Source organism: Pipistrellus kuhlii, unplaced genomic scaffold (assembly GCF_014108245.1).
Source record: "Pipistrellus kuhlii isolate mPipKuh1 unplaced genomic scaffold, mPipKuh1.p scaffold_m20_p_9, whole genome shotgun sequence".
NCBI lineage: Eukaryota > Metazoa > Chordata > Mammalia > Chiroptera > Vespertilionidae > Pipistrellus > Pipistrellus kuhlii.
The window spans coordinates 11,201,416-11,332,459 of NW_023425595.1; the positions used below are offsets into that span (position 1 = coordinate 11,201,416).

At 45.7% G+C, this 131,044-nt stretch overlaps 2 protein-coding genes and 3 long non-coding RNA genes across 9 annotated transcripts; 1 reads left to right on the plus strand and 4 right to left on the minus strand.

Annotated features, from left to right (window-relative positions):
* Positions 1-28,976: 28,976 nt before the first annotated feature.
* Positions 28,977-62,277, minus strand: LOC123651851. Of its 3 annotated transcripts, XR_006740816.1 has the most exons (4): positions 60,839-62,277; positions 44,874-45,031; positions 44,179-44,280; positions 28,977-29,154 (listed from the first exon to the last, which is right to left on the minus strand). It is a non-coding gene; the product is annotated as an uncharacterized LOC123651851 (long non-coding RNA). The 3 variants fall into 3 exon arrangements; XR_006740814.1 differs by lacking the exon at positions 44,179-44,280; XR_006740815.1 differs by lacking the exons at positions 28,977-29,154; positions 44,179-44,280 and adding an exon at positions 44,593-44,709.
* LRRC55 (leucine rich repeat containing 55) lies at positions 51,833-58,838 on the plus strand. Of its 2 annotated transcripts, none has more exons than XM_045577521.1 (3): positions 51,833-52,153; positions 53,083-54,582; positions 58,408-58,838. In XM_045577521.1, the coding sequence occupies exons 2-3, from the start codon at positions 53,775-53,777 to the stop codon at positions 58,641-58,643; spliced, it is 1,044 nt and encodes a 347-aa protein (XP_045433477.1). In that variant the 5' UTR covers positions 51,833-52,153; positions 53,083-53,774; the 3' UTR covers positions 58,644-58,838. The 2 variants fall into 2 exon arrangements, with proteins under 2 accessions (XP_045433477.1, XP_036282426.1); XM_036426533.2 differs by having other exon boundaries at positions 53,086-54,582.
* Positions 62,278-64,471: 2,194 nt separating the features above from the next.
* On the minus strand, positions 64,472-87,582 carry LOC123651850. Of its 2 annotated transcripts, none has more exons than XR_006740812.1 (3): positions 87,462-87,582; positions 86,770-86,867; positions 64,472-64,579 (listed from the first exon to the last, which is right to left on the minus strand). It is a non-coding gene; the product is annotated as an uncharacterized LOC123651850 (long non-coding RNA). The 2 variants fall into 2 exon arrangements; XR_006740813.1 differs by lacking the exon at positions 64,472-64,579 and adding an exon at positions 68,310-68,835.
* Positions 87,583-90,503: 2,921 nt separating this feature from the next.
* Positions 90,504-92,033, minus strand: LOC118712650. The gene is made up of 3 exons (XR_004986090.2): positions 91,785-92,033; positions 91,559-91,646; positions 90,504-90,685 (listed from the first exon to the last, which is right to left on the minus strand). It is a non-coding gene; the product is annotated as an uncharacterized LOC118712650 (long non-coding RNA).
* Positions 92,034-93,563: 1,530 nt separating this feature from the next.
* APLNR (apelin receptor) lies at positions 93,564-97,728 on the minus strand. Its single transcript, XM_036426531.2, has one exon. The coding sequence runs from the start codon at positions 97,022-97,024 to the stop codon at positions 95,861-95,863; it is 1,164 nt and encodes a 387-aa protein (XP_036282424.1). The 5' UTR covers positions 97,025-97,728; the 3' UTR covers positions 93,564-95,860.
* Positions 97,729-131,044: the final 33,316 nt, after the last annotated feature.

Below are 131,044 nucleotides of genomic sequence, written 5' to 3' on the forward strand. Positions count from 1 at the left end.
TTTTTAAATTAAATTAATTGGGGTGACATTGGTTACTAAAATCATATATGTTTCAAGGGTACACATTTATGATACATCATCTGTATATTGTATCCTATTTTTTAAATATGTTTTTATTGATTTCAGAGAGGAAGGGAGGGCAAGAGAGACAGAAATACTAATGATGAGAATCATCGATCAGCTGCTTCCTGCATGTCCCGTAACGGGATTGAGCCCACAACCCCAGGTATTTTCCCTGACCAGGAATTGAACTGATCACCTTCATAGGCCCATACTCAACCACTGAGCAACACCAGCCAAGCTGCATCTATTTTTAAAAATGAATTGACCAAAAACAGGTTGGAGAAGAAATAACTTACTCCAGAAGGTAGGGAAAGGATCTAGAGAATTTGGCTAGCAGGCTTTTAATGGTAGGCAAACCAAAAAATTAATATCTAAAGTAAATGTTTTAAATTGAGTGGATGACATGGCTTTCAGGTAATCCTTTATAAACAACACTTCTCTAATCCAAGCTCTGAGATAAGAGCCAGTCCTCTTTAAGTTGATGAGCACTGCCTTTTGCTTTCACTCACTTCCTTTAATGCCCAGGGTATTATGCAGGGCCCTTCTCTTCCGCTAGGTAAGCTGGCCTTCCCCAGACTCTCACCTACAGCCTCTATATACAGCTCACTTTTCTCTTTATGGTTCCAGGCAGCTTGTATGACATGCATCCTCCCACTGGGAACTAAAATTAAGACATCAAAATCTTGTCACATCAGGCACCTAATAATCACTAGTTGTTTGCTAGCACTGTTCATTTGGGATGAATTCAAAATTCTGTTCCTGAAAGAAAACTGCCAGTTTCCATTAGCAGTCACAGTCAATCCAAATACTTTGACTGGTAGCTACAGGCAACCAGCTGATAGGACCAAGGTTAGTGGGACTCTACCCATACCTTGAACCAGCAAATAGAGCTTTGAAAACTGGTGATCCTTCCTATCATTTTCCTTCTGACCACCTTGTATGAGTGCAGCTAAACAGAAGACCTGGAGCGGGAGAAGAGGCATAGAATAATGACCTAGACTAGTGATCAGCAAACTCATTAGTCAACAGAGCCAAAAATCAACAGTACAATGATTGAAATTTCTTTAGAGAGCCACATTTTTTAAAGTTAAACTTTTTCTAATGCCACTTCAAAATAGACTCACCCAGGCCGTGGTATTTTGTGGAAGAGCCACACTCAAGGGGCCAAAGAGCCACATGTGTCTCGTGAGCCACAGTTTGCTGACCATGGACCTAGACGTCATTATTAAAACCTACATGATCCGTGCCAGCCTCCTTTCGACAGCCTTCTTTCTAATCTTAAAGTTATCTTTCCTCTTTTTATCTACTTACCATCTTCCTTTTCCAACTAGAAGTCTTAAATGTAAGGATTTTTGTCTTTCTTTTTGTCTCTGGGACCTAGAAAATGCCCAGCATTTAATAGCTGCTCAATAAGATATGGGCTGGGCAGGTTGGATAAATAACTGAATGACTTTGAATGGCTTTGAAATCTCCCAGCTGGCTTGGCAATGGAGGTAACTTATTTTTTCTTTATGGGCTTTAGTTTCTTCCTCTTCAAAAGGAGATGTTTTGGGCTAGAGTGGCTGAGACTGCTGACTGTCCATCAAAATGTGTTGTTTCTACTTCCATGGTAGAAAAACTAAGCTGAGCACGTGTCTAAGTTCCCGCCAATGGAATGTGAGTGGAAGCTATGTGTGCACTCTGGGTTTGAGCCCTGAGACAACAAAGTGCCACCTCCAAGTTCTCTTTTCTCCTTTTCTGCCCACTGGAAGCATCCTGACAGCCACCCACGCTCTAATGCACATGCCATGAGGACAACCAGCAGGAGCTGTCCAGCTAACCTGGACCACTGCTAGCTTGGACAGAGCCCAGCTCCTCACCCCAAAGAGAAAAATGATCCACTGCACTTGGGGGTTTCTTCATTATAACAGTTTACTATCACCCTTGATGAATACAATTAGATAATCATTATATATATATATATATATATATATATATATATATATATATATATATATTTGATTTTTTACAGAGAGGAAGGGACAGGGACAGAGAGCCAGGAACATTGATGAGAGAGAAACATTGATCAGCTGCCTCCTGCACACCTCCTACTGGGGACATGCCCGCAACCAAGGTACCTGCCCTTGAGTGGAATCGAACCTGGGACCCTTCAGTCTGCAGGCTGACGCTCTATTCACTGAGCCAAACCGATTTCGGCCAACTATTATAGATAATCTTAAGGATCCACTCCAGAAGGGCTGACTGATGGCTGACTTCATCACATGTAATGACTTACTTCATTTAAGAATTTGCATTCTTGGGGACTATCATCATTGAAAAATAATGTGTTTAACCCTTAATCTTTTCTTGAGATTTTTTTTTATTTATATGAAGGTGTGTTTTTAAGAAAAAAATTTAGTTTGCATATTTAAAACAACCACCTATATCATCTGGATGGAATAAGGTTGAATACTTGGCTTCTTTATTAACCACCAAAAGTACAATAGCAATAAGCATATAAGTCACTATCATTTCACCTTGAGAAGACCACACATTTAGAGAATGTTCTGGTAACTTTATAGTTCCCAAATTGTGGCAAATACACCCAAAATGGGAGATGAGATGTTTTAGGCAGGATACAAATTATTTTATCATTTAATAACTACATATTACTTTAATGTGTATTTAATGTACTTTGTACTTGTGGTAAATGACTTTACTTCTCAATTAATAGAGTAATATAGTTTTCCTTAAATTTTTTTTTGAGTAAGTAAATAATGACTCTGCTTAGAGCAAAGCATGAATAGTATAAGAAATGACAAACTTTCTGAAGGTGGTATGCAAATGACTAACACTGGGAAACTCAATGGTTATTATTCATTCCTTACACCATCATAGGTATTCAGTAAATGTTTGCTAAATTAGTTAATTTGGTTCTAATGTACTACTCCTTGAAAAATAACTAATTTTTAAGAACAACATAGACTGATGAACAAGAACAGACCCAGAGATAAGGATCCATGATTCAGACTGTTGGACCTGAAAGGGAGGATGGGATAAAAGGGAGAGATCAACCAAAAGACTTATATGCACACCTATGAGCCTAACCAGTGGTCAAGGACAATAGGGGGGTGGGGGCATGAGTGGGGGGGGGGGATCAGAATGGGGGGTTGAGGACAAATATGTGATACCTTAATCAATAAAGAAATTAATTTTTTTTAAAAAGAAAAGAAAGCATTGCCAATGGTGGAATAACTAACATTAAATAAAGCCCTTCAGAGAGATATTAGTCAGAGAAGTTTTATGAATTTCTCCAATCATATCATGTAGACAATTTACCCAGCCAACTCCTGTCTGTGCCTTGACCATTAATAGTTAATCTGGGTGCCCCAGATTTCAGACAAAGAGAAATAGAAAGAAATAGAGATGGTTGCTTTTTTTTTTTCCCCAGCTTCTGTGCCAGAATATAGATAATCCTTTTAAAGAGGAATTTTTAAACTATGTGGGAAGACCTGCCTCATACTCTGCTCCAATTTAGAACCAGGGCTGGGACTGGAATGCAGCCAAAAACTCTGCCATGGATGAGGAAAACATGAGCATGCTCATTGTGCCCAAGGATATGGGAGGGGGGGAAAAAACAAGAAGAAAAAAAAAACATGGGATTTCTTTACATTGATGGCCACCTAAAAGGAGAATTAAGAGAGGACAGTGTGTTCAATCACAAAAAACAAAACCAGAGAGATTTTGCCATTCCCATCCAGCTTGGCAATTACAATGATGAGATTGGTTCTGTGTTTTCACCCCTAAAGGATACAAAGAACTAAAGAATGTATTTGGTTAAGAGATTTTTTTTTTAATGCAATTACCTAGAAATGTCAAGTAAAAGTTGGTATTGTTTAAATAATTCTTGTATTATAAGTTAAGAAAGCCCAGCATTTCAGAAACTTAAGTCAAATTTTAGAAGAACCTAAGTGCCTTTTTTTTTTTTCCAATTACTGTCTCTGTGTTTAAATGTCACCCAGGCAACCATTCTGTAGTTACCATTACAGGTTTGACGAGTATGGGTTTTCTGGGAACCTCATTTTGAAGCTGATTGATTTTTCAGATGTCCTTTGCAAGTGGCCCAGTTAACTGACAACACATAGTGCAGCTGTCAAGCTACCCTAGACAAAAGGAGCTGACGTGGGCACTTTTTGTTTCCTATGAAAATATAATTTATTACAAGTATATTTTCACTGTGTGTTCTGTTTGCGAAGTATAAACATATTTAGATGAGGAGTTGGTCTGGTCAGACACAATTGTGATCCATCTTCAACCAGATAATAATTATTTACTCTTGGGGAAAGGCTTTCTAATGCTCATGTTGATACCTGGATTTGTTCAGTCCATTTGCTCTGTCTGCTTCATGAATAGCTGGAGAGGCAGGCAAGTCTCAACATTAAACACCCTAAACTAAAACTGGCATGGCACTTCTTGGCCTCATGAGACTTCCAAAACCCTTCACAGTCTTCCCTTTGTTCCTCTCTCCAATTCCAGCTTTTCTTTTTCTTTTTACCTTCCATCCTTTTCTGGCTATATCACATTCCTTGAAGTTTCTCAAACATGCTTTCTCTAGTGTAATCTTTTGTCATGCTGTTCTCTCTGCCTTGGACACTCTTCTCTGTACTTTACCCACAGCTGCTCATCCTTCAAGTCTCAATTTAAGCCTCAATTCCTCCTGAAGGCCTTTCTTGAACCCTAAACTTGGCAAGATGTCCCTGTAATGTGTCCCTGGGGCAACCTGTATTTCCCATGTATGTAAATTATGTTTCCTCCACTAAGTAATCAGATCAGCACCTGCCTTGGCCACGTTGCTCCCCCATTGTTGTTATATACACAGTAGACATGAGCTGAATGAGGAGACTGATGAATAAGTCAGCTGTTCCAAACACATCCACATGGTAAGATAACATTCCCTTTCTTGTGTGTATTAATCAAGGTCTAGTGAGCTTAAGACAAGGGCCCCACACCGCTAACATCTTGGCATCAGAACTCATGTTCAAGTCTCCTTTTCCCCGGGCAGTGCCATTTCTATTACTTCAAGGATTACAAACCAAAGTGTCCATTAGGATAATAAGTGAAATGGGAGGACTGTGGGACCACATCTGGTGGAGGGACTGTCATAAACTGAAGGACCCATGCCTTGTTGGAAGAGAGCACCCACAATGTGATCCAGCCAATCATTGCCATAGAACAGAGTCCACTGTTACCAGCGCTTACTTTTCTTTTTTCCAAAAGAATGAAAAATCCAGAACTTTATGTGGAATAGATTTTTTTTTTAATACTGGCCCAAAAATTTTTTGAATGTAATATGTTCTGCATTCCAATCAAAGCATTCTCAGGCTTCAGACTGTAAGCCCCATTGTGCCATGTCCACCTTACTCTACACCTACCTACTTCCTTCTACACACTCAGCTCCACCTTTGGAGAAACCATCCATGTTCTGACAACCAGCATTTGGCAATTCCATGTCACTACTGTAGAAAAATTTCTTGAGTATCAAAAAATTCAATAAAAGACAATGTCTTTCCCTGGTAAGAGACACTCAGCTTCCCCTACCCGCTCCAGTTGTTTTAGAATCGATCCATTCATGGCATTAAACTCAGCTCCCACACAGGTGGCAACTCTGATGATCTCACATGACAGAAATCCAAATTGCAAAAGTAGAAAACCTACTTTTTTCTGAGGAGAATCCAAGTGACACCTAAGGATACGAGGATGGTTTTTATTTCTGGAGAAATTGTACTAAAGTTTCTACCCCCCTCCTACTCCTTTATGACTAGAGAGACCACTGACTACCATTAGACTCAGAGGGATTGGGTTTGCAGTCTGGCCCTCAAACTTGCAGCTCTGTAATCTCAGGACAATTGTAAGCTGCTGAGAGCCTTACTGTCTTCATAAAATAGTTTAACTGAGAAGAAAAGCTATCTCCACATCCATGTCAAGAGTTGCCAACAGGCCCAGCTGACTGGACTTCATCATTCCTGTAGATCTACTCTACGTAGAAATGCCTGGTCCCAAAGTCACTCCTTGGTACTGAGTATGGTACATACAGAACCACATGGTCCAGTGGAGAATAAGTCACACAGAGAGGGAAGCCTGCTTACATACACTTGAGCCTATTTGCCTAATTTTTATCCAGTTAGTCTCCTCTCCTTCTCATTCAAAGATCCAGAAAAAGTCCTACGTACGCCTTATCACTGCTTCCTCACCAACTTTTCTACAATTTGTCAGGAGCTATAACAAATGCCTATTGGGCTCTGACAGGTGCCATTCTCTGTCTGCACTTACCTGTGTTGGCTCACATGATCCTCACATCCAAGCAACAGGGTGTGGAAAGTGGTGAGGCCAGCATTTGGACCCTCTACCTCCAGATTCAGAACATGTAGCCACCATGATACTTACTTCCCCCTCCACTCCTGGAATCTGTCTTTCACCCCCACCATTTCTTCATTCATTCATTTACTCACTCATTCAACAGTTAAGAGTAAGTACTTAGCATCTTAGCATCAGAACTTATGTTCAAGTCTCCTTTTTCCAAGGCAGTGCCATTTCTATTATTTCAAGGATTACAAAACCAAAGTGTCCATTAGGATAATAAGTGAAATGGGAGGACTGTGGGACCACATACAGTGGAGGGACTATCATAAACTGAAGGACCCATGCCTCATTAGAAGGAAACATCCACAATGTGATCCAAAAAAATAAATGGGGGGAAAATGAGAAATAAGCAAAATTAAATATAATAGCTAAGCTATTAAATACTAAGGAAGGAAAATAAAGCCAATAAAAGGAATATGATGACTAAGGCCAGAAGACCAGTCTGACAGTTACAACGTGAGACCCACAGGCATCTACAACTGGTTCGGCACCACGCAGAGAATACATGGGAGCTAGTGCAACAGGGGGAATTTGTAGGAAAGGGACACAACAATGATTAAGTCCCAACTTTGTGCCAAATACACATGTACAACATACATGGTTTAATTTGTCTTCTATCCATCTCATTTATATCAGGTATTGCTATGTCAATTTAACACAACAGATTTGTTATTTTATTATTAATACTCCTTTGAGAAAGGTATGAATCACTATCTAGTTTCACAGATAATGAAGATTGGGGAGGTTACTTAGTTTTCTTGAGGTTACTCAGATGGTAAGTGGCAGGACCATGATTCAAACATGGGAAGCTGAGCAGCTTTCTTTTAAACTGAACAACCTGCCTCAGAGCAGTTGGTAAACAAGCAACCACGCTGGAAACCAGTGTCAAGGAACACAGCAACAGGTGACGGCAAGTGTATTTCTTTGCTAGGACTGACATGACAAATTACCACAGCCTTGTGGCTTAAGTAATAGAAATGTATTTCTTGCAGTTCTGGAGACTAAAAGTCCAAGATCAAGATACAGACAGTTTGGCCCCTCTCCTTGGCTTGCAGACAGCCCCGCTCTCACTGTATCCCTACATGGTCTTTCCTCTGTGCCTGCACATTCAGAAGTCTCTTAAATGTACCCCTGCTGGGAAGTTATGACTTGCATTGCCTTGGCCTGCAGTGTTGGGGATGGGGATGGAAAGCCAGGAAAATTATTCCACTGCTGTTGGAGCAGCTGGGACCCTAGCATTTCTGCCAGTTCACGGCTCTCTATTCAGCTGCCTTTTCTCTTTCATTATAATGTTTCTGTGTGTTATTCTAACTGGGCCTGGCATTTCTAAGTGCCCAGTACTGTTTTACCTACTCCCATCATCAATTAGCTCCATTTAATCCATCTACACCAGCGCCACCCTTATTTAAATGTTTTTTTGTTTATTTTAGAGAGAGAGGAAGGGAAGGGGGAGGAAGAGAGAAACATCAATGGGCTGCCTTCTGTATGCCCCCTACAGGGGATTGAGCCTACTCACCAGCACCATCCTTTATCACCTGTATGCATGTGTGTGGATGTGTCTGTCTGTCTGTCATCTGTCTGTCTATTAAGCAGAAAGGAAGAGATAAGGATAACAGATGTGGAAGAAAGAGAAAGGGTAAGAGAACAAAGTGAGACTCATAGGGGAATAGAATAAGGAGAAAAGGAATCCAGAGGATAAATTTCTAGAAACACGGTGCTGGGATCTGCCATCCTTACAGTTATCAGGTGTCCAAGCTGATCATGCAAGGATCCCTGCCTATAGTATTTTGCTGTAGTAGCCCTACCCATCTACTACAGATATCTGAATAACCTCTACAGAGTTAACACTTGGTTGCCTATCCAAATCCATTTCCTCCTGCCTTCTTGCTAACATAACCCACTTTTTTTTTTTTAAGAGACATTTCACATCACATTCCATCCACTAGCATGGCTAAAACAAAAGACTGACAATACCAAGTATTGATGAAAATGTAGAGCAAGTGAAACACTGATAGTTTGCTGTTGGCATGGGTCCTCAGCAGGCTCACCTACAGACTTCCCCATTTCCAAGCTGTTCTTTGGCCACACTGAATTATTCTACTCTTCTTATGTAATGCTAAATGAGGGTCCGGTCAATCATGCGAGGCTATTTTGATTCTATATGTCTAAGCTATGTTTTAAACAGACAACTGAGGTAGGTGGGTAGTGGGGACTCTGAATAACCCACTTTTATTAAAAAATCAACCCTTCTCCATGTGAAGGAGAGAAAGGTGACCTCACCCCCAGCCCACAGGCACAGTATAAATAAGCAAATATGTTCAATTGATTCCTGCTGCCAGTGATTAACTTAGGAAAAGGGGTGTGGCCAAACTCAGGCCAGAAGGCATGTGGGGTAAATATCTGCTGGGGGCTTCCAGGAAGGATTTCCTCACTACTTATAGACACTGAAGATGTGTCTCTGTTCTCCTAAAAATGTGTGTGTCTCACAAATCCAGTTGAACTGTCTGCACTGATCTGGGGCCTAGCATGAAGCCAGCCTGAGAGCCTAAGGGTGACAAAGAGGAGACACAGATGATGACACCGCTGATGCCATCTCCAGCAATTCTGCCGCACGTCCCACATCAGTGATGACAGATAAAAAATGTCCTGTCTCGTAAAGTCGGTCAGAGTGTTCTGTTGTTGCTGCTTAGGCATCCAGCCAGATCCACTCTCTGACCTGCCCCAGCCCTGTGACCTAGAAACCATGTTCCCAAGACTACTAGTAACAGTTAGCATGTTACAGAGGGACTTACAAACAGCCCACTGTAACCCAATGAATTATGGACTCCCTTTGGCTCCATTTAAGAAAAGAACAGGGGTTAAAGAGGTTGTTACTTGGCCGAAGCCACTCTGAGATGAGGTCAGTATATGAAACTTGTCTGACCTGAGATTTTTTTATCTTACCCACTATCTACCAGGGGAAGAAACAAAAAATTTCCAATCAACCAGAGTCCCTAGCGACCTTATGGGGGTTGAGGGGAGGAGGGGGACCTTGACCATTCAGAAAGCTTCTATTTGAAATATCTACCTTTTCAGAATCTCTTACATTATTTTAAATTCTAAATTGCTGCAAAATTATTAGGTATGGCTAACAAGCAACACATCTAGAGTTACGCTTGGGGTTCTTCAACCAAAACGATAAGTCCCCAGCTAATGTCTACTATCTTTTGATTGTAGAAAAGATTGCATCTTTTTTTCAGTTTAGATGGTGGAAGCTGGATGTAGCCTTCTACAGATGTCTGGGTCACATGATCTTTAAAGCTTCCTTCCACCATGAGATTCTGTTTGGGGAGTTTTAATGATGGCATTGTTCTACCCCGCCCATTCCCTTTGTTTCTCGAACAGAAATGCGAATAGGAAGGCGAAAGGAACAAGAGGGGGCACCCAGCCCTGCTCCTCAGTTACGGAAACTGGGCCCCAGGGTGGTGCTTCCTCCGAGGAGAAATATGGAATACGAGTGGTATATTATCATCAGCCTGAGCAAGGAAGCACAAGCAGGGCTATTTCCTGGACACCTGCCCTCAGTTAATTAGCACTTTCACTCATTAGTCTCAGCTCAGCTCCTGCATTAACCCTTTCCCTTTCTCCATGTGGTCTGGTCACTGGGGCTCCTGGCCAACTGTGTATCAGGAGTGGGGCAGGGTCTGCTCAGACCACTGGCCTAACTCCATCACCCACTACAGAGAGCACTTTCTAAAATGAAGAGGTGATGTTGGCACTCCTTGCTCCAAATCCATCATTGAATCCTGCCCCCACCCACCCACCCCCAACAGGACAAAGATGCTTGGCTCAATCTACAAGACCCTGCATAAAACAGCCTCACCGCACACCACTCTGCAGCCCAGGCAAGCCTGAAGGCGATCCCTCCTTGAGCTCCAGGCCTCACTGAACTGTTTGCAGTTTCCCAGCATGCAGTGTGCTGTCCTGTCTTTATATGCTGGTTCACACTGTTCCTCTCGCCTGGACCACTCCCTCCTCTGGATCACTGGCGGCATTATCACTATCTCACTAGAAGGAAGTCATTTGTGCCCATGTCCTTGTCTCCCTATTGAGCCTTTAACTCTGGACAGACAGAATGAGCCTGGGTATGGGGCATATCTCCAAGGCCTCACGTGTGCACCACCAGTGCATTAAGGAATGTTTGAGAGGAGAACACGGAGAATGCAAATGATGGGGGAGGGGGAGGAAGACGGAGAGAAATAAGGAGAGAGTCCTTCTGTCCTTTAATAGTGGCCCTGACCAGCTTGGCTGTGGAGCCTGGGAAAACAAAGGCCAGCATTTATCAGGCAGAGCAAACTTCTTCCATCTGCCACAGGCTTTCAGGCTTCCAAATCCCCCTGGCATACAAACATTCATTTTTCTCCTCACACCATCCTTTTGAAGTGACCAGCAACTATTCCCATTGGATAAAGAGAAAAGATGGATGTTGGAGAAAGGAAGAGGCTGGGAGGCTACCAATCAGTCATGACACTTAGAGCCGAAGGGATTCTTTTAGCAGAGATGCGGCCCTGCAAGGACTGGTGGTCTCTGAAGGGCCCCAGACCTGGCAGCTGCGGAAAGCCTGGAGGACATCCCACCTTCAGCAGCTGCCCAGGAGCCAGTCCCCACTCACTGGCCAGCTCCTAGCAGGGCACAAACACTGCTCTATTCCCCTGGGTCCAGCAGCCTGACGCCGTCTTTGCTTCCTTCTGGCCCCTGTCTCTGTCCTACATCTGGGGAGAGAGTGAATAATCCTTCCTTTCTTTCTGGAGCTTCTCGCCTTGAAGGTATTTATAGCCTGCTCTTGGCCCGGCTGAGGCATCTTTTCTCCTGGTTAAATTTAGTTCCCTTTGTCTTCTTCCCCTGACTTATCTGCTGATCCCTGTGGGTTTCCTCTGCTGCCTTTGTTCTCTTCTGTGTTTGTTCCACTGCTACTTTTATCTGCTGATCCGAATGAAATAGTCTCCACAGAGTTTCTCTGAAGCCTTTATATAACTTTCTCCTCCACACGCCAACCTCTCTAGTGGTCTTGTCTCTGCCCACTGTCCACTTTCTCTTAACAACTTCCATCTTCATCTTGTCTCGAGCTATCCCCATTTTACATGAAGGGAAAGGAGCATGGCTGAGTTGCAAAGAGAACCAAAAGCCACAACTTCCCAATCTGACCTAACTGAAGCCATCTTTATTTTGTAAAGCTCTTGAGCCCAGCCGGTGTGGCTCACTGGTTGAGCATCGACCTGTGAACCAGGAGGTGACAGTTTGATTCCTAGTCAGAGCACATGCCCAGATTGTGAGCTCAATCCCCAGTGTGGGGAATGTAGGAGGCAACCAATCAATAATTCCCTTTCATCATTGATGTTTCTCTCTCTCTCTCTCTCTCTCTCTCTCTCTCTCTCTCTCTCTCTCTCTCTCCCTCTCCCTTTCTTTCTGAAATCATTAAAAAAATATTTTTTTAAAAAAGAAAAGCTCTTGGTTTCTATGACCCTATCTTGAGTCTCAATCCGGAATTATTTCATCTTATGCATGGAAAGATGTGTTCAAGTGTTATGCATTTTTGTTCTTTCAAAATGCCCTGACACTGATCCTAAAATAATCTTATCCATTGCTAAAAAGAGCAGCTGCCCTCAAAATCCAGAGGAGGAATGTGCACTGTTTTACTTTTAATAACATCTAATGGATATAATGGAGATTGGTATTATATCAATTTGAGGTGTCCCAAGTCCAAATGGGGGTCTCCCATTCCAATGGCTCCAAGGATCAGGCAGGTAGAGAAATTAATGAAGCAGGTCTGGCCACAGATAGTGAGAACCTGCAGTGTGCCCAGTGTGTGTAAAAGAAGTAGCTCACTTCATTGCCCAGATCCTTCTGATTTTCCCACAGAAGTTAAAAAGTGGAGGGGGCCTTTTAAACAATAGCAATTAATTCAAAATTTTTAAAAATACTATGTAAGCAGAATAGAAAGCAGGTCACCAGTTGTGACCTCTGCACTCCACCATCCACCCATGCCTTCACATGTCACTCACAAGCCTGCTCCTCACCACCTCCCTACTCATGGATCATAGAATGGACATGGCTTCCAGGACCATCTAGCATCGCTGTAGCAGCTGGAACACTACTCCAAGCCACTCTCAGCCTCTGGGTCATAGAGCAGCCACCATCTGAAGTGTTTCCCTCATCATGGCAAAGCAAGAAATATGAATGGTTCATTGGCTCTTGAATCTATTCCCCAGTAACACTCACATCCCTTCCACTCACATTTAAGTTCCCAAAGCAGATGACATGGTCACATTGTAATTTAAAAAAAAAAAAAAAAAAAAAAAAAAAAAAAAAAAAAAAAAGGTGAAGGAATGCTATTTCATTATGTGCCTGGAAGGTGAAAAGATAGGAATATTCAGAGAATGGCACTAAATGATCTAAGTATAGTATTTCCACTTTTCAGGGAGGTTTTTAAGTTCTAGCCAATGGTTCTGAATTCATTCATTTAATAGTAGTGACTGAGCAAAGCTCTGAGGGGGTAAATCTGAAGCCAGGAATAAGAACTTGTGTCTGCCTTCAAGCAACTACGGTTTGTTAAGAGGCATTCTTATATCTGTGCCAACAGCTTAGAAACAAGGTACAATTCAAGAAGTGCCACAGGTAAGCATAAACAAAGTCCTGAGCATAAAGAAGGCAGTATACGAGGAGACTGTGGTATCTGAGAAAATCCTTGGAATAGGGGAAAATAGACATGAGCAGGAAGGACTTCCCATCCCCAAGCTGGATCCCTCCAGTCCCATACCTGTGATCACATGGTAGGTCAAAATGCTAAACAGATACAACTGCTAGAATAATTTGTCCTACATCCATGCACAGAATGCAGGCAAAGATAAATGTATAATATGTCACATCTATCGAATATACCCCTATCTAGGTTGCAAGCCTGAACTGAAGCCAATTGCTGAGGTTTAAGCTTCAGCTCCTCCACTCACTTGCTAGATGACCTTGAGCAAGTCATTGCACCACCTGGGCCTGTTTCCTCATCTGCAAATGGGGGTGCTCATAGTTCTGACCTCAGAGAGTCGGTGTGAGAACTGAATGTGTTCATCAAGGTAATGTAACAAGTAAAAGGAGTCTGTGGTCAACATGGTGGGCATCATACCAGTGGTAGCAAGCATCCTTATCCTGCTCTTGTCATTGCCTTCATCTGGTTGTCTTGTTTCTTCTTCCTTCAACAACTTGGTAGCAAGACTGCTATTCCTAAAGGTGTGTTCTGAAGTGTTCTTTGGAAGGAGATTTTTCTCTACATAAAAATACAAGGCAGAAGGAAGGAGGCTCAATACCCTCAAGGTAGGTTCCCCTGAGCTGTTGCCCGCATCCTATCTTTGCCTTGGCACCAATGAACTTCTCATAAATCTGTTTTCATACGCCCACCCCCAGGACTTTGTGAAATTCTAGCTAGAGTCACACTGTGCATAGAATATGCCCAGAGCACAAATCCCTCAAGAGACTCCAAGGGAAGAAAAGCTCCTGTCATATGCTACACATGCGAAACTCCCTCTTGGAAATGACCAAAGCCCGAACCAGAAACCTGTTCTATTTTCACTTTACCCAGCATTTTCTGGGTTAAATTCTGACCATTAGAACTTTATTTTGCAGCTTACACACTTTGGCAAATATTGTGCAAAGACAAGAACTATTTTTTTGTTAACCCAATTATCCACAGAAATGTGGGAAATGCTTTGAGTATAAATAGGCCTGAGAAAATGGTCCATACATTGAACTGAGTTTATGTAACCTTGGGGGAAAAAATATTTCCTCCCTGGGCTTTAGTTCTCCCAATTTTAAAATGAGAGAATTGGACGAGAGAGCTGCTAAAATCCTTTCTATTGCCCGTTATTAGCCAATCTCTTATTCGGTGTTTTTCTTGCCCTTGCCCTTTGCCTGCTCATTATTGAGGCTTGTTCTTTTATTCAAGATGAGAGCAAAATGGCCCACCCCCAGAAGCAGGAAGAAAACAGGAAATGATCAAAGCTGATCTTTACTGCACACCAGCCACTGTTCAGAGTGTCTTACAGGACTATTGCATCTAATCCCAAGAAGCCCAACAGATGTGAGCCGTTATGAAAATAATTACCCTTTTATTGAACATTAAGCCACAGAGAGGCTAAGCTGTGGCTTAAGTAATTCTACCCATTTGGCAGAGATGAGTTTTGAATCCAGGTCATTTGATGCCAAACCCCATACTCTTCACCATGAAGAGACACTGCTTCTGGAGTGGCTGCAGGTACAAGATCCCCAGGGACTCAGTGTCTAGTCCACTCTGTTTCTTGTTAAGAGAGGATAAAAGGCCTTAAAGATCTGTTTAATTGCTTTAGATTGATTCAACATGTTGGCTAATGTAATATTTGTCCATCCCTAGAGTCTGCCCTATTTTTGGCTTCAGCTTTCATGAAAGAATGAAGGCAACAGCAATATCCCAGGACCTTATTCTTTATCAGTTGCCATTATAATAATAATTAGCTACAGCAATTCCAGGAAGCACTTTCACATCCATTATTATCCATTATCAAATGTAATTTTTTCTTTTTACACCTGCCTCCTAAGATACACAGAGAAAATATTACCATGTTGATTTCACAATCAAGGAAACTGGGACTCCAAGAAGTAAAGATATTTGACCCCACGCCAATAAATACAATACATTGTGGATCCTGAATTTGAAGCTGGGTCTTTGGAACTTAGTGAGAAAGTACTCAGGGGCTCATCATGATCCAGGACACTCGGCTGCCGAAGTCAATCCCAGGTTGGGGGTTGGGCAGGGTTAGTGAAGATATAGGAGTGAACTCAAGAGAAATTGACATGGATAGCCTGAAGTAGGAAGGAAACCCAGCATGACAATCAAGGGGAAAGAGTGCCTGGCTACCTGCTTTGATGTTAAAGGCAGGTTTGGGGGGACACATTAGGGGTTTCAGTACTCCTCATGCACCTACTCTCATTCCTCTTTCTTCTCTCTAACCTTCTGCCTCTTCAAGTCACTATCCATCCACCATGTTAGCCACCTGCAAATCATGGAGCTGGGACAGTTTATACATTCACCCACAAGCCTTCACTGAGTACCTATTAAAGGTTGAGCAGAGAGTATTCCTGGCAGAGACTTGAAATCTTTTCTGAGCAAAGCACTGATGCATAGAAAGGACGTGTTTAGAGTTGAGGCTTAAAAGGTAGGTAAAGCCAGACATGGATGGGCCTCAAAGTTCAGCAGAAGACATTGAATTTATCTTCCATGCAAGGAGAGAGCTTTGTGCTTTAGACACAGCTTTCCCCAAGTGCTCAGGCGATTTTGAGCCTACCTTTGGTGTGTACTCTTCTCATAGCAATTCCATCCTCTCAAGGACCCAAAAACCCTAATTCAGAGATTCTCATTATAATTAGAAAAGAATGTGAAGACCAAAAAAAGAGAGAGAAAATATTATTTTCTTTCATGAAAAATGTAACCATAACTTAAGATACACAAAGCCAGGGGATCAGGTGCCAACAGAAGCAGGCAGAGGTCTTATCATTTCCCTTGAACCCAGGAGGCAGGTCCTTAACATAGACTGTATCCCCTCCCATCAATGTGACTGTGAAAGAGAACATGAGTGCTTGTCCTGACATCATTGTTAATGAAATTAGTCTCTCCATCAGAAAACTAAGTGAATAGGGTACTGAGCATTGTGGGATAAGTATGACTCACTCCCTGAGCTCTCCACCCCCTGCAATCTTGGGGAGTGGTTTTGCTGGTGCTATGCACAAATTTGGCACAAGGAGGCAGTGTGGGCCCATAGTCAACCTCAGCCCACACATCTTAGAACCAGAAACCTGGGACAAAGGAAATAGACCCAGAGTTTTAAAAAGTGCAAGGAAATGGATGGGACTTTATTCAACAAATATATTGAAATTTGTTCTTAAGAGATGTACCTGTAGGAAGAACGTCTAATCTACGAATCCAGTCTTTTGAAACTTACAATAGACTCTAAACAAACAGAAATCTTAAGAAAATTCTCATTCCTTCCTCATTTCCTGGAATTGCTGTTTAATACCACTGCCAGCAGGTCTCAACCTGCCATACCAGTTTTCTTATCCAAGCTTTGCCACAGGCAAGATGCTCAAGCCAACATTTCTTCCCTATCCAGGCCCTTGTCTCTGCCTGTGTCCACACTGCTCTCTGGAGCCGCATTTTTCAAAATACCCTTTGTCCATTTCTGATCTAACTCAAATGTCAACCAACAACATGAAGCCTCTCCTGATTCCTAAAAGCCAGAAATCAACTCTTGTGAACTCTCTCTTTCTCTCTCTCTCTCTCTCCTCTGCTTCCCAGAATATTATCTGTCCCTCTGCCACCTACCACCATCTACCTTATATGACAGTCATCGATATATACAGGCAGAAACATTATTTTATGCTTTTGTAGAGCATTCTGAATGTGAGTCCTGCTCACAATAAAACTACTAGATGTGTGTGGGGGGAAAAGGAGGTTAGGTTCTGTCTAAGAAATGGACAGGGATGTTCCTTGTCAGGTGAGCTTCAGTTTCCTAATCTAGACAAGCCTTACGACAAAGAGGTGGATCAATTGGGGACTGATTAATTAAGTTGTGATATATCTATACTACAGAAAACTACACAGCTTTTTAAATGAATGAGAACGTCTTTGTGAGCTGGTATGGAATGTTGCCCAAGATCTATACCTTTAAAGACAAAAATAAAAGTCAAACTACAGAAAAGTATAATGGTATGATGTAATTTATTTAGGAGGTGGGAAAACAACACAGTTTTTTACACATACATACAATCCTTCAAATAGTCAGCATACAATAAAAAGTTACTACATGTGCAAAAAAGTATGAATATGTGAAACATAATTAAAAAAATAAAATAAATAAAAGCAGTCAAGTCAAACAGACTGCAAGATTACCCAGGTGTTGAAATTAACAGACAACCACTTTAAAACAATTTATAAGTTATGTTATAAAAAACAGTTATAAATATGTCTAAGGACTTAAGGGAAAAGATGGTCATAATGAGTGAAAAGCTAGGGATTCACAGTGGAGAATGTGAATCTATTTAAATGAAAACAAAAATAGAAATTCTTGGGCAGAAAAATATAGCATAACACTTGAAATAGAAAACTAACTGGAGCAGAGAAAAAATATCTTTTTAAAATGCGCAGAATCCCAAAGACCCCTGGGATATTATTAAGTAGACAGATATACATATAATTGGAGTCCCAGAGGGGACAAGAGAACAAATGGGGGGGAAGAGGGGGAATGTTTGAAGACTTAATGATCAATATTTTCCTAAATTTGACTTTTTTTGAAAATCAATTTAAAGATGCAAGTAATTCAACAATCCCCAAACAGAATTGATACAGACAGAACCATGCCTACATATATCAGAGTCAAATTGCTAAAAATCAAAAGTAAAGAGAAAATCTTAAAGCAACCATAGGAAGAATAAGGCACATTATAAATGTCACTTGGATGTTCATACTAAACAATAAAGGCAAGACAAAAACAGTAACTTTAAAATACAGAAAGAAAGAAAAAACTATATGTCCAGTGAGAATATCCTTCAAAAATTAGAGTAAAGACAAATTTATTTTAGGTGAACATAATGTGAGAGAATTAATTGAGCAGACTTGAACTATAAGAAATGCTAAAGGATGTTCTTCAGACTAAGGAAAAATGACACCAGATGGAAAATTGGGTCTACCAATAAAACAATAGTAATAAAATTTTAATATCTGATAAATAACACATGTATGCTTAATATATATATATGAATCATAGCACAGAATAAGGGCTAAATGAAGTAGGTGAGGATTTCTACATGAAATAATGTGACATTAATTAAAGGTAGACTAGATAAATTAAGGATATTTGAATTGCCTAAAGCAGTGCTAAAAAAAAAAAATACAAAGAGTTATAGCAAATAGGGAAATTATAATGGGCTACTAATTAATATTTGATTAACCCAAAGAAGGCAGAAAAGAAGGGGGGAAATATACAAATGAGACAAATAGAAAACAAATACTGAGAAGGTAAAGTTAAAACCAATCATATTGTTCATCATTCTAAACCCTCCAATTACACACAAGGGAGGATTTCTGTTATTGATAAAATGACAGAACCATGCCTATGTATATCAGAGTCAAATTAAACTTTGGTCATAATGAGTGAAAAGCATAATGAGTGGTAAAATGAGGAAGTCAGGAAAACCTCTCCCCAAAATTAACTATAAAAACAAAATTATCAAAACAACTATTCAATATTTCAGAACACTGGAAATCAACCAAAGCCATGTAATGAATACGTGAAAAACTACTAAACTTTGAGTAAGAACTGTGGGAGTTTGTGCTGTTCCTATCTTTCATCCTTCCCCAGCCCCAACCCAGCTTGGTCTGGAGGCAATTGCAGCAAAATCAAGTTCCTCTCCCTCTCTCTCTCTCTCTCTCTCTCTCTCTCTCTCTCTCTCTCTCTCTCTCTCTCTCTCTCAGAGAAACCTTTCTAGTGTTTGCCAACAATCTTATCATTTTTTCTGCAGCCACATCATTGCAATCACATGGTGTTCTCCCTATCTTGTCTTTGCATCAGCTTCTCTGTGTGCATGCCTCTGTCTCTAAATGTCCCTCTTTGTATGAGGTCACTGGATGAGGACACAACTTATTTAATAAGAACTCATCTTAATTTGACTGCATCTGCAAAAATGCTATTTCTAAATAAGGTCACATTCTGAGGTACTAGGTGGACATGAACTACCAATGTTGAGGGACACTATTTAATCCAATCCAGATAGCAACAAGCATTTCAACATACTGTCTGCAATCTCAAAGCAACAGGACAGTAACTAACAGGCATCTGTGCTGCAGCTTAACACAGTCTTATAGATTAGGCCAGCGAAGAGGCAATTAGCCAAGTGTGTTCAGACAATTTATTACTTATACAGAAGCAAGGTGTCAGCTTCTTATGTCTGTAGTTTCACAGAAAACACCAAACCAGAGGGGCTAATGACAGGCTGTTCTGGCAGTGGATAGCTCTACTACTGAGAAGTTTTCTCTAAATTATGGCTGGAAATTTTGTAGACATACACAGAAACCTAAAGCTGTACCCTAAAGAGGGTCAAGGTTGAAAGTTGTGTAACTTGAATTGAATAAATGAAACAAGAGGATGGGTGAAAAACAGATCTGTGGGGTTTTTTCTGCAATTTAGGGAAATATATGATAAACTTTCCATGGCAGCTCCCTGTAAGTCTGCTTATCTTCCATTATTCCATTGGAAATAGCAGGCGCTTTACCAAGACTTGAGTCATACTACAGATAAATGTTCCCTCATGGCCTACAAGGACAAGTGTAGGATATCAGAACACAGTAGCAAAACTGTTCCTCTTAATGTAGATATGATAGGAATCCCAGAAGGAAAGGAGAAAAATAAAGGAACAGAAAAAATATTTGAGGAACTTGTGGGCAAAACTCCCCTGTGAATGCCAAGAAAATAAACACCTAGTCATATTGCAGTCAAGCACTTGAAGGCCAAAGACAGAGAAAACCTTGAAAGCATCAAGAGGAGCAATTAAACTCATCACATACATGGAACAATAATATGATTAATGAAGGATTTCCCATAAAAAACAATGGAGGCCAAAAAGTTTGAAAAGATATCCCCAAAATACTGAAAGAAAAATTAACTGTCAGCCAAGAATTCTATAACCAAGAAAACAGTCAATATTGGAGGTGAAATAAAGATATTCTCAGATAAATAAAGACTGAGGGAACTTATTGCAAGTAGATTTGTTTTATAAAGATAGTAAAGGTAATCTTTTTGGCTGAAAGGAAATGACAACAGGTGCTAACTAGAATCCACCAAATAATAATAATAAGTACTAAAAAATGTAAATATGTAGGAGAATATAAAAGCATTATACTTTTTTATTTTCTAAACTTCTTTAAAAATAAGATTATGTAAAACAATAATTACAACACTGAATTGTTGGTTATAATATATATAGATGTCATATATGAGACACTAATAGCACAAAGGAGGGGTTCGAAAAACTTGACAGACTTCTTAAATCATTTAGTAAGTCTAGACAACAGTATAAAGATAGCCAAGATACAGTTCCCTCTTCCAAGAATTCACAAATCTAGTAAAGGATAAGAATGGATACATAAGAATTTAAAAAAAAACAAAAACCGTTAAGTAGTTTTTGCAAAGATAATGTAAAAGTATGGTAAAGAAAGAGATAGGATCTACCATGTATAGGTGCCTAGACATCTGGGAAGGCTCCATGGATTAGGGAGGCTATACGTTCAAATTCTAAGGATGGATGAGACTTGAACAGGCATCATTGGCACATGGACAGATTCTAGGCAGAGAAGAAAAATTTAAACTGAGGTTCTTTATAAGTGAGCCATGCTCAAAGAAAGTTGAGCAGACAAGTTGTCATTAAGGTTTAATGTATGTTAGGAGAGGATGAATGTATGTTAGGGGAGGATGATGGAAAACCATGGAAATGGTGACCTTATTTAGAAATGGGATTTTTGCAGATGTAACTAAATTAAGATGAGTTCATATTAAATTAAGTTGTGTCCTCATCCAGTGACCTCATACAAAGAATAGAATTGGATTATGAGAGACTTTGAAGGCAGGCTGAGGTGATACATTTTATCCTGTGGCCTAGAGTGGATGGGGAGATATAGAAAACTTTAAAGCAAAAAAAGTGACTTGCTTAAAGATATGCATTAAAGTCACTCTGGCAACAGTGTTTGAAAAGTGGTGGTGATGGATGGCAGAGAGGGGATAAGGAGGAAGAAACAAAGTAGGAAGCCAGTCCAGAGATTATCATAGAGTCGAGGTGAGGGGTAAGGTAAACCTGAAGGAAAGCATTAGGAATGAAAAGAGAGGACAGATGAGGCATTGTGGAGGCTTACAGATAGGGTTTGGCTATTGATTAGATATGGGAAAAGAAGTCCAAGATAACTCTGAGATTGAGCTTGAGTGTCTGGGAGAATCATGGTGCCATGAACCAAGATAAGGGACCAGAAAGAGAAACAGGATAAAGGAGGTATGAGGAACTAGGGGAATGATGAGTTTTATTTTGACCATGTTTAGTTAGATGTACCAATGCAACATCGGTTTCCAGGTAGAAATGATCCATCAGAGCGTGGACACTTTGGTTCATTCTAACATCAAAGTGAAAACTTGGAGATCACAATAGCTTATTGTACATCAGGAGGTGCGTTAAATCCTTTGCATATTTATCTCAGTTCCTCTCCATAATAGCCTCTAGAGGAGCATATTTTTATTATTCCCATTTTACAAACGAGGAAATTGAAAGTTCAGGGACATTAAACCACTTGCTGAAAGTTACATACAAATTTAATGGTGAGGTCAAGATTTGCACTCATGCACCTAAATGTTGCCCTATGTGGTAAAACCATGGGCAAAGGGGATTCTGGGTCTTACAGGTGCCCTCACTGACCCTGCTCAAATGTCCAAACTTCAGGATCAAATAGACCTTAGAGATCATTGAGTCTCATGCGCCCAGTTCACAATTATTGGTGACTAAAACCCAGAGGGGAAATTAATTTACCCAAGGTCACAATGAAGTTCCAACAGGCTTTCTCATTACACTGGGGATAAAATCTAACTCCAAGTTTTTGCATGCTCTGGCTTCCTCACCTCTCCAGCCTCATTATCTCACTCTCCCTCACAAGCCAAGCATACTCCCGACTCAGTGCCTCTGCGTTTGATGCTCCCTCCTCCTAGATTGACGTTCCTTATATATTATCATTGCTCCATCCTTCTTATCAATAGGTACCACATCCAATGTCACCTCCTCACAAACACCTGCTCAGATCAGCCAACCTATCATAACCACCATCTATCTATTGTGCACAGTTTTATTTTCTCATTGTGCACAGTTTTATTTTCTTCATAGCAGTTATGGCTACCTCTCAGCACCTTCTTTATCTATTTGATTGTTAATATTCACCTGCCAGGTATACAATAACCTTTACGGTATCCCCAGAACTTGGACAAGAAGGTAACAGTGCGGCTGCTGAAAGGTGAAGTGAGAAAGGCAAGAGGGGGGTTGTCCAGTGCCTTTACTAATGGAGGCTGGACCAGGCCTTTAATACCTCACAGACTCACTGAGAGAATCCTGGCATTGGAAAGGCTGTGAGCTCACTTCTAGAATGAGTAGGGTAAGATCATGCCAGACACCACAGCTAAGCCTGGCCATCTGGGACCAGAGCACCACTACCACATTGTCTCTCTCTGAGTCCATCTCCCTCCGCCCCATTCTATTCTATCTCCTTGGTCTTCTCCTTTAATGCCCACGTCCCTTTCCCCATGGGCCACCATCACCCTGCAGCATATCTTCCTCCTCTCCATCTTCATCCGGGAGGGCTTCTCACTTTTCATCTCCCCCATCCACTTATCTTTCCATCACCCCCCAGCCCACCCAGCTGTGCTTTAGTTCAGCTCCCCAGCCCCCTCTCAGATGTCCCTTTCTCCATCACTGCCTCCTTATCGGCTCATCCCCTCACCCACATGCAATGTTATTTTTTGTCTTCTTGATAGAGGCCCACAGTAAACAACAGACACTCAGAGACTTGCATTCCAGGCTCTGATGGACAGACTGGGGGAGTGAGTGGCAGACCCTCAGAGTTGGGGGAGGGAATTTCTGGGAACACAACTCATAGCTTCACACACAAACGAGGACAGGATGTAAGCTTTGGAATCCAGTAGGATTCCTGCTTCCAGAACTTGACGCATTTTTCATCATGTACTGAGAGATGCTGCACAAACAGCTTCAGCCTCCCTGAGCTGCATCTATAAAACAAGGCTTAAGAATCCCTTCCTCCAAAGATCAAGGGCAGTGCATGGCAAAGGCTGGCCACAGTTTGGAGGCTCTGTGCTTGTTCTTCCCCATCTACAGGTGTACGGAGGTACCAGTATCAATTCCTATAATTGCTTAACTCCTATACAGCTGTGTAACTCCTAGCAATCCTAGAGGCTGTTATTGTTGACTTTTACATTGCACAGATGATGGAACAGAGACCAAGAAAGATTGATGGTCTGGCCTAAGGTCACACAGTCTGCTGCCAGTTGACCTTCCTGGGATCCCACCCTTCCACACAGTGAAGCAACTCTCAATACTATGGGAGGAACCGTTCAGCACCCCCACCAGGCAATTGTCTGCCACAATCCTAAATTCCAAAGCCAAATGAAGCCCATGATGGTCTTCCACTCCCCTATGGAACATTTGTTTGGTTCCCTGGACAAAAGGTGAAGGCAAGAACTGAGTTTCCTCTAAAGAAATGGGAGGGTCCAGCTTCTTCCACTAGGACCTCAGGAAATGACTTTAGCAGCCCTGCTTAGCCAGCTTTCTGGTGTTAATTGTTTTCTCACACCCAAGAATGCCTCGTTCCCACCCCCTGAGCTATAGCCACCTCGTGAGCCCTAGTCTTCCTGATTATAATTAGGAATGTCACCTGGGCGTTGCTGTGGAAAGCAACACCAAGAGCCCTTCACACACCTGCCCTGGGAAGCAGTGGCAGCCCAGCCCTGAGCTGAGCACAGAAACAGCTGCTGCCAGCTTGCTGGGCAGGGACAACAGGCTCACAGAAGGTACGGGTGTCATTGCACTGCATAATAAAGGCAGCCGGAGCTGGGGTCACACTTCCAGGACCAATCTCCGGCTGCTAGAGAGAAATGGTCCTTAGGGACCACCTGCAACCAGCCACCTTATTTTTCGGAAAATGAAATCTGAGGCCAAGAGAGGGGGAAATGTCTGGCCCAGAATCACACAGGACCCACTAGAATGAGAGCCCAGGCTGTCCGCCATTCCAGTCCATGTTTCCCACTCTCCAACTCCACACCAACATTTGGGATACTAATTTTTAATCAGGGTCATTTTGCCACCCAAGGGGTACTTGGCAGTGTCAGGAGACATTTGTGGTTGTCTCAACCGGAGAGGAGAGTGGGGTAGAAGGCAAGGATGCAGCTAAAGCTCCTACAGTGCAAAACTTACTGGATCCAAAATGTCCATAGTGCCCAGATTGAGAAACCCTGGTTTAGAAGCACTACCTCCAGGAAGCCATCCCTGCTTTCTCCTGCTGAGAATCATCTCTCCAGAGAAAATTATTAACACCAGAAAACTGGCCAAGTCAGGCTGCTGAACCCCCGCAGAACTTTAGCAATTCCTCTGATACTGAGAAAAGCACACTTTGTATTAGATTAGAAGGTCATATAATTCAGTCAAGTTTGTGGATTCTGGAGTCTAAAGCCCTGAGTTCAAATTCTGGCTACCCATTTCCTAGCTATGTGACTTTGGACAAGTTACTTAAACAGTCAAAGCCTCAATTGCTTTATCTGTAAAATGGGAGTGAGGGTGATAATATTCCTGCTTCAGAGAATTATTGTGAGCATATCATTAGTTAATCCATAGAATGCACTCAATATATAATTAATCCAATTATATATGAATTAATCTTGCCCCTAACTACACTATGGTCTCTGTCAAGTAATGAGTCAATAGTCTCATTCCCCTACCACATTACCTAACACGTGACACTGCAAATTATAAGTGTTCATTTTTTTTTTAAGAATGTAGGCAGATGAGAAATGTCAAGAGTAATGTTACTTTGGCCCCCTAGATTATGGTCATACCCATAAAAGGGAATCTCCTTCAGGCATAGCCTTGCTCAGTGCCTTTAAGAAGCTACCTACACACACACACACACACACACACACACACACACACATAGACACACACCAAAGACACTTCCTGGTGTAACTCCCACCTTGTGTGATCACTGGGACACAAACACTCTTAAGTAGAATTTATAGCAAGGTTTAGCAATATCATCACTACTGACATTTTGGGCTAGTTAATTTTATGTTGTGGGGTGCTTTCCTGTGCATTCTAAGATGTTTAGCAGAATTCCTGGCCTCTACTTATTAAATTCCATTAGCATACAAAATAAACCCCATAGGGACAACAACAAAAATCTCTCCAAACATTGCAAAATGTCCCCTAGCAGGCAAAACTCCCCGCATTTAAGAGCTAGTGATCTTGCTCAGCCAGAATGGCTCAGTTTGTTGAGTATCATCCTGTGCATTGAAGGTTGCCAGTTCCATTCCCAATCAGGGCACATAACAGAGTTGTGGGTTCAATCCCCAGTCAGAAAGCATACAGAAGGCAACTGGTCAATGTTTCTCTCATCTCTCTTTCTCCCTCTCTTTCTCTCTCTCTCTCTCCCCCTCTCCCTCTCCCTCTCTCCCTCTCTCCCTCTCACTAATCGTGGTTCCGTCACATCCACAATGACTGGAAGTTCAACCAACCAGAAGTCAGTCCTGCAGTCAGTGCTGGGTTGCCATAGTAACATAACACTGATTGCTGATGGGGCTGTAAATCAGGCCCAGAGAGAGGCCTGAAGAGAGAAGCAGGGTCTAATCCATAGCCTCTGTGGCAGCTGTTGATCAGCACTTACCTCTCTCTCCAGGCCTCCTCCAGGGCTGCTGATCAGCCCTACCTTTCTGATCAGACCCTGTTGATAGGCCCAAAGATGCTGACTGGCATAGAAACCAACCAATCAGAACCACATATGGGTGAAGTGTAAGGAGCCAATGGCTACCTAGAAGGTGGAGCCTTTGACGATGACTGGCATAGAAACCAACCAATCAAAACCAAATTGGCCAGCAGAAGAAGGCAATTGGGAGTGAGAACAGGCCTGCAGGGAACAGCAGTTGGAGGCAAAGTCAGGCTGGCAGGGGAGGGCCATTGGGGATGAGATCAGGCCAGTAAGGGAGGGCAGTTGGGGATGATTGGGCCAGCAGGGGAGAGCAGTTAGGTGTTAATCAGGCCATGAGGGGAGCAGTTAGGGGGTGATCAGGCTGGCAGGCAGAAGTGGTTAGGGACAATCAGGCAAGCAGGCAGGTGAGCAGTTAGGAGCCAGCAGTTCTGGATTGTGAGAGGGATGTATCCCAGTTTACACAGGGATTGGACCCAAACCAGCAGTCAGTCATCCCCATGGGGTTCCAGATTGGAGAGGGTACAGGCTGGGCTGAGAGATGCAAACCCACCCCACCACCCATGCATGAATTTTGTGCTCTGGGATTCTAGTAAAATATAAAAGAACTACTGGTCTTAGCCATAAATTCTCAGGTGGGATTATATCATCCCCAATGAGGCAAAAATTGGTTCTTAGGATACAAAAAAAAAAAAAAATCTTATCTTTTTATGTGTAAAGCATAGATATACATATAATACACAAACAGATATGCAGTATACTGTGGTAATAAAATTTATAAATGGAGGCAATTAAGGAAGAAAATAAAACACTCTAAAAATGTTCCTGGAATAATAATGAAAAAAGAGTGAGAAACACTGCACAGGCAATTCATCTTTTGTAGGGTGTTGTCAACTGAATAAACGCATATGTTACTAAATACCTAGTAATAATAATATCTTCCAAGCTCTGTGCTAAGCCCTGTGCCCATTCACTCAGGGAAGCCATTGCTTCTGTAACCAGTTTACAGTGCGAGCTTTGAGGTCTTGACAGCCCTGGGAAGACAGAGCCAGGACTCCAAGGCAAATCTATGTGACTACAAAGAGCTCCTGTGACCTACTTAGTCATGGAGCCCTTTCCACTTGCTCACTCATATCCAGGACTTTCCTTGAGGCACACTGTGGTTTTAGGACTTTGAGATGATAACAACGGCTGATAATTATGGACTGACTTCTCTTAGCTAGGTACCGGTGTTAACTCATGCCCTACTCCTAGCAACCCTATAAGATATATTCTATTACTGTTGCCTTTCTATAGATGAGGGAACTAAGACCCATAGAGGCTTTGTCACTTGCTCAAGGTCACACCACCAACAGGCAGAGCTGGGACTTGAATCCTGGCAGTGTGGATCCAGAGCCCATAGCATGGCCACCTCCCTGCCATCCCCACAGCTTCTTTCTTTACAGGCACTCAAGGATCCAGAGGACTTCGGAATTTCTCAAAATAATGTCACCTCATTGTAGCTCTTGTCTTCCCATGGTGGGGAGTGTTCGTGTCCTGTCTGTCCATCCACACCCTGTTCAGGAAAGCAGGGAAGGCCAGAAAGTGGTAAGGAAATGTAGAAAGGCAGGTTGGACAGATGGGAGGAAAAACAAAGGAGACGAAATGAGTGAGGGCACGGGGCAGAGGGGTGGAGAATGGGGAGAAGGGAAGCCTGGAATGAATGGAAAGAAAATACAAGAAAGGAAGTTAGGACTAGGAGCAGGAGCTCAGATACTGGGAAGAGAAGGGAGGACAGAAGAGGGAGCAGCAAGGCTGAGCTATTTTTAAGAATCTGAGTGTCACTGATTTGCATATTTAGCATCTCTTTGCATATTGAGGTCAGAAGGTCCCAACTCCTCATGTGAGAAGGAATAGGAATTCATTAGTGCAGCTTTCTAGAAGACTGTTCAAGTACACTTGCTGGGCTCTTTTCTAATGAAGGAAAAGGCAGTAGAGGGGAAGATCTGATCCATCGTCCTGCAAGGGTGTCACATTGCTAAAGGTGGGATCATTGAATCCTGAGTGAATGCCAGCAGGATACCCACACTGTTCCCACTCATGGCATTTCCCTTGGCAGGTGGTATGTCAGATTCCCCAACCACAAAAGGAAGGGAACTGGGCAGCGAGCTCTCGAAGAAGCCTGATCGAGTTAATTCATAGAAAGAGCTCAAACCTCAAAAGAGGATGGAGTCAAAGGAAGTTAAAGGAAAATGGTTGACAAGGCATCTCAGATACCAAACTCTATGTCCTGAATTTTTGGGTGCAAAAAAATAAAGGAAAGAGAAAAGGAAGGGAGGGAGAGAAGGAGACTGGGAGAGAGAGAAGGAAGGAGGAAGGAAGGTTGGCTTCCAAACTTACATGTTTTTTGCTTGCATTATCCTCAAGCTGCCATATGAAGTAGATACACAGAGAATCCCAATTTGTAGATTGGAAAACAGGCTTGACTTGCCTGTTATTTGCTCACAGTATTAGCGCAGGCCTGTGATTTGAACCCAGGACTATGACATTATACTGACCCACCAAGCATACAAGGACAAGCAATCAAGGGGAGTTTGGGCACATGGGATAAGAACCAGAATAAGAGAAGCCTCTCATGACCCAAATTGTCTCTCCCCCTTTCTCTCCAGTCTCTTCCCCTATGCATCTTTTCTGTTAGCTCAGAGCAAACCAGTTTGGAGAGTCACTTAGGGCTCCCCGGTGCCCCCCAAACCTTTTGGCTTACATGCCAATTTGCTTTGTCACAATAAGAACTCTGACCCCAACTCGGTATTTCAAGTCCCACCACAACTAACCTATTTAGTTTCAGTGTCACTAAGTTCCAGTGCTCCACAGACAAGATGCAGTGCACACAGCGCAGCCTCTGAACTGCTCCCCTTGGAAGGCCCCTGAGATGTCCATGCCTGGTCCATTGAGGTGTGGCCTGGAGAAACAAGAGCAGGGAGCACAAACAGAAAATTTAGATGCCAGGGCTTACCAGGATGAGTAGAAGGGATGCAATGCGGAGCAATGATTGGCTTCTCCAGGAGGTCACTCTCAAAGATGGTGACCTCTGTTCAGGGCAGTCTTTGCTAAAAGGTGATTATAGTGTCCATACTCAAGCTGAGCTAAAAGAGAGAGTAGGCAGAAAGGACAAAAGAACCTTGACAGAAGGACTAGGTGACTGCCCACATGGGAAAACGGGAAGAACACTCTAGAGCCCTCACCGGAAAATATCTCCTCTGCCTGCCCACCTAGTGCCTGGAGATCTGCCATTAAAGATCCCTGTGGAACCTCATTCAAATCATGCAACCTCCCTCTGCAGGAAAAGCATAAAGGGCAGCCCTAGACACTTTGCTCTGATGAGTGGCTAGGAAGGGCTATTAGGTGATTGTGGGCATGCACGTGAGTGTTGGCAGTAACTGCTAGTTGTCTCCCCAGTGTCCATTCTCCCCTTCTCCTAAACAGCTGTCTTATCTGGGCACATGGCCACCCAGCTAAAAACCAGCTTGCCCAATCTTCCTTGCAGCTAGTTGTGAGTTGAGGCCAACACAATGAGAACAGAAGCAATAGTCACATTCTTGAAGGGAAACTGCAAGCTTTGCCTTCTCTCCACTCCTGCTTACTGGTGGGATTCGTGTAGGAGATGAGCTGAATCAGCCACCTAAGGCTTAACAATGGACATGCATTTTGTGGATGGCAGAGCAACAAGACACAAAGTGTCAGGTCCCCAGAGCTGTAAGACCCTCCTGTCAGCACTGATTGCTGGTGCTTGCATTGTTAGATGGATGATATAAAAATTCCTGGCCAGGCAGTATTATTAGCAAGGAAAGACCTGGGCCAGGTGACAGCTCTGACCCCAGCTCAGAATACAATGTTCAAAAGCACCTGCTACCTCTGCTAGGGAGACTTTATTTTCTGATCCCCAAATCTGGACCCATTGTTAAGCAAGGATTTGAAGGCCTCTTTGGGGAACAAGAAGCATACTAGGAGATATAGTCTGCATGATAAAATGACAGTATTTGTGGAATGTTTCAAACAAAGACAAGAACACTGTGACTTAGATGCTGAGTTACACACACCAAAAAAAAATAAAAATAAAAATAAAAAAATAAAAATAAAAAGATGTGCAATATTTTATTTAGGAGATGCTCATAATCCCAATTCTTCCATTTGTCTTTCACCCCACCACCTAACACATTGAAGGTACTTATCTGGACCATAAAAGTATTAAAGTTTACAACCTCCAGTGTAAACGAATCAAAGTAGAAAACGTCCCCAAAGGAGAGGCTAGGCTACAAGAACTCCAGCGTAGACTTGACCATGAATTGTCCAGCTCAGTCTACAATGACAGATTCTCCAACCATCTCCATGTCTCCCCCTCAAAGACTAAATATGTAAAGCACCAAGGAAAGAGTGTCTCTTTGGCTGCAGTCAGACATATGCACACCCCTGGCTTTTTCTAAGAGCAGAGAATGGATAACTGGACCTCCTTAGTTTCCCTGGGAAAGAAGGTGAACCCTGGGAATCAATAGCCCATCAAAACCCACACACATGGTGATGGAGGGGTTACTGTGCTATGAAGACTGGGGGCATGGTCTTGGGAAAAGCCGCAGGTGGTCCAGGAAATGAAAATAAACCCTCTATTTTAAGCCACCTCACCCCCTCAAGAAATAAAAGTGAAATCAAATAAAACAAGAGATGAAAAATGAAACCCCGGAGAGAAGCCCTGGAGCCAAGCAAATGCCTTTCCCACAGAGATATGATCACCAATGGCCTAATCTGATTTTCTAGCAATGCCTGTGAGTCAGTAAATGAGGAGGGGTTGGCATTGTTAGGACACAGGTCACGGGAGAACATCCTCAGGGTATGACCTCTGGAGGAAAGCCTTGAAAGAGGGGGTTGTGGTAAATCCCCACATGTCAAAGCCAAGGCAGGAATGGTCTGTTAAGGGAACAGAACTGGGTACAGTGGTCTGTTCTAGCTATTTTCCCAAACTATACACTCTCTGGCAAGATTCCACAGTGCCCTGTCTCCACCTGGACCTCGTAGGTTATGTCAAGAAGTGTAGTTTATCTTACTATACACCCGAATGCCACTCAGTTGTTCCTGCAGACAGAGGGACCATGTTTCCTGTCAGTACCATCTGGCCACCTGCTATGCTTCTCAGTAATGCCTCCTAAAAATACCCTTCTCCAGTATCCCCTGTGAATTTAACAAAATAAAGAGAAAAAGCAGAGTTAATCTGCTCAGATTGGCTTTCCATCGAGGGAGACTTTTGTAATGTGAGATAGGGTGGGAAAGCAGAAGCTTTGGAGACAGATTTGGATTAGAATAAAAATAAGTATTTTTATCATTATAGCTAAAATGTATTATTAGCATGTGCTGGCCACTGTTACCGTTACCTTGTATGGACTACCTCATTTAATATTCTCAGTAACATTCTGAGTTAAGGATCAGTATGATCTCCATTTTGCAGATAAGGAGGCTGACACATAAGAAATTTCAGCAAGAAAATGGCAGATTTGGTCTGATTCCAGAATCAAACTTGCAACCATTCTGCAAAGTCGCCTCTGAGTGAATGTTAGTGCCTTCCCCCTCTCTCAGATTCTCAGTTCAGACAGACTGGAGCATGAGGCAACTGGACAGGTGGGGAAGGAAAGAAAGATAAAATTTGAGAGGATAAAGGGATGGGAAACCAACAGCCTAGTTGTCCTAAGGACAATCAAACGACATGCAGCATGTGGTCAGGGGGCAGTCTAGGCAGCCACTATGAAGACCCTATGAGGCAGCAGACACTTCTCCAAACTATGCAGCTCCAAATCTTCAGGGAGGCAAGCTGTCAGGGAAATCAAGAAAGACTCCAACCCCAGAATACAAAGAAAGAGAGAAGGAGGGAAGGAAGGAAAGAGGGGAAGAAGGAAAGAAGGGGAAGGGAAGGAAGAAAATTAATAGGTGATAGATAAATAGATATGCTAGATATTGATTGGTAGATAAATAATAACTAGATGGATAATTAATAAGTCATGATAGATAATAGATGACAAATGTATAGATACTAAATAAATTATAGCTAGGTAAATAATAAATAAGAGATAATTATAATAATAATAAATAATAAATAATAAATAAATAATAAATAATAAATAAGAGATAAATGGATGGATAGATAGATAGATAGATAGATAGATGATAGATAGATATTGGATCAGCATGCTATATTAGATGCTTAGCCAGAGAGACACATCCATCTATAAGGTATGAGTAGGTGGACATGTGGATGACATGGGCTGATATAGTATTACTATGTACCAGACCCCTGGCAGAGTGTGGACTGAGGCTGTTGATATGCCTGACCTGGTCAGGGTGACTTCTGAAACTTGGTCTGGGCCTAGTCTCCTGACAGATACATGGTGACTCCAGTCAAGGAGGGCTTAGCTAGTGTGAAAATCTACTTTCCCGCTCCTTATCACTTCTGTGTTCAGTGTGTGGCTCCAGTCACTTCTCTGGGCTTCAGGTCATCATTGCTGTCATCATTCACACTTACTGAGCATTCACTCTGTGCGTGCTTCAAAATGTCTCACCTCTGTTTTTCATTAAACTATCACAACAGGCATATGCCCTTTTAGGTTCTCGGGCTGCCTTGTTCCACTGTCCATCTCTCTCCCTACCACAGCATCCTTGGAGGGCACACGGTTCAGAAAGGAAGGAGAAAAAAATGGCCCAACCTCCTTCAGCCTTTAAAAAAAGTGAGAAATTAACTTTCATTGTGTTGAGTCACTTCGGATTAAGGATTAATTTGATATGTCAGCTTTGCCTGACTAATACACTACTCATAGCCTCATAGGTTTGTTATGGGAAATGAATTTATGCATGTAAAGGATTTGTAATCTTTTTTTAGAAAATCTCATTGAATATTTTATGAATAAAAGTCAGTAAGTTGCTTATGGGTGGGTTTTGAAGATTGACGTGTGGGTTAAATGACTGCTGGAACCTGGCTGTCAGTGAGCTTTTAGTGAATGTGATTTTCTTTGCTATCAATTTGTACCATGCCATTGCTACTATTACCATTAAATAAGGCAGACACAGCACTTTCTACTCTTAAGGCAATAATGCTGGTTGGAAAGAAAAATCCATCTATCATGGAACCAACCTCCATGGAGCTGCTGAACTCTAAGAGTGAGCTGTGTGGGTCTTTGAGTGAATACAAATGTGAGTAAACAAATGCAAACACTAACAAAGGGTATGAATAAACACTTCCAGAAGCATAAGTAAAGTCAGAGAGGTATGATTTCAATCAGTGGATCCCTGCCTTCTTGTTTCTCCTTTCTTTTCTTTTTTCCTTTCTTAATATATTTTTATTGATTTCAGAGAGGAAAGGAGAGGGAGAGAGAAAGAGAGATTAAAACATCAATGAGGCCCTGGCAGGTTTGGCTCAGTGGATAGAGCAACGGCCTGCGGACTCAGGGGTGCCAGTTTCAATTCTGGTGAAGGGCATGTACCTTGGTTGCAGGCACATCCCTGGTGTTGTGCGGGGGGGGGAAGTACAGAATGCAGCTGATTGATGTTTCTCTTTCATCAATGTTTCTGGCTTTCTATCCCTCTCCTTTCCTCTCTGTAATAAAAAAAAAAGAAACAAATAAAATATATTAAAGAAAGAAAGAAACATCAATGAGGAAAGAGAATCACTGATTGGCTGCTTCTTGAATGTCCCATAATAGGGCTTGAGCCCGCAACCCCAGGCACGTGCCCTTGACCAGAATCAAACCTGGAACCCTTTAGTCTGCAGGCTGATGCTCTATCTGCTGAGCCAAACCAGCTTGGGCTTGTTTCTCCTTTCTTCATCATTCTGGGATCAAACAATCACTTGGATATAAATCTGAATTTATTGCTCAGTGCATTGACTGAAAGACCCTCCTTCTATCCTATGAGTTGGATACCATCTTCTTTTTTTTTTTTTTTTTTTTTTTTTTTTTTACTTAACAACTATAGCAATGGACCAGTGTGGCCAACATGCATGTTGAAATTTCATTCCATAGTCTTACTAATTTAGAGGATATGTAATCTTGTCTGATGTGTAGCAAGCTATTTTAATATCATTCTTAGATGACAGAATGCTGGCACTGATCCCCGGAGGATGTGTCTTACAGGTGTTGACACTTAGTGCCCCAGTATAACATCCAGTCAGCTCCTATTCATAACAGCACAGAGCTGGGGCTGGAAGTGCTCGTGTTTGCAAAGGGCTTTGTTGGTTTTTTAAAGAATTATACAATAACCTCCAGCTCTCAGAGTTGTAAAGGATCTTAAAGGTCATCTTATCTATCCCTTACCTCAGGTTTAACTCGGTTTTCCAATCTTTCTACTGTGGGGTCCTTTAGCCTCATCTGCACCCCCAGAGAGCCCACCCAACAGCTCTCACTGCCAGGAAGTTTTCCTTATTCCTGCCTGATTCTATATCCAGTAGCCCCAGCCATGGCCAGTACACCCACCCAGCCCATCCAATAGCCCGAAGACCATTCGTGCAACTCATTCAGCAAACAGTTATTGAGCCCTACTATGTGCCTCTCTGAGCTTCAAAGCCTCTATAAAATCAGAGTAACAACATCACCTAATTTGCTGAGTTGTTGGGAGCATTGAATAAGGCGATATATACAGGGAGCATATCACAGAGTCTGGCATATAGCAAGTGGTCAACAGACATTAGTTTTAATTGTCATTGTGTAGTTGCAACATATTAGGGAAAAAATAGAAGTTGAGTCCATATTTGCAAGTCTGATAAGCGCTGTGAAATAGAAAGGATGGGGTGCCACGGAAACACTGAGTGAATTTGAATTGGGTCTCATTATTCAATAGGAAGAGAAATGCAGTGGGTTACCAGAGGACCCTGAGAAAGGCCTGGGAATCCAAGCTGAGAAGCCACAGTAAAGAACTTAGTGGGTCCCCCTTGAAAGGTGCCAACCACATACGGTGGGACAGCTGTTTTGTGGGTGGCAGCAGAATGAGTTTGGCAGCAGCACAACCAGGGGAGTGAGAGCAGCTCAGGATTCAGTGCAAAAGGTGACCCAGGAACAGGATGTGATGGTTTCTGGGATCTACTATGTGACACAGGGCAGTCCTAGCAGCTTAAAGGAATGAGGCAGTACAAGCACAAGAGAAAACAGATGTGTCTTTTTTCTCAGTCACCCAGTCCCCTGGCAAGGAAGTTCTCACAGTTGCCCAGCACAGGGCAATTCAGGAGAGAGGAACCAGGCCCCATGGGTGTGTTGCAAATTGGGCTTCTGCTTATGAACCACTGCTTCCCCTCATGCTAATGGAGGAGGGGGCGTTGGGAACAGAAGGAGGGGCTGGTGTCAGTCTCCTCACCACATGGCCCAGCCTCACTATGATGTCAGACCAGCCAAATGGAGCACACACTTTGTTTTTATTGTTGCTGCTTTGGCTGTTGTTGTTGTTGCTGATGTTATTGTTGTTGCTACTGCTATTATTGTTGTTGCTGCTACTGCTGTTGTTGTAATTGTTGCTGTTGTAATTGTGGCTATTGTTGTGGCTGCTGTGGCTATTGCTGTTCATTACTGTTGTTATTTTTGCTGCTGTTGCTGTTGCTGCTGCTGGTACTGTTGCTGCTCTTGTTGCTGTTGCTGCCCCTATTGTTGTTTGACTACATCTTCTCTCACTGCATCTTTTTTCCTAAGCAGTGCTGAGGAGGAAGGCTCTGTCTCCTCCCTGTGCCTGCTGCTTGCCTGCTGTTTCACTGATTGCCCTTCAAATTTTCAAGCAGTAGCTGTGATGTGACCACGGAGGGCAGGCAGCCCTGCAGTGGGCGGAGGCAGCTCCTCCTCTGAGTCACAGGGATATTCCCCACCCCCGCTTAATTGTCAATAAAACAGCAAGCACAAGTCTCCCTGAGAGCCAGAGAAGAACCCCACTAGATCCTGTTGAAAGTAGTTTAGGTGTGTGTGTGTGTGTGTGTGTGTGTGTGTGTGTGTTTCTGTTTAGGGTCTTATTTTTATAATCACGAGGAAGAGATTCTTTTCCCCTTTCAGGAGCTAAATTGTTAAGTGGAGGTGCCCTGCACCGCAGCAGTAAGAACCCTGAAGAGGTCAGGAAGGCGGTAGCAGAGAGGGTGACGGAGGAAGTCTGCCCATTGAGTCACACGGACTGTTCGCTGACACCGCTTTCCAGTTGACAGCTCTATTCAGCATTCAGGCTCAGGGCCAGGCCCCAGTGAGCCAACTACAGTAACAGACACTGACAGTCTCCATCAGGTGACCAGCATGGCTCAGTGCCTCCACCAGCAGAGTAGAGTCATGGGGAAAGCCACAGCCTGAGTGTGATTCCTGACTACATTCTGAATATTCTGAGTGATCTTTAGGGAGTCATGGCACCTCTCTGAGCCTCAGCTTTCTCATCTGCAAATTGGAGCCAATGTTAACCTGATAGGATTCCAGGGAAGATTAAATAAGATGAACATATTTAAAGAGCTAAACATGTGCCAAGCCTATCATAAGCACTCCAAGCTAGCAGCTATTAAAATCTATAACTATCATGAACATGAGGCTGGTTGCACAAAGCTTGTGCCTTCAAAAGGAAACAAGGATTCAGCCAGTGTAGCTCAGTGGTTTGATGTCAACCTATAAACCAGGACATCATGGTTCAATTCCCCATCAAGGCATATGCCTAGGTAGCAGGCTCAATCCTCAGCAGGGGGTGTGCAGGAGGCAGCCATGTAATGATTCTTTCTCATCATTGATGTTTCTATCACTCTCTCTATCTCCCTCTCTGAAATCAATAAAAATTTAAAAAACAAAAAGGGCCTAGGTATATGTCACTCTCTGCAGTGTGCTGACTCAGCGCCTAGAATTCTGAAGACACTTTTGGGGAAAATGGCAAAAGATTCAGCTTTGTCTTTCTTCATGTTATTGGTTCCTTAGATTTAAAACTCCTTCTTCAGGTCACTTTTTATTCCCTTTATCACAACAGTATCAAAGACTGGTAAGGACCCCACATAGGTGATCTGGCAGATGCCCTTGCTTTCCAATGGAGCAGAGGATGTGGGAGTAAAGCTTGCAGGGGGGGAGGGGGAGTGGAGAAGGGAGGGAATGTCCCTGCAAATGTTCTTAAAGACCCTGTGGAGAGAGCACACAGCATCTCAGCTGACATTTGCAAACAGAGCTAAATTGAGAGCTGTCACCTTCTCCAGCAAGGTCAAAAGAGTCATGCCTATTAACCTGGAGAGGTGGGAATCACAGGCGGCAAATAAAATCGCACTGCCACTTGAAAACCTGCCAACTGCTACATTCAGGGTAAAAATAATTGAAAAAGTAAGTCATGTGTGAATCAGATGCTCTGGCATGAGTGGAGGTTTGGAATGCTGGCATAGAGTTCTCCTCTTCCTGAGCTCTCTCCTGCCCTGGCTTCCAGGGCATGGTTTCTGCCCAGTGCTCTTCTGCTGGCCAGCCAGCCCTGTCCCCTTCCCTGCTTCTCATTCCCATCCCATGCCCTAGGGCTGGGTCCTCTGTCATTGGTCCTTCTCCCCTTGAATATTGCATTCCCGAGGGTTTATCCTTTATAGGACTTATCTCCCCCCTCCCCAGCCTCACTGATGATTCCCACCAAGCTAGTACTCTAACCTAGAGCCCTCCCTGCCCCAGGCTTCCCATGGCTCACAGGCCAGTTTTTCTTGGATACTCCTGAGTAAGCCACTCGTGCACTGGTTTATTCCATCAGCAAATATTCAGTATCTGTTACATGCCAGGCACTGGACTCAATGATGGATCTGGAGAAGTAAAACACATCCTGTTGGGCATTCTATTGCAAAATTGTTTTTTTTTAAATTTAAAGAAATTTTTTAACAATTAAAAATTGTCAAAAATTGAAGAATAAAACATGGCCCAACATAGACAAATCAAGGGTAGAGGGAAGAAAAAAATCTACTTTTTATAAAAAACACTCTGAGCTGATGATGTTGATGGTAAAACTTGAAGGTGAGGGAGAGCCAGGTGTGCAAATGGAGAGATCATTCTAGAAAGATGAGCTAGCATGAGAAAGGCTCTCCACAAGTTCTTTACAAGATCATTTGATTTGTGCGGAGAGCATGAAATGGAGAGACTCCAATTCACTGATTATCAAGCAGAAGTTAAAAGCAGACAGACTATGATTTCTTTTTTTCTTAATGCTTTAACCAGACATCCAAATAATACTAAATTCTCCCAACCCTGACATTTATCACCAGCCCTTCCCTGGGAGGTCTGTAATTGGGAAAATAATGAGAAGAAAGTTATTTTGTAATTACCCAGCATGAATTATAACTCTGAGAGGCTATTTCCAGGGGTGCTTAGTGTAATTTAGTTGGTCATTATGGGAGTCTAATTTACTATGATATTTAGTAGTTCACAGAAGCTCAAAATAACAGATTTACATCCTGGCACTCCTCGCCCTCTGACTGTGGATGCTAAACTCGACTGCCTTCTCTGTGGTATTGGAATAATAATTCTGCTTTACGCAGTTCCCAAGGGAGCTGGGAGATTCAGATAAGGCAATGAATGTAGAAATGCTTTGCAAGCTGCAAAGCACTGTTCTCCAAAGGCCTCATTCTTCATGACTCACATTGAGGTTGGAGAACCACCTTTTGGTTGCAACTGACAAAAGAAAAACTAACTCAAACTGGTATATGGAAGGAAAATGTACCGACCACAATAACAAAAGAGCTAGGGTTTACTAGCTTTAGTTATGGTTTGATCCCATCTGTACCAAGATCTCTTTCCATCAGCTGTCTCTTCTCCATGAGATTTCTTCTTAGGCTCTTCATGGTGGCTGATGATTGCCTTCAACCTATAACCTCCCAGGTTCAAATTCAGCAGGAAAAAGCCAATGCCTCTCTCAGTGACTCAAGGAAAGCCCTGAACCTGATTCTCTCTGACCCTACTCAGGTTATGGGACCATCCCTGCACTGACCATTGTGTCCAAGGAATAAAGAGCCTTGAGGAGCCTTATCTGAGTCATATGCTCAATTCTCAAGCAAGAAGCACATGAACCAAAAATAGGGGATGGATAGATTCCTAGAGACACCAAGAAAAAGATGAAAGGTAGTTAGACAGCAAAACAGCAGCAGATGTCCACTGTACTTCATATCTTAAATCCTTTCACAGGAATTTCCCAGGTCAGTCTTCAGGGTCTCAGGGTTGTGGTAACTAAAGGCAGACTAGAGATAGGAACCTACCCCTGCTTAAGAATAAAGTCCTACAGAAACTCACGGTGCCGAGCTTTCTAAGTCCACATAGTCCAGCTTGTTCTCCAGCATCTCATCTTTCTGTTCAGATCTGGTCTACCTCTTCCCATCCCAGCCTAGGTCCTTCCAGGTTTCTGAGGACCTATATTGTGAGCTTTGTTCCTTTCTCCTTTAAGTTGTGACTCCTTCCATTAAGCAATATACCTGTATTCTAGCCCTGGATTCTCTCCTGCTCCACAGCATTTGTTTTGCTTGTTTGTTTGTTTGCTTGCTTGTTTCAGGTATTAGAACGTATAAAAGATGCATTGGAGAGTACCAAGACATGTTAACTGCTTGGGGGGATTTGGGAGATGACCGGGAGGAAGGGGTGAAAGAGAAAGCATCACAAAGGACAATTGAACTGAGTCTTAAGTAATGATTAAGAATTTGCTAGAATAAGATGAAAGAAGGTCATTCCAGGCATGAATCATTGCATCCAAAAGTATTTTGATCTCTTTGCAGAAAAAAAAAAAAAAATCTTTTCTCAACCCAGAAGTTGTAAATCAGCAGCCTGCAGACAGATCAGGCTGACAGATGTGTTATATTTGGCCCACACTGTGTTTTGTGAATCGAAATTAGTTGCCAACATTTAAAAATGGTGAGATTTTACATAAGGATCTGTATTTCCAGCTGCTCTAAGAAATCTCAGTAGCTCTGGGAGCCCTGGACCTGAGTCCCTATTGGGGCAATAATTCACCGCATTAAGTAGCACCTACCCTCTTGAGACAAGGCAGGGTCCACACAACCTGCTGACCTCCTTGTTCTCATTTGTCATCACCTGGCCCCATTAGATACTGTGACCCTGTCTCTCAACCCAAACAACTGTTTACTCTTCAGACCATTTTCATTATTTTCTTGTTATATTACATCATACTGTATCCTATCATACCATATAATTTCCCATCAAACAATCTAATCTATTTACTCCCTTACTTAAAAGTCTCCAGGGATTCTCCAAATCAACAGAATAAAGTCTAAACACCCAACGCAGACTGAGTTCACCTCACCCCTCTCCATATTCACAAACGTTCCAGTCCTAAAACTCTGTGCTCTGGGTGTTGGTCATTTTCTAATTTCATCCTTTCCCATGATTGCATACTCTTTTTGTTGTTTACATAATTACAGATGCCACCCATTTCCTTCCTTTGCCCCCTCTACCCAGTCCTCACCCCCCTCAGGCCTTCACCGCATTATTTTGTATGTCCTTGGGCTATGCATATATGTTCTCTGGTTAATCTCTTCCAGTACTCTCCCCACACCCATCTCCTCTGAGATCTATCAGTCTGTTCCATGTATCCATGCCTCTGAGCCTATTTTGTTCCTCCGTTTATTTTATTCATTAGATTCTACATATAAGTGAGGTCATGTGATATTTTTCTTCCTCTGGCTGCCTTATTTTGCTCAGCATAATAATCTCTCGGTCCATCCCTGCTGTCACAAAGGGTAAAAAATTCCTTCTTTTTTTACAGCTGCATAGTATTTCATTGTGTAAATGTATCACAGCTTTTTATCCACTCACCTACTGGTGGTCACAGGCTGTTTCCAGATCTAAACTATTGTAAATAACATTGCAATGAACATAAGGGTGCATGTATAGAGGAGCACATATTCTTTCTGATTGATGTTTCAGGAATCTTAGGATATATTCCCACATGTGGGATCACTGGACCAAAAAGCCGTTCCATTTTTAATGTTTTGAGGAAATTCCATACTGTTTTTCTACAGTGTCTGCACCAGTATACTAGTAAACTCCCACCAACAGTGTATGTGGGTTCTCTTTTCTCCATGTCCTCACTAGCATTTATTGTTTGTTGACTTATTAATGTTAGCTATTCTGGCAGGTGCAAGGTGATACCTCATTTAGTTTTAATTTGGATCTTTCTAATGATTAGTGACATTGAGCATTTTTTTCATGTCTATTGATCTTCTCTATGTCCGCTTTGGAGAATTATCTATTCCAGTCCTTTGTCCACTTTTTAAATGGATTGTTTGTCTTCTTAGTGTTAAGTTGTATAAGTTCTTTATATATTTTGGATTAACCCCTTATCAGCTGTATACTGGGGAATATATTCTCTCATACAGTGGGTTCCTTTTTCATTTTGATGATGGTTTCTTTTGCCATACAGAAGCCTTTTACTTTGATATAGTCCCGTGTGTTTGTTGTTTTTTATTTGTTCCCCTTGCCCTAGGAGATGTATTGGCAAACATACTGCTACATGAGATATGACTGCATACTATTAGCACATGCTGTCCCTCCCAGCTGCTCTCTACTGGTCAAACTTCCCTTGCTTGTCAATGACCAGAAGAGAGGTTACCTCCTCTAGACACACCACACTGACTCTTCTAGGTAAAACCTTCCCTCTCCTCCTGGATTCCCCAGCGGCACTGTGTTCCTACCTTGGCTTCAGCACCTGCCATGTTTCTCTCTAATTATCTGTTTACATGGCTGCCGCCTCCACACTCACTCAGACTGAGATCCTTGAAAGCAGAAACCGTAACTGATTCATCATTGTACATTCAGTGTTGTCTGCATTCCTTGGCAGATATCACATACTCAATAAATTCTTGTTGAATGAAAAAAAGGAACAAACACAGGGGAAGGAATTGGCATGTGTTCATGGAATGTCACACCTTAGCAATTGTAATGAAAGAAGTTCTGTCTACTCTAACCACCAGGAAGCTTTCCCTTCTCTGGATCTCTGTAGAAGCAGTAGTTTACGATAGACCCTAGGTGAGAGAGATCCCAGAATGTTATTACTTTCTCACTCAACTCCAGACACACTTGGCCAACTTGTGCCTTGAAGACACTAGTGCCCCACCACCACCACCACCTCAGGTGCCCTGCACTTTCTATTCCCTCTGCCTGGAATTCTCTTCTTGGTTTTACTGGGCCCACTCCTTTACTCTATTCATATAAGAGATCACATTGAACCTTCTCAGAAAAGCCTCCTCTGGTCAACAAAATAAAACTGTAAAAGTGTCCCCATGCCCTGCCACTGCTTTACTTGGCTTTGAGGAAGAACTGTAGAAAGCAGGACATTAGGGACCAGAGAAAGCCAGGATTTATGTCACCAAAACTGCTCTCTCCTCTTTGTCATTCATATTTGTATATTCTACTAGGCTCCATCCTTTTCTTTCTCTACATGAAGGAACAGTCATGAGTTACATCCTTCAAGATATCCCAGTGAGAATAATCTCAGAGAAATAATCTGATTTGTCTAGTTTGAGTCACATGCCGATAAGCCATGACCACAGCAAAAGGATGTCTCTCTCTCTCTCTCTCTCTCTCTCTCTCTCTCTCTCTCTCTCTCTCTCTCTCTCTCTCTCTCTCTCTCTCTCTCTCTCTCTCTCTTTCTCTCTCCCTCTCTCTCTCATTATTAATACTCACTCAAGAATATTTTTTCCATTGATTTTTTTAGAAGACTGCAAGGGAGAGGGAGAGACACAGAGAAAGAAATGTCTATGTGAGAGAGACATACCAATTGGTTGCCTCCCACACAAGCCCAACCAGGGCCAGGGACCGAACCTGTGACCGAGGTACATGTCCTTGACCCTGAATCGAACCCACAACCCTTGAGTCTGAAGCCAACCTTCTAACCACTGAGCAAAACTGGCTAGAGCAGGATGTGTGTTCTTATTGATCAGGTCTGGATCTGCCCCCAAGTTTGGCTCTGATGATGTCTTTGTACTTTTATTCATCTCCCAACCTGTCATTGTGACCAGAGGAAGAAATACTCACCTGTCCAAACCTGAGCACATGCATACTTGGAGCTAGGAGTAGAGCAAGCTCCATATAAACCAAACAGTTAAGAACAGGTGAATGTAAAATCATGGTGCAACTGCTCCCCAGACAGAAAAGACAAATGGACACCAGGCAGTCAGGTGTCAGATATGTGATTGTGGTATCACACAGTTTCCAAAGTACTTTCTCCTATTCTTTACTCCACTGAATCTTCATGCCAGTTCTATGCAATTGGCCAGGCGTATTACCTTCAAGGTAATATTGAAAATATTGAACAACCAGCATGGGATGGGCACTGGCCAAGCAGAATGGACCTGTTATTTTTTTTTTTTTTTTGGTTGTTATAACAAGATACCATAGGCTAGGTGGCTTAAAAACAAAAGAAATTTATTTCTCACAGTGGAGGCTGGAAGTCTGAGATCAAGGTGCCAGCATGGTTGGGTTCTGGCTTACAGACTGGCAACTTCTCATTGCATCCTTTGGCAGGAAGAAAGATAGCCAGCTCTCTGGCCTCTTCTTATCAGGGCACTAACCGTGATCATGATAGTTCTATTCTTCATGACTTAATGACCTCCCAAAGCGACACCTCTAAATGCCATCATAATGGGGGTTATAATTGCAACATATGAATCTAGGAAGAACACATACATACAGTCCATAACAGGACCCCAGCTATGAACAATGAGAGAGGCACCCTGCTGAACAGCAGTGAAACACTAGCCTGATTTTCCTCATGTTACAAGTGAAGCTATTGAAACCAAAAGATATGTTTTGGTTGTGTCCAGGCACATGGCAAGAACTTAATATCCCTGGCACCACCTCTAGTCCTCTTTTCACTGTCCTAAGCAACTCCTTCTGTCCTCATCTACCAAGGACATGAAGTAAGGCAGAACTAAAAGAACCAGGCAAGAGTTGCTATTGTTATCCCATTGGCTTGCAGGGAGAAGCCAGCATGCTATAGCACACAAGGAGGGTTGCTTTCCACAAAACCTGGAAAGCAATGCCAGCCAGACGGCAGAGTTAGGAAGGAGCCAATGAGATGGGAGTTTGCAGCCAGGATGGCAGATGCCAGGAGGACTGCAGCTATTCTGGGATGTAAGCCGTGGCTGCTTCATTACCTTGGCCCTAGCGATCTCCACTTACCTGGGGTTGGGGAGAGGACCTCACCCTCTCTCCAGCTCCTTATTGATGTAGAGTCTGAGACCTGAGACTTCAAAGCCAAGCAGTCAGGCCAAAGGAAATCAGCTTCTTAGAAAAAAGAATGATTAACTGTACTTCACATCATGATAAATGCTTAGTCATTGTCCTTAATAGAACTCTACAGTCACCAACAATCTACTCAGAATTTATCTGGTCCAGCCAAGACCGGTTTGGCTGAATGGATAGAGTGTCAGCCTGAGGACCGAAAAGTCCCAGGTTTGATTCCAGTCAAGGGCATGTACCTTGGTCATTCTCCCTCATCAATGTTTCTAGCTCTCTATCCCTCTTCCTCTCTGTAAAAAATCAATAAAATATATTTTTTTAAAAAGAATTTATCTGGTCCAAATGTCCCATTTTCCTAGATAAAGAAACTGAGTCCCAAAGAGGGAATGTGACTTGCCTCAAGGTCCTGCAGCAAATTTGATGGAGAGTTGAGCAATGCCTGATTGATTTCTCAGTTCAGGACTCCTTCACCTGGGCTGCCTATGATCAGGAGCTTATCTGATTCTCATTCTTGGGATTATCAATCTTTCACTTCATGGGACCAGTTGAGCTTACCTCTATGTGCCCCATCCTTCCAATAAGGGCCATGCTATTGCTGCAGGTATGGATTCTTGTTACAGCCCCTCTCCGGTTACCTCATGTGCTGTACTGAGGGCTTCGCAATGCAGGCTTAGGTCCCACTCTGTCTTCTGGATTCAGAGCCAGAGCCAAATCCAAAGTATTCATTCCCCTTTTCACTTTCTGTGCCACAGGGTCCTTCCAGGTAGGAACACCTTAGCCCCAGATGTCTCTCCTGGAAAGAGAGAGAAACAAAAGAATTAGTAAGAAAGAAATTCCTTCTTTACTGCTCCTAACAGGACCCAGCATTCTTTCCACTGGCCTCGCCTTTCCATCTGGATGGACAACAAACATTATTTCATGCAGCCCCATCAGGCCCTCCACATTGGGTCACAGGCTCTGAATTTACTAGATATACCAGAGGTAAGTATGGGACCTGTACACTTTACTACACCTGCCTGTTTGCTCATCTGAAAAAAATGGGCATATGATGGTGTCAAAATCAAAGAGTTGGGAGGTTTTAATGGCATCAAGGATTTGGCTCTGTACCTAGGATAGAGTCAGCCCTCCGGACTTTTTAGCTGTGGGATGATAGCAATGTCCCCACAATGTGGGTGGAGGTAGAATGTCACTGCAGTCACTACTATTCTCCCTGCTCCTCTCAGCCCATCTAAAGCCCTGCTGCCCAGAAGCTTTCTCTGATTATGCTTATCCCTCCATCCATTTCCCTTCGCAGGACTTCCATTCCTCAGCCAGTGCTGAGTTAAATTCCATGTCTAATTATTCGGTATTGGTGGTAGTCTTGTTTCTTCATCTAAAGCGTTAAATTTCTATCATGGAAGACCAACGAGTTTTCTTCCCCAGACCTGTCTCCTCCACCCCACCCATCACCCACCTTACACACACACACACACATACACACCCTAGCAATGCAAACCCCAGGACCAGTCATGTAGAAGTTCTGGAAAATTCAGCCATTAGGTGAGTGAACAGATGACTCTTTTCATGGAAATAGAGTAAAGCAATCTGTATTTCTTTTATCCTTTGCTCCTCTGATCTGTAAAACCTGAACATCCCAGGGCACATTCATGAGATCTTGGAGCCAGACCTACAAATCGGTCAAGTGAGGCAGCCCCAGCCTCTCTTGTTTATTACCCAAAAGAGGGAAGATTAACAACATGTGTATAGAGTGTTCAATAGTTTATGAAATGCCCTTAATTCACTGAGAGAGGAAGCAGCTTTTCCATTTGCACAGAGGGATACCAAGGCTCAGAGGGGTTGGGAGACTAATCCCTACTCACACAGCTGACAAGGAGCATGTGGGGAGTTTGGGCCCCCTGCTGCTGGCCCCAGGTCTTGTGCTTCACCCTCTCCACCAGAAACTACCTGAGAAGTCCACAAAATCACTCCTACCTGGCCAAAGGTGAGCTGGGCCATCCCTTCCCCTTAATCAAACTTCCAGTGGCTGCTATGTTCAGTGTATGTTTCTCTAATGTCAATTCCACTAGAATGTTCAAGGAAACCCAACCCAATTTAACAAGGCCATTCCTGTAACAGATGTCAGGGACACTTGGCTGCCCGAGTTCTCCCTGTCTCTGTGCTCCCAGGCCTGGAGCAGACCTGGCTGAGGGAAAGTGCACCTGGGAAGGCACATCCCCTTCACAGCCACTCACCAGAATGATGAGCCACTCTACAGAAACCACAGGCATGTTCTGCTTTAAGCCTGTTTGGCAACCAAGATAAGTACCATCCCATTTAACAGAGAGAGAAGACTGAGGTTCATAAAGACAGAGTTGGCTTGAGCTTTGGAAGGAGAATAACCAAGTTGAAGTTCTTCCTGCCATTTACAAGTTGTGGGAGTTTAGGCAAATTACTTAATTTCTCTGCTCCTTAATTTTCCTATGTAAAAGATGGGGCTATCATACTTACATGTCAAATTATTTCAGAGTTTTTAAAAGATGTCATATATAAAGCACTAAACAGAAAGTAAGCATTTAATGAGTGACAATCATAAGTTATTCTACCTACTAACTGTGTTATCTTCATAAATTAATTCATTTTCATTTTTTTAAAGAAAAGAACCCTTCTCATGGGGACGCCATTAGAACTTAATAAGACAACCCACATGGCACTATGCTGGTTCCTATACAAAGTAGATGCTCAATAAATGCTAGCTATGCATTGCCATCCCCAGACAGAGCCAGAAAACAGCTTTGACCAAGTTCCTCTGGCTCTAATCCTGCAGCCCCTGGACAAGGTTGGAAATTGTGAGCAAACAGAGAAATCATCAATGGTGGTCTCTCTGGCATGGGCAAGAATAAACCACTCCAGACATAAGGGATATATGTTGTACCTTTATCCATGTGGACAGGTGAGACAGAGGGAGAATACATATGACACAAAGATGGTCATGACCTCATTGCAACTTCAGGATATTTCTGGGCAAAACCTCTCTTGGGGAGACTTATTGGGCATCATCCTAAAAATAGGACTTAGAGTGTCTGGGGGAAAAGTCTGCAGCCTTTCCCAGTCCCTGCCTCTCATCTCTTTTTCCTTAGACACTGCTGCTCTCCTTTTCCAGGAAATTCAGGACAGGATCTGGGTTGCCTCCCACCATCCTCTTCCCAGAATTCTAAGAATGCCTGGGAGAAGGCGACTGACTCCCCTGCATGTGTCAGAGGGATGATTCAGAGTCCGATGCTGGTAATAAGCATTGCTCTGTGGTCTGGCCGTGGAGCCCAGGGCCCAGGAAGTACATCTGGATAGCATCAGAATCACAAATGGAAGAGATCTTGGAAGGACTCAGCCCCAGCAGGCACCCACAAAGCAGGAATATGTAGGGAGCCAGACAGGAGGAGGGGGTGATGGTCTTCAAAGTTAATGAGCCTGTATTAACAATATATTTTTTTATATATATATTTCTCTACACAGAGAAAAGAGAGAGGTGAGATACCATGAAAGAGTCCAAGGGAATTTCCAAGTAGAGTATGTTCTATAGGTAATGGCCAGAACAGTACCATCAAGAGCTGTATAAAATCAGTTGGAAACAACTGGATAATTTTATCAGTCGTTATTGCAGTGTGGTTTCTATAAGGCCGTAACACACATCTTATTGCCCTCTCAACTCATATTCAGGGCACTCAGGAGAAATAATGTTTTTCTTATTGTTGCCTCTTGGTTCATTAAAATCTATATTTCATAGAATGAAGCTAATTATATCACTGAGAGAGGCAACATTTACAAAAAACATCTGAATAAAATGACACCACAAAATGTAAAGAATAAATTGCTTGTATGAGCATAAAAATATTATGGTGTGCATTGCATGTAAAACATGGTTGTACCCTAGTTCCTAGCACAAGGTCTGGAATGTATATATAATATTTATTATATCAATTTATAAAAATTAGTGTTATAGCATTTCCTCTTTTTTTCATTACCATTTACCCCTCTGTACCCTCTTACACACACACACACACACACACACACACACACACACACACAAAACAATCGCCACACTGTCATCCATATCCATGAGTTCTCTCTTTTATTTCTTTCTTTTTTGCTCAATCCTTCCACCCCTTAAACACACTACCATCACCAGAGCTGGCTTGCCTGCTCTCATTTCTTAATATATTTTGCATGAATTATTTCAAGTCACTTATGTCTAAAATCCATTTTTCCATTGAATTTCTTTCCTTTCTCTCTGATTTTGTAATCATTTTTGCTCAATGGAACCTTGCTGTTTTTTCAATGTTGTTTATTTGACAAAAACGGTGGTAGTGCTAATGACATTCTCCATGTCCTCAACACACAGAAAGATATCTTCTTGCCACAGCTAGGGCAAATGTGCTGTTCTGTTCATTTCCTGGTTTGAATTTTGTGATTGTTTGTTTCTCTGTTTAGTTCTTTGAACCATTTGGAATGTTTTCAATGTATAAAAGTGAAGGATAGTCCTAAGGTCTCGATACATTTCTTATACTAAAATTACTTTCAACATTGTGGTTGTGTTTCCCATTTTTCATTTTCTGTATTCTGCTGGTGAGAATCACTTTCTCAAAATCTTGTCTATCCCATAGGTCATTTTTCAAAGCACAAATGTTGAGTAATGCCATTGGTTGATTTTCAGTTTGCAATATATTTTTTAATCTTTCAGTTAGAGAACTCTACTGCCATTACTTTCAAGCATTTCCTTCATCATCATCTTGTTAATATCATATTTGCATCCTCTCCATTTTCTCCCAGATGGCTTTCTCTACCAGTTGACCACATTCTGCTAAATACTTCATTAAATTATTGTAATGTAGAAAGCAGAGTCATTATTTTATTTTTGAAGGTTTCCAGCAACTAGAGAGACCAGCTTTCCATTATTCCTGTATCTTCATCCTACTAAGGTTTCATATTTTTCCCTGAACACATTTCTTATGTAATAGATTAAATTAATTCGCATGTATTATGTATTTAAACATTTTACAGTCACTATTACAACTAATTTACTATGTATGTCAAGAAATCATAATGTTGAAAATGATTTTTCAATTCATTTGTAGTCTCTAACTGTTAGACTAATTTCAGTGTATTTTCCCAGTAGAATAATTCTTGACATTTATGACTGAATAACTTGCAAGAGACTCCAAAAGGCCATGATATGTTATTATTTAAGATTTTGCTGGAACTCAAAATTGAATCACTCCCCCTGCAAGGCTACTGTGTAAGAGAAGGTCACATTGCTAAGGGGAGTAGCGAGCCACCCAACATAAGGGTAATACTGGATATTATACATCTTCCATCCTTCCTTGGAGAGTCTCCATTAATGCATTAAAGCCTTGAGAAGTCTTGGAAAAAATAAATTTATTTAATTTTGTTTAACTCAATGTTTCTCAAACTTATTTGAGAATATTTTTCTCACAGCACACAGGATATCATGAGACACCAGTTTAAGAAACAATCATTATAGAATGATTATGGGTAAGAAGTTTTCTAAAAGACTTCTGCCTTCACTTAAACTCACTTTTACAGAAGACTTACATGCAACGATAATGTTCTGGGTTGGGGACCCTCAAAGTTTTTGAGACTTATCGTTCACAAGAATACATTCAAGTCATCTGCAGATGTGACATTTTTCTTTCTTTAGTCCCCATTTTTGTGCAATTGTTTTCCTTGTTGCATAACTATTTCAATTTAATACTTTGACATTTATTTTACTTGATTTATTCATTTAGCAAACACATCTGTAGTGCTCACTCTATACTGTCTTACATGCTTTATTAATCCTCTAAAACAATCTCATGAGCTCAATGCCATTATTATTATCCCAATTTTACTGGTCAGAAAGCTGTAGTTTCCAATGATGATGAGGTGTTTGTTCCTGACTAAATCCTATTTTTTAAAGGAAACTGCCACATTTTTATTTAGTCATACTATTGTTTCTAATTGTAAATATAAACTGGTATATTATACAAAGGAAGAAAACCTCCATTCTTTTTTATTTGTTTCTTAAGTGTATTCGGTTAATATTAAATATAGAAATATGCTATTACCTTTCTTAGCCTCAATTGAGATAATTATGTTTTCTACCATTTATCACTTATTATTAAAAAGGTATCATGCTAGCTTTGCTTTCCTTGATTATACTGGATTACTTGTTCTAATGTGTTGCTGTGTTTTCTGCATAAAGATTAAGATTTTATTTCTAGCCGAAACTGGTTTGGCTCAGTGGTAGAGCGTCGGTCTGCAGACTGAAAGGTCCCAGGTTCGATTCCTGTCACAGGCATGTACGTTGGTTGCGGGCACATCCCCGGTGCGGGGTGTGCAAGAGGCAGATGGTCGATGTTTCTCTCTCATCGACGTTTCTAGCTTTCTATCTCTCTCTCCTCCTCTCTGTAAAAAAATCAATTAAAAAATATTTTAAAAAAATATTTTATTTCTAAGCTCATCTTTAAGGTGGAAGGTGGTGGCAACTATATTTACCTCAACCAATGCAATGTATAAATATTAATGCAGCAGCTCCCTTGTTACTGTGTGTTGCACTCTGTAGAACATGAAAGATTCAATGAGCAGAATATGAGCGAGGACAATGGAAAGGGAAGCAGACCTTCTATGGCCATATAGAAAAAAGAGAAGTCAGTGATCCTGAGAACTTTATAAAACCTCAGATCTGTACAACTGAACTTTCACTTTCTGTTACTCCATTTTAGTTTTCCTAAAAATCTGGAAGCTTGGAGAGATAGGAGCAGGTCAGCAGACAGTCCTGGGGGCCTGGTGAAAAAGAACAGGACCACAAGGTGTTCTGGCAGCTCTGACTGCCCTACAGACAGATCTGATTGTTTCTATAGCTCCAGGCACCTGGACCTGGCAGTTGACCCTTCACATCCCAAAAGCCCTCAAAGCTTGTAGCATCAGGACTTAGTGACAATTTAGGAATCAAGAAAAGGTTTCACCTCCTATAGTTGTACCTGACAAGCCCTGAGCCAGTCCAGTCACCTGCTACCTGGTGACCAAAATGTATTAAAACTCAGGGAAGCAAATGTTATATGTGGACTAAATAGCGATACTCCATCAAGTGAGCCAATTTGTCATATCCACTTCCCTTTTTTCTTTCCATCCTTATTCATGTCTTCATGGCCTCCCTGCATTTTTTCACCTGCCCTCCACCGCCCACTAAGTCCCATTCTCCATTCCAAGCCCTCTTTACTGTCCCTTCTGTATCTGGTGCCCTGAAACTCCCCCTCCTCTATCTCAGAGTCCACTGGGCCCTTTGCCCTCTCTCCCTGCTTCTCCCCTCTGCCCATGTCCTGTTCTGTCAATGCCCCCCCCCCCAACCCCTTGTTCCCCTTGCCTAGGATCTGTGTGTGGCTGTGAATTCTACAACTGCTTCTTTCTGTCTCTTCTTAGTGGGGTCCATAGACAGCGCTCCTGTTGCTCAGAGATGTGGAGGCAGTTGCTAAGAGACAGTGAAACGTCAGTACCTGGCCCTCGAGGAAAAAAGGGGAGTGAAAAAGGAAGAGAGGAGGGGGAGAGGGAGGGAAGGGAAGGGAGGGAAAGATCTGACAAACCCTGGCAGCAGCCTCAGCACCAAGCTGAGTTTCTGGAAGAAGCATTCGGATTCTGTGAACTTTCTTCTCAGCATCCTCCCTCGGATTCTCTTTTCGGGTAAAAGAAGGAGACCAGCTCGGGGACCACAGAACAGGAAACCACCGAGGATGCAGCCTGAGCAGCCAGGAACCATGGAGGAGAAGCCGGGGGAGGAGACTAGCCGAGGAGGCAATCTGTTCCCCTGAAGCCGCAAGCAGGGATTCCAGCAGGAGGGAGGGAGCCCCTGTCTGCCGCAGATTGATGGCTGTGTCCTTGGAACAGAGTAAGTGGGCTCTTGGGGGCCTGTGGGAGTGCAGGTGGAGACTTTAGGGTACAGAAAAATGAGTCTGGATCAAGGGGAGCTGGGGTGACTTCCCAGTGGGTGGGATGAAGGCAGGAATCAGTGGGAAGAGAAGCAGTGTCAGAGGAAGGGATGTGGGGAGGACAAGTGAGGACAGCAGGTGGGCACCGGAGAATCCAGGGGCTCAGAGGCTGGCTGCAGAGTGGATGGCAGGGTGAGCCACCAAGTATGGCATCATGCTCTGCCCCTCTGCCTGGCCAAGTGTGGGTGTGGGCTCAAGCTGGGGTGATAAGGGGAGAGTGGAGTGTTTGTGGGGAAGGATGCTGGGATTAGGAGTGTGCACTGGGGTGAAAGATGGTGGGGACAGACTGGGAGGGGCAGAGTACATGTACAGAAGGAAGCTGGAAAGAAAACTGGGGAGGCATGAGCACAGGGCAGGGCAAATGTGCTGGAGTCATAGGAGTGGAACAACGTGTGTGTGTGTGTGTGTGTGTGTGTGTGTGTGTGTGTGTGTGTGTCAGAGAGAGAGACAGAAAGACAGAAAAAGAGAAAGAGAGCTAGAGCTCTGAAAGAGGTCTGCAATCTGCCGGAGCGTGCATGCCTTTTTTCTTTGAGAGTTGTTCAAGGGTGGGGTAGTTGGTGCTGGTGGAGGTGGGGCTATGGAGAATGAGAAAATGCATCCAGCGCAGGACAAGACACTTAGGAGGATGCTCAAGGAAGGGGCCTGCAAGGTTAGCGAGTAACACCCGTGTGAGTTTGGGGTCTGAGCCCACCATGGCCACACCTGAGATTCAGACAGTATACAGAGGACTCTGCAGCAGAGGGGGGATGAGGGGGCACTGAGCCTAGGAGAGAAGCCACGGGGAGAAGAAGGCACCGTTTCTCTGCCTGAGTGCTTTCCTTGTTGCCAGAAGGAATTCTGCCTCCACCCGCCGAACACAAAGCTGCTTAGAGAAGCACCAACTTGGGAAGTTGCCAGAGCTCCTAGCAGCCCCCTCCTGCACCTTTGGGACACATGACTCTTTCCAAGCTCAGCAGTGCAAACAATGGGTGGCCCTTGGGGTCTTCCCCTCCCCGGGGATTACCATAGACACTGAGCCAAGGACTCGGGCTTTCCGAAGGCCCATGGAGATCCACTTCACTCCGGGCTCCCTGCCCAAAACACCCACCCATGGACCCCCTTGGACTCGAGTCCACTGGGCCACCAATAGAATCCCCTTTGAGTCCTTGAATGCTGGAGACCCCAACGCAGCTCTGGCATCTGATCATCAATCCCAGACTTGGGGCGGGGCTGGGGACTTTTAGATATTCTGGGACCTTTAAAAGGCCCCTTTCGTGTCCTTAGCTCCCCCCTCCCATCTCTCAGACACTGCACAAAGAGGAAGCTCCCAGAAGTCATGGGTGCGAGGGACACAAAAGATCTGCAGGGACCCTTCCACTTCCAGCTGGCAGCTGGCCCAGCCCCACCCTTGCCTCCTTTCTTTCTCAAGTTTTGATCGTCTTTGCAGACCCTGGAGAACCTCAAACAGGTTGCTTGCCCCCTAAACTCCAAAGGGGACTTCCTGTGGCTCTCACTCAGTGGCTCCCAGGAAAGGCTTGAGCCATGACGTCCCTACTCAGAAGACCCACCCTCCAGGGCTCTAAGCCCCGATGCCGCTGCCTTCCTGTGCCACTGACTCTCAATTCTATGGACACAACAGCCCCAGCCCCTGTGGACTCCATTCAGCACTGCCGTTGCCAGCTGCCTAAGATGGGTGACACCTGGTCCCAGCTGCCCTGGCCTGGGCCACCACAACCAGCCGTGCTCCTGGTCTCCCTCCTCTTGGCAGCCGGGGTGATGCACTCGGACGCAGGCACCAGCTGCCCCGTCCTTTGCACATGCCATAACCAGGTGGTGGATTGCAGCAGCCAACGGCTATTCTCCGTGCCCCCAGACCTGCCAATGGACACGCGCAACCTCAGCCTGGCCCACAACCGCATCGCCACTGTGCCGCCGGGCTACCTCACGTGCTACATGGAGCTCAGGGTGTTGGATTTGCACAACAACTCCTTGATCGAGCTGCCCCCAGGCCTCTTCCTCCATGCCAAGCGCTTGGCACACCTGGATCTGAGTTACAACAACCTCAGCCACGTGCCAGCTGACATGTTCCAGGAAGCCCATGGCCTGGTGCACATCGACCTGAGCCACAACCCGTGGTTGCGCAGGGTGCACCCGCAGGCCTTCCAGGGACTGATGCAGCTCCGAGACCTGGACCTCAGCTACGGGGGCCTGGCCTTCCTCAGCCTCGAGGCCCTGGAAGGCTTGCCAGGGCTGGTGACCCTGCAGATCGGTGGCAACCCCTGGGTGTGCGGCTGCACCATGGAGCCCCTGCTGAAGTGGCTGCGAAACCGGATCCAGCGCTGCACCTCAGGTAAGGGAGGGGGGAGGCAGGACTGGGGGTATGAGGGATAGAAGGTTCTGGCCTCACTGAAAGGAACTCCTCAAAAGAAGAGAGGAAGCCTTAGAGATCTTGAGCCCCTACGGTGTGCTCTGATTTATGCTCCTGTCTCCATACCCAGCTCTTTTGCTCCACGAGTATTTGTAGAGTTTGTAGACCCATTCATTAATGTAACAGACACTGCCCTTGCCTTTATGGCACTTATGACCTAATGAGGCAGACAGACAATAAACAAGAAGAGCTCATAATAAACAGTGTTTATTGAGCTCACACCAGGACCAAGAACTTGGCATGCATGGTCCCACTTTTAGCACCCCATTTTGTGGGTGAAGAAACTGAGATTTAGAACCATGGAAAGAGTAGCCCAGAATCAGTTACAAACTGGCAGAACCATGGATAAAGCTCAAGTGTATTGACTTCAAAGTCCTTCCTACTCTTCAAGACTGCTTCTTAAGTGTTCTGAGTGCTGGCAGTCTTTCAGAGACAGAAATGGCTAGCGATATTTATTTTTGTACTTACTGTCCTGCTCTATTCCAAGCATGTTATATATTTTAGTTCATCTCATCCTCGCCTTAGTGAGCCATCCCTACTCTACAGAAGGTGAAACTGAGGCATAGAGAGGTTTGTTAACTTGCCTGAAGTTACAGCTCTGCTAAGTGTTGGAGTCAGAAATCAACCCTTGCAGTCTGGCTGCCTCTGGTTGTATCCTACAGAGTCCATTCTAGGCTGATGGGAGAGTCGGGGCATGAATTCTGGCCTAAGTTCTGAACCAAAGGGTCTCAGCAGAGTTCCACAAGATTTGAGCAGGAGATTGAGAGTTGAGAGGAGAAACTAGGATGTGACAATTTAACCAGACAATTCCAACCAGGGATGGATTGGCTACTAAAGGAGCCTGAATCACGAATGTTTAATGGGCCCTGGACTCACCCACCGGTATCCAAACCTAGCCTGGAGGCAGGCAATATTCAGTGGTGGCCCCCATCACCAGTTCTCCTATGTGGCAGCACTGAGCTTTGGCATAAGCCCCAGCAGTAAAATAACAGAAATAGCTTAGGGCACTATCCCAGGGGATGTCCCAGAGCCTGGGCTCAGAGTGTGTTCAGAAGTGATGATGAATGTAGGAGGGAGAGGAGGACTGAGTGGGGAGTACGGGACCAAAATAGCTTGGGGGAGCTGTGGGACACAATTCCCATGTTTCCTCAGAGCTGTGGGAGGATGTTCTCTGGGACCAAAATAGCTGGGGACTGAGATAGGGTGATGGTAAGGGGCATGAGGAAGAGGCTGCGTGGAGTGATCCCTCCATCTGTTCAACCTTTGCAAGTTGCATCTGCTCCCCTCTCTCCTGGGCACTAGAAACAGAAGGGGCACACTAGGCGCTAAGCTTCCACCACACATGGGCTCCTTCTTTTCAGTAATCTCTGAGATCCCTGATGCCCTTCAAAAAAAAAAAAAAAAGCTCAAATTCCCAGTGAGTGGGAAAGGGATCCAAGATCCCATCACCAAGGCCTCATGTCAGTACAGATGATGAACCGAAGCTCCAGAAGGGAAAGTGACTGCGAACTAAAAAGTGAGAACACAAGTACGCCACAGCTAGAAGCCCAGGTTCTCTGTTCCTCCACAGAACACACTTTGAACCTCACCACACTCCAGGATACTTCCTCTTGGGGGTGAAGAACTTACCAGTGTAGGTAGGATTAGGCAATCCTCTGTCCTCTGTCTGTTCTGGCTTCTTCTCCCTTTTTCATGGGATTCCAAAGACTATCTACAACTTTTAGACAAATCCCAACACGGAGAAACATAAGGGTGCCCTTGGAATATAACTTAACTTCAAGACTGGTCCTTTGACTTACCAGAAAGTTTTGTCAGCCCCAGGCTTTCTTCCTGGAGTCCTGCAGGGTCCAGTCCTTGGAGCCTCCTCTGGTTGGTCCACACCAATTACCCTCACTGTCTCCACACACCTCAGCTTTATATTGTCTCGCCAAATCCAGGAACACAGTAGATTTGGGTGCTCAGCATCTTCCAGTTCCAAAAGAAGAGCCTCTGGATGGTCAACTCCAGATACAATCTTTTTCTTGGAAGAGTCTGGAGTACTTTGCATACAGCCTATAGGGACCCACCTCAACCTGAGATTGGGGACAGATTGCATTCTTTTTCTGAATCTAGCTCTCCATTTCTAAGGAGAATGATGCTCATCCATTTTCACAAAAGGTCAATCCAAATCCATGATTTTATTCTTTGGCCCCAAAGTCTATAGAAAGAGTAAAAAGCTTTTTGCCCCATTTAATTTAGAAAAGTCCTTCACATCTTCACATTGACATTCCCAGACAATAAGTTAGATTATCTCCTTTTTATGTATCCACTTTCTTCATGAAAGCCAGAAAGGAAAAAAAAAAAAAAAAAAAACTTGTCCAAGGTGAAAACTTAATTAATTTGAACAAAGGAATGGCAGACTGCTACCTGCATGCCACTTTTACTCCCAAGGCAGAGCACAATGGAACCATTGACTGTCATCAAGCATTTATTTGTACATGTGCCCCTGGAAGGATGGGATGGGACCATCAATGATGGAGAGAATGGCAACCCATTGACCTGTCCAAAAAGACCAAAATAAAGTAATAATAAAAGCATACATTACTCAATACTTATATTCCAAGAACATATCATTTAAATGTTAACTCATAGACTCCTCATAACAACCCTATGAGGTAGATACTACTATTCATCTGCTCATTTTACAGATGAAGAAGCTAAGACACAGAGGGGCTAAATGGCTTATACTTAATCGCACAACTTGGGAGAAATAAAGAAGGGATTTAAACCCAGGACAATGACTCCAGAGCCCACATTCTTAACCCTACACTTTGTATATCTGGAAAAGCCACATGGGGTAGTAGAAAGACCCAATGCTTTGGAGTTGGACAGAATCATTTATTCCCATATTCATTTAACAAAGATTCACTGAATACTTACATAGGCTAAGAATACTATGGGAAATGCTTATATTCAAGGTGGAGGAGATAGATAATAAACAAGCTGTCAAACAGTGGTAAACACTATGAAGAAAAAATGGGCAGAGTAGCTAAGACAGGAAATGCCTGGGAAAGATGACATATGGGATACTCTTGAAAGAGTATCATAAGGGAAGTCCAATAAGGTGATATTTGAGCAAAGTCTCAAAGGACATGAGGAATTGAGCTGTGCAGAGATGCAGAAGAGAAGCATCCTCACCCAGAGACAAATGCAAAGGCACTCCCTCCCTACCCAAAAGGGGACAAGCTCAGGTGATGGAAGAATGACCAGGAAGTTTAAGTGGATAAAACAGAGTCAGCCAGGAGTAGAGTAGAAACAATGGGGAGAAGTCCTTGCAGCCCCTGGTGAGGACATTAGCTTTCAGTCTGTGTGAAGATAAGAAGCAGAGTGACATAACAGGACTTCAGGTTTGACTGGATCACTCAGCCACTGTGTTGAAATGGGTTAAGGGCAGAAGCCCAGATATTAGTTGGAAGGCTTATATAAGAGACAATGGTAGCAGACAAAAGCCCGAGTTCTATTATTAATAGTGGCTATTGGATTTCAGATCAGTTACTATATTCTCTATTTTTATAGATGTGGCGACAGTGGTCGCCACATCTATAAAAATGGGTATAAAAGTATTTGCCTTGAGGGCTGTTGAGAGAACTAAAGAAGGTAAGTAAAAATTTTGGCACAAAAAAACCTAAACTTTTCCTGTAGGGTGGGTCTTCTCCATTCCATTCTGTCTCCCCAGGCCTTTCACCTTCCCTGGGTTCTGTGTTACAGATTCTCAGCTGGCTGAGTGCCGGGGGCCCCCTGAAGTTGAGGGTGCCCCACTCTTCTCCCTCACTGAGGAGAGCTTCAAGGCTTGTCACCTGACCCTGACCCTGGATGATTACCTCTTCATCGCATTCGTGGGCTTCGTGGTATCCATCGCATCTGTGGCCACCAACTTCCTCCTGGGCATCACAGCCAACTGCTGCCACCGTTGGAGCAAAGCCAGTGAAGAGGAAGAGATATGATGTACGTGGCTGACATCCCCTCCATGCTGCTGACCACCTCTGCCATTCATACCAGACACTCTCCCTGGCTGCTCACTCTAGCCCCATGGTGCCCTGGCCACCTCTGTCATAGCTCATGCAATGTCAGGAAACTGCTTTTGAATAGCTTCTACTGTGGGCCAGGCACTGTGCTAGGAACTGGCAGTGTTAAATGAAGTCACCTAGTTCCTGTCCTCCAGGTACTTCCCTCTGTTAGAGGAGAAAGAATCAGAAAATATTCCCATTAAGACAATCTGTTGGCATTCTAAATACATAGCTATGGAAGCCCAGAGGAGGGGTTATCAACTGTGCTTCAAAAAGTTCAAGAGAAGAATAAGAGTAGAGATGGCTCATGAGCTGGGTCATCAAAACTGTCTGTGTTGTCAAGTAGACCAAGAAGTGTACATACACAAATGATAGGCCAGAATATGTGTGGTACATTGAGAAGCATGGTGAGCAATCCCTCGGACCTCAGTGTACAGAAGGAAAGTGGCACAGGACCAAAACTTTCCCTCTGACACCCACCTGTCATTGCTCAGAGCTGCCTACCATTGCCTCCAGAGGGTGAAAACCCCCAATGCCAACCCTCTTGGCTGCCTCCTACCAGCAGCTAACAGGTGAGACCACCTCCCAGTGACTGCCCATCACACTAGATCACCAGTTGTAGCCTGCTGTCAAGGTCCCAGTAGCAAGCTGAGGACACCTTCAGTGCCCTTTCTCCCACCTCTGTTTTCTGCCTCTCACTCCGGCCTCAGGCCTCAGAAGGAAGAAGCAGGAGGCCCAGGAATGGGCAGCATGAGTCCTGACACTCAGACTCCTAATCTCGTGACTATTCCTGCCACAGTGCTCATGCCAAGGAATGTCACCAGGAAAATGCACTGTGGGCTGCATCCCTGTAGCATGATAATACAGGACTGAGGGAGGATTTGCTCTTTCTTCTAAACAACTTAACTCATTTAAGTATAAAGGTGAGAGAGCTATTAATTACCAAACACTTGCCAGTGTCAGGCACTGTGATAAACACTCTCCACAATTTTCTTTAACTCACACAACAATCTTCTGAGGTGAGCATTATAGTTCTCGTTTTACATATGGGCAAGTAAAGCCCAGAGAGGTCAAGATTATGTGATACTTATGAGCAAAATAAGTTTATGCTCTTTTAACTATCCCAGTCAAGTAAGAAAACATCACAGTTCCCTTCAAAAGTATATAAGTTCAAAGTCAAGTAGTGCTGATGAAGCTCCTATTAAGAGCCAGCATTCTTTTGGACACTATTACATCTATTGATTCAATTATACTAGTTTTCACAGCAACATTGCCTGGTAGCTTTTATTATTCCCATTTTACAGATTAATTCATTGCTGAAAGCTGAGTATCTTACCCAAGGTTATCCAGATAAACTCTAGAAGGAAGGTGTTAGGTAAAACCGTGTCTAATCAGGCTGTTAGAAATCAATTATCTTCACGTATAAAGCACAATTACCGTCATTGTCGTCATCTTCATTATCAGTGTCATCAGCTTCATCATCATTTTCTCTACATTTTTTCAGCACTGGACAGTTCCTGAAGAGCTTTGACATCATTCTTCCTAACTCTTCACAACCCTGTGGGGCAGGCAAACTATCATTTCTCCTATTTTACAGATTAAAAAAAAAAAAAAAATAGAGACTCAAGAGCGGTGTGACTTGCCTAAATGGCAAGATTGAGATTCAACTCCAGCATGGCTCTCTTTCCGGTACTGCCCCAGGTGCTTGGAAAGAGAATGCCTGGGAGGCTAGATAGTGGAGCCCTAGGACTCAGCAGCTATGAACATCTTAGTAGATCAGCTATATAAATGACAGTAAAAAGTAGCTGCTGTACAGATTTAGGTAGGGCAAATCACAGCCTCTGATACTTAGAAGCAGCACAGGCAGCACCTGAATGAGTCACCTGCCTTGCAATGTGCAAATAATGCATTAGAAATGGTAGCCATCTAAAAAAATAAGAACTTTTGGAAACAGGAGAGAAAGCTATGTTAACCCCTTCTATTTAAGCCCTGCTGTGTTGTGTTGCAAGAGATACAAAGGGTGTCAGAAAGCTGTGGATAAGAACCTCTGCACGATAGGGAAAGACTTTAAGGCATGGTCCAACATGTTTCCAAGGCTGGTCAGCATATAAATTAAAACAGGGGCTTCCTACCTTGCCCCCAACTCCAGCTGACTTGCATCATCCCATCTTCCTGGCAGGTCTGAAGGGATGAAGGAGAAACATCATCTTCCAAGAATTCTTACTCATGCTCCCTGAGCTAGTCAACCAAAAGAGTACCCAGAACTTTGCTAGACCCGGGGTACTTGAACCTTGTGTGTTGTGTTGCTTACAACATCTGGGCCAGACCCTGCTCTTGTGACACCTGGAGCAGAACTGTGCCCCATCTCTTCTTCCACTATGTCCAGGACAGGTGGATTGGGGATGCCCTTCACTAGTCAATCTCATAGTCTAAGGTATTTGGAAAGGTTCTTGTAGAAATAATAGTCCTGATACAAATAGATAAGCCTCCCATAGAAGAACATCATATGCATCTATGATAATCTCCTAGATACTCTTGTTTGCTAAAATATAGTTAATATATTTTTAGATATGTACTTGTTTTTTGCATAGAACTAGAACCAAACAAGACACCAAATGACCCTTGAAATAAAATGTACTATCTAATGAGATTACATAGTCCCTGTAAATGAGTAGGATACATGGTTTTTAGAAGGTCTCCAGCTGCTAGAAGGTCCCCAGTTAACTAAAGCACAATGAGGAAAATTCCCTCACCTCCTACCATCAGTATCTTGTGCAGACTATCAGAAGCAAGCTTCTAGAGGCACACTTCTAGAGGAAATCTAGCAGTACTGATTGAAACAGTTCCCATAGTACTGCTGGCCAAGAACCCACAATGGTGATCCCACAAGGTGTCATTAGTTTTTTTCCAGATTAGTTAACATGTAAGTGTTGGAGTATCTCTGAATCCATGTGTCTGTTCATGAAGTTTCATGTTCATTAGATGTCTACTGATATGGGGGCAAACTCTCTGGAACTTGACTTCAGTTCTCCAATAGTCTACTCAGCCATCTGTTTATTGCATTGTTTAATACACTAATATGGAATCCCATTGGGGATTGAGTAGGGATAGCTACCTATTTGAATAATATTGGGGGTATTAAAAAAAACAACAACAGAGATGTGGTAGAGGCAGACTAATGAAAGCCTAACTACTTCTCTCTGTTCTCCTCTATCCCTCTGAGATTATCCTAATCAAAGAACTTTCCTCATGGGCTTGAGGATATCAAAGTTTAGTTAATCAACAGTGTTGTGATAGTCAATATCTGGGCCATTGTTCTTTAAAAATGACCCCACATTTACACCATACCACTTTGGACCGGTTCCTTTTGATCACCCTCAGACTGCCTCCATTGTTTATCCATTACTATAGAGATTCCCAGAGAGCCCTGCAGAAATGGGTCCTCAGAGTTGCTCTAGAATCTGCTGGCTCCTTCTAAGGAGGTTGGTGTATAGAATTTGATCACAGACCAAAACAAGTATTTCTCTTCCACCATCAGGAAAGACTTACAATTCCTATAGATGTCTATATCAATATATACCGTATTTTTCGGACCATAAGACCCTCCGGACCATAAGACGCACCAGTTTTTAGAGAAGGGAAATGAAGAAAAAAAGATTCTGAAACAAATAGTGTCCTAAAATATTTTATGTGCATTAAAACCCAACATCACAGTCATAAACACATGTAATCAACCCTGTAAAGTAAACAGCAGCATTTAGAACCATTTTAGAGCCAGGCAAGCATACAGAGACCACACAGAGCCGGGCAAGTAAAAAAACTTTTTTTTTAAAGTATATGTGTAGGCTATATTTGGACCATAAGACGCAGGGACTTTTTCCCCCCACTTCTGGGGGGAAAAAAGTGCGTCTTATGGTCCGAAAAATACGGTAAATATTGATATAGCTCTGACATCCTTTCCAGCTCCAGAAAGGAAATATCTTTGTCCATTCTTCCCAAAGCTAAGAAACTTGTCCACTCTTCTCACCCAAGAAGGAGGGAGAAGAGAAGTGAAGGAAGCAAGTTGCAAGGTTCTGTGTACATTAGCACCATGTTTGTCACAGGGCTGGGTGGAGAGATCTAGAGCCACAGATCTCTGTTTTTCTGAGTGCTGTCCTGAGGAATGCTGATGTCTGGGGTGGGAGGGTTAGGGAGGGTTGGGGAAAGGGGAGATGCCAACCTTTGTATGGAGATGATTTTATAACCTTGCACTTTTGTAACTGTGAAGAATTTTTCATAAATGTGCATTAATAATAAAGAGTGTATAGTTTAACATATTTTCTAAAAGAGTTGTGAAGAGGAGGGAAAGAGAGGGAGGCAGATAAAGAGAGTGAAGAAGGAACTAGGCAGAATCAAGAGGATGTGTGCCAAAATATACACACAAAAGGTCTATGGGGAGGGAGTAGATGGGAATAATTAGGAGATGTGCCAGCCATGGATGGGGCATGTGTGGGAGTAGAAGGAACACCACAGAAGCATATTTCTACCAGGCAAAAAAGAATATGTGTGTGTCTGTATGCACACATCCCTATGTGTAGGCATATTTTGGAGGCTAAAATTATACAAAAAGAGCATATGTTTTATACATGTTTGTGTTTGCAGCTTGGGTCATCTATAAAACATGCCAAGGCAAGTAGGTGTGCCTGCCTAGTTAGCATCACTAAAGAATGTATGCCAGAGAGATGGGCCTTTTCAGTCATGTGGGCAAAAGGACACTAGCTCAGACATACAGGTAAACCATTTAAATGGATGGTGTGGGGGATAGATGAGGCCATGACTGGTATAGTTTCAATCTCTGTTCTCATAGGTTAAAAAAGAAGGGAAGGGAATCTAAACCTCCTGAGTCTTGCAAGTGCAGCCTATATACCATTGGAACTGAGATGGTTGGGCAGTGTACCTTGAGAACAGAGACAGAAAAATGAGGAGCAAGTGTGCAGTGGCAGCCATTTTTTATTCTAGTACACTGAAGAGGAAGTGGCTTCCCCTGTGTGGCTCAGTTGGTTGGAGCATTCTCACGTGCACTGAAAGGTTGCAGGTTTGATTCTGGTCAGGGCACATATGTATGTTGCAGGTTTGATCCCCAGCCAGAGCACCTATGGGACACAACCAATTGATGTTTCTCTCTCACAACTATAACTCTCTCTCTCTCTCTCTCTCTCTCTCTCTCTCTCTCTCTCTCTCTCTCTCTCTCTCTCCCTTACTCTCTCCCTAAAATCAAGGAAAAAATGTATGCCCAAAGTTTCACAGCTAGTAAATCCAGGTTACACATTCAATAATACTATTGATTTCAGGGGAGAAGAACAACATGACACAGTAAAGAACAGCCATTCTCAATGAGAAGTAAACTTTTGCCACAGAAGTCTTCTTTGATTACTTGGTGGGAAAAAAATGGAGGGTAATAGGTAAAACGAACACATATCCTCTATGCTTCATTGGGTAAAGCTTTGAATACTGCATTGGTCAAGGTGGGCTAATAATTCCAAAATTCTCAACAGAATAAAGGTTTGCTTACTAGATTATTTTCAAATAATAAAGGCTTATATCCAGCTCATGTCACATTTTAATGCATGTCAAGATTATCAATTCAAGCCAGAATTCAGTTTCATCGCTCCATTTAACTTTAAGGGAGTAGATTATATGTACCAAGAAGGCAAAGGAAACAGGGTTTGGTAAACCCCACTAGTCTCTAACATCACCTGCTGTACTAGTCACCAAATACATTTTCAATCTTCCTTCCATACTTATCTTAAACTGTACAACCACATCCAGTTAAAGCTCAAAATCACTGATGATTTTTCATCAGGTTTCCTCCTTGTGGTCTAGTGACCTATGAACTAAAAAATAAAGTTACCACCCAACCACTTACATATATCCAGTATACAATGGTGACACAAGGACAGAGTAACAGATAATTAAAACAGACTTGTGTTTTCATAGCAATTCATCTCCCTTAAAAACTTGGTAGACTTTTATTCGATTTGCTTCAACTACTAGTAAGTTCCGTGTTTCAGTGCACACACAAAGTTGTCTAAAATGTGTTTTCAAGGCTACCTTGATTCCTTGCTTTCTCTTCCTTAGTGCCTTCTTTCCCTCTCTCTCTCTCTCTCTCTCTCTCTCTCTCTCTCTCTCTCTCTCTCTCTGTGTGTGTGTGTGTGTGTGTGTGTGTGTGTGTGTGTGCCTTCTCTCTTAATGGCAACAATGAAATTATCTTAAATAATATATAAGAAGGCCACTTTCTTATTCTTATTTGTTTCCACTTGGCTAAGTTACTTTAACTAAAAAATTTTAGTGGGTCTTGATGCTCAAAGCCTTTTTTCAATTTTATCTCTAATCAGGTAGGTCTAGAAACAGCTTTTCCAATTTTATCTCTTATCATTTAAGTCTAGAAATAGTCATCACTTGCTTTTTTTTTTTTTTCTGCTACTGAATTTTACTTTCTCTCTCTTCCTTTTCATTTTTACTTTCAAACTGCTTTAAAACATCAGAAACCTAAGTTAGGTCAATTTGGGATAAGACCAAAATGTTTGAAGCACACAAACAATAATGCTACATAAACTTCATGAAGGAGCTGAACCTCTTTATTGGAAATGGTAAGGAAACTGAGGTTGGGTAAATGCTAGCTATGGCATTCAGAATTCAGAATGTTTATCATAAATTGGAGAAATAAGAGGAATTAATGGGTATGAGTTATTGCCCATGCAAAGTGGTTAAGAGGCTACCTGAGGAGAAAATGTTGGCTATTTTATGTCACTGATCATTTCCCAACCCACTCACTAGAAGACAGAGATCATAAGGTCACTATGACAGAGCTATGAAAAAAAAATAATATAATCAAGTGGGTTCCCCATCACCCCCAGCTTCACACATAGCTCATGGAGTCATTCAGGAGCACACAGCATGAAATTCTAGAAAATGCATAATAACATGGCAGATTTTACAACTCTAAGGATTCTACTCCTATAGCTGAGCCAGTATTCAAAAAAGATCTCTATGTACATAAGTTAAAAGGTGGGGAAGTCCCATAAGCTGGGACACCATGGAGGCATCTCTGTATTGGTCCCATTGAAAGATGTTCTAAGGGGTACCATGAAAACAGTGGAGAGGAAACACACTGAGGATATATTTTAGAGGCAGAGCCAGGGAGACTTAGATATGGGGAGATAGAACAAAAAAGGACTCAAGGAAAATGACTGATTTTTTTTTTTAACTTTATCTAGAGCTATGCTCAGCAAGACCCAAGCAGCACAAAGGCTGTCTTAAGGCTATGAAGAAAATACCATTAGACAGCCAACAATCAGTAAATCACAAAACCCTGATGAGTAAGTTGGAAGCATGAGGGAGGAAGTAGATAAACAAACTGATTCATAATGACAGGAAACAGCCCAAACCTAAACACCCAGAGACAAGGGTAGAAAATTCTGAACAGACAGCATTGGTTTACATTCTCTGTATCCTGTTGAAGTTCCCAGTGGATCTTAAACCGAGCAATGAAGCTTCAGGAACGGGAGTTAAAACCTAAAGAAGCAGCAGCATTTTCAGAGCACAGATAGACTGGTCTCCACAGTGATGTATGTGCTAGACACAGAGCATCAACCTAAAATGATTTCCTAGAAGGAAAGTGAAAGACTCCCTCAGCTCTAGACAAAAATGAAAATCCAGGAAACCAATTATATTTGAGATGGGCCCAAATATGTTTGAAATAGGAATAGTACAAAGAATCAAATTTTTCAAAATGGGAATGAACAGCTTGTTCTCATCTCAGCCAAGGGACGAAAGGCTGGTGACATTAGTAGCCTTTGTCAAAACCAAAAGATTTTTACAAGAACAACCATTCATTGATGTTGTCCTGGGAGATGGCTATGATTGAGAACTGCAAGCATAATGAAGAGTTAGGCTAGGGAGCATGGAACTTGTCTGGGTTCAAATTGCAGGACTGACACTTGCCAGCCATGTGAACATGGGCTGATGATGTCATCTCTTTGTATCTGAATTTCTCTGACTGTGAATTTGAAAGGACAATGGTAGCCACTGCATAGGGCACATGTGTCAAACACAAGGCCCGCGGGCCAAATCCGTCCCGCCAGGCCTTGCAATGTGGCCCGCACCGCGCTGTCATCACTGCACTCCGCTGCGTTTCCATCACAATGACAGTTTATGACTGTTCAGTAAACCATTCGGCCCGCGATTTAGGCTGGATTTTAGATTTTGGCCCCTTCTCTGAGTTCGACACCCCTAGCATAGGGTCTCTGAACAAATTAAATGAGTTCACATATGTAAAGTTCTTAGGACGGTACCTGGCACAGAATGATATTCAATTAGTGGGAGCTAAAGGGAAAGAACTAGACAGCCTTTGTGCTGCTTGGGTCTTGCTGAGCATAGCTATAGATAAGGAACTATGATTAAAGAACTTATCTAACATCACACAGCTGAAATGTGGCACAGCAGGGTTTTAATTCACAACTGTCCTCTAAACCGCGGGTGCTGAATCCTTATCATATACCAGTCCACTCCCACACTGAATCTAGACTGGCCCTGTGACTCAACTTAACTAAAGGAAGGCAGCAGAAATGTATTAGTTCCAGAACCAGGAGGGCCTGGCAGCCTCTGTGTCTGTGCTCTTGGGAGCCCTGAGCACCCATGAATTATGTCTGATCCATGGAGACAAATGGAGAGTCCATAAACCATGCAGAGAGAAAAGAGTCTCAGATGTTTGTGCCAGCTGAGCCCAGCTTTCCAGCCATGCCCTCCAGACACCAGACACATTAGTGTATCTGTCTTGAACATTCCAGCCCAGCCACCCTCTGACCACAGCCCCATGGAAGAACCCAAGCAAGAGCAATAAAAGAACTGTCTAGCTTAGCTACAGGGCTGGCGTCTGTTAATTAATTAAACAGAGGCCATTAGACTGAGGTGGCTTTGATGCCTTAGTAGCCCACGTCAGCAAATCAAAGCCTAAGCTTGTAGATACCTCACAGTTAATAAATCAAAACTTAAGGAAAACCAGCCACAAGTAGCCAACTAGTCTTTTCCAAATAAACCAATAGCTTAATCTATAGCCAATCAAATAATTTTCTTGTTTTGCTTCTGTGCCTTATCTCTAAACTCTTGCCCCTAGTTCCTATCAGAAGAGGGCTCCTAATCACTTCTGGTTTCACATTGCCTGATGTGAATCAATGTTTGCTCACATAAACTCTTAAATTTGAATATGCCTCAGTGGGACCTATTTGTTATGAAGTAATACATAACCAAAACACTAGTCTATGAGGAAAAGACTTTTAGGAGATAAATATGTGTCAGCAACATAAGGCTGGAGCCCAGAGTGACCATCCCATTCCAGATGCAAGCTGGATAATGGGATTACACCACTCAAGTTCAAGTCCTGCTATTGCTTTTTATTAATTAGATAAGTTGTTCAGTATTTCCCTAATTTATTTCCTTCTCTGAATAATGGGGATACTACCTATCTCATAGTGTTTTACTAGTGACTTAGTGGTGTAATTCTTACAAACAAGCTTAGAATGGTGCCTGGAACATAGTAAGAAATCAACAAAAAAAATAGGTAGTACAATTTTTCATTATTAAAAATAATTTTTCTAGAGTGATTAAATTGATCAACACAAGCAACCGGTGAAATCCCAAGTTCTACTTTCTTACCTTTCCAAGAATAATGCCACAGGAACTTTATATCACTCTCCTTCATGTTAAGAAATGACAATGCACATTATTGTCAAGATATTACTATTAAAGGAGTTTGACAAGGACAAAAAAATTAATAAAGAGGAGAAGATTACAGCCCATCTCGTACTGATCTTGAAGAGGATTGGCATCTCAAGCTACTGCTGCAAAATGCCATTGTTACAGAGAAATGGATCATGGCGGTGTGGTTTTTCACCATGGAAAAGTCATTCACAACACAGACACAAAGTAGTAGTGACTGCTCCCATGCAAGTCATTTAAAATGTCATACCACTCCATGCTCATGGAAGGAGTTTCCAGAAATAATGCAGCAGCCAAAGTGAGCACAGACGTGGACATGGACAAAGGGAGCACAGAGACTTCCAGGGAGGTGAGCGGCTGCCCAGTCACTATTCTGATGAATAGATAAGGAAGGACCAAAGGCTTCCTTAGAAATAAAGATGGCTTCTAAATATTACTCTGGGCAAATACTAAATAAATAATAAAGCCCTCATAAGGAGAACTAGACATTCCAATAGAGAACAGACCTCAGGGGACAAGAGCAAGTTGGAACCTGCAGAAGACCTCTAACTGGACAGAACAGAATCATCTCAGTGGAGATGAGAAGTCTCAGTGGACCTTTGGGAAAGTGGATTCCTAATACATGAGGCTGTTACTCATCCTGTATTGCCTCATCGAAAATGTTTCAATGGGGAATTGTGCATGCCTTGTTTTGGTACAGACTTTCTCCTTTATCAGTCATTGGTGATACTGTATATGGATTTCTGGATGGCATGAACCTTTTCTCATTTAATTATTCTTGAGATTCTGCTGCCCAGAGTTGAGAAAACCAAGGATACAACCCACTCTCTGAATGCTCCTTAAAGAACTTATTTCTGTCTGAAAGTGCTATGTAATTGTGAAAGGCAGCCATAGTAAAGTGGAAGAAACCTTGGGCTGAAATTCAAAAGTCATATTCACTCAACAAACACTTGCCAAGGCCCTGGTGTGGACAAGGCAATGTAGGTGCACGATAGAATTACTAAGATCAAAGAGAACCAGGATCCTCACTTCAAATTCTACCCACAGAGCCCAGCACAGGCCTGGGTGTGAGGCCGCTTTTCAACAAATGTTTGTTAAACCAAGTCAATTTTACTAACTCACAAGTCAATTCCCTCTTCAGCATTCACATGCCACCTTAGTCAAACAAAGAACAGTGGGTTACAGCAGCAATTCTAAAACTTTAATGTGCATAATAGTTCCCTGGAGCTCTTGCCAAAGCTTGGATGCTATAAGCTTGGAAGGAACTAGCAGCTGCATTTCTAACAAGCCTCCGGCATCATTGGTGCTCGGACCATATTTTGAGTAGCTAGGAGTCAGCTGATCTCTCTGGGAGAGATTCTGGATACAACCGAGAGGTCCTCCAACTCTACATTGTTTAAGGGTGGAAAACACTACAGAGTCTAACTGTGGAAAAAGAGAAAGAGAAGTGAAGGTGCCTGGTGCGGATCCAAGAGATTAGCAGAGGTTTCTGGAGGCCAGCAGGAAAAGCCCACTCCTGTCACAAACGCACAAACAAAGCTTTTGGTGACTGTAAAAGGAATCAGGGATAATTTTGCTGGCTCAGAAGGCTCTGTGTCTTAATGATTCTTCCTGTTTTTCTCAGCCTGACCTAAGAGAATGAGAAAACAGCCCTGGTGAAGGTCAGCCGAGGTCAGAGAGGTCCCTGGAGAGGACTGTTTTCAGCTGCACTTAGTGGGGAAAATGGGGGAGGCAGACAGAGCCCCCCACCACTACCAGGTCTACCTAGTTCTAGCCCTACTCTTTGACTCATCCAGTCCAATACCAGGGTATCAGGGAGACAAGAGTCCCAGTATGGGGAGCTCTGCACCAAGTCAACACATTCAATTCCACATTCATTAAAACCACTGAGTGTGCCAATGTGCTCCACACCCACATGATGGCAGGACAAAACAGGGTCAGGGCCCACCAGAAGCTCACAGTCTAATATGGGAAGAATGGTACAGTCACAGGAAGACGGATTACAGTGCAGAATGCAATCAGAGCACACAAAGAGACCTGCAAGTAATACAGAAATTTACAGAAGCAAGAAATCAAATTCCCTTTAAGGCACCAAGCAATGTACCTGGAGAAGATCACATCTGAGATTCGAAGATGGATATGAGGCCCTCAAGTGAAGATGGAGATGAGCTGTTCCAGGTAGGAAAGAAGGCATAAGGGAAGGAAGGTGTGTGTCCAGCATGGAGTTTGGTGTGGCTAAAACAAGGACATATGTGAGAGAATAGCCTATTGTGGAGGAGCTGGGACCTCAAGGGAGCATCTTTAGGGTCTTAGGTCTCTTTCCCATCATAGGGTCTGATAGAAACTCCACAAACACACACTCTTACCTGGCCCAGGTTTAAGACCACACCTGCACAAATGGTACCCAGATTAAGCGGTTCCTTTGCTCAACAATTTTTATTGCACCCCTAATATGTGTGAAGCGCCGTTCGAGGCATTGGAAATACAGTGGAGGCCAGACATGTTCCCAAGAGCCAGACAAACAATGAGTAACACAGGAACTGAAATCAGAGAGAAGTCTTGGGTATGAATCCAAGCTGTGCTGTGAATGGAAGATTTCATATCTCTGCACTCAGTCTCTGCCTCCCTGCTGGGCATAATTATACCCATTGCACAGGATGGTTGTAGAACTTAACCTCTAGGGGGAGACCTCAGACTGTGCCAAGCACACCACAGGCACTCACTGCCCATCCGTTCTGTATTCAGTCACAAAGAGAGTGGGATAATCTTCAAGGTCCCTTTCAGTGTCCTAAGACACTGTGGCACCTGTAACTGTGCCCACTGACTGGGCGGCTGGCACATCCCAGAGAGGGAGCTTCTAGCCCTCCTTGAGGCAGAAGCCAGGGTGGCCAGAGAGAGGCCAGGGGATCAGGCAGCCATTCATCAGGCTGCCGCCCTCGCTAGCCCTGGCGCCGGCAGACCAGGCAGCGCTCTGGCTGCTTAGCTGGCCCGATCGATTGGCTTCCTCACCACTCCACAGACCCGTTGCCATGGCAGTGGACCTCAAGGGACCTCTAGGAGAGGCCAGCACTGAAGAGGAAGGTTCTGTTCTTCTGAACCCATCTGACTCAATCTTGGTTGATTTCAGAGTCCTGGAAGGAGACATAATAACAACTGCAGTTTACTGAGTGCTTTTCGATGCCAGACATCATGTTAAGTGCTTTTCATCAGTTATCTCATTTCATGTTTACAATGACACTGTGAAATAGGTGTCTTCGCCCCTCCTTAGAAAAACAGGAAACAGGTTCGGAGAGGCAAGTACCAATATTACTGAAGTCAGGACATGGTTGTGCTCCAAAAATTGTATGATTTTGAAGACTGTGCTTGTCCAGATGCCAGTCTTCCCGGCCACCTGAGCCCCCAGGGTGAACATTCCTGAGGGCTCAAGAAGACAGCTGTGGAAAATTGACACTCAGAGTCCCTCTGAGACATTCAGGACAAAGCCAGGTCACACTGACAATAAACTACTCAGCCAGCTGCCCCAAAAAATGTTCTGAAATTCCCTAATGCAATCCCAATCTCAAATATTCAGCCTGCTTTTCAAAAGAAAGAGGGAGAGAGAGAGAGAGAAAAGAAGAAGAAGAAGAAGAAGAAGAAGAAGAAGAAGAAGAAGAAGAAGAAGAAGAAGAAGAAGAAGAAGAAGGAGAAGAAGAAGAAGAAGAAGGAGAAGAGAGAGAAAGAAAGAAAGAAAGAAAGAAAGAAAGAAAGAAAGAAAGAAAGAAAGAAAGAGAAAGAAAAGAAGGAAGAAGGAAGGAAGGAAGGAAGGAAGGAAGGAAGGAAGGAAGGAAGGAAGGAAGGAAGGAAGGAAGGAAGGAAGGAAGGAAGGAAATGTTGGCATCCATGCTAACATATCTCCCAATGATGTCTTACACTGGGAAGCAGCAGGCTTTGACAACATCTGTCAGACCCTGGCACAATATTCAATTCTAAAGAGCGAAGTCCCTGTATGTAGGCACACGGTGCTGCCTGGCAGGTTGTGGCTTTAGCTGCAAGGCTCTGCCTGACTGGAGGGGGGCACATCCAGGGCACCCAAGGAAGTCAGTCCTCTCCCTAAACTCAGATGCTGGGAAATGCAGTGAAAGAAGAGCTTGGCTTTCCTTCCCTGCCACTCACCCCCTACAGCATGACTGCTGAGCTGGGAACCCATGATGTGGGAAAATCCGGCTGGCTTCAGTGGCCCCAGACATCTGGATTCCCTAACCCCGAGGCAGCCAGCTGAGAGAGGCCAGCGGGCGCAAGGAGGCTTGGGAAAGCATTTGTAGGGACTTCTGCCAAGTTATGTCCCTCCTGAAAAAACACCCGTCCCACTATCTAGGGGTCACTCGAGCCATGTTTATGTATGCCCAGACCATCCAGCTGATTAATTAATTAACTCCCTGGGTGGCCTTTGGCCCCTTAAGCCTTCACCCCTTGGGGCCTCAATTTCCATATCTATAAAATATTAGACTGAGTGGTTTCTAAGGCTCCTTCCTGCTCTGACTCTTTCTGATGCTGGGATTCTATTGTGAAGAACAGGAAAAGCACAGGGTTGGAATCCAGCACTCTGCCAGTGTGGCCATGTCCTTCTCTATCTCTGAATCTCTGTTTCCTTCTGTAGTTGGGTGAGGAGTGGACTAGATGACCTTGCAGTCCTCCACAGCTCTGTCATTTCCAAAACCAGAAGACGTCGTTGACAGACCCACTCCTGGCCACCTGCATGCATTCTACCACACTTCCAAAACTGACTCCACCCAGCACCTTCACCATAGTTCAGGCTGACCGATCTCTCACCTGGACCATTGCAGTAATCTCCTAAGTGATCCAGCAATGCCCGCCCATTCTCATCAAGGCATCAGATCTGACATATTAGCCCCTGCCAATATGAATTCCCATTGCTTTTGGGATAAAGAACAAAAACCTTCTTTCAACCTGCAGTACCAGGAGGGCTAAGTCAGCTAACCCTTCAGCATCATGTCACATCACCTTTCCTTTCCCTCAGCATACCAGCCACCTGGCCTTCTCTTACCACCTTAATGGACCAGGGTTCCTAGGTTCTTGGAACTAGAACTAGGCTCTCTGTTCTTGCTATTCCTTTGCCTAGAAAACTGACCTATTCCTTCTCTATCCCACCCTATTCTTCAACTAGCAAGTTTCTTCTCTTCCTTTAGATTCTCACCTCAAGCCTCCCTATTCAGGTGTCCTTCCAGGCAGCTCAGATGCCCTGCTTAGACTTTCCTGCACAGGAGTGTGTGTGTGTGTGTGTGTGTGTGTGTGTGTGTGTGTGTGTGTGTTTTCATTACTGTGTGGGCACACTGATGAGATTATCTGTTTTCTCTCTTCGTCTTGCCCCTAGTCTACACTCAGTGCATATTCCCAAGATGGACAGATGGAGCAGAGGTGTGCAGCCCTTGAGGGATGGATGGCATCTCGTTCAGCAAACCCTGACAGAGACCAAGGCTATGTAGGCTATGATCTAAGACTTTGAGGCTCCTGAGGAGACATCCTGCTGACTGCTGGGAATCTCTGCCCCAGGCAAGCTTGTGACTTAAAGTCAACTGTGGGCTGAGCTTCAAATTCATTCCAGCAGAAGGTGCTCATAAGTCCACCCCAGAGACCTCTGGTGCTGGCTGCCTTCCCAGCCAGGCAGACAGAGGGGTGGCTCCAAAACATCAGTCAGAGGGGAACAAGAGCTTAGGGAGCCAGAGAATATGCTGCAAAAGCAAGATATTGTTCTTTCTACTTTGCACTGATAATTCAAGTGTAAATGTAGCCTTCCTATACCTCCCCAGCTGGACAGAGGGCCCTATGCTGTGCCTCAACACCCCCAGGCATCCCTTTAGCAATGTACTCAGTACATTATAATGAAAGCATATTTTCACATATGCCTCCCACCAGATTGAAGGCTGCCTGAGGGAAGTGGCCTAGCCTTTTTCATCTTTTGTCTTCAGTACCCAGTGCCAAGAACACAGCTGTCACTAAGAAAAGTGTCCATCATTGTATCGGTGAGAAAACTAAATCCCTGAGAGGAAGAGTGTCACATCCCAAGGTTGCACAGCATGTCACTTACTGTCAGAACCAGGCATGTAACCCAGGTCTCCTAAATTGAGTTGACATCCTTCCCCATTGCCATCCTGCCTTCATAGGGATGAGTCCTGTTTGTGATTCTAGGGACCAAGGCCTCCAAAGACTTGGGATAGTGAATCATCCTTTTATTAGGAGGGTCCAGAAAGCAGGATTGGTGGACTGTCCATGGAGAGAGCAGCTGTGGCTGTGTGTCCCCAGCTCCCCAGCTAGAGAGGCTGACCTCACTCAGGACTGAGATTACTAGAGAATCCAACCTATTCCAGGAGGTGGGGAGCACATTTTGGTGATCCCTCCTTCTCTGCACACATGAAATCCATTTTCCAGGACACAGAGACTTATGATCCTCCCTCCATGCCTTACCACCAATCAAATGCTTTCTGAGAATCAGCCAGCATTCACCAAGCATGCTGTCTCATCCAGTCATGCACCCCAGCCCATAAGCTTCTTGAGGGCCAGAAGATTTATCTTAGGTTTGGATCATAGAATATAGTAACTGAAAAGGCCTTTTTTATTTACCTGGTCCCATCTTTGTTTTATATACTTGGGAAATAGGGTCCAAAGGGTAAAAGTGACTTTCCCAGTTCCCTCCATCCCATATAATGGTAAAGACCCCAGGAACTGGGACAGTATCTGTCCCCATCATCACTGCATCTTCACAGACAAGCTCTGCCCTGAAAAGGCTTCAACAAAAATTGGTGTTTTGATTAGCAGGTTAAGAACCACTCCCCTTCTCTGGTCCTGCTCCTTGACTCAGTGGAACCACTGGAAGGGGAGGCCGAGTATGCACCTGAGCTCCAGCTAAGGCAGGGAGGGCGAGGGGTGGGGGAGGACATGGGAGCACCCCACAGGGAAAGAGCTACCAATCTGCCCTACAGGAATGTCCATCCAGGAGAGCTGCCATTCTGGTCTCATATCATTCCAGGATGCATTCGGAGGAGGAAGTCTTCATGTCCCTCTGATCGGGGCTGCTACTTCCTGAGCCTCCTGAGGGCTAAGGGACCGAAGGGTAGACAGGCGGGCAGTGAGGCTGCCACATGCTCCCACCCCAGCTCAGATCCTGTCTCTGCCTCTTCTGGCAGGATGTTATTGCACAGTCCCGGCTGTTATTGTCAGGAGATGGGCTTTCCTGAACTCATTAAAAGGCCTCTGTCCTTTCTCCAGGACCAGCCCCCCCTTTTCCTCTGTCCCCAATCAACACTGAGAGAAAGGAACCCTGGGGCAACTCCAGGTGGAGTGTGACAGCTTCCCTCCCTCTCTGTTTCTCTACTTGGCTGCCGATAACTATGAGTGTAGATGGCAATGGCCCCACTGGGATGCCTTTGTGTGTCAGGCAGTGCTAGACATTCATGGCCATTGTCTAATTTAGCCAATCAATGGTCTAATGGCCATTGTCTAATTTAGTCTCACTTTTACAGTAGGACAATCTGAGGCTCAGAGAGGTAAAATGATGTGCCCAAGGTTACACAAAAAGAAGGAAATAAGACAGAGATTCAAACCCACATCTGCCTTCTCTAGCACCCATTCCCTTGCATGATCCCCTTGCTGCCAACCTAGCCCACGAGCTAGCTGTCATTCTGTGTAAATGGAGAACTCCAGTGAACGAAGTGGGGAAGGCCTTCCCAGGAGCCAGCATTTCCCTGCAGGGATCTAGAGGTCATGGGATCTCCCCTCCTCCCTGGGAAAGAGCTGGAGTAAGAAGGAATAAATGAGATAGCTCCCGGCTTGTGTTTGTTCAGGCCTTTACCAAATCTAGGCACTTCCACTCCTGGAAGAGAGGGGCTCCTAATCATTCTTAGGCCAAGCTGACCAGAATGAGGCTGCCCCAAAACTGGAGGCAAAAACAAGCATAATTTCTCTTGAGGGATCTCATGTTGAGAAGAGCAGAAAAGCGGCAGCCAACACAACATGTCTTCTTCTACACCTGATTCCTGCTAGCTGGGTAATCCTGCACATCACACTTTCCGAGGCCTTACTTTCCTGGTTTGGGAATTGGGGTAACTACTCCACCACACAGGGCATAGCATCAGTACCCAACCACGGTTCCATGGGCATCAACACACCTTATAGAGTTAAATACACAAAACTCTGATTTCAGATTATGGACATTTTGATCTTTCTTTTTCTGTTAAGATAATAGCTTTGGGGCCTGAATCTGGAGTCACATCTCAGCTCTGTTCGTTACTAGCTAGGTAAATGGCAGATGCGTGTTTTAACGACACTAAGCGTCTGTTACTTGATATGAAAAAAGGAGAGAAGGGGAAACAAGAGAGCGAGAGCAGCACAGGAGATTTTGCACAAGGAGCCAGCCTGGACCCACTACCTGTCAACAGGGAGCTGTCCTGGTTCCTCACACCCAGCAGCTAGAGCCACACCTCCCTACCATAAAATAAAACAAACAGACAGACAGGGAGACAGTGAGAGAAGCACAGAAGATTCTCTTGGAATAGACACATGATGAAAATCACAGACCTGCCTGGAGTAGCATTGTCCTTATCTCCAGAGTGATGCCTGCAAGGTCTTTGCCCAACATCAGTTCGTTCAACCACTACCACATCCCAAAGAGGTAGGTACAGCGATAATCCCCAGTTTACAAAGAAGGAAACTGACTTGGAGAGGTTGAGTGACTTGTCCATAGTCACACACTTAGAAGCATGATTGAACCCCAGAAGGACTCCACAGCCCACTTTCTTTAACACTCAGACCAGATCTAAAGGCCAGTGCCATCATTCATTGGCTGACTGACCTTGGGAAAGAACTCACCTTTCCTGGATTTCCATTGTCCTTACCTGTGACAAAGGTACAGATAAAGGCCATCATGGTGGCCTTGGGAGCCTTTGACCACAGCCCAGCACAGTGCCTGACCTAAAAGGTGAGTGACATTCTTTCAGTCTCTAGTGTACATCAATTTTCCCAAAACTGCTTCACCATAAGAATTAACATAATTAACAAAATTAACAAAAAATACAGAGTCCTGAGACCTGCCAGCTCAGATTCCTGACAGAACTTTCCTAAGCGTTTGTTTGTTTGTTTGTTTGTTTGTTTGTTTGTTTAAAGCTCCCAATGATCCTTATAGCAAAGTAAATTTCAGGCTCAGTGGGCCAGTGCTGACTGCACATTCAAATTGCTTGGGGAACTTTTGAAAAATCTCAATGCAAAACCCCATCCTAGATCTACTGACTGAAAGTCTTGGGGGGGAGCTCCAGCCTGATATCAGGGCTTCTCATCAGCTCCCAGGTGATTCCAGCTGGCAGCCAGGGTGGAGAATCACTGCTTGGGCCAGTGCTGTCCAAAAGGACATTTCTGCGGTGATCACCATGTCCTCTACCTGCACTGCCCAACCTAACAGGTGCCAGTCATGTGGCTGTTAAGAACCGAAATATGGCTAGTGGGACTAAAAAGCTGAAATGTTGCTATGGTTTCATTTTAAATCATGGAAATTTGACCAGCGACATAGAGCTAGCGGCTACCATACTGCACCCTGCAGCCCCAGACCTGAGAGTGCACACTGCCCCTCTGCGTGACAGGCAGGGGCTGAGGAATGAAAAGAAGGTCCTCCCTCCTTCATAAAAGGGGTGAGGAGGGCTCTCTGAGATGTTTCCTTGGAAATCAAAGCATTTTCATAAGATCCAAGACAATAATTGTTCTCGGTGGTCTGTTCCATTGGTAACTTTCCCAGCAGGCCCCTTGCTTGGCTCAACTGGAGAAGGAAAACAGCCACCTCCAGGCTTCCAATGAGAGCCTTGAAGTTGCAGGAAAAGCCAGGGGGTGGGCCAAGGAGACGAGAGCTTCTATTTTAAAGACGTTTTCCTCTTTGGAATAAGCTCCATCCTCCAGTGGTGCCGACAGGGCAAAGGTTGTGACTGACATTGTGCTGCTGGACATTAAACAGCCTCCGAGGTCACCTGGCAGCTGGTGGGCACGTCCTGACAGACGGTCCTTAATCACTCACCCTGCCCCTGGGAACCTTGAAGCCCGGTGAGAGGGGACCGCGGAGACCAGCTGGTGGTGATCCCCCTCCATGCCACTGCCCCTCCACATCACCCCGCCCCCTGGCCTGCGGGTGATGGATGTTTGTGAGTTAAGTGGATATGCACAGGCAGGGGGTTCAGGGACCAGACCACCAGGGCAACAGCACAGGAAGCTCTACGGAGTGTCTCCTCCCTGGTGTGAGCTCACTCCTGGATGACAAGCTGTGATTTCCAGCCAAATGTTTTCTTACCATCACCACACCTATTGGTTCTCTCTCCTCTGGGAGCAATTAGCAGGTCTTTCAAGGGGTCATCTTACTCTAGTTCCATTAGGGCTTGGGACCTTAAGACCTCAGGCCAGGGTCAGGGAGGAAATATGGACCTTGGACTGGTGGAGGTGCTGATGTGCCTGAGCAAGTCTCTTCGCCATTAAAATGGGGACAGTAATAGCTGCTTCTCAAGGCGGCTGGGAAAACAAAGCCAGATGAGGGTTTGTAAATAAAAATGGTTGGCAGGCAGTAGGTACCCAAGTATTTTTAAAAATCTAAGCTTTCTTAACCTCCATTCCTTAGGATTTCTTAATCTTCACCTTGCTCTTTCCCTAAATTTCCTTTTAAGAACTTCAGTATCCTAAGCTTTGACTTCTGACCCCTACACATTTGTTACCCTAAGAATATCTCCCAAATACCCCAATAGCACTCAAGCCCCAGCGGGCCCCACACTATTCCCCACCTGGACTCAATGAGCATCCCAGCGCTATTTTCTCCACCAACCTTTAGCTCAACTGAACAAACATTTGCTGTGTGCTTCTCAGTAGGGCAGCTGAGTACTTGTGCATGGAGTTGGGGCAAGAGGCCAGCAAATCTCCTGTGCTCAGAGAACTCCAATGGAGACAAGGACACACAACCTCAGGGCAGTTTCAAAGCACCATCCTGACAACAGCTCTTAGGATCTTTAAAACAGCCTTGGGGAAATTGTCACCATAATTTCTATCTATCAGATGAGGAAACTAAGGTTCGGAGAATTGGAATGTCTTGCCCAAGTTCACAAGCATGCAGAGCCAAGCTCACACTCAGATGGATGTTTACTTCTAATGATATTCTGCATGCAAAGCACTCATGATAGGAACTGAATTGTTGATTTGTGTGACTGTGATCCAAATTCTATACTCTTTCCAACGGGAGGAAAAGAGCCTGGGTTTTAAAAACAAACAGGCTGTGATTAAGCACAGACACAAGGGTTCAGAGAAACCAGATATTAATATGTACATGCAAGACACAGAGATAGAGGCATGTTTTGAAGACCCTGGTAAAGAATGTGAGCTGGGCAACTTCAAAGAGAAGCTGGGACTTGAGTGTGGAAGAAGGAGTAGGCCTTAGTTCAGAGGGAGAAAGGAGGAAGAATTAGACCTTTATAGGCATGGGGCCAAGTACTAGAGATGCAGAAATGAATGACAAGGCAGCTGCCCTGGAGAAACTTACAGTAGCAAGCCGAACACTCCTGGGGGACTACCCGGGGAGGAAATGAAGGAAAGTGGACAGCTCTAGTGTATGGTGGTCCAGGAAATTTAGGGTTTATATCAAAGGCAATGTGGTGGGGATAGGGTGTCCCTCCAGTCCCTTTGTCCCAGCCTTTGAATCACACTCAGGTCCCAGGACATAGCTCCAAGTCCCTTTCAGCTTCCTCCTCTAAGCCATGAGGCTCCATTGGCCTGCAATTAATTAATTAGAAAGCTACAGACTTAGGACAATAAATCCTCCTTAGTGACACCTCTGCTCCCCCTCCCTCACCTTTTGTCCCTCCCCTTGGGCTGAAGAGGAAGCTTCCCACCCTGTGGAGAGGCCAGGCTCTCCTCCTCCCTCTCCCTTCCTTTCACCCCACTTCAAATCAGCTTTATGGTTTCCATGGAAACCAGAGAGACCAGGCAGCCAGGGGTCTCACAAATACATTGTTTGTGACACCATTTGGGATGGGGGAGAAGTGAGAAAGTAGCTTATAAATGTCTTCCCTGCCACGCAGCCATGAAATTGCTCTGGATTGGGAGAGACTCGGCTTTCTAATTTCCACTTCAAAGGGGCTTTGCTGAATTAAGTCCAAACACAGCCGTAAAGGAACACATACACACACACACACACACACACACACACACACACACACACTCACACTCATATACACACTCACATATACACAACACACACTCATATACACACTCACACACTCACTCATATACATATATTCACACAGATGCACACATATACACTCATTCATCACCTTTACCAGTACAGCTGGGCTCAGTCCACTGAGAAAACAAACCTCCCATAAGATGGCCCCTCTCCTACCTCCCCACCTCACACCCCACTCACAGGCACTTAGAACCCTCTATTCTCAGCAGGTAGAAACCCCCAGAGACCTCCCAGAGCTGCCACACCTTCAGCAGCCCTCAGCCCCCAGCAGCTGGTCCCTCAAACACTCCGGTCTTAAGCCTCACCAATGGGGAACTAGCTTCTCAGCCCCTTTAAAGTCCGTGACAGGAGAGTTACAGCTGCTGTGGACTGGAAGCCCTGCCCCTCTGGAGGCTTGCCCAGTGGACGCCAGTAGAAGCCATCAATCCTGCTCAAAATGACAAAGGACCGTGGGCATGTGATAAATGAGAACAGGAGACAAATACTTTATCTCCCACTTTGATGGGTCTAAGCTTGGAATCCAGGTTGCTGAGAGTGCACTTAGCTTGGAGAGGGGTCCCTGGTATCAGCACTATTTCTTTAAGCAGCCCAGGTGAGCCAGAGCATATATCCTCTGTATATGGAATGGACAAGAGCCTAAATTATTCTCATCAGCCATCACAAGGCAGTCCAGAATTCTCGAGGGCAATTCTGTTGCTTCAGCTTAATATCTTGGTCAATGTGGGAATCTAGGGATTAGTTCACATTCAGCAGAGTCTGCTTGGGAGTCCATTCATTTCTGAGCACAAAGAGATCATTGGAGGATTAATATGTGGGACCACTGGCCCAAGCCCCTTGACTCTTGGCTTGTGAGTTTATTCTGTCCCTGTAGTTTGCACGTGAGTTTACTCCATCCCTGTAGCTTGCATTAGTTCTCCACTCTTCAAAAGAAAAACAAATAAGAGAGCCCTCCTTTCCTCTGCCTAAGTCTCATCCTAGCATGTGGAGCAGAATGTCAACCTGGTCCTCCCTCCATTTAAATTTTTTATCCCACACCTGGAGGGTATAGTAGACTTGGGGTAGGTCCCTAACCTGACTTCCATTTATAGTGTTGCCCTGAGAAAATTCATTTAACTCTAAATTTGATCTGTAAAATGGGCATAATAACATAGCACCCTTCCCCAAGGCAGTTGCAATGATTTGGGGATAAAACCCCTGGCACAAGTGTGTTAAGCACATGTTACCTCTCTTCAGGGCACTGGATAGAGGTAAATAGGAAATAATATTAACTATGACCTCTCTTGCCATATTTTTCACCTCAAGGAGGCAATAGGTCTTACATATGCACATTAATGCCTACTCTCTCTAAACCAGTCTCTCGGTACTCAGGATAATTAATTTTTAGCTCTTCAATTTTGAGTGTCTAAAGGACAGTCTCAGCACCATTACCCAAGCAGAAATGTAAATTGAAGTTAAGATTATTGTGGCTTACATACAAATAATTGAGCAATACCTTGTGTAAGACAGAGAATGAGTAAAACAGACATATCCTCTGCCCTGGGTCTCATCTACCCAGGTTTCAATCCCAATTCTCCCCTGCTGGCTATCATTTCGTATTTGGCCTTTTTTTTTTTTTTTTTTTTTTTTTTTTTCCTGAGCCTCTATTTTCTTACCTGGAAAATGGGACTGATCACCTACCAGGACTGAATGAAGTAAAGCCCATGAAATACTCAAGCTCAGGGAATGTCTAGTATAGGAAGTGCTTGATTAACTTTAGCTGATGCTGCTATGGCTGTTATTGTTATTTTTATCAATCCATCCCATTCTGGATTAATTCAGTCGCAAGAATGACACAGTAGAGCTGTGAGAGGAGGTGCAAAGTGTCTGAGTGACCCTGGGAACTCACTTCCCCTCTCTGGGCCTTTGTTACATAAAGCAAAACAGCAGAGAGATAAGACCCAGGGATCCTCTGTCACTCAATGGCTTCATGATATACTCAAGATCTAAGAGCCATGAACAAAAACAAACAACAAAAAACATGAAGGGGCTCCTTAAGGCTCACAGTTCAGCGGGTCCTCCTACTCACCTTGGTTCCAGGACAGCCAATATTTTTTTTCCAGAAAACTTTTTTTTTTTCCCATCGCTCCTCCCTATGCCTTCCCCTCCTCCCTGCCACCTTCCTCCTCCCGGGGAAGCAGAAGTTCCTGAAGTCTAGAGAGAAGGTCAGAGGTCTCCACCGGCCTGGCCAGGAGCCACCTGGACTGCTTCCTGCCAGGAGTCTTCAGTGAGCTGCTGCCCACCCCAGGGAAACCCAAATAAAGTCACCTCCCCACCCGAAAGCATTTTTCCCTTTAAGGAAAGGTTGTGTTTGGAGCTGAGAATATATTTATGTCTTGAAGGAGAATTCATCCAACCTCTTACGGACACAGTCTGCATCAAAGGGGCCCACCCAAGCCCATTTGCTATTGCTCTCAGGGGCAGACTTGGCCTGGATCCGAATAAATTACAAAGTCACTGAATTTGGCTTGTGATAAACCCTTTCTTTGTTCTTTCTTCCCTTCTTCTATCTCCATGTCCCACCCAAGACTTCCTTTGCTATGGCCAACCAGGCTTACAATCTAATCAAATTCTGTCTTTTCAAAGATGAGACCGATGGCAAATTATTCACAAGGACCATCTAATGTGGCTGAATACATTTCCACCCCAATTAAGTGTATGACTTAATAATTAAGTCTTAATTGATGCTACCAGGTTTGGGTCTGTCCATGATTGAGGTGGCAGGCAGGCCACCTTCACTCTAGGACATCTTCCATGACAACAGCTTCTCCATCCAGAAAGGGAAATACACTTGACTTCCCAGAGATTTGGGGAAAGTAGGAGATTTTTAGATATTGGGTAAGTTTCTGCCATTCTATGAGATAGTTAGGAAGATAGAGAGATGATAAATAGATGAGTATGGATATAGATATATAGAGCGGTAGAAAGTTGTGTAGAGGTATGTGCGGTAGATATGGAGTTTTCATATCAGTTAGAAATAACCCAGTGGGACTCAGGAGTGTGGCCTGGTGACATCAACACTGATTTTATCAGGAAGCAATCCCAGCTTGGAATCCTGGCATGGCCATTTACTGACTACATGACCTTGAACAATTTGCCTCACACTTCCAAGCTTTAGTTTTCCCTTCTGCAAAATAGAGCTGATAGTATCTGCTTTTACAGAGCTATTAAAGAGATTTGGAATCTTTTTATGTAAAATATCTAGCATTGCTTGAGAGTGATAGATATTTAACAAGTGGTATTATTATGCTTCTTATTTGAAATAGCAAGGACGTTTTAGTGTGATGAAAATGTTCTATATGTTGATTATAGTGGGTGTTAGCATACATTTGTTAAAATGATTAAATTATATGCTTCAACTGGTACATTTTATTGTATATAAATTATACCTCAATAAAGCTGATTTTAAAATTTACAAAGAAGAAGCTCTCCAAAGGCATCAACCATACATATCCCCAGGTTGAATGGGGGCCAAAAAAATAGTCCAGCCCTTTCATCCTTATCTTACCAATCAGAGAGATGGAGAGCTCCAAATCCAGGCATTCCTAAATAAAAGAGATATTTTCACCAGCAAAAAGCAGCTGCTCTGGCCTTTTGGGAATAGTCCTCTGCCTTAAATCCCCTTCTTGACCACCCATGCTTAGAGACCCCCGGCGTGACTCACAGAACCTGTAAGTCCCCATCCAGCCTTGCTTCCAGTCAGTCCCCTTCCCACTCACACACCTCCAAGCAGCTGTTCAGCCCACCAGCTCTCAAACACAGCAGCCGTCGCTTTGGTCCTGCTTTTCCACTGCCTGAAGAACCCTTTTATCACCAGGAGCCCAGCCAGAACCCATCCAGCAAAATCAACCACCGTTTTCTCAGCAGTCCCATCACACTTTATATTGAAGGGAGGAAAGGACAGATGTGGGGGCCTCAGGGTAACTAAGCTTGCTGTGTCAGCCCCTGGCTGCTCTGTATACTATATACTACTTACTCTTTCAAACAACCACATGAGCTAAGTCTTATTAGCTCCTCTTTGCAGAAGGGAAATCTAGTCCACAAAGCCTCAGGCATAATCCCAGGATGGAAAGACCCCCTCAAGACCATTTTTCCTCTACTCCCCGTACCCCACTGACACCTAGTTAATCACAGATTGTCTGTCACCAACACTAAACTTACTCTTCTCAGAAACCCCTCATGGCCCAGGCTCAGGCCCCTGTGCCTAGTAAAGCTTCAATAAACACTCGTCATGAATCCTTCTTCACATATCACATGTCCTTTCTGATCATTGGAGACTGGACAGAAGGGATTCTGATCACTAAGGAATAGCATTGCCAAGTAGAATATCTCAACATTCTCCACGGACACAGGTTTGCTGGCAGGAGGATTTGACCTTGACCACCACCCATTTCTCTTTTAACTACATTTGCTTTAAAGGGAAGTCTAAATTACAATTAGCACAGAAAGTGTAGCTTTCTGCAGTCTCTGAGCTGGTGATCAAACTGTGTGAAGATGGGCCATTGGACCTAAAAGGATAATGTATACCTAAGGGCATCTTTCCCAAATTCTAAGCATAAGGGCCCAAAGAAGTCTACAGCTTAGGGGGGGAACCATTGCCATGTCTGTAGAATTCACCTGTTTTGTTTTGGTTTTTTGCATAGGCTCCCTATGTCTGGGGATCTTCCCACAATCTGAACCCCATCTCCAAAGTAGGAGAATCTACTTTGGAGGTGGATCTTCCCACAATCTGAACCCCATTCTCCAAGTAGGAGAATCTACTTCGAAAGAGAACAAGCTGAGGACCCAGGAGCTGTGTGGAATCTGTTTTGTGGCTGAGGTGGAGGAGAGGCAAAAATCACCAAGGTCAGCAGAGGTGGAAGAGCTGTGTCCAGTCCCAGCAGAACTTCCTGGTGCAAGCAATGTGGTCCCCACAAGAACTGGGTAATTCAAGGATGGCTTCTTCCTGAACCATAATTCTCCAAAGATGCTGTGAGCTACTTAGTATGCTTCACTAAATTTGGTTTCTGCATAAAAAGGTGGGGAAGGTTCTGTTGCTTGCATTTAAGATATCAGACACATGCAAACTTCATGCACACCAGCTTTGCAAAACAAAACCTTTTCAAACCAAATATACCTCACAGCGATAGCTGACCCCCCGAAGCTTGATGGGGATCTCATGGGCCTAGAACATGCTGAGTGCCAAGTACCTATGTGTTCAAATAAGATGTAGAGAGGCCCCATTTCTAGGCTGCTTCTCGGGCTCTCAGACCCAGGCTCTCCAGTGCGGTGGGCTGTCTTTGTGACTCAGAGCTGGATCTGAAGATCAGATAGCTGAAGGAGTTTCCAGAAATGGTTGGAACAATGGCAGCATCACTAGAAATAAGTCTGTCACCTCCCACAGAAGCGACTTTGAGGGAAAACATGTGGGGCTTTTTTTTTTTTAATTTGCAATTCTGAAGCATTTGCTAAAACGTCACTTCCATGACGAGTTGTGGCAGAAAACACCAAGTGTCAAAAGAGTCTTGTTTCAGTTCTGCTGCCAACCTCCTATGTGCATATTTCCCTTTTCTGTGCCTCAGTTTCCCTGCCTGTAAAATCAGAGTGTTGATCTTTGCTCCCCGTGACCTCTTTCGGGATATTTCTCTTGCAAAAAGCTGACTTTTTTTATGCCTGTGCCATTCAACTGGAACTACCAGGTATGGATGGCTCTACTAGGTTGCCCAAGTAGGGTGTGTCCTTGCCAAGAATGCCCATCTGAGGGGTGAATAAAATCCAGCCCACATTCCCCACCCTATGCTTCTTCCCATTGGAGAAGAGGCATTTTTTCCTAATTTGCACAGAAGCATATGGGCTAACCATGTCCCTACTTATAGTTATTTCATACCCATGCCATCCTTCTCATTGGGCTCCTTCTACTCTTCTCTTAGTCATTATTCCTCCTTTACTGCACACTTTAGCTCCTGGGTACAATCATATTCACTGCCTTCTTCCTACAATAATCCTCAGAACGTCAATATATATAGAGAGTGAGCTCACCCAACAGCTTGGACTCTCCATTTCTTGATGTCTTTGACCCCAACAATCTTGTTGTTCATTCCACTTCAGCTATCCTCTCAACAGTTACACCATAGACCCTGTCATTGCCAGAAATTTCTATTTTGAAATCTTATTCTTTGACCTCCACTTCCCATTCCTCTAGCTCACTTGCTGTAGTGGGGCTACCCACTCCCACATTTCTTGTCCCTTTTAATGACCACTAACCCATGTCCACCACATGTCCATATGCCTACCTCCTGTCTCTGCTTCCTTCCTTATAGAAATTAATTCCATTGCACTTCTTTATAACTACTCTCTTGCAGACAACCCCAACACCTCATGCCTCCCTCCTCTGTCACAATCACCTTGCAAACTCCCAACACTTAATGAGCATCTTCTCTATGCTTGTAACCACAGCAACTAAATGCCAGAGAAAAATCACACAACCTGACTAATTGATTCCCCTTTATACTCATGGACACAAATCTCAAAGGAGAGAATTAGCACTGTATACTTCCCTAGGAATTTTGCTTTATCGTTGCCCAAAATGATACTTTAAGTCTTCAAAACTTTATATACACCTTTCACTACCTCCTGCACACCTGATGAACTCCTCTTACAAGTCACTTGAAAATTAAAAATACAAAACCAGGATTCCATCATTTTCCCACCACTAAAGTCTAGCAACTTACCTGCTAGTTAACTCCTCCATGTGAGGTCATAGTGAGAAGACGGCTTCCCATGAATAAGTGGGATCTCATCAGACACTGAACCTGCCAGGGCCATGAATTTGAACTTTCCAGCCTCCACCACTGTGAGAATTATATGTTTGTTGTTTAGAAGCCATTGAGTTTATGATATTTAGTTCTATCAGCCCAAATGGACTGGAACATTATTGATTACTTTTTATGTGCCCAAAACTGTGCAAGCATTACTCATGGAACCTTCAAACAAGTACTATGGGTAACCACTTTTATTATCCCATTTTATAGATTAGAAAGCAGTCCATTGATGAATATTATGTCCCAGATCTTTGCTCCCCTGAGTGTGTTCCTTGGACCTACAGCATGCACCATTGCCAGAAGTCTTTTAAAGAAACAACATCCTCTGGACACACCCCAGACCTACTGAATCAGAATCTGTATTTTAACATCACCAATGATTCTTCTTCACACTAAAGTTTAAGAAATACTGGTTTTGATGACACAAACAAAGAAGAGTTGGGATTCAGACTAGACCTGACTAATTGTGCTCTTAACAGAATGGACAGCAGAAACTAACATCATAGTTTTGACTAAAAAAAGCTAAATTATCACTAACACAAGTTGGACATGACAATACTACCTTTTATTTTCTGTCTACTCTAACAAATATTCCTTCCAAAACCATCTATAGTTTAGAAAAGAGATAACTTGGTGACATGAAAAGCAAGCAGGCCTGGGAATTAAGAGAGCCCCATCAACCAACTTAGCTACTACCTATCAATGACATTTAAAAAGTCATTTACCTTCCCCAGGGTTTACTTTCTTCATTAGTAAAGTAGGAGGGTAAAAACATTCCTTGCCAACTCAATTAATGCTGTGTTTTTTCATGCCAGCATGTTGGGCTGCTGGGACTTCCACAGTCAGAATGGAATCACTTCCTCCTCCAGCCTCAACATCTGTCTTTAGTCAACTCCTTTGGTAATTGCTGTTCCACTTTTCCCAAACATCAAAATAGCTAATAATTAGCACAGCAAATAACCATCACCTTCCAGGGATCCTGATAGTGTGATAACAACCCCAATACAGAACTGGCAGCCAGCTGAATCCCAGGGATGCTCAATGGCTTCCGGGTCTCATCCCGGAAACCAACTAACCACTATATTGGTGCATCCTTTTTCCTATGGTAAGGATCACATCCATGCTCTTCAATCCTGTCACCTTGGGATGACAGTCCCCAAACTCTGGGTCACTATTATCCCTGCTGTCAAAAATCTGTTCTCTGTCAAAAGAGATGCCATTTCACCCCATCATACAGGAAAAGCTCTTGAACTTATGGACATATTCCAGACCCAGAAGAAAGACTGCCAAATCTTCTTGGATGCCCTTAAGCCTGGACCAGATTTTCTTAAGGTCCGGAAGAGAAGTTTTCCCTGGGTATTTTTATAGAAGGGGGAAGTCCAAGATTTTATTTTTTACTCAATTGGCACATCCCACCATCATGAGAGTCCTTCCTCCATGAACAGTTAACCAGAAACTGACTCAGTGCCAGCTCGTTAGCTCGCCGATTAACTTCCACAGGAAGCCAACCAGCCTCGCACAATACCATCCAACCAGAGAGACCTGAAGTCAAAGTGTTCAGCATAAATACGGAACTAATTATTGCAAAATTATACTTTGAGAAATTCTGTGTTTTTTAAACACTGAACTGATCATTGCAAAACTATACTTTGAGAAATTCTGTGTGTGTTTTTAAACACTGAACTGATCACTACAAAACTATACTGTGTTTACCCATCTTTGTACTATATAGAGCCATTACATTGCAGTCAAAAAGGGCTCTTCTATAAATATGTTCCCACAAAAGTAAAAGACAAGAAGGGTGCTGACTGTGTGGGGTAGTTCAGGCAGATTTGGGGAATCCACTTCCTGTCCATTCTTGAGTAGGCAAGAAATGTGTCACACGACTAAATAATAAAGTACAGAACAATAAGGGATAAGATGCCCACTGAATACAATATGCTTTTGTCTCATGTCCTCAAGTTTCCAGTCATTCAGGCCAGAAATGAGCTCTAGGATGCTTTGGAGGTGGAAGAGAATGCCACATTTGAAACCAGGTGGAGCTGCAGATGACCTATGTTTTCAGCCAGTGCATTGACCCATCTGTGATCACTCATTGTTGCACAGGAAAAGACGGGTGGTGCCTCCGTGGCATGCTGTGCTTCCTTCAATGATGCTACTACACTTTACTACTCATTGTTAAACTGCCAGAGAGCAGGAATCACTTGTATTTTATTTATTGCTCTCTCCTTATCATCTAGCATGTGCCTGGTATGTGGAAATAAAAGCGTATTTGTTTTAAAAAGTACACAGAACAAAATACCGGACATGTACTTCTCAAAACTGTCAGGGCCAACAAAAACAAGGTCAAAAAAACAGTCCTAACATGGAGGAGCCTAAGGAGACATAATGACTAAATGCAATGAGGTCTCCTAGATAACGACCTAAGACAGAAAAAGGACATAGGTAAAAAGTAAGGAAGGCTGAATAATGTATGGGCAGTTAGTAGTAATATAGGGTGTCCCAAAAAAATGTATACACACTTGGAATAATTATTCATTCCAATGGGTTAAATCTGGGGGGGGGGGGGGGGGGGAATGTCCATTGAACTATCAGCTTTTAGTGGTGTGTACATTTTGGGGGGACATCCTGTATATCAATGTTGGTTCATTAATTGTGACAAGTATGTCCTACTAATGTTAGATGTTAGATGTGGAATATATGGAGCTCCCTATATTCAATGCTTCTTAAAACTACAACTCTTCTAAAATAAAAGGTGTATTAATGAAACTATGGCTAACCATCTCTCAGCCCCTTTGTGCCTTCCCACTCCCCAGTTAGTGATCCATCATTGCTTTGACCCTCTCCACTTGTTCTTCATAGCCTCGATAAAAGACCCTTTCTATTTTCTAAACCTGGAAACATGGAACATGCTATTGCCCGGCAGTGAGAAGCCTGAGTTCTAGTCCCACTCTGCCATCCTTCCACCATAAGATATTGTATAGATGGGTCCTCCTCTGTGGGCCTTAATTTATCCATCTATTCAATGGGAAGTTAAGACTAGAAGGTTCTTTAAGTTGCTCGATGAAGACAGAGGTCATATCTGGCCCACCTCTGTATCCTCAGCTTCTAACAGTCCCCGACGCATGATAGGTCTGTTGAATGAATAAATCAATGAATATTGCTTGATGCTCTAACATTCAAACTACAAATTGAAACTTCTAGAATCAGCCCAACATTTCCAAATCTCCTTTCTTGTGCACTTAATTTTAAGTTCTGAGTCATGTCTTTGTGACTCTAACATCGCTCATAGCAACTTTACAAGCATTTTGGGCAATAAGTGAAAAGAACTGCACCCGATGAATCATGCCTTGCTAGCTTCATGCACCCTGGAGTTCAGACTGAGTGGTACCGCTGAGACAGCAGGATAATCAGAGCAAGATTCTATTATGCTGGATGTCATTCTAGTTTCAGGGAGGTCTTCCCAAAGGATCCATCTACCCCTTCTTAGCAATTTTTTCCAACAGACCCAGCATGAGAGGGTCTCTTTAGAAGACCTTGACAGATATCTTAGAGGAAGGTAGGTCAAGCCTAAGGGTGAGAGAAACTAGAAGCCACAAAAAAAAAAAAAAAAAAAAATCTGACTCCCCTACATTGTTTAGAGACCCAGATTTTAGCCCCAGCCCCAATCTGCTTGTCATCCATACCCTGAGACCTGGGCAAACTTTTCCCAGTGCCTCTGCCTGGCTCACCTCCCAGAGCTGAGGAGGGGTTGGGGTGAGAACTAGATGAGCTCTCTTTCCAGCTCTTCAGAGGAGCTGCACGCTCTCTCATCTGTGGGCATTTCCTCTGCACAGAGTGGTTTCTCCATGTATCGCTCACCCTCACCCTGCGAGAGCAGCCTCCTGGCATCCATCCTGTATCTAAAGTCTGCCCTGATACACGCCCAGACTCGTTCCATCGCTTAGATAAGGCCCTCCACACACTTCTACATTCCCTTTCTTCAAGCCACACTCCAATATAATCACTCATTCAACAGTCTGTTTCCATCACCAGACTGGCAGCCACAGGGTCCTATTCACTGTTTGATCCTGTGCCCAGCATGTTCCTTGGCACCTAAGTAATAAATAAGAACTTGTTGAAGAAACAGGTAAGTGAGTGAGTGAGTGAGTGAGTGAGTGAGTGAGTGAAGAAACGTGTGAACAAATGAATTATTAACTGTTCTATAATCTTACAATTTGGGGGGTAGCTTACCTCAAATTTCTCTATAGAGCTGGTGAGGCTTTTTCAGCATCTGTAGCAAAATTGTCTGAATAGTTCATTGTTGCAGTTGTAAATCCCCACAGGGTTTTCCCTGGTGTGTTTCAGAAGACTGAACACAAGCACTGATACCCTGTCTTCCAACTCCTCCCTGCCTCCTAGTTTCTGCTTTCCACCTACCTCCCTACACTCTGTCCTATTTCTCTTTGTCTCTGTATCTCCTTTCTGCTGTCTCTGTCTCCATCTGTTTCTTTTCCCTTCCCTTCCCCTTTCTCTCTTTTTCTCCCTCTTTCTTATGCATCATCCACCCTCTCAGTCCCATCTCCATCCTGCCCCATCCACCCACGCCTGGAGCACTCTCCATGTATGGTCCACCTGTGGCAGGCACCTTACAGGTGGACACCTCACTTTCCATCCTACCCACCTGGTACAGCCTCGTTTGTACTTTGGGGGGGACAGTGGTCAAGAGCATGAGCTTTGGTGTTAGACTTAGCTGGTTCTAGGCCTGGACTGGCTGTGTAATCTTGGTCAAGGGACCTAACTAAGTTCTCTGATCGTCAGCGTCCTGATCAGCAAAATGAGGTTAAAATGTCCCTGGTAGAGGATTGCAAGGATTAAGTGAGATAATGCTTGGGAAATGCTAGTGCTGTGGTAAATGTGATCTCTCATGTTCCTGCCCATTCTACATTCTACCACAGTGACTGCGTCTGTGTTATCTGCAAACATTCTTAGTAAGTAGAGGTCTTTGTGGAAGATGGTGAACACATCTTCATTCCAGCCCTGTCCTCTCCCAATTCTATAACTGCCCAGAGCCTGGGTGCTTCTGCCTCTGACTCTCTAGTCTTTTTGTGCCAAATGTTAATTTGGACAGAATCTATATAGAAGGAAACATCTCCAAACGTGGCCTCCCCCAAAATCATTTGAGGAGCTTTTAGTAATTAAAAACATGTGGGGTAAGTCCAGGAGATTTGGATTCATTGGTCTTGGTGACAAAAAGCATGAATATTTACAAAAGCATCCAGAGTGATTCTGATGGGAGAACAAGCATTGGAACTTCTCGTCTAACTGAATGGATGCTCATGTGATAATGAACGAATGAGTCAATAGGGGATGATAAATTAATTAATTAATTAATTAATCCTATATAATAAAAGTCTAGTATGCAAATTGCCCCTCAACCAGGAGTTCGATTGGAAGTTTGACCAGGAGGTGGGGTTGACCACCAACTGCCTGTGGTCCCTCCCCCATGGCAGCCCCTCCAATTGGCCCCCTTCACCCCAATTAGGGGTGGGGCTGGCCCACCAACTGCCTGCAGGCCTTCCCCCACTGGGCCCTGATTGGGGTGGTCTGGCTGGACCCCACCTGTGCACAATTTCATGCATCAGGCCTCTAGTGAATAAATAATAGGTCTACCTTCACAGGAAGAAATGTTAATATTTTCCCTCAGATCTGTGCTCCAGACTCCAAAATGTGTGCCCATTTATTCTAGGCTTTTCCAAACACAAAAACTTAGCTGCTCCCGATCCCTTTATTTCCTTTGCCTTCCCCCTGATCTCATCCCAAAAGTTTTGCTTCCCTGGGGTCTATTTTCTTCATCTTCTTGCAGCTTCCCCGTGTCCTTTCCAGTTTCCCACTTTAGTCCTTTTAGCTTCCACTTCCCTTCTTATTCTCTCTCAGCTGGGCTCATGCCACCTCCCGTTGTAACATCTGTAAATTGGGGCTCTTTTCAGCATCCCAAGACACTTGTGTGGGAAGGGTCTTTGAACACAAGAGTTACACAAAACAGATTTATTTGATGAACCGCAGTGACCAATAGGGTCAGAAAATAGCACAGACATTCCAAGAAGAGGCAGGCTGGGGACAGGGGAGGGTCACTGCAAGCAGCCTCCTCCACTCTCTATCCAGGACCACCGATGAGTTCCAGGTGGGAGGTCTCTGCAAGTCCCCAGGAGGGTCTCTGAGGGGCACACCCTCTTCCCTTCTAGAAGCTTCTTTCACCCTTGACTGGATGCTTTAAGGACAGCCCTGGGCTGAGAAAGTGAGTCTGTGGAAGATTCTGGCTTGTGGCAGGGAGACTACTAAGCTGAGTCTCTTTATTCTCCTTCTCCTCCTGCCTCCACTCCAAGTTGGCTCCATCCCAGCAATGACCAAGATGTCCATTTACACCAAGCTGGGCTCTTCCTGCCTCCGCAGCTGATGTCTTATCCTTCACATGTAGAATCCTCCAAAGACAAAACCCGGAATATACACACCCTGCCCCAGCTCACAAAGGACAGACCATCAATGTTGCCCTCTGGATGTGTGAACTCATGCTCTCAGCTCTGCACGGCTGCTCCAGGCACTGCTCTCAGCCCCCAACCAAGCAGGAGAAGCCAAGGGGTCCGATCCTGATGGTGGAGTGAGAAAAACCCACAGGGCTCTTTACCCCAAGGCAAGGAGGAGCCCCCCTCCCCCTTAGGAAGAGAGTCCCAGACCCTGGAAAAAGGGAGGATGCTGAAGAAAACGCCCAGAAACTCAAAGCAAGATGAGAATAGGGCCAAGGGAGGCTCTCCACCAGCCTCCTGGTTCCCTCATGGAACTAGGAAAGGTACTGGGACCCAGCACATAGAACCCTAGTTCATCCCCAAGCCTCAGTGTCAGCAGCTCTGGGGAGAGATGTCCCTACAGGGAGCCAGGAACAAACACAAACACAGGCTTCTCTCTTAAAGCACGGACCAGCCGTCAGAACCCCCAAATCCAGTGGGGGTGGGCTCCCTTTTATTCCATATTGCCTCAATATGTCCCTTCTTCTCTCAAACATACTGTGTGAAGAATAGAGGTGAGGGGGGGGGTCATCCAAGTGACAAGTGGCACAGGCACCCTGCTGTCATGTTATGTTCACCCAGGTTTACATATATACACATATACACACTCAAAGCAAGCATCGCCACCACATCCCAAGTTGACTCTTGGCACGGAGTAGCACCAGTGCCCAAGAAACGCATCCTGGGGTGCCGGGTGGGGTGGGGTGGGGTGGGGTAAGCTGGGCTCTGGAGGAGGTTGGAGGGGCAAGACTGTGGGAGAGAAGCCAAGTCACATATAGACCCAATGCTGACTCCCCTTTTTCTCCCTGTCCCTTCCCAACCCCCCATTCACAGGAGGAATCCAAGGAACCCATTGCTTGTGAACCCACTGCCCTCCAGTTCCCGCAGAGATCAGAGGATGAGTGACAGCGCCCCGGGAAACTGCAGAGAGCGCTAGGATTCACAGATGGGCTGTGGGAAGGGAGCCCCCAGAGGTGCCTGAAATCACAGCACTCTGACCCGGTTTGGAGGAAAGTTTTGGAGCTCCTGCAGCCTGGAGTGCTAGTGCTAACTTGTCCCTGACACCCAGCCCACCCCCGCCCCAGCCGGTCCCCTTGGCTTCCTCAGAGAACAGGATAAAGAGCTTGAACAGGAACAGTGTTTGCAAGCTTCAGGATTCTTAACCCTTAGGAGCCCCTCACAATAAGGAGGTGACAGAGGACGGATGGATTGAGGGGAGGCATGAGCTATGAGAAAGGGGCGGAAGCCAGAGCTAAGGATTCAGAGGAGGGGGACAACTATACAGAAATAGAGGGAAAAACAAAGGGAGGGAGAGGGTAGAGAAATCTAAACAGAAAGGAAGGGGGGGGAAAGAACTGGGATCCCAGAATAAAGGATGAGGGGAGGGGAGATAGGGTTGGGAAGACACCAACTTTTCCCGAGCCAGACGCACCCATCATTGCAGTGCCCGTATGACTTCCCCCATTATACATACACAAATGGAGACACTGAGGCTCGGAGAAGTTAAGAGACTTGTGCAAAGTCAGCCTCACAGCTGTTGAGTGGCCGAGCTCAGACCTGCAGGGCTCAGTCTCCTTCCATCACACCGCAACCTCTGACCAAACACTAAAGGAGAAAGGAGGAGTGCAAGAGGAAGGCGGGAGGCAGGGAGCCAGGATGGCGTCCCCGTGCATGAGCAAGAGTGCCCTGGTGCTACCTGACTGCCAGGGAGCAAGGGCATGCACCCAGGCGTGCAGAGGGCACCAGGCTTCTCTGGGGGTCCCAGCCCTAGTCCACCACCAGGGTCTCTTGGCTGTAGGGGATGGACTTCTCCTGGGTCTGCTCCCCGCCCTTGCCGGGGTTGGGGCCGAGCCCCTGGCTGTGCCCGGAGGAGTAGCTGGCCGATTTCTCCCCGCCGCTGCTGCTGTGGGAGGCGGCCCCACACCGGCGGCCGAGGCCACAGCAGAGCATGGAGGTGCAGGCCTGGCGGAAGCGGGGGTCGAAGAAGGCGTAGAGGAAGGGGTTGAGGCAGCTGTTGACGTAGCTGATGCAGGTGCAATAAGGGAAGACGTTCATGAGGAAGAGGTCGAAGGCACAGGGCCAGCGCAGCAGGTTGCCCAGCGTGTAGAGGGTCTTCACCAGGTGGTAGGGCAGCCAGCAGAGCGCGAAGGTCACCACGAGCACCACGATGATGCTGAGCAGCCGGCGCCGCTTGCGCAGGCCCTCGGCGCGCTCCTTGCGGAAGTGGCCAGCGATGGTCTGCGCGATGAAGAAGTAGCAGGTGAGCATGACGGTGAAGGGCACCACGAAGCCCAGGGCCGTGGACGTGACGCCCAGGCCCAGCTCCCAGGCCCACTCGGAGTTGTCGGAGGCCACCAGGGAGTAGTCCATGTAGCACTGCACCTTGGTGCCGTTATCCGGGCCGGAGGGCACCTCGATCGTGGCGCGCAGCAGCATGGCCGGCGCGGCCAGCAGGGCGGCCAGCACCCACAGCGCCGCCGTGGCCGCCGCCCCGCTCGCCCGCAGCCGCAGCCGCGCGTTGGCCACCGGCCTCACGATGGCCAGGTAGCGGTCAAAGCTGAGGCCCGTGAGGCAGAAGACGCTGGCGTACATGTTGACGAAGACGACGTAGCTGCTGAGCTTGCAGGCGAAGGCGCCGAAGGGCCAGTCGTAGTCCCGGTACGTGTAGGTGGCCCACAGCGGCAGGGTCACCACGAAGGTCAGGTCGGCCACCGCCAGGCTGGAGATGAAGAGGTCCGCCGAGCGCCGCTTCTCCCGGCTGCTGCTCCGGAACACGGTCCAGAGCACCAGGCCGTTGCCCGTGGTGCCCAGGAGGAAGACCAGCATGTAGATGGCCGGGATGAGGGCCCCCGACGACTGCCAGTCCGTGTACTCACACCCGGACAGGTTGTCCGCCCCATAGTCGTTGTCAAATTCGCTACTTTCCTCCATGCTGCTTGCCGGGCAGAGAGCAGGCAGGCAGAGGGTCCCAGCTCTGTGGCTGTGTCCTGTGTCACCAGCTCAGCAAGCAAGCAAGCGGCCCGGGGCGTCTGGCTTGCGCCTTGGAATACAGGCAAGAGGAGCCAAAGGTGTCCAGAGCCGTCCCAACAGCGGGAAGAAGCTGCCTCTGGACCGGACCCGGGAGGATGACTGCGCCCACAGACTTCCCCACCCTCTCCTGCCTGGCCCCAGCCCCAGCTCAGAGCTTCCTGCACCCTCCCGAGTCTGTCCCGTCTCCTCCTCAGCTCCTCACTCCCTCCTCCCACTTCCAAACCAACCCCTCACTTGTGAGTCTTAAGATCTTTAGGTTACAGCCCACTTTTTTTTTTTTTTTTTTTTTCTTTTCCCTTCTTGTCACTGGGCAAGTGAACCAAATTGACCCCTGCCGTGCTGGGCAGAATGTTATCTGTGGCTTGCAGCCCACTCTCCTCCTGGTCCCGCCTCTATCCCTCTGGTTTCCTCTAATCTTTGGAGTGCACCCACCCCCTCCCCCGCTCAGTCCTCACCACCCTCCTGTTCTCACCCCCTCCCATCTTCTCTAAGTGGGGCAAATTATGCAGATTGAAATCTAGCCCTAGCTGGAGCCAGGACGGGTTGGGGACAAGGAGGGTGTGAGATTTTGACCGGTTTGAGCATCTGGCAAGCCCTCCTGGCAGGCGGGTCTAGCCCTTTGGGTCTGTCCCACCCTCCCTCCACTCCTGCCTGCCCTCTCCCAGACCAGACTTCCCAGTACTTTTCTCGCTCACTTCATTCTCCTTCACCCTTCTGCTTTGACCCTCTCTCTCTCTCTGGGAACTTCTATATTTTACCAGATGCAGGTACAGGGAGATTTATTTGTAATTCATAAGCTGTCAGCATATAGCAGTTTGCAGATGGTGTTGTGGGGTCGAACCCTGGAGTCAAAATAAGACCACTGGAGGCTGCTAATTGATTTTTAAAAAAGCAGGCAATGCCAGAACCGGTTTGGCTCAGTGGATACAGCGTCAGCCTGCAGACTGAAAGGTCCTCGGTTCGATTCCGGTCAAGGTTGCGGCCACATCCCCGGTGAAGGGTGTTCAGGAGGCAGCTGATCGATGTTTCTAACTCTCTATCCCTCTCTCTTCCTCTCTGTAAGAAATCAATATAAATATATTTATTTAAAAAAAAAAAAAAAAAAAAAAAGCAGGCAAGGATTTATTGAACTGGCCAGGACGGCCACGAGAGCACCACACGCAGATGGAGTCCACACTCACAACCACGCCATTTCAGGTGTAGGCAGTCCTTTTAAAGGTCTAAACCACAAAAATTTTTTCTTTGTTCTGAATTCTAAATTCTAAATGCTACGGTAGGAGCAGCCTGCAGGGCAGCTCCCAGCCATATCCTGCTGGACATTGGCATGTGGCCCTATCTTGCGAAAGCAGATAGTACAGAAGCAGAGATGAGGGGTTAATCTCTAAAGGTTATCTACAGTTTCTACTCCTGAAGCTCCTGAGTCGGTGGGAATCCATCTCCTGTGGTCCTGGTCCACAGGCACAGGAAAACTGCCTTAGCCTCCAGGTCTCAATCTGGAAGCTGAGGTAACTATCCTAGTTTAAGCAAGTAAGCGAGTGCCGAAGCCAGAATAACAGGGTTAAAATTCAAACAGCGGTTTTTACCTAAGTATGGTTGCTACCATACTTCAATGGCATCAGAAGTTTTAGAGTCAGGTCAGAGTCACAGGATAGAAGAAACCCCAGACAAAAGAATATCGAATCAAGTTATTAAACCTACAGGGAAACAGGTCTAGCAAGGTAAATGTCTTTTGCCCAAGGTCACAGGATGACTTTTGTTCTGGTTTTGCCATTTGCTTTTCTTCTTCTCCAAGTGCCCAGCACGGTGCCTGGCATATAGTAAGTGATCACTAAATGGTTGTTGAGTAAATAAGTAAATGGATGAGTTAGAGAGAGAATGAAAAAGGGAGTCCGTAGGAAGAGGGGTGAGTGTAGGAGGTACTATGCAATAAGAACAGGGCAGCATTTCAGTTCTCGGGTTCTTATGCCCTACATGGACAAGGGGGCTTCTGTCGGGCCAGGGACAGGGTGTTACAGCTAGAGGAGGAAGCAGAGAAAGGAGCAGCCTGGAATAGACGCCAGAGGCACAGTCCTATAGAAACTCATTCTGCTCTGCCCACCTCCCCAGGACCTCTGGTCACCAGGAGGGAAGGGTGCACCAGATAAGATAAAATAATACCCACCCCCCAAGAGTGGAGGAGGCCACCTAAAGTTGGGCAGGGGTGAAATGATGCAAAATCCAGTCTTGCCCACCCCCAATGCAAAGGGTTTACAAAACTAGAATCCGTTGTCTTAAGGGAGGTTTGTTCAGAAAGCCTCCCAACTCAAGTACCCACAAGGATCAGGCGAAGAACATGCATGGGTAAACAGCCAGTTTGAGACAATACTGAGTGAAGGAGGCCTCCTCAGCTCTGTCTCTGGTTACCAGCATTTCTGTGCCTTCTGGTTTTTCAACTTCAAATCCTGGATTTTATGAGAAATTTCCTACATTGGGGAAATTAAAACCATTTTTACAAAGATAGGGCAGGACAGGAAAACGTGTCCTTGGGCTCCTGTTATTTGAACAGGAGCTTGCCAAGAATAGAAAGTCAGAGGAAAACAGGGAGCATAGACCAAGAGGAAGAAACATAAAATGCAAAGGCTTTTTAAAAAAATGAAAATAAACACAGCCAACGCCTTAGGGTGCAATGGGGAGATTCAGGAGAAGAGGCTGGAGAGGATGATAAGATCCTGAAGGTCTTGGAGGACCTTTACCTAGAGGCAATGTGCAAAAGAGAAAGGCTTGGTGTTTCTCCTGAGGATTGCACATTGAGTCCCTACTATGTGCTAGGAATTCTTCTAAACATTTTCTATTTTGTATGTACTTGTTATCTCTTTTCATTGGCAAGACGACCCTAGGAAATAGGTACTTCATTTTGCAGATGGAGGAACTGAGGCATGGGGAGGTCCAATAACTTGCCCAAAGTCACCCAGCTCGTAGTTGCCACGATCAGAATTTGAACCAAAGCTGCCTTGAGTCCATAGACTAACCCACTATGATCCCTAAGGAAAATCTCCCACCCTCTTTAACTTGAGGCATTTGTCATCCATTGAGCGCAATAGAAATGTACAACGGTGCTAGGATACATGGAATTTACTTGGAAATACACATTCTGGAGGGAGGGGAGAATTTAAAATAGATTGGCTAAAATATTTTACAGAGACCGCCCCCTCTCGGTTGAACAGGGTAAATGAATCCTGCCAGGGAACAGTCTACACTAAACCCTCGGGACTGGCAACATAGCTTGGTCCAGAAATAGCGCTGTGCCCAGCCATTTTTAAAGAGGATTCGATGCCAGCCGGGGAGGTGACATCTTTGCAGTCTGCAAAATAGTGCTTGGGACACTCAATAGGACCCAACTCGGGCTTCCCGGCTCTCACAGAACCCAGGGAACAAACTGCTTTCTCCTACACGTTTGTCTAACAGAAGCTTGTGTGGATGGCAGAATGATTGACTGTTGGTACAACCCAACAGCAAACTTGGGCGGCACCAATTAACCTTCATCAACCTTGACTTATCAGAAGGGACAACAGTGTTGTACAGCAACCTGTTTGGCTCAACTCAGCTCACAGCTGATGTTCCTGTTACAATAGAAATGACTGCTCAGAACATTCCAGGATAAAGGTCAAGTTCAAGACCCCCCAACGAATCCAGGTCTCTGCTTCCCCCCAGAAAGGTGCAGGTATCCCCCTGTCCTTTGCAGCTGGGAACATAGAGGGAGGGGTGCAAGTGGCACCAAAATCAGGCCCCTCCTCCCAGCTGTTCCCATTTGGATCCTGAGTCAGATAGAGAGCTGTGGGAGAGGGTATGCATTCATCACTTTAATCCCCTGGCCTCGGGCTCTCTGCCTCATAGGTGGTAAGAAGCAATTAATCTCACCAGGGGAATCAGACTGGTTGAAATGAGAGGAAATGGGGGCGGGAGGGGGGGGGGGAACCAAGCCTGGGAGGGGCCGCTGATTGGGGCCAGAAGGGTGGAGTGTTGATAAGACCTGGCTTCCAACAGAGAGCCAGCTGGAGCCAGATGGGCCCAGCAGTGGCCGAGATGTCCAGAAGGAGGCCACCTCCCTCAGCCCACCTGACACCCAAGGTCCCTGCCCATCCGCAGAAGAGGAGAGCTCAGTAAATAGGACCAGATCATACATGCCCCCAAGGCCCAGAAGGAAGCCCTCACCAGGGAAAGAGAGCACATGGGCAGAACTTACTTTTCCCTCCTGTGCCCCCTCAGTGTGGCGCCTGGTGGACTGTAGCCATAGGAGCACACTCAGGGAAAGGAGGGGAGAGGCTGGTCTTCACCTGGAGCTGTTCTCCGTTTGTTAAATTGACAACAAATGATCTAGCCTGAGCCACCGGGCAAACCAGCAGCTCAGGTTGTGTCCCCCAGCTGGCCTGTCCTGCAGAGGCCAAACGAGTTTTCTGGGGGACTTCTGTCTCTCCTGAGGGATTTCTTAGGATATGGTGACAAGCCTGAGATGAAGAGCCCAGACTGCTGGGGCACCTCTGGGTCATTGAATCAATGCCCTCCTCCACCCCTCAAGCCCCTCAGATTCCTGGCCTAGAGAGCAACACTAGCTTGGCCCTGTGCCCTGGCTGTGTGGCTGTGCGGGGCTGGTGTGTGTTGTGGGGTCCCCTGTGAGCATATGGGATTGTGTGTGCACGGGGCACGTGTGTGCTTTGGGTGCGCTGTTGACTTAGCAAGTGTACGGTGAGCCCAAGGATCTGGATAAACATCCTCGTCGGAAGACAGGAAAGGGCAGTTAATTGGATCTCTCTGGGGGCCTGGATGAGGGGGAAACACAGGAACCTCACCAGGCCTTGCCCCACGCTCTGGGTTGAGGACTTCAAAGAGGAAGCCTGCCTTTCCCTGCCCCTCGCTGACTTCTCACCTCCTGTCTCCCTGCTCTTTGCTCCAGCCCCCTCCCTTCTCAGGTTTGCTTTGAACTCTGGAGCTTCGGAACTCACCCAGGGCAACAGGGCCCTTTTCTCCCTCCCCAAGAGGCAGCTGTGTCCCTAACAGCTGGCTGGGCCATCAGAGGGAAAGGGGAGGGAAGGGCCTCGGGAACAGGGGCTGCTGCCCAGCCCACTCTGGGATTCCGCTTCCCGCCCCAGCCCAGCCTCTCACACACTCACGCACTCACAAGTCCTGTTTTGGCAGCTTATCTGACCAAAAACAAATGGCCAGCTGCCTTCTGACAATTAAAGCAGACACCCCGTCCGCAGCTCCTTCTCCCCTCCAACACCCTCTCCCCCTGCCCCCTGCCATTTGGTGCTCCAAACTCCCAGGCCATCCATCCTCCCAACACTTAGACCTCCCTGAGCTTTGCAGACAGCAACTGCAGAGAAACCCGCTGGCCTGGGAGCCAATTCCATCTTGGCTACTAATTCAATCAATGAGCAAATATTTATTGAGCAGCTGCTCTGAGTCAGACCCCTTTGGAGGCACTGGGCACAAGCAGAATGAATTGTGTGAGCAATTCAGACCGTGGCCCTGATCTGCACGTCTATTCCAGAGGTGGGGAAGAGGCAAAATAGTAAACGCCTTGAACTCAGTGACAGAAAGTTAGACTGGATAAAGACGCAGACAATCAGAGGAAAGAGGGGTGCGGCAGACAGAGTAGACCAGCATCGTGGGGGCCTCTTGGGAGTCGCTGGCATCCTAGCTTTGCTGTGTCACCTACTCAGGTCCTTCTCTGAGCCTCAGTTTCCCTATCTGTACATGAGGACATTGACAGCAGGGCTAGCTTTGTGTTATTCTGGGAACTGGAGCAGTAGCTCCCAGAAGTGGTTGGAGAAGTGGATTTCTTACTAAAGAGGGAGGCAACCCTAACCCATTTGGCTCAGTAGGTAGAGCATCAGCCTGTGGACTGAAGGGTCCCAGGTTCGATTCCGGTCAAGGGCATGTACCTTGTTTGCAGGCACATCCCCAGGAGGGGGTATGCAGGAGACAGCTGATTGATATTTATAACTCTCTATCCCTCTCTTTTCCTCTCTAAAGAATCAATGAAATATATATATTTTTTAATTACAAAAAAAGGGGGGAGGCAAATGAACTCTCTGAGGAGCAGGTCGGTGATGGTAGGATAGACAGATCTGTTCTCCCCACACAGCCTCAGCCCCAGCTAACCCATGTTTGTTGGACTGTGAACCATGGGAGTCTGGAATGTACCCCTCTCATGCCCTCACTCCCCATTACCCACCCCACCCCCATTACTTAGCACAGCACCGTGTACATAATCCTATATAATAAAAGGCTAATATGCAAATAGACGGAACAGTGGAACAACCAAACAACCAAACAACTGGTCACCATGACATGCGCTGACCACCAGGTGGTGTGTGCAGAACACAGGCCGCAGTGGGATGGTGAAGCAAGTGACCAGGGGCACCAGACCAAGGTGGGGTGTTGGTCGCTATCATCAAGGCAAGCCTCTGGTGGTTACTGAAAATTCTTTGCTCCTATGCATCACGGTCCCACCTGGCACTTGCACCTGCTGCCAGCACCAGCTCCCCTCGCACTTGCAGAGAATGCCAGAGCCGCCACTTGCACCTGCTGCCAGTGCCCAGCACCAGTCCCAATCTCTTGGCACCATCAGCAGGTACAAGCAGCGGCTGCAGGCCCTGATCACCCCGCTCCTCCACCTCCTGTTGCTCCTGAGGGGCAATAGGGGCAGCAACCACTGCTTGCATCCACTGACAGCACCGGCCCCAATCACTCCGCCATCAGCAGGTGCAAGAAGCATCAGTGGAAGTGGGGCTGCCGGCAGACAGATTGGGGAAGGGGGGAGTTTCAGCTGGAGGGGCCAGGTGGGGGCACAGAGGATGGGCTAAGACCTGCCCCTGTGCCTACCTCAGCCTTGCAGCCCACAGTTCCATTCAAGGTGCACAAATTCGTGCACTGGGCCTCTAGTAGGCCTATAATAAATGCATGAGACCACGTGGTTGTAGACAGCAGAACCAGATCTCTGTAACCTCAGAAGCAGGCAGAGCTTTCTTTGGGAACACCTGGATGGGGCTAGTTTCTATGACTTAAAATAGAGAAGATTCCTGAAGTTCACTGAGACCATTGACTCTCAAGCTGAGGGCGGAGTGTAAGGGGGGTGGGGGAGCATGAGCCAGCATCAGCATTTCATAAAACCTAATGAGCTCACACAGTCTAAATGTCAAGTGCCCACTTGGATTTCCAGCTTGGATTTTCACAACTGGATGTGGAGACTCTGCTTACTCCATGCTGCTCTGGATGCCTGTGATGAATCAAAACCCAGATGAGTTCATGATTATTTAATAAATGGAGTGGGCAAGACAGACAGGGTCCTTGCAAAGTGACAGCCCTTCGGTGGGGGGGAGGACAGGAAAGCCAGCGGGGTGGCACTTGCACGCGTAAAGGTTGCAGCCACCCATCTGTTCCACAACTGGCTTTACTGGAAAGTGAGGCTGAAGGAGAGAAAGGGAGTCCATGCAGGTGTCCCCATCCAATGAAGCACTCTGTGTTGCCTGCACCACTATGTCTTCCCATCCCATCCCCAGAGGCCAGACCAGAGGAAGCTATTCTCTGTGGAGCTCTGGCCTTTGTTAGGCTGGGAGGAGTGGCTTTGGCAGGAGGCTGCCAGGACAGGAAACCGAGCAGAGGCCGGAAGGAGGTCAGGAAGAGGCAGACAGGATCCTGGCCCCACTCACACCCTGCCCTACCAGCCTTCAAGAGAGCAACATGGTGTTTCCAAAAATATTTACAGTGAGTTTTCAGCGTGAGCCTAAATTAATGAGGTACTGTATCAGTGCTGACAATGGGAGGATGTGAGTCTGGCCCGCCAGGGGAGAAGACCAACGCAATCGGCACAGGAGCTGCCCGGGCCACAGGAGCTTGGGGAAAGCCAGCTCTGCACTGCTGGGGGAGGAAGCTAATGCCTCTGCCTGGGGCCAGAGCAGGTACTGGAGACACACTGCTGTGCAGGATGCACAGAGCACACCCTCCCCTGGAATGGGACCACATCCTAGACCCTCACAACTGCAAAGAGCATCGTCAGCCTGCCTCCTCACCCCAGCTCAGCACAGAAATCTCCTCTAGTGCCCCCCAGCCTCAGGGTCCCCTGGGGATCTCTTGAATAACTCTGTTGACCAGGCGCTCGCTCCTAGAGCCTGGCAGCCCATGCCCATTCCAACGGGTGGCATCACTGCTCATTTAAAAGCATGACCTTCAACAGAGCAGAGTGGTTCAGAGCATAGGGCTACCACTCACAAGTCACGTTGCCATGGCAATGAGCACAATCATTTCAAGCCTTAGTTTTCTCATCTGAATAATGGGAGTCATTATAGTATCTACCTTATAGGGTTTATAGGAGGATTCAACAGGACATTAGAGGTAAAGTTGCCTTCCAAATTTGCCTTCCTAACTTTAAGTTTTGTATAACTAACAACAGAAATGGGGGGGGAGGGGGAAGGGGGAGACTCCTTTGCAATTGCAAAAAATATATATAATAAAGTACTTAGGAATAATCTTAACGAAGAGCATGAAAGGCCTACATATTGAAAATTACAAAGCACTATTAAAAGAAATTGGGGGGGAAAAACACACAACAAAAATGGAAAAATATCCTGTGTTCATGGATTGGAAGAAATCAATATAGTTAAAAATGGCCTTATTACCCAAAGAAATATACAGATTTACTGCAATCCACATCAAAATCCCAATGTCATTAAAAAAAAAAATAGAACAAGAAATCATCTAATTTGTATGGAACCACAAAAAATCCTGAATAACCAAAGCAATCCTAAGGAACAAGGAGCAAAGCTGGAAGTATCATGCTACCTGACTTCAAATTACATTACAGAGCTACGATAATCAAAACAACGTGGTATTAGCAGAGAAACAGACACGCGGATGAATTGAACTGAATAGAGAGCCCAGCTAGAAAGCCACATGTACATGAACAGATAATTTTCGATAAAGGAGCCAGAAACACAGGGTGGAGTAGAGATAATCTCTTCAATGAATGGTGCTGGGGAAACTGGAAAGCCACCTGCAAATGGATGAAACTGGATTACAGTTTGTCCCCATGTACAAAGGTTAATTCAAAATGGATCAAAGACCTAAACATAAGAACTGAAACAATAAGTTACATAGAAGAAAGTATAGGTGCCAAACTTATAGGTGCCAAATGTTCAAACTTCATCATAGAGAACATTTTATTAACCTGACCCCAAAGGCAAGGGAAATAAAGGCAAAAATAAATGAGTGGGACTATATATCAAACTAAGAAGCTTCTGCACAGCAAAAGAAACTGACAATAAAAACAAAGAGGCAGCCAACCAGATGGGGTATTTGCAAACAGTAGCTCTAACAAAGGTTTAATTTTCAAAAATACATAAAGAACTCGTAAAACTCAACACCTAACAACCTAATCAAAAAGTGGGCAGAGGACCTGAACAGACACCTCTGCCAAGAAGACTTATGAACTGCCAATAGATATATGAAAAGATTAGAGGAAATGCAAGTCAAGACTTCAATGAGATGCCACCTCACACCTGTTAGAGTGACCATTATCAATAAGGCAACCAATAGCAAGTATTGGAGAGGTTGTAAAAAAAAAAAAAAAAAAAAAATTAATTGCTGGTGGGAATGTGCATTGGTATAACCATTATGGAAATTGGTCTGCCAATTCCTCAAAAAATTAAGAATAGAGTTTCCATAGGACCCAGTAATCTCTCTCCTGGGAATATATCTGGGGAAAAAAAAAAAACCTCAAAGTCATGTATTCACAAAAATATATGCACCCCAATCTTCTCTGGGTTGCTTCTGCAAGCAAATGGAACCTGCTGGCACGTCAGGGAAGGGGGACGTCAGAGAAGGGGGACGTCAGGTAAATCCCCCCACACCCACACACAGGGAGCCTGTTCTCTCCTGCACTACAGCATTAGCCCAACTATGAATGGTCTAACTGCATCACGAGTTTGAATAAGGAACAAACTAGAGCTGTGGCCCGGGGTTCACAGGAATCACAGGGCTATACAATAGCTCAAAGATGATTTCCAAGACCAGCATGCCCTGCGATGATTATAAGAGTCAACCAACAAAAACATCAGGTTTTACATCCTGGTTCTGCCACTGTCCCGCTCCAAGCCTTGGTTTCATTGACTAGAAAATGGGGTTAAAACAAGTAGTGGTGATCAGAATTAGAAGAAAAAGTCAGGTCTGTGCCTGGCACAGGGCAATTGCTCAGAAAAAAAAAAAATGCCTCTTACAATAGCTCATTTAGTCCCACCATCACCCTATGGGGTGGAGGTTTAAGTATAATAAATGGGAATGATAATTTTCAGTTTTCAGATGCAGGAAATGAGGCACAAAGACATTAAGAAATGTGACTAAGTCCCTAATTTCTAAGTATTAGAAGTGGGATTCTAACCTAGGCTGGCTAGTTCCAGGCTCTGAATCTTACACCACAGATGATGCTGAACAATTCGTGAAGCCTTTTTTTTCCCTTTTTCTCCTTTTTTAATGACACTTTTTATCTTAGTTTCTTGTGGAGAGCAGCTACAGTGTTTGAACAGGTTCAAGCCTCAGGCTAATGAGAGGGCACAGTCCTCTCGTGGCCATGTGCAAGTGCTTTGCCCTCCAGGCACAATTATAGCCAACAGCTGTAACTGTAAGCTTGACCCAATGGTCTGAACACGTGGCCCCACATGCCTAAGTGATATAGGCTGCAAATTAAACAAAGCTTGATCAGGTGCATGTAACTGAGGAGAATCAACACCCAGAAGAATGTTGTAAACATTTTGACGACGACCTTGCTTTGCCTCGTGGCATCTGCTATAAAATAAAGACACAACTTGTAGTCCATGTCGCTGTCTCTCCATCAGAGAGGCAGCGTCCCACTGAGACCCAGCTTTCCTTTTCTTGTCTGTCTTTTCTCAATCCTTCACTGCCTCCTCTCAGGTTCACCCTTGGCCATGTTGGTACAGCATAAGTGGTGCCCAATCAGGGCCTGAGTTCAGGGGAACTGCAGTGGTCAGGTGAAAGGAGGCTGCAGTGAGGCGTGCACAGAAAGCAAAAGTAGAAAAATAAAAATAAAAGCAGAAAGCAAAAGTAAGGTGAGGAGCTGAGGTTTAGTAGTAGCTTGGTGTAAATGCTTTGTAGAGCATTTTTAAATTTCTTAAGTTTCTTGAGAGATGAAAGGTGCCTGCTCTACCTGCCTAAGGCTTTGATAGCAGCCAATGGATAATCATGTAGCTGCCTCTGTATGGGTTCCTGCCATTGCCAGGAAAGCATGAGGCAGGTGACTACTGTGACTACTCAGGGCCTCAGGGTGCTTGGGGAGATGAAAATAAGCACTGGACCACCACCACCACCATTACCATCACCTCCACCACCCACCACCATCACCTCCACCACCCACCACCATCACTTCCACCACCCACCACCACCACCCCCACCACCATCATCACCACCACCATCACCACCACCCCCACCACCATCACCTCCACCACTACCCACCCACCTCCACCCACCCACCCAGGTCCCTGCCAGACAGAAGCCCAGAGCTGCCTCCTGAGATATTGATATAGCCTGGGCTTTCTAGTGGCTGCTATGCTTCTGAGCGCTGGGCAATGCTGCCCTCTGGTGGAGACAATCTGGTAATCAGTCTTGACCTTCCTGAGCCCCATTCCCAGGGCTGGCTTCCAGGCCTTGCCTTGGGGGCAGACACCCCATAAGCTGAGTCCCCAACAGGACCCCAGTAAGCCAGAACTCTCCATCCTCTAGGCTCCCTTGACATCTGGAATTGCCCATCCCGGAATCTTTCAGCTGTGGGGCTGTGCTAAGAATCCTTAGCAAAGACAGCTCACCCCAATCAGCTTGGGTCCCCAATCTCCTTCAATCAAGCACCTAGGCCGCCACATCCAGCTCAGTGTTTTGAGCTGTGTATTCACTCCTGAAATGTGGTTACATTGCACTGTAATCATCCAACACTATATTATGACACTGGTACAGGAAATGTTCCTGTCATTTTTCTGTTTGGGTGGTACAGGAGGAAAAAATGAGGCATTGAATCACCCTCAGTATTATTCACGACTCCTCCTCATGCATGTCATTCTGTAAAGACACACCGGAAAGGAAAAATGGAACTCTGTTTTATTAAAGGAAATTATGGATTAGAAGGAGACTAATAAATCTTTTTTTTTTTTTTTTAATAAACTGATAATTGATAAGAAAAAGTTGACAGTCAAGACCCTGGAAATAATAATCTCATTGCTGAGCACTCAGCGCCCCCTTGTGGCTACTCTTATAACAGCAACCCCAGCCTCCACTCAGTTTACCCTCATTCACCATTCAAGAATTATTGAGAATTTATCTGCACCTTGTATCTCAATGAACTTTGTAATGAAATCTCTCAAACTACATTCATCAATTTTAGCATGAAAAAATGGTGGGCACACAGATGAATGGGCCCAAGCAATAAATGTGAATGTACAAATATTCTTTATTCATAACTGTCCAAGATACTCTAACCTTAGCCCTGGGATCCTAACGGCCACATAAAGATTTAACTAATTATCTCTTTTAAAATGTGTTGTGTGCTTTTTTCCTTTTCTACCTTCTCTCTCTGATAAGATACCTTTCTATTTCTTAGGCACCAGCTGCTCTGACTAGGCAGGTACACTTCAGCAGGAAGAGGTAGGGGACAGAGAACAAAACCAATTAGTGTCCCAGCCAGGACTGGAGCTCTGGGCTCCTGGGACTCACCCACTTACAGAACATTGGTTGCATTTCTCCTTTGTGGGGTACCCTGTGCTAAGTTCAAAAACGAATTAAAATACTAGCTTGGCCTCTGCCTTCAAAAGAATGAGCCTTGTGATGCATTTCTAATGACATAACAATAGCATGTGCTAACTGGTGACATCAAAAGTAAAGCTGCACCCTAACTGGTTTGGTTCAGTGGATAGAGCATCGGCCTACGAACTTAAAGGTCCCAGGTTCGATTCCGGTCAAGGGCATGTACCTTGGTTGTGGGCACATCCCCAGTGAGGGGTGTGCAAGAGGTGGCTGATTGATGTTTCTAACTCTCTATCCCTCTCCCTTCCTCTCTGTAAAAAAAAAAAATCAATAAAATATATATATATATTTTTTTTAAAGTAAGGCTGCAACTGTGAAAAATATTACAAGGAGAGTTATATAACCAGCCAGAGTTTCAGAATCTGACTCTTTGGGGCTCTAAGTAGTGAAGAGATTGCGACTCCCTCCCTAATCAATTTAAAATAAACAGAAGAGAAAAAATAACTAATAAACCCCCCCCCCAAAAGTTCTCCCTTTCCCATCATGACTTTTTTGAAATGATTTTGAAAAATTAGGACGTTATGTTTCCATAATGCCTGACTTAAAAAAAACACATACTTAGTCTGCCTATTGGTGAATCCAGCTCTGGATACATATAGGATAAGGGTTTGTCCTTATCATATGTGTGTCCAGAAAACCAAGGAAACTTCCCTGAGAAAACAGTAACCCCTCTGAGAGCTTCAAGATGAGAAGGCAGGTGGGGGAGAGGATGACAACCAAGGAAAGTGAGCAGTGGGCAGAGCACATGCATAGATCCCTCCTGGAGCAGGGGAAGGGAAGGCCGGAGGGAAGGCCGGAGGGAAGTGGGTATGGCTGGGGCCGAGGACAATGGGGACTGTGTTCCCCTAGGAGGCTGGGGCTGGGCCCCACAGCACACTGTCTTTCTCCTCCAAGCAATGGGAAGCCGGGGAAGGGTTTTAATGAACAGGGCATGGTGACGAAACCCAGGCGGTGTTACGGAAAAGCCACTCGGCTGTGTGTGGAGAACGGATAGGAAGGAGGACAAGCGTTCAATTAGGAGGCATTCGTCGCCACGAGAAATTACAGGAGCTCTGATGGAGAGTGTGGTGGTCAAAGCAGAAAAAACGTGAATCCATTTCAGAGGTTCCTTAGACTGGGTGCAGGAGCCAGGGAGAAGAAGGTGCCAGGTGTCTCTTAGGTTTCTCGCTGGCTGGAGCGGAATGAATAGGGGTGTCATTCATGGGAACAGGGTGTGGCAGGAGGTGTAAGTGAACCCCAGTATCTATTCTCTGCTTCTCGCGTTAGTGGTGACAATCAGAGTCCTCTAAGGAGCCACCTGAGATCTTCGCAGGCTCCTCTGCCTCCTGTTCCAGCCTTGCCAGGGCTCTGGTGGACCTGAGCGTGGACAGTCTGACCTCTGACCTCAGCCAAGCCCGTTCTCCTCCCTCTCTGGGGCTCCCCTGTGGATATCACTGGGCCCATGTGAACATACAGGAAAACCGAGGAGTTAGCACCCCTGCGGACACACTTCCGACCTGCATGCTCTCCCAAAGGGCTGGTTCTTGGGGAAAGGTCACACAGCATGAAGTGGTCATGCTACAGGTCGGGCGACTCGTGGTGAATCCTCCCACCTGGCTCCCTGCTACCTACCTGGTTCCCGAGTCCACTTACTCCTCCTTTATGGAAAAAACTGCACCGAGGATGTGTTTTGTTGTTCAAAAATACCTCTGCCACCCCCTGACCTCTGCCTTGGCCGTGTGATTCGCTCAGGCCAAGGGCATGGGTCCCTTCCGGGCAGAAGTGGGCGTCCCAGCTCTGCCAAGGGCTTCCCCCTGACCCCTCTCTGCTGATGGAAGCCGGTAGCATCCTTCCCAGACAGGACTTCCTCACCTCCTGCGGCTAACCAGCCCCTCACCCCACACCCTCCGGGACGCCGCTCCCTCCTCCCAGCACCCACACCGATCCTTTTCTTACAAATTACTTGGCAGCCTCTCTCCTGTTGTGCTTTGAAGGCCTGTTTAAACCTCATTATTAAAACATTTATGCTTTGTTTTCTAATGTCCGTACGTAGATGCGTAGAGCAGCACATTGTTTAACGCAGAGTAATTCAAGTCAAGCGGAGTGGCCTTTTTTTTTTTTTTTTATCTTACGGCTTTCCCACATGCGACTACCTTTTTTTTTTTTTAAATATATATATATACATATATTTTTAAATATATTTTATTGATTTTTTTACAGAGAGGAAGGAAGAGGGACAGAAAGTTAGAAACATCGATGAGAAACATCGACCAGCTGCCTCCTGCACATCTCGCAACCAATGTACATGCCCTTGACCGGAATCAAACCTGGGACCCTTCAGTCCGCAGACCGAAGCTCTATCCACTAAGCCAGTGTTCCCCAAACTTTTGACATATGTGTACCCCTTCTATAATTTTCGTAACGCTGAGTACCCCTCGTACTCATGAGAACGTAGAACTAGGCGCAGCTAAGCACGGTGCAGTGCATATCCCCACCAAACTCCGGTGCAACGCGTACCCCCACCAAACTCTTCCCGTACCCCTGGGGGTACGCGTACCACACTTTGGGAAACACTGCGACGAAGCCAAACCGGTTTTGGCTCCACCACCTTTTGACCTAAAAGAAAAAATGTCCATTTCCTGTGGCTGCATCTGATCGCTCTATTATGAAAAGTGACCTCTAGGGCCTAGGCTTCGGAGGCCTCTCCCTGGCTTGGGTTTTAGGGGAGAACACAACAGACAGGCCTTGCGAGGGTTCCTGCTTACTACCCCTTCTGCTCTGGTCCTAACCCCCAAAAGCCTCCTAGCCCTTGCGTCCCACACCTCTCAGGGGAAGTGTGGGTAGGTGTTGAGGGAGAAAATTGGATCTGGAACATCAGCTCCTTCCAACCTCCTGACCGAGTCCTTCCCTCTCATCCTTCACTTCGAACATTTTCGAAGATTCAGTGGAAGAAAGAAAAGCAACGAGAGAAAGTAACCTTTGCTGAGGATCTGCAGTGCCAGCCTTGAGCCAAGAGTAGCGCACACACACTCACGTGAGACTCTAGGACAACCTGACAGGTGAGTGCTCCCCGTTTTCCAGACTGGAAGTGCCCGGAGATCCCTCAGCAGCGATGGCCAGTGTCCCCTGGTGTGCGGCAACCGTGGGGCCCTGGTTCTTTGGGAGAATTTGAGGGGTGCAAAGCCTCTGTCTGTCTCCTCAGAACCAGCCGGCTCTGCGGGTCTGGTTCCCGTCACACGGGGAGGATGGCCAGGCAGGCAGAGGGTTCCACGGGGCATGCTCCAGTCCTCCCGCGCAGGCTGGCCGACTTGGCACCACCCGGCTGGCAGGGGCATGCTCATGCCAGGCGGCTGCATAATCAGAGCCTAAGCCTTAACCACTATCATTTTAAAGATTCTTATTCCCAGTTATTTCAGCTAATTAAGCCTTGAGCGCAGGCCAGCTCGGCTTGCTTGCGTCTCAGACGGGGAAGGCAGGCGCTCTCCTGCAGGGGAACCTGAGCTGAGCGCAGAGCTGGCAGTTTGTGAGGACTGGGGACCTGGGGAGGGGGCTGAGGGAGCTGGGAGGGGCACTCAACCTCCACAGCCACTCACCTCCAGGGGACACAGTGGATCTGGGAAAACCCTCCGACCTGTCCCCTCTCGGGAATGGGCAGTCTTCCTCCATTGGGCCAGCAGGGAGGAGCTGGGACTGGCTTGAAGCCTGGGGTGAAAGCCAGGAGCAGGGAGTTGGAGTCCAGGCAGCCTGGCTTAGTAGCCATGAGGGTTAGACAACCCCTCCCCCCCACCGCCCCTGCCAGGTTTTCTCCGTCTAGCCCAGTGGTCGGCAAACTGCGTCTCGAGAGCCACATGTGGCTCTTTGGCCCCTTGAGTTTTTAACAAAGGCCAGCTTAGGAGTACCCTAATTAAGTTAATAACAATGTACCTACCTATATAGTTTAAGTTGAAAAAATTGGGCTCTCAAACGAAATTTCAATCATTGTACTGATAATATTTGTCTCTGTTAACTAATGAGTTTGCCGACCACTGGTCTAGCCTAATAATGTGCCAGCCAATACACTAGCCTTGAGCCAAAGGTAGATATTTAAATTCAAATTTTAATTAATTAAATTTAAATTAGGTTAAAGTGTTGGTGCTTCTGTCACACGGGGGACATTTCAAGTGCTCAGCAGGGCTGCTATATTGGGGAAGACAGCTAGAACACCACCACCACCCCTCCCCCCTGCATGGACAATTGCACTGGCCAGCACTGCCCTGGGACAGGGTAGGAGCCCCCATCACCCACTCAGGGATGCAAATCCCACACTGGGGTTTGTTTACTGGTCACCCTGGCCAAGTCACTTAACCTCTCTACACTCAGTTTTCTCATCTGTAAAGTGGGAGTTACAGGGCTCAGCTCACAGACTTGTTGTAAAGACTATGTGAGAACTATGTGTCTCAGACATGAGCTGTGCATTGCAGATTGCAGCTTGATATCCACACGGACATCAGGCTGGCGTGTCACGAGGCAATGTCACAGTTGCTATCTCCTCTGTGTTATCCGATCACTCCCTGGGGCAGGCGGGGCCTGGAGATCAGCTGAGCCATTTCGTAGAAAAACAACCAACACCCAGAGGTCACGTGATTTCCCCCGAGTGATTTCCCCGAGTGCCTGGCCGAAGTGGGATTTGAACTAAGTCTATAATCCGACTGACAGATCGGGATTCTTTCATGTCCAATGTCTTGAAACACCGTGAGATGTCCTACTTCAGCCTTAACCTAACCTCCTGAGGTTGGGAACCTTCCTCCGCTTGAAGAGTGAGGCTGAGAGGAAAGCCATCCCAATGCTCACTGCACCTCCGCAGCTTTCACTGTGGGCCAGGCGCGGTTCAGTCTCCACAGAAACACCGGGGGCGGGTACAACTATGGTTTCCGTTTTAGCGATGAGGAAGGCGAAGCACAGAGAGGGTAAGTAACTTTCCCAATGCCACACAGCCAGGAAGTGGTGGAGTCAGGACGTGAGGACCCAGGAAGGCTGACTCCAACGTGGTTTGCGAGATCTCACACTTCACTCACCCACATCCCAGTTCAGGTGAAGGGAGCAAGCGGGCGGCAAAGTCCCTTTGCTCCAGGGGCCTCTGTTTCTCTCTCCCTCTGTCTTCCTCTTACCACCTGTGCCCAGGGGAGGAGAGCATGAGCCCTTCTCAGGGGGCTGCAGGAGGGGCTTCTCTGTCTCTCTCACCATCACCTGTACTTGTTGGCTCGGGCTGCCATAACAAATACTACGGACGGAGGGGACTTAAATGACAGGCATTTCTTTTCCAGCAGATCCAGCAGCGAGAAGTCCAAGATCAAGGCGTCTGCAGGGCAGATTACTTTGGAGGCTTCTCTCCTTGGCTTGTGGATAGCTGCCTTCACATGGGCCTCCCTCTGACTTGTCTGTATCCAGTGCTCTCTTCCTTTAGGACCCCAGTCATATGGGGTAAGGCCCACCCTTAAAGCCCCGTTGAAATGTATTACCTCTTTACAGACCGGATCTCCGAAGGCCACACACATCCTGAGGTCCCGGGGGTTAGGACTCCAGCGTGAATGTGGCAGTGCCGGGACACCGTTCAGCCTGGAACGCCCCTGCCTCTCTCCTCGCTGCCTGACCCATTCATTGCTTGGTCCCCTGGAGGAGCCTGTAGGAACAGGTTGGTTCTGGGTACAGGACTGTGGGGAGCTGGTGGACGGGAGGAAGGAGAAGGGAAGTAAAACTCTGGGAACCAAATGACAGCCTCAGCCTGGGATAATTATCCATTGTCCATCCATCCATCCATTCATCCAACAGACTAAAGCATTAAAAATAAATAAATAAATAAAATTGTTCTGGATGGCAGAAAGCCAGGCTCTGAACACCGACTGATGGGGTTCTCTTACGGCCTCACCTGGGATAATGAAACCTAAGGGGGGGAACCATTAGTAATCACTGTTGTTGGTAACCACCTTCTCTCTGCCAGGCCCTTTAGCACAGCATCTCCTGTAATCCCCTCAACAAGCCTGCAAAGTGGGTATTGTAACCCCGTTTTATAGCAAGTAAGAAAAACGATACATGGGTGATTTAAGCACTATCTGGTGTGGCTCTGACCAGTTTGGCTCAGTGGATGGAGAGTCAGACTGCAGACTGAAGGGTCCTAGGTTCGATTGCGGTCAAGGGCATGTACGTTGGTTGCAAGTACATCCCCGGTGGGGAGTGTGCAGGAGGCAGCTGATCGATGTTTCTCTCTCATCGATGTTTTTAACTCTCTATCCCTCTCCCTTCCTCTCTGTAAAAATATCAATAAAATATATATATTTTAAATAAATAAATAAAATGAATTTTAAAAAAGAAAAAAACCATCTGGGGTGGAGAAGCCATGGAGTTAAGAATCCTGGGTCCTAAGTTCACAGTTAAACAGCCAAATATTCCGTTCTGTTTGTTTGGTTGCCTTGCTCCTTCCCAGCACAGAACCTTCTCAGATGCTGTCCCTTCCGCCAAGGATGCTTCCCATTCCCACGGTCTATTTGTCCCAGGAAATGCCTGCTCTGCCCACAGCTGCTCCTGCTCTAATCAAGCACTTCGCCTTCGGAAAAGCCTCCCCTGGATCTAAAGCCAAGTACAGTCCCTGGCTATTTGTTGTCATAGCACCAGGCCCTGTCCTGCTTCCATAGGTTTTTCTGAGAAGCATGGTGTGCCCACCCCCACCAGACTACCAGCTCCTTGAGGTCAGGCCCCGTGTCTGCTTGTAACCACCACCACATCCCCAGGGCCTAGCACAGCACATGGCACAGAGTAGATGCTCAGGAAATACCGACTGAAATTAACATTTCCTCCTCTCAGTAGCCGCACTCACTCACCACCCTTCTCCCTCTGAGAACCAGCCTGCCTTTCTCCAGTTGGTTCATGGACAATGACAGTGTTATTGTATCTCAGTACATCTTACACTGAGCCGTCCCAGTTATGTTTGTCGCCCTCTCTGAGGATAAGGCTCAAGTTCTTTTTTTTTTTCTTTTCTTTTCTTTTTACCCCTGGGCCCCAGTCCGTAAGCTGGTGCAGAGGAAGTTATCCATTGTGGACCGAGAGGAAGAGTGGAGAGTGGAAATGCATCCTGACCGTCAGAGTCCCCCATCAGATGGTGTTCAGAGGGCCAAAGAGGCTTTCGGGAGAACCAGGTCTCTCACATAACTGGACATTTTCTGTCAGCCAGGGGCTCACACACAATGACATCAGGACACAGTCTCGGTCCTTCTCTCGGCTGTGTTAGCTTCACTCTTAGACGAATTCTGTCTCCCTGTACTTTCTAGGAGAAAGCTCTAGGCCCCTATCTTCCCACCTGGGGGTCCAGTGGAAAGAGGAATCCTATTCCCCAACAGTTCAAACTAAAGTTTACAAATCGAATCCCATTGGAGGAGCCATTTGAGCACATCCCCACTCCTGAACCAATCACAGAGACTTCACTTCGTGAACCAGAACCTGGTATTCTACCATCCAGACCCAGTGGTGGGGGACTCCAGTGCTGTGGGATGGAGGCCCCTCCCACCCCCACCAAGCTCCTTGTACCAGGAGGACCCGCCCCATGGAGAGGCACTTGGCCTTGATGCTGGTTTCCTGTCCCTGCCTTTCCTACCAAGACGTCATCGGCCTTGACTCCCTTCCTGACTTTTCTATTTTTTCTAGCTCCTAGTAAGGAGGCTGCAGGACCATGAAAGTCTTCTCCAATAACCCTAGCCTTTTAGGCTCTCTCTCCCTATTGGTTAGAGACTCCCTCACAGCTCTAGAGAACGATGCTTTTTTTTCTTTTTTTTAATGCTTTAGTCTGTTGGATGGATGGATGGATGGATGGACGATGGACAGACTGATGGACGGATGAAATGAGGGATGGATGAATTAGTTCCAGGTTCCCTTAGAAAGCCCTATTTCTTGTCTTCTCCTCTTTACCATCTTAGGCTCCAGATTCCTGTAAAAATAGAAAGCACTTTTTTTTTTTTTTTTGTCTGAAATCAGTTTCCAAGTCCTCCGTTATCATAACAGTGGCTGATATTTAACATGTCTAATCTTTATCAGGCGCCTGCCCTACTTTAGTCACTGAGCTAAGCCCTTGTTCAGTCTTCACAACAACTCCAAGGTCTGGGCGCTGTTCTTGTCTGCAATGTACAATTATGAAACCAAGGCTCAGCGAGAGCAATGCCTCCAAGGCACACGGCCAGGCCAGGCAGCGGCAGACCAGGACTCGGCGCTGTGACCTGCACCACTCGGTTACCGGCCCGTGAGCAAGGACCCTCCAGTCCAGCCACACCAATTCTCTCCTTCTCCCGGTCCCAGTCCCGTGCCATCTCTGCCCTCACTCATGCAGCTCTGCCGAGAAGGGGTCTTTCTTCTTCCCCTCTTGTGCAGACTGAGAGCAGGACATATCTCTGGGCACCGCTAGGCCTCACTGCTTTCACAGATGAACCCCCAAATCTCAGTAGCTAATCACAATGAAGACTTTTTTTCTGGTTCATGACAGACAGAATCAAGTGCCTTCCTCCCTCTCAGGGGTGACCTCCCACAGGAGGAAGGGGAAATTCAATGTGTAAAGTGGGCTCTTAACTGCCTCAACCTAGAAGAAACTCCTGTCATTGCCGCTTACATTTCGTCATCCCAGCCAATGAGTGCGTGGACGTTCGGTAAATACATTCAGTCTCTGCGAAGGAGTAGCAGCAGGTAAACACAGGGCTAGTGCAGGGGGAGAGGGGGGGAAGAAGGCAAAGGGACCCACATCCAGGCTGGTGGTTGGGACGTGGGGAGCGGCGGCCAGGATTCTGTGATTAACCAAATATAGAAACTCCCCAACCCAGCCCTGGGGGTGGCGCCCCGATGCTATTGTCTTCAATATTGCTCAGAACTGAGCCAACACTCAACTTCTTGGCCAAGACTCAGAACTCTTGTTATCTAGGTTCAGGGCTGCTAATTACAGGATTTGACCTGAATGAAGCGAACAATGTAATAAGAACAACAGTCCCTGACTTCTCCAACATTCGAGTTTATACTAGTAAATCATTCCCACAGCCATAATCTCAGGCCCTTCACAATAACCCTGTGACGAGGGTGTTTTATCTTCATTGTGTGGTGAGGAAATTTAGAGAAACATGATGTAATGAGCCAAAGTCTCACAGAACCCTGTGCATGCTGGAATACTTCTCGATGTCAGCTTCCTGCGTCCATGCTCAGCTGCCTCCCCTGCAAGTTCCTATGGGAAATGATGATGTGAAAAAGAAGATCAATATAGTCTGGATTCAAGAGCTCGATGCCCTGGGCATCGAGATGGAGGAATTTAAAAGTGCAGGTGTTAAAGACAGGCAGCCTGGGTTTGAATGCCAGCTCAGCCACCTGCTAGCTGGGTGACAGTTGGCAAGCTGATCTATCTGGGCTCAGTTTCTTCCCTTGGGACACAGGGGTGAACAGTGTCTAACCCATACAGTTAGGGTGAGGATTCAATGCGATAAGGAACATACAGTATTGTAAAATGCTTAGCACAGTGCTTGGCTCAACATTAGAGCTTAATGTACATTCAAAGATGCTGCTGAGCTCCTTCTTAGAGACAAAACAATGCCACTGTTGCCCTACCAGGTTTTGGCTCAGTGGGTAAAGCATTGGCCTGTGTACTGAAGGGTCCTGGGTTCGAATCCGGTCAAAGGCACATACCTCAGTTGCTGGCTCGATCCCCAGTGCTGGTCTGGGAGGTTGTGGGAGGCAACTAACTAATCAATGTGTTGTTCTCACATCAGTGTTTCTCTCTGTGTCTCACCCCCTCCCTTCCACTCTCTCTAAAAATCAATGGGGAAATATCCTCGGATGAGGATGAACAATAAAAAACGATGCTCTGTCCCTCCCCAGGCCATGATGGTGTGGCACCACATTACACCGTTGGCTTCAGCAGTTGAACAATCTGACCCCCTCCCCCAGCTTCACACACAACTGCCAACAAGAAGGGAATGCTCTTTCTTTCTTTTTTTGAAACTGCTTTATTGAGGGGTGATTGGCATACAAAATGCTGTACGTGTTTAATGTACACAACTTGATGAGTGTGGAGATAAGTATATGTCCATGAGACCATCGCCACCACCTACATGATGCCATAATATATCCATCACCTCCAAAAGTTTCCTCTTGTCCTCTTTATTTGTGTGTGTGTGATGAGAACACAACACAAGATCTACCTTCTTCACAACACTTCCAATATACAGTACAGTACTGTTCACTGTAGGTGTTATCACTACGGATCGCCAGGCTTTAGCTGACTTGGTGCCCCTCGACCAAGACCTCTCCATTTCTCCCTCCCCCAGCACCCGACAACTACCCTTCTCCTCTCTGCTTTGTATGGTTGATGACTTAGATTCCACATATAAGCGAGACCATGAAGTATGTATTTGTCCTTCTGTGTCTGGCGTATTTCATTTACCATAATCTCCTCCAGATCCACCCATGTTGTTGCATGTAGCAGAATTTCCTTCTTTTTTCTGGATAAATAATATTTTGTTGTATGTATATCCAAATTTTCTTGATCAATTCATCTGTCAATGGACACTTAGGTTGCTGCCACATCTTGGCTATTGTGAATAAGGCTGCAATGAAATGGGAGTGTAGACAGCTGTTCATGATCCTGATTCTAATTCTTTCACTATAGTCCCACAAATGGGGCTGCTGAATTATATAGTACTTCTATTTTATTTTTATTTTTAATATATTTATTATTATTATTATTATTATTATTATATTTATTTCAGAGAGGAAAAGAGAGGGACAGAAAGATAGAAACATCAGTGATGAGAGAGAACCATTGATTGGCTGCCTCCTGCATGCCCCACACTGGGGAACGAGCCCACAACCTGGGCATGTGCCCTGATCAGGATTGAATCTTGACCTCCTGGTTCATAGGTCGATGTTCAACCACTGAGCCAAGCCGCTGGGCTATTTTTATTTTTTGTTTCCTTGTCTGGGGATCAGCACTACTGCCCTCCAGGGGCCACTTTGTGCCAGGCCATGGTTACCCTCAAAGTGTCGCTGTGAGGAATGGTTCCCAAAATGAAAGTGGGGGAGGAGAGCACTCCACTCCTGGGGCAGGTGAGGGTTGTGAGTCCCACAGGTGACTCTGATATGTAACACCATGCTATGGCACTTGACATCCACTATTAGGCAAAACTCAAGAAAAGAAAAATGAGGTGAACAGGGAAACAGGAGGATCCTATCTGTTTCACCAGAACCAGGAATGCACCTATTTCCCAGGGGGTTAGCTCTCCTCACAGATGAGCCAATGTTTTGTATCTGACACTGTTCTCCAGCCAATCAACACGGGAACAGGAACGTTATGAAATGGCCTTTCCTAAAGATTCTTATAAACAAAATAAACTGCTGAACAAAATAGATCCAGAGACATAGAAGCATGGAACAGACTATGGATTTGAAGAGAGGATGTGGGAGTGGGTGGGTGGGTGGGAAGAGATCTACCAAAAAAAAAAAATGTATTCATATATAAATAACCCGGGTACGATCCCAGCCAAGGGCAAATGCCCAGGTGTGGGCTCGATCTCCACCCTTAGTGGGGGTCATGCAGGAAGCAGCCAGTCAGTGATTCTCTCTCATCATTGATGTTTCTATCTCTCCCTCTTCCTCTCTGAAATCAATAAAAAATATTTTTTAAAAAACTGAATAGCAAAAACAAAATTCTTATCAACAAACCAGGATAAGGGGTTTGAATATATAAAGAATATATAAAGACTTCTCACAACTCAATAATAAAAAGACACATCAGAAAAGGGTCAGAGTAGGTGCTTTCCCAAAGAAGATATACAAAGACCAACACACAAATGAAAGAAAAACTGAAGACACATCACATCATACCCTTTTTGGTGGCTAGAATTAAAAAGTCGGGTGTTGTCCTAACCAATTTGGTTCAGTAGATAGAGCATCAGTCTGCATACCGAAGGGTCATGGGTTTGATTCCAGTCAAGAGCATGTAGCTTGGTTGTAGGCTCAATCCCCAACCCTGTTCAGGTGGGGTGAGGGGGCATGAGTGTGGCAACCAATCAGTGTGTCTCTCCTCACATTGATGTTTCTCTCTGTGTGCGTCTCTCCCCTTCCCTTCCACTCTTTCTAAAAATCAATGGAAAAATATCCTCTGGTGAGGACTAACAACACTGTGAGGATGGTGATAAAAATGTCCTAAAACTGATTGTGGTGAGAATCACACCACTCTGTGACTATTACTAAAAGCCATTGAATTGCACACATACATGGGTGATTTGACACAGCATATGAAACTCATCTCAATAAAGCTGTTAAAATAATAAAATAAATCAGGTGTGGGGAGGCTGTGGAGAAGGCAGAACCCTCACACACTGCTGGTGGGAGTGAAAAGTGGTGCGATTTCTTGGTAAAGACCCCGGCAGTTTCTCAGAAGGTTAAACATGAAGTTAACCTATGACCCAGCAATTCCACTCCTCATTATATGCCCAACAGAAATGAAAATCTATGTCTACACAACACATATACACAAATGTAAAAAAAATAAATAAATAGTATTCATAACAAACAAAAAAATGAAAGCAATCCAAGAGCTTACAAAGCACAATGTGTATAGTCATACAAGGATTAGTATTTGGCAATAAAAATATACTCTACAACACGGATGAACCTTGAAAACATGCTAAGTGAAAGAAGCCAGACACAAAGGGCCACGTATCATATGATTACAATGATATGAAACATCTAGAATAGGCAGAGCTACAGAAAGGTTAGTGGTTGCCTGGGGCTGAGGTTGGAGGGAGAGTGGAATGTTATGGCCAAGGCATGCAGGGTGTCCGGACGGTGATGAAAATGTTCTAAAACTGATTGTGCTGAGAGTCGCACCACTCTGTGACTATTACTAAAAGCCATTGAATTGCACACTTTCATGGTTGATTTTGCATAGTGTATGAAACTCATCTCAATAAAACTGTTAAAATAATAATAAAAATAAATCAGAGTCTTCCTTGGGCACCTGCTGGAGAGAAGGGCAGTTTCCAAGTCTCTGCATTCAATCTAGTTCAAAGCAAAAAAAAAACAAAAAATAAAAAGTAAAACACATAGAGCTTTCTAGAAGGCAGAGCAGTTGCATTGCAACCCCAGGCCCAGAGGGATCTTCGGGGGCTACTGCAGCTCTTTGAGGCTCTCTCTCAGCCTGGGACGCCCCACAGCGTCACTCCTCAGCTCTACATAGAGCTACAAGGAAACTTGTGCCACAAGGAAACTAACATGTGGGCCTGGGCAGGGCACGGAGCTCTGCGAGGTCAAGCATGGGCTCCAGACCCACAGGCACCTGCTCTAGAGACAAAGAGACGGAGCGGAAGGAGCATGAGCTTTGGCAGCACACAGACCCAAATTGGCACCGCATCTCTTCCGCCGATTAGCTCCATGACCTCAGCCCTTTCCTTCATCTGCAAAAAAAAAGTCGATAATAATGCCTCTCACATCAGCTCCCCTCCTCCCCGGTTTGGCTGGTTTGGTTTGGCTAACGTTTCTTGATGGCTTACTATGGACTAAGTAAATGCTGGCTATGTATTATTAGCATGTGTGTGTGTGTGTGTGTGTGTGTGTGTGTGTGTGTCTTCACTGCAGCCCTGGACAAAGCCAGGACTATTTATTATTATGCCCTTTTCACAGTACTGGGGACTGAGGCTCAGAGGGTCTCAAGCCCCTTCTCCGTTGTCACACAGCCGGTAGGTGAGAGAGTCACTAGGCTGGATCTGTCCTTTTATGCTGAACTATAATCTCCGTCCATACAGGGGAAGGATAACATTTCACAGTCTGAGTGGGCCAGGACCCGGGTCCTCAGGAAAGAGTTCCCAGAGCCAGGTGCCCATGTCCTGCTTCTTGCGTGGTGTCCCCACCCAGAGGTCACAGAGAGGACACCTGCGGCGACAGGGGGCTGATGACGCTCTCGACACACACACACACACTGCTGAGCACTGAGTGCCTGGAGCTGTGCTGTGCAGTTTCCTGGCACCTGCTGGGGGCTGACTGGCCTCCTCGAATATTCCACGTGTCCCCTCCTCTGGGGCCTCCACAGGGAGGCACACTGTCGGGGAGGACCCACGTGCTTTTGGCTTTTGCGGGGGGGGGGGGGGGGGGGGGGGGGGGGGGGGAGAGTAGGGTCAGACAGTTAATTAACTGACCTAAAACCAAAAAGAGCAGGTCAGAAGCAACAAGCAGAGGATGAGGCGGAGGCGGGGCTGTGAAGCAGCCAGTGGGCCCCCAAATGCAGATATTCTCACCACGTCTCACCCAGTGAGAAGGCTCACCTTGGCCCTCCTGAGTCCAGCCGCTTGCACCCTGTGTTCCAGTGTTTCAGTGGTTCCTGGGCTGACAGGTTACCTCCAACCTCGGCAACTTAAAACAGCTGCTTCCTCATGGGTCTGCATTCTGTGCAGCAGGCACTTGGTAAAGGGATGGCCATCGCTGACTTATCCCAGCCCCGTGATGCCTGGGGCCTCCCCTGGGAAGACCTGAGGGCCAGGGTGAGCTGTCAGCGGCGGGCTGGGGTCTCCTGATGCCGGTTCATTCCATGCCGGGCGCCTGGGCTGCGTAGGCTCAGAGTCAGACTGAGGACGGAGCACGTCGTGCGGCCTCCCCATGCAGCGTGACCTCCTCGCATCTCAGCACAGCAGCCTCGGGGCGGTGAGACCTCGCGCCTGGTGCCCAGGGCTCCAAGCGCCAGTGTCCCAGCAAACAGGGCCGAAGCTGCCCCCCTTTTCATGCCTCAGCCTGGGACACCCCACAGCATCACTCCTCAGCTGCCCCGTGGGCAAAGCAGACACAAGCCCACCCAGATTCAAGGAGCACCGTGACAGGCGGAGGGCTGTGTCGGGAAGAGGCAGGCTCAGGGCACATGTGGAAGAGCCTCTCTCAAAGGCGGGGGGGGGGGGGGGGAGAGGGTGTGCCCCCCCTTTCCTGTAGAATCCACTGGGAGGGCCTCTCAGGCTTAACAACGAGCAAAGGAGCCAGACACCACGGAGTGCATGTAGCAGGATTCCATTTACCTGGCAGCCAGGGACACACCAGCTAATGGATGGTCTGCACGGCGGCTGCCTGGGTGGGGGTGGGGCGCAGAGGCGAATGAGGCAGGGAACCCCCTCCCACCCCGGAGCTCTCCTCTGTTCTATATCTGGATCCCAGCGGCGGTTACACAGATGCATCATCCTCAGAACTCCATCGAGTGCTGCGCTTAAAACCCGTGGCCTGGACACACTAGGTCAATAAAGACTTTTTAAAAGAATCATCCAGCCGAGCTGCCCACCCCCTCCCTGCCCCCGCCGGCTGGCCATGCCCTGGAAAAGGCAAACCCCGGTTCTTCCCATCCCGGCCTGCGGGTGGCCATGGGGGACTCCGTTCCACCCTCACTTTCTTCTCAGTTTCAGGATCCTGAAGCCAGTGCCGGGACAGGACAGGCCCTTAGCAAATTTACTCTGACGCCTCTCTTTCTGGGGGAGGAAAGCAGGAAGCAGAGCAGGGAGGGCCCTCCTGACCCCCAGGGCAGGCCATGGGCACCACTGTGGAGCCGGTTCCTCAGACACGTAGCGTAGCAGGCAAAAGCCTTCTGGCAGAAAGCGCTCCTTTGCCAGCGGGCAGCCGAGAGGTGCACGCTGTAGTGAGTCTTGTCCAATTAGGCCCAGCCAGACGGGAGTTTCTACAACGCAGGAAGGTTTCCTACTTGGAAAGTGTCTGCACCCCAGCTGGGCAGGGCTCCCACAGAGCAGGGCAGAAGGCAGGGAGCAGGCCTGACATCACAGCACTCCCAGGAGTCCCGGAGCCTGGGGACAGGAGACGCTTTCACTGTCCATTGCCCCCCTCCGCCCCTACCCCACCCACCACCACCCCCCCAGCCAGAGCAGGTGCCAGAACCTGAGTCCTAACAGGTGAAGCTCCAGTCAATGCCTTTCCTGATTTGTGCGCCCCGCCCCACTGGCCCACCCAGGCCCATATCTCCCCTCTTCCACACTCAACCCCCGTTATGGCTAAACTGTGACCCCGCCCCCCCATAATCCCCCAATTCCTATGTTGAAGTCCTAGCCCCACTATATCAGACTGTGACTGTATTTGAAGCAGGGTCTTCAGAAGGTGAGTAGGTTAAAATGAGGTCTATGGATGGGCCCTCGTCCAATACGCCCAGCATCTTTATGAAGAGGAGGTTTGCCAAAACCGGTTTGGCTCAGTGGATAGAGGGTCGGCCTGCGGACTCAAGGGTCCCAGGTTTGATTCCTGTCTGGGGCATGTACCTGGCAGCTGGTCGATGTCTCTCTCATTGATGTTTCTAACTATTGTATCTCTCTCCCTTCCTCTCTGTAAAAAATCAATAAAATATATATATTTTTTTAAAAGAAGAAGAGGAGGTTGGAGATTGGGCACAGACGTATACAGAGGAAGGCCCTCTAAAGTCACAGGGGGAAGGCGGCCATGACCAGCCCCGGAGAGAGGCCTCAGGGGAAACCCACCCTGCTGACACCTTGACCTTGGACTGCCGCCTCCCAGAAAAGTGAGAAAATAAAATCTGTTGTTTAAGCCCCCAGCCTATAGTATTTATTGTGGCAGCTGAGGTAACTCCCTTCATCAGAATGTCACCCGTTTTCACACCTGGCCTTTGCCCAAGCTGACCCCTCACCGCACCGGGGTGCCCGTCCCCCTCCCCTCTTCCCAGCTCCTCCTCCGGGCCCGGCTTCCAGGTGGACATTTCCCGGAAGATCCCGAGTTAGCTGGTTGCTGCAACACTCTGACGCTGTGCCTGTGTGCTAATCTCTGTGATGCCATGTGTTAGTTTATGTCCTGCGGGGGCCTCCTGCCCAGACCTGGACCCAGAGGCTGCACCTGAGTCATCTGCATGTCCCTGCATGAGTGACAGACAGCCTGGGAAAAGGGCTGCTCCCTTGAATTACACCGAGAAGTCTGCTGGGTGCCTTGGCTTAGCCCTGGCAGGGTCCCGGGCCCGCACACCCCTAGCTTCTCCTCCCTTGCCTCTGTCCTGCTCCCTCCAGAAAAGCTGAGAAAGGCTTCACGGCCTAAGAGACTGCGTGCCAAACAGAAGCCCGGGGAAGGCAACACGTGAGCCGAAGATGTGGGCAGTGAGGGATGGCTGCCAGGGGCTGGAATGACTCCTCCTCGGGTTGGTGAAAGCAGCCCTGACCTGTCTGTGAATCTGAGGGCGTGTTGTGTGTGTGCATGTGTGTATGTGTGTGTGTTTGTGTGAGAGTGTGTGTGCGTGTGTATGTGTATGTGTATGTGCTGGGGTGTGTGTGTATGTGTTTGGGTGTGTGTGTGTGAGAGACAGAGAGAGTGCGTGTGTGTGTGTGTTGGGGTGTGTGTGTGTGTGTGTGTGTGTGTGTTGGGGTGTGTGTGTGTGTGTGTGTGTGTATGTGCTGGGGTGTGTGTGTATGTGTTTGGGTGTGTGTGTGTGTATGTGTGTGTGTGTGAGAGAGAGAGAGAGAGAGAGAGAGAGAGAGAGAGAGAGAGAGAGAGCATGTGTGTGTGTGTGTGTGTTGGTGTGTGTATGTGTTGGTGTGTGTGTTGGTGTGTATATGCGTTGGTGTGTGTGTGTGTGTGTGTGTGTTGGCACAGGGGCATATGAGCGCCTTTAGGGGTGGGAAAGACACACACTCCCCTGTGCAGGGCAGCGGGTGTAGAGGCGCTGGCACCCCGAGGAGAGCGCAGCGTGTGGAGCTCGGACAGACCTGGGTTGAAGCGCAGCTCCTTTGCTGCCAGTGGATTAACGAGCCGAACACAGAAGCTTGGCTCCAGACCTGTGGTGGGTGCCCTGGGCCCACGGATGCTGTCCTTGCCCCCACATCAGCCTTGCCCAGCGCTGAGCCCGGAGCACGGAAGGCAGCCTCTTTAGGGCCAGGTTGGCAGGAGTTAATGAGAGACAGGCTGGTTGTTTCTGAAAAACAGAGGACTGGATCGATAGCTCTCCAGAGCCAGCATTGATCAGCCAGGGCAAAGGCTCTGTGTGGAGCTGCCAGGCGTTTCTCTGAAACACCCAGAACAGAGCAATCCGGGAAGGCTGGCCGGCAGAAAGGCCCTGGGCACATCCATCCTGGGGTCAGCCCCCTGGGGGCACAGGGCTCCCTGCCCCACCCCAGGATGGCCGCGGAGCTGACCCCAATCTCAGGTGTGAGAGCTTGAAGGGACCTGGGCTCCCTCCACTCAGTTCTTCGTCTGAGGCCCACGTTAAGCACTCAGCCATCTGTGAGCGTGGAGGGGAAAATGTTCAGGAACCTGTGCCTGGAACTGAGCATGTCTTTCTATCAGGAACACAAGCATCAACCACGGGGGAATGAGGAGTCCCTAGGACCTTGGCACCAAGAATAATGACCAGTATCTCCTGTCTCATTGCAGCATTCTCAAAACATGCACATGCCTACCTCCAAACGCTGTGGTAGTTAGGCCTGCCCCTGTGCCTTGTTCAATGCGTTCATAAGTGAACACGTCACAGATGTGTGGAGGTTTTCTATTTGATAAGCAATTCTACCCATTTTATTTCACCAGCCTGCCCAAAGGGTCCATGATGCAAAAAGGGTTAAAGATTCCTGTTCTGCTCCAGCACCCATGGCCAGTGGGGACACTGCGGCCCAGAGCAGGCAGTGCTTTCCCTGGGGGCCGGGGGGAGAGGAGGGAGGGGGGCGAGAGGGGGAAGACATGAAAAAGAGCGTAGTAAGCCCGGTTGCTGTGGCTCAATGATAGAGCATCGAGCCATGAGCCAGGAGGTCACAGTTCAATTCCCCATCAGGGCACATGTGGGCTCGATACTGGGGACCATGTAGCCAATCACGTTTCTCTCTCACTGATGTTTCTATCCCTCTTCCTACCTCTCTCTAAAACCAATAAAACTACATATTTTTTAAAATAGCATAGTACCCAAAACCGGTTTGGCTCAGTGAATAGAGCTGTTAGTCTGCAGACTGAAAGGCCCAGGTTCGATTCCGGTCAAGGGCATGTACCTTGGTTGCAGGCACATCCCCGGTAGGGGGTGCGCAGGAGGCAGCTGATCAATGTTTCTCTCTCATCAATGTTTCTAGCTCTCTGTCTCTCTCCCTTCCTCTCTATAATTTTTTTTTTTTCTTTTAAGTGGCGAGGTTCATACCCAGATCCCAGTTCTTGGCAAGATCGATAGGTGCCAAGAATCAGCAAGTGCCCATGGGATTCTGCTTTCGTTTTCAGGGAGAAGGGGAAAGGCTGAAACCAGAAACAAATCTATGAAGGTGCCAGTCAGCGACTTCCTTCCAAAGAGGATAATGCAGAAAGGGGGAAGAGGACCACGACAGAGGACCAAGAGGCAACGGTTCGATTCCTGGTCAGGGCACATGCCTGGGTTGCAGGCTTGATCCCCGGTAGGGGATGTGCAAGAGCAGCCAATCAATGATTCTCTCTCTCATCACTGGTGTTTCTCTCTCTCTCTTTCCCTCCCCTTTCCCTTTTCTCTCCAAAACAAATAAAAATATATTAAAAATACATACATTAATATGTCAATATTGCTTCATGAGTTCTGACAATGTAGCATACTATGTAGGATAGTAACATTCATGGCTGTGGGCTTAGGGTAACACTTCCAACTATTTTTACAACTTTTCTGCACATCTAAATCTCCTCTAAAATAGAAAAAAAAAAGTATTCTTTTAAAAACTGTTAGAGTATATCTGAATAGGGAGGTTACAGACAATTTTTTCTTTTTTTTCTTTTTTTCTCTAAGAGAACATTTATTGGGTAAGTTAGCGGTAGACGTGATTCCTAGAATGGGCTTAGGAAACAAGTTACGAAGGTAAAGGAAGGGCCCTTGGAGCTTGGGAGTGGGGGAGCCAGTAGTAACATGGTGAGGGCGTGGGGGGTGGAGGGAAAGGCCCAGATCTGCTCCCTGAAGGGAGAATTGGCGATTTCTTTTCCTTATTTTACTTCCCTGTGTTCCCTAAACAGTCTATGATGAATATGTTTTGCTTTTGTCTCAGGGAAAATTTCCACAAACTTTGTTTTAAAAAAAGAAATGCATGAATGGGGTGTCTGGCCCTTTGGAGACTGAGTGCTTATAAATAAAAAGTGTAATTGGCGTGGCTCCTCGGGCAGCGGTTAGAACCGACATTATCATCCCTCTCCCAGGAGGTTCCCGCCGCCAGGCCCTGGCACTGCCCCAGGAGTGGGTGGTGTGCTCCGAACCTGCCAGCGCTCTTCCCGGTGGTGGCGTGGGGCCCTCCTGGCTGGCAGGGCCGGGGCGGGAGCCAGGGCAGCTGCTGCAGGGCCAAAGGGCTTGCCCAGGTGAGGACACGCTGCTGACTCAGCCAGGCCCAGAGGGCAATGGGCCCTAGAAAATCCTGTTCCCCAGCTCCCAGCCCGCTGTCGGCTCGCTTCGGCCCGGGGCCTCGGAGTTCCTCTATTCCCACCACACCAGCAAGGGAAAGACCGGACCAGACCAGACCAGGCCAGACCGGGCAGGGCCACTTGCTGGGTCCCAGGTGAAGGTCGTTCACCATCATTTAGACTCAAAGGGTTCATAAAGCAGATGGTGGTCCCGCCTCATCTGCAGTTCCCCTTTCCATTGGCAACCAGTCTGAAAAGAATAAATGGAAAATTCCGTAAGTAAACAATTGATAAGCTTTCCGTGGTACGCCATTCTGAGCAGCAGCGTCTGCAATCTCGCACATCCTGCTGCATCTCAGGTGCCGTGTGCACCACCCGTCCGACCGTGTCTCCTCCCGTCTGTGCTCCCCACTTGTTCGTCACTGAGCTGCATCCCGGTTGTCAAGTGCACTGTCCTGGCGTCACAGTGCTTGTGCTCAAGTCACCTGATTTTACTTAATAATGGGCCTGAGAGCAAGAGTGGTGATCTGGCAATTTGGGTTTGCCAGAGGCCATACGTGCTTCCTTAAAAGTGAAAGCACCCACCACCTGCACACAGTATTACGGCATATTGTTACACTTGTCTTATGTTGTTGTTATTGCCGTTATTCTCTTACTGTGGCTAATTTGTGAATGAAACTTCTTCACAGGTATGTATGCATGGGGAAAAAACAGCACATCTACACAGGGTTTGGTACTACCTGTGGTCTCAGG

What these genes read in the sequence shown, in the direction of transcription:
- LRRC55 (XM_045577521.1), top strand. Translation starts at nt 53,775, where the DNA reads ATGACGTCCCTACTCAGAAGACCCACCCTCCAGGGCTCTAAGCCCCGA. An exon ending in GATCCAGCGCTGCACCTCAG is followed by an intron (nt 54,583 to 58,407) that starts GTAAGGGAGGGG and finishes TCTGTGTTACAG; the next exon opens with ATTCTCAGCTGGCTGAGTGC.
- APLNR (XM_036426531.2), bottom strand. Translation starts at nt 97,024, where the DNA reads ATGGAGGAAAGTAGCGAATTTGACAACGACTATGGGGCGGACAACCTG.